We start from the raw sequence: 120,487 nt of genomic DNA, 5'->3' as shown, positions 1-120,487 counted from the left end.
CCTGGGGCCACTATGCTACGAAGAAACCCAGGATGAAACACCACATGAAGAGTAGCTCAGCTATCCCATCCCACCTAGTCATCAGAGCCAAAGTCCCAGACACGAGAGTGTAAGAGAGGCCATCGTGGGCCATCAGCTCCAGCAGAATTGTCAGCTGTCACCACTTGAGTAATCTAAGACCAGTAGAAAAGCCACCCAGCCATCCACAGAATCTGGAGAAATAATAAATCATAGTTTTTTTAAACCAGTAAATATTGAGGTGGTTTCTTATGAAGTAGTAGCTGATACAGGAGGAAAACCTTTCAGATAGATTCAGAAGTGGGGTTGCTGGTTCCAAGTGCATATACATTTATAATTTTGATAAATATTGCCTGGGTTGTATAATTTTGCATTCCCACCAACAATGGTGAAAGTCCCTGTTCCCCACCCCGAGTCTTGCCACAAGAGTGTTTTAACAAACATATGGATTTTTACTAATGCAATAAAAAATGTTATTTTAATAGTCTTAATTTTCATTTATCTTATTGTGTGAAGCTGAACATCTGCATATGTGTTTAAGTCTTTATGCATTTTCTTTTTTGTGATTTTTTTCATGTTTTTTACATTTTAAATTGAACTTTTGGTCTTTCTTATCAATATGTGGGAGCTCTTTAAGTAGTATGGATATTAGCCCTTTGTATATGATAAGATTGCAAATATTTTTTTCCAGTTGTTTGTCTTTTATTTTGTTTCAATGTTTTGGCCATGCATAATTTTTTCATGTAGACAAATGTAGACCTTTTATTTTATAGCTTCTCAATGTTGAGTTGTAGTTGGAAAGGCCTTTCTCACTCCATATTTTCTTCTAGAATTTTTATAGAGTTTATCCTGACAAATTGTATGATCCATCACCTTTAAAACAAAGGCCAAGGTTGTGGCATGGGTGACCTTGTGTCACCCATGTGGCGAGGAAACAGGAGGATCAGAAGCTGGTTTAGGAGATTTTCAGGGGGTAGGGAATGATGCATCTTGTTTGGCACACATTGAGTTCAAGATGTCTGTGAGACCTCTAGAAGGGAATGTCCAGGAGAAAAGTGGGCTCTGAGGTCTGGAGATTAGGAGAAAATTTTGGGCTGGAAATATGGATTTGGGAGCCAGCACATGGATGCCAGTTACAGCCATGCAAATATGTATGGAGTTTTAAGAGGATAGGTTCTCAGATGGAGCTCTAGGGAGTGATCAAGGCCGGCCCAAAACATATCATGAGGAGAGAGTTGTGGGGCTTCATCTCTGTGGATCTTGGGGCTTGGTACAAAAACAGCCTCAATAGACATTTGTAGGATGAACAGAGGCCCTTTGCTTGAGACATGCATAGATATCTTTGCCTCCTGGGGACACAGCAAATCTGGAGAGGGAAGAAGACCAACAACCTCCCCAGCTGTCATCCCCAACCCAGCAAGTGTGGAAGAGAGCCCCAGTTACAGGGGTAGGGGGGAGAATGCTCAGTCTTGCAGGCAGTCTGATTCAAAGCAGGGAATTAGTAGGTGGCAGCAAGTCCCCAGAGGTGAGTGGAACACTAGGAGCCAGTCTTGGCTGGTGTTTTCCTTGGGTTATATAGTATAGTAGTTAAGAGTACAGACTATGGAGCTTCACTTTCTGTTCAAATCCTGGCTCTCTCATTTACTAGTGTGTAACTTTGGGCAAGTTACTTATTGTCTCTGTGTTTCAGTTCTTCCTCTGTAAAATGAGGACAATAATAGTACCTATCTCACAGAATTGATGAAGATTAAATGAGTAGATATTTATGAAGTGGCCAAATTTAGAATCGTATTTTGGTGCCTGGCATATAGTAAATGCTATATAAATTTTAAATTAAAAAATAATTTCATTCATTTATGAATATTTATTGACCAGCTACTATATGCCAGGCATTGTTGTAGGTGTTGAGGACACAGCAGTGAATAACACAGGTGGAAATCCCTGCCTTCATGGAGCTTACATTCTAGTAGGGTAGAGAGGAAGGGTAAAGAAAGACAATATATAAAATAAATAAGCAAAATGTATGGTGTGTCAGATCTATGTGGAGATATCAGAGATCCACAGGAGTTGGTAAGGTCACTAGCCTAGGACCTGGACCTCAGGAGTTGGAAAGGGGAAAGAGACTCTGGACAAGCAGTAGAGTGGGATCCCAGACGGAGATGCTGGGGCTGCTGACACTCTCAGAGTAACAATCATCATCATACCATCATATAATAGCAGCAAACACTTATATAGCACTTACATTATATGAAGCATTGTCCTATTCACTTAATCCTCACAGCAGCTCTATGAGGTTGGTACTGTTATTGTTCCCTTTTCAAATGAGGACACTGAGGCATCGAGAGGTTAAGTAATTTGCCTTATAGAATTATGCAGTAAGTGAACAAGCAGGGATTCCAAGCCAGGTCATCTAGCTCCAGTGTTGGTAGGATGGACCTGCAAGTGGAAGAGACAGGGAAGGCTGCCAAGCCTCAGGACCATGTAGGGCCTGACCTTCACACAGACTAAAAGAAAAATATACATACACCACCAGCACCTACACATCCAAGACCCAATACACTTATTACACATATCAAGCCTGCTCAGAGGGCCTGAGTAACAAAGGACCATGAAACAGAGATAAGAATTCGGCTCTGCAGAACCCCATTCCCAGAGCCATTTTCCCTAGGTGGCTTCTGATCCCCATCCCCTCCACATCCCATACTACAAGGCTATGAACCCAGCCTCCTGGGACCTTAAGTCACAATCCCTTGATCCCACCCAGAGACCACAAATAAAATAATGACTATCATAATCCCGGACAATTTAACAAAGGCAACAGTAACTCCAAATCAGAGCTGTGAACCAAGAAGGCAAGTTGTCAAAAGGCTGAGAAGCAGATAAGAAGCAGGTAGGACCCAGAGACAGTTCAACCCATAGCAGTAAAAGCCCACAGAAGGGGACCCCCCAACATTTCACAAGACTCTTCCACATCTTTCCTAACCTCACTTGATATTGTTCAGTTTTTACCCTAGGCAAGGCAGAAATTACCAGATCAAGTTGGGCAATGGAGGAATTGAGTCCCAGAGAGGAGCAATGAATTATTTAAGATCATACCCAGGCCTAGGAGTCAGATGTCCCAAATTCCTTCCACTGTACTATTCAGAGAAACAGAATATGAAGGAGACAAAGGGGGCGGGGGTGGGGAGGCAGGCAAAGGCTGATACAGAAGACCCAAGAGCAGAGAAATCCTTCTTCATGATCTCCAGGGGATCCCTTGGGGCAGGGCTTGGCCTCCTGAAAAGCCCTCCAACCCTTCATTTCCCTTGTGGGTTAACCAAAGCACCAGTATCCTCATCCCCTCATTCCTGACACTAGGTGAGCTAGGTTCTAAAGGGGAGAGAAAGATCAAAGTCCCTCATATATATTACACAGTTTCCATCCTTATAATCATTGAACTTCGCAGCAGGGAATACCTATAAAGATTATCTCCCCACCCTGTTACTGCCACCCATTGTATAGATAGAAGATTGAGACCAAAGACAAGTGACTTTCCAGAAGTCCACAGCAACTCAGTCATAGGAATCTTAGGTTTCCTTACCAGGGCATACTAGAGAGGCACCATTCTTTTCCTTGCTTGAAACTTCATAGGAGCTCCCTGGAAAAAGCCCTGTGATCCCGGGGACCCGATATTCATTCCTCGTATGCTGAGACTCAATCGGTGGCCTTGGGAACTCTTCCTATTGAATGCAATTTCCACAAGTGCAAGGCATTTTAATCTGTTAGGCCCTGATGTATCTCTGACACCTAGAACAGTGTCTTGCCCATATTAAGTGGCCAATAAATACCTATTGAATGAACATCTAGAGGGCCAGAGTTAGAGAAGTGTCACTGTGAGTGCCTGAAGCCTAAAAGAAAAGATCAAGGAACCATAAGCTTTATCTTCAGACACATAAAAGGCTAAATTCTGTCCACAAATATTTATTGAGGGCCCATTATACGCTAGGTATGCAACTAGGTGCTGGGGATTCAGGTAGGAACGAAACAATCATGCACTGACTTCAGGAGCTCACAGTCCATTCTAATGTAGAATGCATGCGGGGGGTGGGGTGGGGTGGGGTGTGTGTGTGTGTGTGTGTGTTCTCCAGAAGCTAGACCCAAGTGCAAGACAAACTGCTCAATATAATAGACACTTTTCTCAGCCTGAGCTGTCCTAAAATGGTCTCGCTGTTCAGAAGGTGGTGAGTGCAGCTCCAGACTACAGTGTTCAAGCTGGGCGCCTGCCTCCCGCATGTCAGAGGCTGCACCAGGAGAATGCGGGAGAAGAGATTTCTGCCTTGGGTGAGGTCACTTCCCACCCCCCATTCTCTTTCTTCAAACCCTGCAATTCTCTGACACTAGATCTCATTATTTTATGAATTTCAAGGACCCAACGATGCTGTCAGTCCCAAATTCTAAGTCATCAGTCTGCCCTTGTCCCTGGACTCAAAATAAATAGAGCTAAATTCATCAAGGGTCCTACCACCCACTGCCTCAAAAGGTCTCTGGGGATAGTCGGCGCTCCTTTCCCGCCTCGCGGGAGCTAGAGGGCCGTAGCTCGGATGCCGGGGTACCGGAGACATTGTAAGGAGAAGGGTGTTCCAGAGTGGGGTTCTGTTGACAGAAGCCGTAACTCGTGACAGTCTAAGCGTCACGTTCTGTAGTCGGAGAGGCTGACCCCGGGCCGGTCACGTGATGCGGGGCGGGGCACCATGGGGTGATGCGAGATGCTGGGCGTCTCAGATTACGTACGAACGACGCATTCCCTCCCCTTTTGGCAACAAGATTTCCGTTGGAAGATGAGGCAGTTCCGGTAAACGGGACAGGCTCTCCCATCCTGGCAGTTGTGCTTCCGTTCGGGGCGCTGCAGCTTCCGACCTCCGCCTTTCCCTCCCGCCGGGGGAAGAGATGCAACCTGGTGCGCATGCCCTGAGTCATCCTAGAGTGGGCGGGGCCGAGGCTGAGGGAGCGGGAGGGGGGGAAAGAAAAGGGAATTCTAACCTGTGGAACCCTGGGGGTCCCTGTGTTCGGATCCTTCCCATTGACTGCGGATGGTGTCAGGGACAGAACCTCTGACGGCTCACGAGGGGTTTTAGGGTCCGAAGGGTGAGGGCGGAGGGGAGGGTGTGAGTGGGGTACAGGAGTTCCAGACTTAAAATCTTTAGGCCCTGGGGGCTGAGGCGCTAGGGAGAGGGAGATCGGGCCGCCATGCGGGACAGGACCCATGAGCTGAAGCAGGTGAGAATTTGGGGCAGCAGGGTTGGGATGGGAGGACTGGGTGGGGTCTGACTGGAATGCAGGATTCCCGGTCTTCGGGGCAGGGAGGGGTGGCTGAGAGCGAGGAAGACCAGGAAGCCCGTGAGTTCTGCTGGGAGAGAGCGACAGCAAGGAAGTGAATGACAATGACCCCGGCCCTGACAGGCGCATGACACCTCGGATGATGAGGACAAGGAGCGGGTCGCACTGGTGGTACACCCGGGCACACCACGGCTGGGGAACCCGGACGATGAGTTCTTCCAGAAGGTAAGAGGCTGGGGTCTCCGCCTGAATTCACAAGGGGGCTGGAGGACCCGAGGAGCAACGCGGTCTGGAGTACCCCCGTGTCTCCTTCAGCCCTCTCAGTCACCCTTCCCAGGTCCGGACAATTCGGCAAACTATTGTCAAGCTGGAGAATAAAGTCCGAGAGTTGGAGAAGCAGCAGGTCACCATCCTGGCCACGCCCCTTCCCGAGGAGAGTGAGTGCAATCCTAGGTGCAGAACGCATGCTCAGCCAGAGGGATTGTGGGGATTGCAGTTCCACGCAGGTGGTGGCCAGGGAGATTTATTGATACAGGGACTACTTTCTCTCGTTCAGGCATGAAGCAGGACCTGCAGAACCTGCGCGAGGAGATCAAACAGCTGGGGAGGGAGATCCGCGGGCAGCTGAAGGGTAAGTTCCTAGAACCTCCTTCCCTCTGGCTCAGCGCTGCTCCTGATATATCTGGAGAGTGAGTGGCCCAGAGAAGCCAACGGTATATCCAGGTCACATAGCAGTCTAGAATTTCTGTCTCCGGGCTTCCAGTGCATAGTACTTTACACAGCACATGCCTGCTTTTCGGGTTCCTTTATTACTGTGAAATCATTGACTGCCACAATTCTTGCTGCCCAGTGTGAATTCTTTGGGCTGGCAGATGGGGGTTTCGTTAGGAGGCCTCTGCATACCTGTGGAAATTCTCTGATGTATTGCAAAGAAAAATATACTTTCACATGTCAGAGGCTCAGAATCGGTCATTTAATGATGTTATATTTCCTTTAAAAATCCTATGGAGATAAGCACCCCTCTATTGTGTAGCTGGGATATGGCCTTGGCTCTGTGTCATGATCCCCAAACAATTTTCAGAAGCCACAGGTAATACCCCTTTCCCCACAATACCCTTGTGTCTTCCCACAGCCATAGAGCCCCAGAAGGAGGAAGCTGATGAGAGTTATTATTCGGTCAACATGAGAATGAGAAAAACCCAGGTGGGTTTGTTATTCCCAGAACTAGGACATTCCAGCAAGTGTTTTATAGATCATTAGATGACAGAATAAGAAGGTGCTTGGAGAGCATGTCCAACCTGATGATTTTCCAAATGGGGAAACTGAGGATCAGAGAGAGAAAGGACTCACCCAAGGTCAACATCTTAGGAAGGAGATTTGAAGTGATCTGACTGGCTCTCTCAGGCACTGTCCTGATTCCCATTCCATTTTAACACCCTGCCTTCTCTTCCATTCAATGAGAAGTCATTGAGTCTCTAGATATAATCTGGGCTCAGCTGTGGGAGACATGCTTTCTAGGAGCCAAGATATGGACTTAAGCTTGAATAGGTGACAAAGACATTACTTAGGTAAGGCTTGGTAGCTAATGGCTCTGCCCAGGGAAAAAGAGGGAGCAGTCATAAATGATTGGGAGGTTTCCTGCTCAGATGACAGAGACATCCTCTACCCTATGAGCAGAATTCAAGATGTCAGAAAGAGGAACTTCTTTGGAGGGGACAATGGGAGAGGGTCACTGGATCAACATCTTAGGAAGGAGATTTGAAGTGATCTGACTGGCTCTCTCTGGGGGCCCAGTGAGGAGTTCTTGGAGTTCAGAATTGGAGTAGGTAGGCCCAGAGCTCAGTAAAGAGCCCAGATTGAAGATGGAACAGTGTGAATATCTTGAAAGGCTGTAGCTGAAGCCAGGAGAGCAGTTGTGTCTTTGAGAAAAGAACTCTAAGGAATAAGGCATCAGGGAACTGGACAAGGTGAGAGGGCATTTCCAGGGGGAACCTGTGGTGGTCATCAGTGTGAGAGGCTGAGGACCCAGCGGGACCAGTAAAATCTGGGCAACAGGCTGAACTCCAGGCATACTAGCACATGTCTAATCTGAGTGGTGCGGCTGGTGTTCAGCAAGCATTCAACAAGTATTTATTAAATGCTCACTGTTTGGGATACCGTAGTGAACCAAAGATCTCTCTTGTCATGGATCTTACATTCTAGTGAGGAGAGACAATCATCACAATAAATACAGTTTTTTAGAACATTGTTAAGTATTAAGGAAAAGGTGCAGGAAAGAAGAGTTCAGAGGGCTGGAAGAAGACAGGTGCAATTGCGAAAGGTGGAGAAAACTTCGTTCAGAAGGTAGCATTGGAGCAGATCTAAAGGCCTTTGTGGGGCATGAGCATTCTAGGCTGAAGGAGCAGAGAGTGCAAAGGCCTGAGATAGGGGTATGCTTTGTTCAGGGAGCAGGAAGGAGCCCACTGTGGTTGGAGGGAATAAGAGAGGGACAGTGGCCGGAGGTGAGGTCAGAGGGGAAATGGGGGAGGAGCAGGTCAAGGCCCTGGTAAGGCTGTAGCTTTTGCTTTGAGAGAATGGGGGAGCGTTTCAAGATGGTTAAGGCACGGACATCTATCATCGCTCATGCTGTTTGCTCACTGTGCCAGTAGGGATGCTCAGGCCCAGACTGGGCAGGGATCCTCCCAGGGATGCCCAGCCTATATTCTCCATCTTTAGCATGGGGTCCTGTCCCAGCAATTCGTGGAGCTCATCAACAAGTGCAACTCCATGCAGTCTGAATACCGCGAGAAGAATGTGGAGCGGATTCGGAGGCAGCTGAAGATCAGTGAGTTGTTGTGCCTGGCCCACAGGGTGTGGTAATCTGATTGGGCTCTGAACCTGGCCTTATCCTTCACAGCAAATGCTGGAATGGTGTCTGACGAGGAGCTGGAGCAGATGCTGGACAGCGGGCAAAGTGAGGTGTTTGTGTCCAATGTGAGTGGCCACAGCTGGTCTCCCTCTGCTGTGCCTCCTATCCTCTCCAAGCTCTGGTCCTTCTTGATTGAGGGGATACCGAGGCTCAGAATGAAACAAATGTACTTTCCAGGACCACTCAGCAGGGTCCTGGCCCAGTTCTAAGCCAAAGAGCTAAGCCAAAGAGCTGCCCCAAAGCTCAACAGGAATGTCTGACCTGCTGCTGGTTTTCCTGTTACATGTCCCTCCACTCTTCTGTACTCCCCAGATACTGAAGGACACGCAGGTGACTCGACAGGCCCTAAATGAGATCTCAGCCCGGCATAGTGAAATCCAGCAACTTGAACGCAGTATTCGTGAACTTCATGAGATCTTCACTTTTCTGGCTACTGAAGTGGAGATGCAGGTGAGCGCCCCAAGGAGCCGGCTGGGCTTGACCCAGACCCCAGTTGTGAGACCATGTTCAGTTAGAACCCCAGCTGTGACTGTCAGTCTGCCTTCACCCTTAGCCTCTCTCCCTGAGGCTTTTAGTCCCCTTCAGGCTGGGCCATACCCCCAGGGCTGGCACTTACTTCCATCATTAGCAGTGTCTCAGAATTACATCCACTTCCACAGCTATCCCACTGGCCACTCCTCTGTAGATAGCATTCCTCCTTCACCAACTTAAGCCCATTCCAGGTATGGCCCCAACCCTGGCTCCTCCTCACTATTAGAATCTACCCTTATTCTTCTATTTGCTCCAGTCAAAGTTGCTGCCTAAAACCTATACAGGGTTGGGTGGTAAGTGGTATTCTTGCCCTAGCCTGGTTGTATGGAGTGAGGTGAGCTTCCATCCCTGTCCTGGAGAAGCTGACCCACCAGTGCTGCAGCCAATGCCCTTTTATAGTTGAGAGTTGTAGAGAAGGGATTTCATTTAGTAAGAGTACCAGAACCTAGAGGTTGGCAGTGCCATGAGGAGGCAGGGATGGGAAGGGCTTCACAGCTGCTGGGAGACAGGCCTAGAAGAACAGGCAAATTCAGGCAGTTTTGTGAGGGGACGGGAGTTCACCCTCTCTGAAAAGGTATTGTGCCATTTAAGGCACTTGGCTCTAAGACACCATTGCAAATAGAGGTTGTATGGAGCAAGAGACCAGGGCAGAAGGCACCACATGATAGGAAGAGGCCTGGGAGCTAACCTCAGGAGTGTGAACTTGTGTCAGATGTGGTCCTGCCTCCATATCTTTGTTCGTGCGGTGTTTTCTGCCAGGAGTGTCCTTTGGTCATTTGGGGCTGGGGTGGGCAGAGGGGACTACTGGGCCCTTTCCCCTCAGCCATCCCTACCTACCTGAACTGCTACCTCCTCTGAGCAGGGGGAGATGATCAACCGAATTGAGAAGAATATTCTGAGCTCAGCAGACTATGTGGAACGTGGACAGGAACATGTCAGGATGGCCCTAGAGAACCAGAAGAAAGCTCGGAAGGTGAGCCTCCCCTCCCCTCCCTGGCCCTGGGTGGCCCTTCCTCCCCTCCTGAGTGAGTTTCCCTGACCCCTTCCTCTCCCACAGAAGAAAGTGTTGATTGCCGTCTGTGTGTCCATCACTGTCCTTATTCTGGCAGTCATTATTTGCGTCTCCTTATTGGCTTGATAGCATCACGCATACTCGGTGAGATATTGTGGGCCTGCCCCCTGGCCTGCCCCTATCCCTGGCCCAGCCTTTCCTCTTCCCCTTAGACCCTACTCTCCCTCTTTCCCTTGCAGGTACTAAGAGCACCAGGGACCCAGGGTCTGCCTTCTCTTCCAGCAGCTGGGTTGGGAGGGGCAGGACAGAGCCTCCAGCTGGACCCCCTTACTCATGCTTGCACTGTGCAAAGGGACAGACGGTTCTCCTTGGGTCGGCTGCCACTCGTTCATGCCCCCCTCCGCCTAGGGCCACAATGCCTGGTGGTGGGGGGGTGGGGGGTGGGTGCTGTGGTATCCTGCTTGGCTGGGACACATGGTTTGTAAGAAATTAAAGAAAAGAGGTTGGAGACTCCCCTGTGCTTGTGTGTTCCTAGAAGGGCTGGCCCTGGGCCCCCAGGTATGTAGCCTCCCACCTCCTGGCCATCCTGGGGGCCAGCCCTAGCCCAGGCAGGTTCCAATCAGACTGTTCTAGGTGGTGTGACCACAGCAGCTGGCACTGCCCTGCTACTCTCCTGTAGGAATGGGTAGGGCTGGGAGGGGATAACATCTGGCTCAGTACTGTCCCTGGGGAAGGACCAATGTGAGTAACCAACCCAAAGCAGTGAGGCTGGGACAGGCCAGGCTGGGACACAGGTGAGATCTGGCAGGACGGGACATCGGTAGGTATTCCTGAGGCCAAGAAGAGGCAGTTTGAGTAACTGAGGCTGTTACTTTGGATACAGAAGACAAGGAAGGGCCCATCTTAGAGGGGGTGACACTTGAGTATTGAAATGTTAAATGAGGATCCAATTATAGGAAGACACAGGGGGAGAGGTTGCCAGGAAGAGTGCCCTGCAGGCAGGCCAGAGTTCAGCCTGGAGGGCCAGCAACTCCGGATCAGCACACCTGGTTTCTAAGGGGTCATGTGGCTGAGGCGGGTGGAGGAGGCAGAGGAGCCTGGTTTCTATGAGGCATCTGAGCTCTAGCCTTGACTTTACATTTCTGAGTTCCAAGTCCATATGCTTAGTTTCTGGAGCTGGGTGTGGCGCCTGTCCCTAGACACCTGATTTCAGGGCCGAGCCTTAAACTGGCTCCTGGTTCCCAAACCTGGTTGGAGTGGGGCCGTGCCTGGCCTGGTCCAAGGTCTTGGCCAAGTTAGACCACCCTGTCCCATCCCACTTTCAGCCCCACAGGCCTCTTGCTGCTGCTGCCGCCACTGCTGTTCTTGGCTGCCCAGTCCATCTGGCCACAGACAGTACTTGTTGCTTCCGCCACTGGCCACCTACTGTGGATGCAGTGGAAGGGCTAGATGTGATGTCTATGGTTCAATCTTGGATCTCGGCCCTGGACTTGGGATGGGGGAGGGCGGGGTTGCGCCATGGATGAACAGCCCCTGCTTACTCTGTCTCCATCTATGGCCGGGTGCACTTCTGCAGTGCCTCCCAGTGTCCCTGAAGAGGCCTGGAGCAGCAGTCCCAGGTCACAACTGCAAAATGATTGATTGTCCAGCGGACCCAAATGCACACCTGAAGAGCCTTGGGATTGGTCTGGAGAGCATCCTGAGGGGACTGAACACTCCAGTGTTAAACAGCAATTAGATGTAGGATGCTGATATTCGTGGGGCTTGAGAGTGAGTCTGTAGTCACGCTCAAAAGTGATTTTTGACTGGATCACAAAGTGCAGGGGGCATGATCAAACCTGCAAAAGTGGTGGAAGGTTTGGGGCTTACAAGAAACTGGCAGGGACAGGGATTCAGGGACTTCACATGAGAAGGCGTGGCTGGGTCCCACTCCCTAGCCACTGAACCTGTGGCTACGCAAGTCTGGGAGAGAACGCACGCCTTCCTCCTGCCTGTGATCATGTGTTGAGTATAGGTGAAACTCTAGACTCCTGCAGGAAAGAGCTCATTCTCAGCAGTATATAAATAATCTGATGTCCACTCGATGGAGAAATTATGCCCTCGACCCCTGGATTCTGCCCCAGTAGAAGACTGATTTGGACATGGGGCCTTTGGGCTTCCCTGATTCTCCATTTCTTCTCCTGCAGCCTGTATCATCAGCAGAATCCTGTCCTATTGGTCTCCTTTTTTTGCTTCCTCACCTTTCTGACTTCAGAGTAAAACTACATAACCCGTGACACCTACTAGGATCTGACAGAGTATCTATGCCATATATGTACAGCCCTGGTGTCCATGTGCTGTGTGTGACTTCTGCCTGGCCATTCTGGACAGTGCCATCCCTGAAAAGCTGCTTTCTTGTCTCATGCAGAAAGCTGTCCAGAACCTCCTGGGAAAGGTGGCTAGATGGCCAAGCGGAGACCTCGGATGCTAGGCTCAGTAGTTTGAACTTTTCCTGTGGGCTAGGGGACCCATGGAAGGTTTTTGAACAGGTGAGTGATAAGTTTAGAGCAGACCTACCAGACAAGGGGCCCCATGCACTGGAGATTTCACAGGCTCCCTTGTGTATACCCATTCCCTGTGGAAAACACATGAATGAGGTCATGTCATGTCAAAAACTACATGATTTGCACTGAAATCTTGGCTTGGCTGCTATCAGTCCAACTTTCAAAAATCAGAGTCTTGGTTAGTTGTGGCTTTTCTAAATCCATCTTGCATCACAATCTTTCAGCTGCAGCTCTCTCCACGTATGGCCTTGTTCACTCAATGTTTCATAGTTCAAATTTCTAAGCAAAGGGACATGATTGGTCTAGGTCAGGCTATATAGACCTTCCTATGATATATCTACCTTAAGTCAAGACTTTATTCTTGCTCAAGATGTATGTGATGTTACAGTATACAAAATACTGCAGCGGAGTGTGTATAAAGGAGTGGACAAGCTCGATGATTGACATTTCTGGTAGATTATATTATTGTTACAAATATATGCTGTCTTTCCTACTGGGTCCCTCACTATAGGAGAACTATACAATAGGCTTGCCCCATTTACAATAGGCTTGTCTACATGACTTGGTTTGGCCCATGTAATATAAGCAGAAATGTAAATAGAAGCTTTAAGCACCAACAAGTAGTCTGGCAGTTTCCTTTCTCTTTTACCTCTGCCTTGAGCCTGGAAATTGCCAGATCAAGACTTCTTCATCCTGGAACCCAGAATTAAGATGACATGATATTGTACTGTAGCTCACCTGTAAAATGATGTGTGATATAAGTGAGAAATAAACTTCTCTTGTTGTGAGCCACTGACACTTGGAGGTTGGTTATTACCACATCATAATAAGTCTAAATTAACTGTTACAAAACTAGTGCCCAGATGTGGAGTGCTGCCACAATAAAAATAAACCTGAATTATGTGACTTTGGCCTTGGAGCTGGACAGTAGCTGGTGAGGAAACCATCACTGGAAGTTGGAAAGATGGTGAAGTGTGTTCTACAGTGGTGAAGTGTAACAAACTTTATATTAAACTTACGTAAAACATTTGGTTAAACTGTAAGCTAGAAGAAGTAACTAAGAATATAAATTCTAAATGAGCTTGGGACTTTAGGCAAAAAATTTGGGAAAGAATATTAGTAGTGTGTCTTGGTTGCTATTGGTTACAGTTGACAAGTTACTGTAAGAAAGAGTAGCCTCAGAAAATAATTGGCCAGTTTGTAAGCAGAAGTGGAAGAGAATATAGAAACTCTATGCAAGTGATCCACATTTTAACCAGTGAAAGATACAACTTACAAGGCCCTTAAGCCACAAATTTTTATTAAATCTCATCTTTGTGGCAAGGACCATATCAAGTGTATGGCTCTCATGTCTTTTTTAAAACCTCTGAATCTGTCAAAGTGGTTCCCAATAAATCCTTTCAGTTAGTCAAGGTGATTCAGAGAAAAGAGATTAAGAGTATAACTCCCTCAGGGGTGTTTGTATGCTCCATTTGCTTATAATTAAGTCTAAATGGAGGCATGTCTGAAAAGAATTGTGAATTTGGCTGTTGGCCCATGGAACTGACTGAAATTAAATAGATAAGAAGCCCTCTCCTCCATAAAAAGCCATTAGCTTGGATTTTTAAGACTGAATGTTCAAAATTTAATATGACCTTGATGGCCTCCAAATTTCTATGGGCATGAAGGAGACTGAGAAAGCTTCTCTACCTCAGAAAGGCATAACTTCCAATATTTTCTCAAATGTGGCCAAGGAGAGTAAGTAGAAAAGGATGGGCCACTCTAAGGACAGAGCCAAGGACATGGAGAAGAATGAACTAGATATAGTCCCAAGACACAGTCCTATTCCCAGGGAAGGGTGGGGGGGCCTTCTCAACATCTGCCCAGAAGGATTTTAGAATTACTATGGACCAGTAACTGGTGCATATATCTCATTCTATTTTCTGAATAGGTGTGTTTACTGCTATTATTCTGTCCCTGTTTCACTTCAAAGTTGGATGTGGTTGTGGGGGCAGATGTAACTTACTTTAATTTATTGGTTCATAGGTCTCTGGATCAAGAGAAGTCATATCTGGACCTGATATAGAGACTAATAGAGGACCTGGACTTGAACTTGATGCCATGATTAGATCAGTCATTTGGGTGAGAAGGGGATGCATTTATTTAGCACATGGGGAAAACACAGGCAGTATTTGTGATAAGGCTGGCAGACTGGGGAAGATTTTACAATTGTTCAGAAACATTCATTGGCCATCCCTATGGGACCCCACCATACAAAGAATTTACATATCCCACTACACCAACATCAGCTTTGGGCATATAGCTTGCTTTATGCTTCTTTATAGCTTTCTGCTTCTAAGAAATTTTAGGAGCCATTGTGGGGTGTGCCAACTTTCCTCTCTTCTCTTTCTTGAGAATGAAAGCTCCAGATTGAGGCTGTTCCTTCAGACTGGATTCTGGAATAAAGATGATGTAGAACAGAGCCACAGTTACCATGGAGGACATGGATTATAAGTGAGAAAAACACATATTGTTGTGAGCTACTGAGATTTTGGGGTTGTTACTGCAGCATAACTTGATCCTAGCTGACTGATAAAAACTCCCTCCATATTGCAGAAGCTCTCTATTCAGTTCTCCTTTCCTATCACCATGACAGTTGGCATACTAAAATGAGCTGTTGTGATGCTATGAGGTCTGAGCCTTTGCCCCTTGTTCAGAAATATTTACCATCAGGTCCAGGGAGCCTTCATGATTCTTGTTGGTTCTTGGCAACTAGTGGTAGCTATTCATGGGAACTAGAAAAACAATAGGGGGATGGGGCCCCAGACCTTTTAGCATCAACTTGGTTCCTGGTAAATGTCAATTTCACATACATCGTAAGACCACAATGGCATCATTACAAAGAAATTGCCCAAAAGAAAAAAGAGAGTAAAAGTAAAGCCCAAACTCTCCTTAACTGCACGGATGTCTACCTTTCCAAGAAGCCTCAACATAATGGATAGGAAATTCTGTACTAGTTTATGTGTGGGTACAGCTGCATGAAACAGAAACCCAAACTAACCACGGCTTAAACAAGATAGTTTATTTTTCTCTTGTATAAAATTCCAAGTTAGCATGGTGGGTCTTTGAATAAAGTTATCAGGACCCATGAATGATAAAATTATTATTTATCTTGTTGCTATTCCATCCCTGGAGTATTGCCCTCACACACATGATCCAAGATGGACCACCACCACTCCCACAGTCTAGCCCTTGGGAAGCAGAAAAGTGAAGGGACTGGCTTGCCCTTTACCCTAAAGTGTAGAACTTGTACAGATAATTTTTGCTCTAATCCTTTTGGCCAGAATGTTGTTACATGGCCACATCCAGCTGAAAGGGATGCTGAGAAATATAAGCTTTACTCTGAGCATCCTTTTACTCAGATAAAAGTTCTAGGGGAACTAGGGAACTATTCCAGGAAGCAGTCCCATTCTGGAAGAACAAATATCGGGGGACTGCCAGCAGTTGCAGTCACACACTATGAGTGTTAATCCATCCCAATTGCATTGGTTTCCCATTACTGCTGTCACAAATGACCACAAACTTAGTGGCTTAAAACAACATAAGTTTATTTTACAAGTCAGAAGTCCAAAATTAGTTTCACTGGGCTAAAGTCAAGTAGTTGGCAGGGCCGGTTCCTTCTGGAGGAACAATTTGCTTGCATTTTGCAGCTTCTAATGGATGCCTGCATTCCTTGGCTAGTGGCCCTATCCTCAATTTCAAAGCACATCCTACCAATCTCTGCTTGTATCATCACATCACCCTCTCCTCTGATGCTGACTTTCCTGTCTCCCCCTTATAATCTTGTGATTACCTTCCCGCCTGAATACTCCAGGATAATCTCCCATCTCATGATCCTTACCTGAGTCATGTCTGCAAAATCTCTTTTGCCATATAAGATAACATTTTCAGGTTTCAGGGATTAGGATGTGGACAGATTTAGGGGGACATTGTTCAGCCTACCACATCGCCCCATTTCACATTTAACTCATTTGTTCATTTATTCATAAAATATTTATTGAGTAAGACTTAAGTTCCAGGCATTATGGCAGGTGCTGGAGAAATAAAGGTGAAAATACAGAAAAGGTCTCTGCTTTCATAGAGTTTATATTTTACTGATGAGGATAAGTATAGAAATAGCTAAAATATTCCAAAACCATGACATGTATTATTAAAAAATTAAGCAGCATGATGTGAAAAAAAATGACAATGGAGATGGCTGTTTTAATAGTTAGTCAGAGATGGCTTCTTAAGGGAAAGTGATTAATCCAAAGGGCAGAGCTAAGAGCTCAGAGGGCAGAACAGGTCCACGGGGATTATTTCTAGGCCTGGAAACCTAAGAGAATTTGCTCAGATGAATTTTGAAATTGCTTTGAATCAGTGACACCTTTTTACCTTACATTTCTCCCTTTTTTGAACCAGAACGTTTATAACTATTATTCTACATCTGTTCCACCATTGCATGTTAGGAGCACATGACATGTTTCTTTAGTTTCATAGACCCATAGATGAGAATTGCACTCCAGGATGGCTTATACCTAGAGCCTCACCTGCATCTAATTTAGATAATGAGATTTGAGACTTTGGTTTGATGAGATTTATATGAGAATTTTTTTTGACTCTGACTTGATGCTGTAATGGGATAAGACTTTTAGGGACCTTGGGAGGAACCAGATGTACTTTGTATATGAGACAGATGTGAAGTTTTGAGGGCTAGAGGATAAACTGTGGTAAGGAGAATAATAGCCCCCAAAGATTCCATACCCTAATCTCTATGAATATGTTACCTTACATAGCAAAAAAGACTGCAGATATAACTATGGCTACTAATCAGTTGATCTTAAGATAGAGAGATTATACTGAATTATTCAGATGGGTCCAATGTAATAACATTGCTTCTCCAGCTAGTAACAAGAGGAAAACAGAATGAGAAGTCAGAGAAATTTGAAGCAAGAGGACTTGAAGTGCTATTGCCAACTTCGAAGATGGAGGGGGCCCAACAAGGAATGTAGATTGCCTCTAGAAGGTAAGAACAACCTTTGGCTGACAGCTAATAAAGAAACGAGGACTTCAGTTTTACAGCCAAATGGAACTGAATTCAGTAAAAACCCGGTAGAGTCTGAAAGTTGATTCTACACCAGAGACTCCAGAGAGAATCCATGCTGGCTGAAACCTTGACTTCAGCCTTATGAGACCCTAAGTAGAGGACCTGAGTCAGCTGAGTCAGCCTGGACTTCTGAACTACAGAACTATGAGATAATAAATGGGTGGTGTTTTTAAGATGCTAAGTTTGTGATAATTTATTATGAAGCAATAGAAATTTATACAGTAACATTTGAGCTGCGACTTGAACAAAGAGAATGAGTGTCGGCAAATCTAAGCAGTGGGTTCCAACTCCAGTGACGAGCAAGTGCAAAGGCTCCCAGACTGGGAAGAAACAAACAAACAAAGAGAAGGCCAGAATTGCTGGAACCTGCTGAGTAGAAGGAGTAGATTAGAGATAAGGTCAGAGCTGGGGTGGGAACTAAAAGCAAGGCAAACTCCAGGGGCAGGGATTTCTGTTGAGAGTGGGCTGTGTATGTAATTGAAAATGTCTCCAAAATTCCTCAGTTGAATCCAGAATGACTACCCTACCTATAAAGCCTGCTGCCTTGCCCTGCCTCTGCCTCAGCCCTGGTCCTGGAGCATTCTTCTGTGAGGAGTTCCAATTTATCCAGCTGGGGAGGGGATGATGATGGCAATCTACAATACACACTGAGGGGTGATGCCAGCCAGCTTCTGCCCTAGCAGCAAATTCTACGATTTTGCATTCCCAAGATGCATTCACTACCTGGGACAGTCCTGGTAGAGACTGAGGAAGGTAAAGGAAGTCAGGGCAGAAGAAAAGTGAGGGCTAGAAGTCAAGCTGTCTGGACATCATCCAGATGACAAAAATGTACAAAGACACCACAAGAAAAAATACGGATCAATATTTAATATGAACATAGATATAAAAATCTTCAACAAAATTTTGCCCTTAGCAAACCAAATCCAGCACTATATAAAAATGATTATGCAGCATGGCCAAGTAGGATTTATCTAAGGAATGAAAGGTTGGTTTTAACATCCAAAATCAATTAAATGTAACACAGTATATTAATAAAGAACAAAAAAACTCATTATCATTTCAGTAGACACAGAATCCAACACCCTTTCATAATAATTTTTAAAAGTGTAAGAAACTAGGAATAAAAGGAAATGTCTTTAACTTGATAGTTAATCAAAGAGCATCTGTGAAAAATTCACAGCTACCATCATACTTAAATGGTAAAAGACTGGATGTTTTGCCCCTGAGATCAGGATGTCTGCTCCCACCATTTCTATTAACATTGTACTGAAAGTTCTAGCCTGGGCAAGAAAAAGAAATAAAAGGCATCCAGATTGGAAAAGAAGTAAACTATCTCTATTTACAGACCCAAAAACTATTAGAGCTAATAACTAGTTCAACAAGGTTGCAGAATACAAGAATAATGTACAAAAATCTATTGTGTTTCTTATCACCAGCAAAGAATAATGCAAAAATGATACAAAGGAAACAATTCCATGTATAATGGCAACAAAAAGAATAATTAGATATAAATCTAACAAAAAACAGTAGCATTTCTACACTGAAAACTATAAAACCATTGAAAGAAATTAAAAATCTAAAAACATCCCATGTTCGTGGGTCAGAAGATTTAATGTTTTTAAGATGGCAATACTGCTCAAAGTGATCTGCAGATTCAATGCAATCTCTGTCAGAATCTCAGCTAGCTTCTTTTTCTTTTTCTTTTCTTTTTTGTTTCTTTTTTTGCAAATATTGACAAGCTGATACTAAAATTCATACGGAAGTGCAAGGAATCCAGGAAAACAAAAATAATCTTGAAATAGAAGAACAAGTTGGAGGACTCACAGGTCCTAATTTTAAAACTTACTATAAAGCTAGTGTGGTACAGGCATAAGGAAAGATAAACAGGTATATCCAGGGAATAAAATTGAAAGTCCAGGAATAAAGCCTCTAATTTAATTAGTTTATTTCCAACAAGGTTGTCAAGACAATTCAATGGAGAAAGAATAGTCTTTTCAACAAATAGTGTTGAGACAGTTGGTTATCCACATGTGAAAGAATGAAGTTGGACCCCCTACTTCAAATCATATACAAAAATTAACTCAAAATGAATCAAAGAACTAAATCTAAGAGTTTTCAGCTATAAAACTTTTATAGTTTATTTTAAAAGTTTATAATTTTTAAACTTGTAAATTTATAACTAGGTTATAAACTTTATGTTTATAAAACTCTTAGATGAAAACGTAAGCATAAATCTTCATGACCTTGTGCTCACTTTGGCAGCACATATACTAAATCTTCATGACTTTGGATTAGGAAATGGTTTCTTAGCACAAGCAACAAAAGAAAAAAAAATAGATAAAGTGGACATCATCAAAATTAAAAACTTTTGTGCTTCAAAGGACATCATCAAGAAAGTAAAAAGACAACCCAAACAATGGGAGAGAAATTTGCAAATCAGAAGAACTTGTGTCTAGACTATATAAAGAACTCTTACCACTCAACAGCGAAAAGTCACACAAATGAATTAAAAACCGTGCAACGGACTTGAATAGACATTTATCCAATGATTATATGTAAATGGCCAATAAGCACATGAAAATATATTCAAAATCATTTGCCATCAGGGAAATGCAAATAAAAACCACAAAGTCATACCCACTAGGATGGCTATAATAAAAAAAGACTTAATAACAACTGTTGGTGAAGATGTGAAGAAATTGGAACATTCATACCCAGTTGGTGGGAATGTAAAATGGTGCAGCCACTTTGGAAAACAGTCTGACAGTTCCTCAAATGGTTGAACAATAAAGTTATCTTATGATCTCACAATTCCACTTCTGGAAATATATAGATAATTGAACATGTCCACAGAAAAACTTGTACATGAATGTTCATAGCAGCATTATTCACAATAGACAAAAATGGAAACCCCAATGTCCACCAGCTGATGAATGGATAAACAAAAGTGTTATATCCAAAAGAATATGATTTGACAATAAAATGATGTACTGATCAATCTACAACATGAATGAACCTTGAGAACATTATGTAAGAATATAAAGAAGCCAATCACAAAAGACTTTGTATTGTATTATTCCTGTATGAAATGTCCACAATAGGCAAATCCATAGAGACAATATAAGATTAGTGATTGACTAGGGCTGAGGGAAAGGAGCTGTAGGAGTAGGGGCTTATCAATAAGCAGTAATAGCTAATGAGTATGGAGTTTCTTTTAGGAGGATGAAAATATCCTAAAACTAGATTGTGATGATTGCACAACCCAGTGAATATACTAAAAACCACAGAATTGTACACTTCAGACAGGTTAATTGTATGGTATCTAAATTACATCTTAATAAAGCTGTTAATTTTTTTTTAAAGTCAGACTGTTTGAGTCCCCAGTGAGCAGGAACTGGGATATAGAATGCCTAAGGTGTTAGATAAGGGAGACCAAAGAACTGGTGGGTTATCTGGGCCCAGAAAGGGAGCAGAAATTGTGGATCCCTTCTGAACATCCATGGGTTCTACTTCAATCATCATGGTAAATACCCAAGCATATCTGTTGATATGTGTATATGGTATCTTTGTACAAATTTTAAAAAGATGCCTCCTCAACTCCCAAAATAAATCATTTTACTTAAAATTACACATCAAATCAGTACTAACCAAAGTCTCCCTGCTTCCAACCCATGTTTCAGTCTTTGGTTCTTTCCTGGACTTGTTTCAGACTTCGGTCCCACCTTGAACAAGCAGGAGCCTGGGGTCAGTGTCCTCTGGTTATGGGGATGGGCAGTGAGTGTCCATAGCCAAACTAGTGCCCTCTTCCTGCAGCCATGACTCTCTGTTGCCATGTACCCCTTTTGCTCTTCTATGAAGAACAGGAATGAGGGCTCCTCCCAAAGCCTGGGCATGACAACACTGAGGCCCCTGACCTTAAGGAAATACCTACTACTTCTGTTCTTGGTGCTACCTGGTGTACCAGTCCTGGGCTAGCACCAGCTGCTATAATGTCCCCCATGACTGGCACCTGGGCCTGAAGATACGCTGTACACTTGTCATTTCCTAAAGCTGCCAACTTGGTGGCTTCGAAGTCTAGGAATGATAAAAGCATGGAAAAGAGGATCCGGTCCACTCTGACCTTTGGCTTTGTTTTGGCTTATAAATGTGAAAGGCCCTAGTGGCTGGAATTTATACTCCAGAATCAGTTCTTGAGTGTTCTAGAAATATTCTGTAGGAATTTGAGTGCTTGTGTATAATTTGGCCCAAATGGGCCACACTGCTTTTCACTTTTTCTTCATTTGACATATTTTTTTGATATCATTCAACTATATAGCTTGATAAGCCTCATTTTTTTAAAAATAGCTACATAATATATTTTAGTGGCTAGTCTTAGTCCTTTGCTAATGGATATTGATGCTCCACTGTCACATTTTGCTGTACTGAACACTTTTACCTTCAATTTTGCCACAGAAATGGGGGAAAAAAAGTAAATTCTTTGAGGTGTACTTGCTGAGTCAAAGGGTTCAACTTTTTCATAAATGTGATTCAATTATCTTCCCAAGAGGCCATATCAATTTATACTAAATATGGGGCCTCATTTTTGTTTTTCCATTTTGGTCTTTGAAAAATTACTTTAAAAGATATGCAGTCTTTCAGAGTACGGCTATAACTGTAAATTTAGTTAACAGCCTATCTTTTATCCACTGATTAGAATAATCACATTTATCAAACTAAATCCCCAGAAATAGTCAGGACTGTTTCTGAACCCTCTCCAACTCCACCGATTTATTCTTGTGCCAAAAAACAAAAAAACAAAAACAAAAACAAACAAAAAAACCCCACAAAACCTGTTTTCTATGCCAGTGCTTTGGTGCTTATCTGGTATATAAACACATCACCTCCACTGTTTTTAAAAAATGTATAGGAACTTTGGATTTTTAAGTTCTGTTAAAAAATCCTTTTTGAATAGCAATGAATTTAAGGTTTAAGCTGGGGAGAATCAATATTCTTAAATAATACCTTTCTATTCAGATGTATGGTATATGTCTCCATTTAGTTAGGTCTTATATCCTTCAGGATTAAAAGATCATTTTCTTCATATAGGTTTTGCATGTGTCTTGTGAAGTTTATTACTCTGTAGTTAATGGGTTTCGTTGTAGTGAATGGGAACCTTTTCTCCCCAAGTATATTTTCTAATTTGTTATTGCAGTATATAGGAAATCCACTAATTTTGGGTCTCAGTTTATTTTCTGTAAAAGGACAGAAGTAGAACTACTTGATAAAAGGTTTCTGTGGTCAAGCAAATATGGGATAAACAAAGCTATATGCATTTGTTCATTGCAGGACTTCAATGACTTTAATGCACTTTTGATGATCAAGAGTCCCCAAGAAAGGCATAGGGAATTTCCTGTACTTATTTGACCATGGAACCCTTTGTCACAAGACATTCTGAAACATACTTTGAGAAACAATGTACCCATACACCTTTCTGGTTTCTAATCTGTCAATCCAGGGGTCTCCACTGAACAGTATCGGATGCCCAAACTCTGCTCCCCTATCCCCAACCAGAACACAGAAGACAACCCAGTGTAAAAGTGAATGCTTTAATGAGTGTTATTCAGGGAGAGCCATGTCTCTCAACAGTGGGTACCAGCCTCCACTGTCCCCAGATCTTTGTTGGGAAGGTGAGCAGGCTGCTTGGGGAGCAGGGATCTTGGGTCTAAAGAATAAGCTGATGCAAAGGGAGGTTCAGGAGGCACCCTATGGGGGCTGGGCTCCTGAGAATGCAGATGAAGGTGCATGGACCTCAGACGGGCCCCTCTTCAGGCATTCCTAGCAAAGCCACAAGGGGCTCAAGGGGCGTGGGGGTCCCAATGGGCACAGGGTGGGTGCGTTCATGCTTGCGCAGGTCGCTTGCACTCAAGAATGCTTTGGGGCAATGGGGGCAGGTGTAGGGGCGCACAGAGCTGTGTGTGCGGCTGTGTTTGCGCAGCCCAGCGCGGTCTGAGAAGCTCTTGCCGCACTGGGTGCAGGGAAAGGGCCGGAGCTCTGGGTGTGAGCGCTCGTGGCGTCGCAGCAACGTCAGCGTGGAGAACGTCTCCTTGCATTCCCGGCACACAAACTGCGGTGGCTTCTCATCAACCTCCTCACCCTCCACCTCACTTGCCCCCGCCAAGGGACCAGGGGCCTCCCCAACCCCAGCATCTTGGCACTCCACATGCTCCACTGTCATGCCCACCACTTGCCACTGGGTGGCCATCACACCTCCTGATTCTGGGGGCAGCCCTAACAGCCCGGCTGGAGGGTCCCCTAGCCCTGCACCTGCTGCTGGGGCCGTTGGGCCCTCGCCTGCCACACTGACAGGCAGTGCCAGCCCCACTACCAGCTCCTGCTGTGGCGGAGCCCCCGTGGCCTCACTACTTCGATGGGTCCGTTCATGCTTCCTCAGGCTTGACGACACCACAAAGGACTTTCCACAGGCGTTACAATGGAAGGGGCGCTCACCCGAGTGCACCCGGCTGTGCTTAGTGAGACTGGCTCTCTCGGCGAAGGCTCGCCCGCACTCCTCACAGCGGAAGGGCCGCTGGCCTGAGTGCACCAAAGCATGCCGCTTGAGGTCCCAGGACGCCACGAACGTCTTGTCACACTGCAGGCATTTGAATGGCCGATCGCCTGTGTGCACCCGCCGGTGCATGGCCAGATCCGCCGGCTGCCGGAAGTCCTTGCCACACTTCTCACATCGGTAAGGCTTCACGCCCTCATGCGCCCGCTGGTGGCGCCGGAAGCTCGAGGGGTCGGAGAACATGCGGCCACAGCGTGGACACAGGAAGGGCTTCTCGCCAGAGTGAGTACGCTCGTGGCTCTGGTAGGAGCTGAGCTGCGTGAAGCCCTTGCCACAGGCTGGGCAGCGATAGGGTTTCTGCGCTGCATGGATGCGCTGGTGGCACGTGAGCGAGGATGAGCGGGAAAAGCTCTTCCCGCACTCTGAGCAGAGGAAGGGACGCTCACCTGTGTGGGACCTGTGGGAGTGTGGGGAACCCAGCATGAAGATGGCAGGCCCATAACCTGACCCCTGCTGCCTATATGCACTGTAAGTTAGGGGCCTCTAACATCCTGGGGGTGTTGGCCCAATCCCCTAAGAGCCACAGGGCTGCACCCCAGAAGAAGAAATCTTCAGGCTGGATGTCTAGATTCCAGAAAAGATCCCTCTCTGCACTCCAAAGACCCAGACATACTAGGCCCAACTCGCATCTCCTGGGTTCCACCAGGGACCCTCTGAGTGGCCCAATTTCAAGCCCTGTGCCCTTTTCTGCTGTCCACGAACCCAGGCTAAGCAGACCCCACTGGCATCCTCCACGGCTGCATCTCAAGACAGTGCGCCCAGCCCTGCAATGCCCCACCCACTCACCAAGCAGAGGCACCAGCTTCTCCCACGTGCTCACCACTCACCATAGCCCCACCAAACTCACCTTCCCATTAGCTCATTACGCTCCTTAAGACCCAACCCCAGGTCCCATTGGTCACAAGGCAGATTCTACTGTCCCACCTCCACCCTGCTGGCCTGCTCTTCCCAACCCCTTCAGGCGCCCTCACCGCTCGTGGTTGCGCAGGTCCTTGAGCTCTGCGTAGGCCTTGCCACAGCGCTCGCAACCATAGGGTCTGAGGCCGGCGTGTGTGCGCCGGTGCTTGCGGAACACAGAGGGGTCGGCAAAGCTCTTGCCGCAGTCAGCACAGGCGTAGGGCCGCTCACCCGTATGACCGCGCTGGTGAATCTTGAGCTTGGAGAGCGCACCATAGGCCTTGGGGCAGTGCGCACAGCGGAAAGGCAGCTCGCCAGCGTGCGAGGCCAGGTGCACGCGCAGGCAGACGGGTTGCATGAAGCGGCGGCCACACTCGGGGCAAGGGAAAGGCTTCTCACCCGTGTGGCTGCGCCCGTGACTACGCAGCTCGGGTGCCGTTTTGTAAGCCTTGGGGCAGAGCAGGCACGCAAAAGGCCTGGGTTTAGCCGCTGCACCGGACACCTTGTCCCCGCTGGCATCTTCGGCTTTGGGCTCTGTCTCTGGCTTCAGCTTCACCTCTCCTGTCTCCTCTGCGCTGTCTAAAGGCCCATGTGTTGCAGCGTGTCGTGCTGCCCTGGGCGCATTTGGAAACGTCTTGGTACAGGACAGGCACTTATAGCGGCGGCCCGAGCGCTTGTAACCGGGGCCTGGTGACCGGGCCTCTGCAGACTCCACTTCCATGGCCTCGATGGACAAAGTTCTGTGAGAGAAGCAAAGTTAGAAGCCACATCCCTTTTCCATTCTCCAAGGCCTCTCCCCTCACCAAAGCCCGGCCTGGGAACCCTATCTCATCTGCATTTCCTACCCAGGACCTCCCAATCCTTCCTTCCAAACATTCCTGGCTCTGAAACTCTGTGCTCAAGTTTCCTCTCTGGTCTGTTCGATGATGAAAGGAGTTGGGCATGGTGACTTCATAGGGGCTAAGGTAGAAGGCTAGAGTCATTAAAATGTCCACCTACACTTCCTTCCCCAATCTGAGCTTTTCCAAATCCTGTGGCATTCCCAGAAGGCCCTGGTTCCATCCTTCCTTCTTCAGCTCAGCCTGTGCCAAGATGCAGGGTCCTTTGCAAGGCTGCCCAGCACTCCTTAAGAGGCTACCCAGATGTGGGTCTGGCCTGAAAGTCTCTGCCCAGGAAAGACAGAGGTGGGTCTAGAAAAGGGCAGAACCAGTGGGCTAAATGTGATAGGCACCATCTGTCTGGAAGTGATAGGTCCCAGGCATATGTATTTTGTTTTTCTCCTCTAGTTGATTAGCTTACAGAGGCAGCAACTGTTCACGCAGAATTCTGGCCTTGCACAGCTGTAAGGGACTCCACCCCAGACAGGAATCCTGGTCTGCCCTCTGCTCTGGAATCGCTGTTGGGCTCCTGCTCCCATAGGTCTGGTCATGGGAAGCTCAGTTACTCTCAAGGCAGCTTGAGCCATTGCTAGCAGTTAGAAACCTGGGACACCCACTCTAGCTGAGGCCCCTTCATTCTTAGTTCAGAGACCAGACATCCTCCACACAGCTGTTCCTGGGGATCAGGAAATAGGATTAACAGCTGCATTAGTCTTAACACCAGCTCATCCTCCCTGGGGGATGAAAGGAAGAGGATTACAGCAGATCCACTTAAGGAGTGCTGAGCAGCAGCAGCTGCTGGGGGTGGCCAAGGTGGGAGTGCCCAGAAGTGTGCCCAGAAGCTAGGCTGGGAGGTAGGAATTCTTTGATCCTTTCTAAATCTGTTTCCTCATCTGTACACCTCAGGAGTTGGTGGCTTCTAAATTACGACCCAGGGAAGACATGGAAGGCCCTGGAGTAAGTGGCAAAGGCTGTATCTTTAGAGTCAGCACCCTTCTGCCTGGTAGCCTCAGTCCCCCACCCCTACACACATAATCTAGTTTGCACAGACAGCTGGGTCTTCTTCCTAAAACATCGTGTGATGCTCTGTCCCCTGCTTAAGAACTTTCCATGGCTTCCATCACACCATGCAAGTTCCCAGGTCCTTCCTGGCTGTTACAAATCCTACTAATCCTTCCTTTGAGCTCCACTTCCCCCAGGAAGCTCTTGCATCTCCTGCATCTCCCCTTTGGTTTTTGGCCCCAATCCCACACAACTCTGTACTACCTTCAGCTTGTTTTTTTCACCTTTCCCACTAAACTCTGGGCCTGGAAAGTGAGTTAAAGGGCTTAAGGCCCAACCTTCCCCAAGGCTTGAATTCCCCCTTCAGCTTCCAGGGGCTCTCTCTCTATCTCTGGATAAGGCACTCACTACCTCCCTTCCAGACAGTCTGACTGGTAAAATTTCTTCTTAATAAAAAACGATAAATCATATTTATGGAGCACTTGTTAAATAAGTATCCTAAGCTCTTCATATGTATTAACTCACTTAAACTTCATGTCAACACCATGAGAAATGTTCTATTATTACTCCCTTTTCACAGATAAGGGAACTGAGGCCCAACGGAGAAACAATATAGCATTGTGCTTAATTAAGTACACCATCTCTGAAGCCAAACTGCCTGGCTTTAAATCTTGCCTCCCTTCCTTCCTAGCTGTGATGTTGTACAATTTACTTCATGCTGTAGGACCTCAGTTTCCTCATCTGAAAAACCGAGGTAATAATAGTAACTTACCTCACAGAGTTGAGTGAGGATTCAATGTGATAAGAATAATTACTGCCCTCAATTATTGAGTCTTTTCTGAGCCAGACACTGCTAACAGTGCTCCTTATTTAATTCTCTCATAGCTTCCTGAGATAGGTCGTTGGGCCCTTGCTCAGTTATCTAGGCCCTTCCAGACTGGTCTATTGCCTGGGCCAGCCTCACAGTGAGCAGACCCTGAGCTCGGGTCATGCCTTTGTCTTTTCTTGCCCCTGTAGAACTGCCTTGAGACCAGAGCCAGAATACTTTGTTTGTTTCCCTCTCAGAGGGCTGGATTCCATGGGTTCTGAGCTCTGTGCCTCAGTTTTCCTATCTGTGAACTGGAAACCAGATAGTCAGAAGGATAAATCTCTCTTCCTAAGACACTTCCCAGGTGGAAAAATAGGGGGGTGCCAGGTTGGTTCCAGCAGGTGCCCAGCTCCATGAAGAGCAGAGGGCCAGGTAGTCTAGGCCACTGTCTAAAACCCCACCATTAGCTCTTCAAGTCACAGTTTGCTGAGGACTCTTCTATCCTCCACTCCCTAGAGTGATGTTTCTCCAAGTCAGGTCTGTGAACCCCCTGCATGAGAATAATCATCCATGAAATGTGGAGCAGGACTCAGAAATCTGTACTGTGAAAACACTTTGGGTCATTCCAACTAACATTCAACACTTAAGAACCAAAGACTCATTAATAGGTCTTCACAAGCTTCTAGGAAAGAGAGATTTTACTATACCTCGTTTTCAGATGTAGAGATTATATTGCCATAAAGGGAAAAACTTGCACAAGGACTCATAACTAAGCAAGGAGCCCAAACACAAACTCGAGTCTTCAGATCTCTGGGCTGGGCTCTTTCTCACCAGTCTTCATTTACTTAAGGTTTATTAGCCAAATAATGAGACTTTGCACTGCTCCTAGGACAAAGACCAGTATCTTTTTTCATGGCCAGCAAGTCCCTGAACCATCTAACTCTTGCCTACCTCACCTCCCACTCCTCTTCCCTGGCTCACTAGGCTCCACCCACACAGACTCCTTTTCTTTTCCTCAAAGAGCTGAATTCCTTTCTACTTCAGGGCCTTTGCACTAGTAGTTACCTTTGCTAGAACTACTGTTTCCCAAGGATCTTTGTGTAGCTATCTCTTTGGTTTCACTTGGGACTTGACTCCTTATCACCTCAAAGAGGGCTTTCTGACCACATTTTTAATGATATCTGCACCCTTGCTGATCATTCTCTATTCCCCTCTTTAATTTTCTTTACGGTGCCCACATGGACAACATTCCTTACAAGTTAACCATGGGCCAGAGATCATTCTAAGAATTTTATGTGTATTATTCAAGCTAAGCCTCCCAACTACCTAGAACTTTGCTTTGGACTGAATGTATGCATGCACGAAGGAAAGGCCATGTGAGGACATAGTGAGAAGATGGCCTTCTACAAGGCAGAAAAAGAGTCATCACCAGGACCTTAATTGGCAAACACCTTGATTTTGGACTTCCAAGCCTTCAGAACTGTGAGAAATAAATTTCTGTTGTTTAAGCCCCACATCTGTGGTTTTTTGTTATGGTGGCCTGAACGGACTAAGTTAAACAGTATTATTTTTCCCGTATTACAGATGAGGATACTGAGGCACACAAGCATGGTCACAGACAGGTGGTCTGCGTCCCAAACTTCTGCTTTCTGTCCCGATTATTGCTTTGATAGCACTTACCCATTTTATGGCTTGGTTGTTAATTCTCTGCAAGAGTCTAGGCTGGCAAAAGCCAGGAACCTTTATTATTCTGTATCTACTACACCTAGAACTGTGACTGGAACCCCAAAACAAACTGAAAGAATTAACCTCTGAGAGGGAATTCAAACCCAGGCCTGCAGCCATAGCAGGCATTTGTGAGAATGTCTGTCAACAACTATTTAATGACTGAATTTCTCTGCCTGTCCAAGTTCTCAAGGTCCAAATATCGCCCCTATGTCCCCCCAGTGGATTCATTGCTTTAGTGAAGGGGACTTGTCTTTGCTTTACTATTGACTTAGGAGGAAAATGAAGACTTGCTTCATTACTCATCCCATGTAGAGGTTTAATTCCCAGAGAGTTTAGACCAGGACTCTGCGAACAGGGATGAGGTGAAAAAAAGGAACCACTTTCTATTCTCTCTGCACCTAGGTCTCTCCATGTCTAGACAAATAGTCACCCAAAAGGCCTCACTGCCTATGAGAGATTTGGTGAGATGGAGGATGGGGAACTGTGCAGAGGTGAGAGCTAATCATCTCCTAGGCCTCCAAAATGGTCGGTTAACAATCTAATCCCAAGCTACTTTACCAGCCTCAGCTCCAGCGACAGTGACCCCATCCCAAGAGACTAAAGCTGCAGCCATCTAAATGCAGTTCCACATACAGTGCCCTCTGCCTCGAGAGCAGTTGCTTGCCTTCTCCCATGGGAAAACTCTTTTGCATCCTTCAAATATTCGCTTTCCCAATGCCTTCGGAAATACTTAATAGGCAGTATAAGTAAGGGCGCCACGGCGCACTGAACCTGTTTTCTCGTCAGTGAAATCAATTGCTGAGGTACGTGGGAGTTTAAAGAGCTTTAGGGCCTACGAGACACACTGAGGAGAGGCCGAGAGCTGTAAGAACCCTGCGCTTCTCGCTCCCTGCAACCTTCTAGGTGTCGGCGCTCCCGCGAGAAGCCCCACAGGGCTGGGGCTGACTCGTCTCGGAACAACCCTGGGAAAATGTGGCCGCGGAGAACGTGGAAAGAAAGAGTGAACGAAGAATGACAGAATGAACAAATGAATGGACCTGGACAAAGGCCTGCAAGATGGCGTTCTCTAGGACCGCGGGAGGGGCGGCCAGGACCTCGGCCGGGGAGGGGGCAGCAGGCGCCGGGGCCCTTGCCAGGAGGGTCCCACGCCTGGGACAAAAGCCTGTGACATGGCGGGCTCTAGGACCCCCGAGCCCGCACCGCGTGAGGCAGGCAGCCGCGCGGGGAGAGCCCAGGCGTCCGCAGCAGCCCGCCCGCGGGGACAGCCGGCGGGTTCTAGGACCCGCTGGGCCCAGAGCCTGCCTGCGCCCTCCCAGGACCGCATTTCTCCCGCCCCGCCTGCGCTGCTCGCTCCAGGCCAACCCCATCCACCCTCAGCTCCCACAGGGAAACTGAGGTTCGCTCGGATTGCGTCCGCACTAGGGGCGCCTGGGGATCCTCGCGGCTTCCTGCCGGCGTTTCCTACCTGAATGGACTTAGGCTTACTCCGTGGAGTCAGCGGCAGCTCCTCTCACCGACAGAGACCAAGACACTGCCAGGGAGGGGCAAGCGTTAGGACCCAGCGGCGGAGGAAGGCGGGGTCGGCCGGCGGAAGTGGAAGGGAGCTTCCTCTGCTAGGGAGGAAGGCGAAGTTTACCCGCGCACCCCTGACTGAAGGCGGTGGAGAGACGTCTTGCAAGGGGTCTGTGTTGGTGCAAAAGACCGGAGACGCCGGGCAGGCTTACTATATATATCTGGGTATTGCTAGTTTGGGGCCGGGTCCCCAAGAACTAGAAGGTGGGAGGACAGAAAGCCCATGCTCAAGCTTTGTAGTACCTACATCCTCTTATAGTCAACATTTCCCACTTAACAGCGAGGAATACATGAAGCTCCCTCCATATGTCTTGGGAAGGTTTTCAAGGAACCCCACAAAAAATGTTGCCAAAGTACTGAGGCTACGACTGCAGAACCCCTTTTTTCCCTCTTCTGAGCTCAGTCAATGTGAACCGGAACGATTTTGCTGCTCTTGCCGGAAGTGTGGCTAAGGTTAGTGCAAAACGACGCCGCGCTTTGACCTACATGGGCGGGGTTAGAGTCGCATTTTAGCTACTTCTCTCTTGCGCCGGAAGTGTGTTTGTGTAGAATGCTGGTTGGAGGTGGGTCAGAAAGTGTTTGGGGGCGCAGGTTTCGCGGGGAAGCTTTTGCGGTCAGGACACTTCCTGTTTCCTAGTAACAATAGGAAGTGTCCGCGGAGCTCGGGGTAGACTCTTGGCTTTTGCCAGCTGCGCCCTTTCTACTCTAGCTCCTTCCTTCTTTCCCTTTTCCTTTGTCTCTTTCTCTCCCTTCCCACCTCCTAGGAGCCCTGGCGGAGTGTGCGTGTGTGGGAGCGCGAGAGCCCCCCGCAGCCACCCCTTGGGGCGCGCGGCTGCAGTTAGGGTGAGGGTCCTAGTGCGCAGGCGCGCTCCCGTTCGTGGTCCCCAACGGACGCATCCACGGCGGGAACGAGGAGGGGCCACCCGTACGAGGTAGGGGGTCCTAAAAGGAAATTGGCCCAGGAGATGAGTAAGACGAGAGGACCTCGGTGGTTGATCAGGAGAGAGAACTCTTAAGGGAAGAGGTTTTGTGAGGTGAGAATTCAGGGAGCAGGTTCGTTGTGGCGGGGGGGGGGGTGGTTAGTCGGAGATAGGGAGTTGTATTGGGTTCCAATGGGAGTGAAGAGTCAGAGAAAGCACGGGGGCGTGCTATGGAGAGGGCAAGGTCATTGGAAAGGAGATTGCCTTGAATCAGTGGGTTTGCTTGTGTGTAAACTGGGATAACAGGCATTGCAGTTTGTTGTGAGGATTGAGCGACACAGTGAATATTCTTTATTTGGCATGTGCCCGGCACAGGGTAATGCTCAATTAGCATGTGTTGCTGTCATCATCAGTATTATGAGAGGAGGTAGAAGAAAAAATGAGAAGGGGTGGTGAGGGTATAGTGAGGAGGTGTGGGAAAGAAAAAGGGGGTGAAGAACAACCAGAAATGGGATGGAATTTCCATGACAATTTAGTTTGGGTTGAGGGGAAGTAGGTGAAGGAAGTGGCCAAGAGTCTTTTAGAAAGGAGACCTCGTGACCCTGAAAGGAATAGAGGATGTGGGGGAACAAGCCAGCCCATTCTCTGAAGGAGGCCCCTAACTTTACTTCTCAGTCTCTTATCTGAGCTGTAGAAAGAAGTTGCTTTTTCAATTCCAGTAGCCTACTCTGTTTAGCTGAATAGTGAAGGAGAGAGGATTGGACATCTCTTATTGAACGTCCTAGAAAAGGTTCAGGTTTCTTTTTAAGTCTCAGGAAATAGATTGTTTCAGAATTTTAGATAGGAAAGGGTAAGACTTTGGATTTGGTCTGAAGAACAGGTTAATAGGTTTGCGATCAGAGGTAGGTTACATCCCTGTAGTCTTAAATTTCCTTATCTATACTTCAAGGGATGAGTAGGCCCAGGGAAGCTCCCATATTTGGAGAGCTTGTGTGCAGGGAGGCCTGAAATGAAGGTGCTTCCAGATTAGATCCAGTAGAAAACAGGTCCCTGGGCATTGCTGCTTGGGGAACCTCTTTATGATCTCTGGTGAACTTGCTGCCTACAGAGCCAAGAGGCAAGGTTAATTCAAGCTTTCCTTCTGACCACTGCCCCCTCTTCCTAGGCCTTTGCCCCACCACCAGAGGAAGATGCTGCTGCCATCTGCCTGCTCTTCCTGAACCTCCAGGTTTCTGCCACACTGCCCCATGGAGGAAACACCCACCTTACTCAGCTGCTGTGACTGTCAGCGCCACTTTCCTAGCCTTCCAGAACTGTCAAGGCACCGAGAATTGCTCCATCCATCCTCTAACCAGGACAGTGAGGAGGCTGACAGCATCCCTCGGCCCTACCGCTGTCAGCAGTGTGGGCGGGGCTACCGTCACCCAGGGAGTTTGGTCAACCACCGTCGGACCCACGAGACTGGCCTTTTCCCATGTACCACCTGTGGCAAGGATTTCACCAATCCTATGGCTCTCAAGAGCCATATGAGGACTCATGTTCCTGAGGGCCGCCGCAGGCGCAAGCCTCCCTACCCCAAGGAAGCCACCCTACGCCTTCAGGGGGAAACAGTGGCCACTGACTCCTGGGGCCAGAGGCTTGGCCATGGGGAAAGCTGCGGAAACCAGAAAAAATGTGCTGAAGAGATATCTGTCTATGCATCTGGGCCTGACCCTGGGGCAGCTCTGGGCACTTGGGAAGTTCCACCCACTAGACAAAGAGAAGGCTGGGAAAGCCAGCCAAATCTTGAGGAGGGTGCAGAGAGCTGGGGGCCCACCACCAATTCTGCCAGAGCCACACCACTCCCCAATCCAGCCAACAGCCTCCTTAGCAATTTGGAACAGTATTTGGCTGAATCAATGGTGAATTTCACAGGCGGCCAGGAGCCCACTCAGTCCCCTCCTGCTGAGGAGGAACGGCGGTACAAGTGTAGTCAATGTGGCAAGACTTATAAGCATGCTGGGAGCCTCACCAACCACCGCCAGAGCCACACACTGGGCATCTACCCTTGTGCCATCTGCTTCAAAGAGTTCTCTAACCTCATGGCCCTGAAGAACCACTCCCGACTCCATGCCCAGTATCGGCCTTACCAGTGTCCCCATTGCCCCCGTGCCTTCCGGCTCCCCCGAGAGCTGCTGGAACACCAGCAGTCCCATGAAAATGAAAGGCAAGAGCAGCTGTGGGAAGAGAAAGGGTTGCCAGCCTCCAACGGGCACACAGATGAGAGCAGCCAGGACCAGCTCTCTAATACACTGATGCTGAATGGCTCTGGGGACCTGGAGGACAGTGGTGTGGAGGAGTACCGACCTTTTCGCTGTGGAGACTGTGGCCGTACTTACCGCCATGCAGGGAGCCTCATCAACCATCGCAAGAGCCACCAGACAGGTGTCTACCCTTGCTCCATCTGTTCTAAGCAGCTGTTCAACGCAGCTGCTCTCAAAAACCACGTGCGGGCCCATCACAGACCCCGGCAAGGAGCTGGGGAGGATGGGCAGCCATCAGTGCCGCCAGCTCCCTTGCCTCTGGCTGAGACCACCCACAAAGAAAGAGAGGTCCCCACCACCACCTTGGACCATCGCCCGTATAAATGCAATGAATGTGGTCGGGCATACCGCCATCGCGGGAGCCTGGTGAACCACCGCCACAGCCATCAGACAGGAGAGTACCAGTGTTCACTCTGTCCCCGCAAGTACCCCAACCTTATGGCCCTACGTAACCATGTGCGGGTCCATTGCAAGTCTGCTCGCCGCAGTGCAGGCCCAGAGGCTGAAGGTTCCTCCAGCCACCTCAAGGTGGAGCTCCCACCTGACTTGGTTGGAACAGAGGCAGCCCCATGTACAGACCAGGGAAATGGGTGCAAACATGAAGAAGCCACTGATGGTCCCCCAGCAGCAGATAGGACAGCGCCACAGATATGTAGCATATGTGGGATGCTCTTTGAAGACCCTGAGAGCCTTGAACATCATTGCCATACCCATGGGGAAGGGGAAAACAGCAGGACAGAAGCCAGGGTGTCACCTCCTCGGGCATTTGCCTGCCGAGACTGTGGAAAGAGCTATCGCCACTCGGGCAGCCTTATCAACCACAGGCAGACCCACCAGACGGGGGACTTCAACTGTGGTGCCTGCTCTAAGCATTTCCACACCATGGCTGCCATGAAGAACCATTTGCGATGCCACAGTCGGCGGCGGAGCAGGCGGCACCGGAAGCGCGCTGGCGGTGCTGGAGGTGGGGGAGAAACCAAATTCCTGTCAGGCAGGAACTGGGCCCAGGAGTTGGCAGAAGACAATGAGGGCCTGAACTGTCCCCAGAACCCTTCAGGGGAAAGTCCTAGTGAAGCTGAAGGCAATCTAGAAAGTGATAGGGACTGTCTGCAGGCTCAAGCTGAAAGGGACAAATGTGGGCTTGAGAAGGATGAGGCCTGTGTCCAGGGCAATCAAGAGAGCAGAGGTCCTGAGGAAGGACTGGAAAGAAAGGAGGCCTGTTTCCTTAACAACTCGGACATCCCAGGCGATGAAAGCAATGGGACTCGCTTCTGTGATAGCCTCACCAGGGTAGATGAAGATCAGAAACCAGCCACTGGCCAACCCAGCTCCCCTTTCCACTCTGCTGAAGCTGTTACTAGCTGGCAGGCTGAGATCTCCCACACATGTTCAGACTGTGGACATTCTTTCTCCCATGCCACTAGCCTGCTGAGCCATAGGCCCTGCCATCCACCAGGCATCTATCAGTGCTCCCTCTGCCCGAAGGAGTTTGACTCTCTGCCTGCCCTGCGCAGTCATTTCCAGAACCATGGGCCGGGGGAGGCAGCCCCAGCACAGCCTTTCCTCTGCTGCCTCTGTGGCATGATCTTTCCTGGGCGGGCTGGCTACAGGCTTCATAGGCGCCAGGCTCATGACTCCTCTGGTATGACTGAGGGCTCGGAGGAGGAGGGGGAAGAGGAAGGAGCAGCAGCGGCATCCTCCACCCACAGCACCCCGCTGCAGCTCTCGGAAGCAGAGCTGTTGAATCAGCTGCAGCGGGAGGTGGAGGCTCTGGAGGGAGCTGATTATGGACACATCTGTGGCTGCTGCGGTCAGACCTATGATGACCTGGGGAGCCTGGAGCGTCACCACCAAAGTCAGAGTTCTGGGAATACCACGAACAAAGCTCTCAGCCACTTGGGAACATCAGATGATGCCATGGAAATGGTTTCAGACAGCTTTGAGGGCACAGTGACCTCTCTTTCAGCAGAGAGTGGAGACACAAAGTCTGGAGAGGGAGTAGGCGTAACGATTGCAAACAGCCTTTGCACGCATGGTAGGGAAAGTTCTCTCGAGGCCCAGCCACGTCCTTTCCGCTGTAACCAATGTGGCAAGACCTATCGCCATGGTGGAAGCCTGGTGAACCATCGCAAGATCCACCAGACTGGAGACTACATCTGCCCTGTCTGCTCTCGCTGCTACCCTAACCTAGCTGCCTACCGCAACCATCTGCGAAACCACCCACGCTGCAAAGGCTCTGAGCCCCAGATAGGGCCCATCCCAGAGGCAGGAGGCAGCAGTGAGCCCCAGAATGTGGCAAAGGAGGGACTGGGGCAGGCAGAAGTGGGGAAGTTCCAGGAGGATCTTAAAGTGGAGCCCTCAGAGGAGGTGGCAAGAGTGAAAGAAGAGGCATGGGAGGAGACCACTGTGAAAGGGGAGGAGATGGAGCTGAGGTTAGAGACTGCAGAGAAGGGCTGCCAGACTGAGGCCAGCTCTGAGCGGCCCTTCAGCTGTGAGGTGTGTGGCCGGTCATACAAGCACGCTGGTAGCCTCATTAATCACCGGCAGAGCCACCAGACTGGCCACTTTGGCTGTCAGGCCTGCTCCAAAGGCTTCTCAAACCTCATGTCCCTCAAGAACCACCGGCGTATCCACGCAGATCCCCGGCGTTTCCACTGTGGTGACTGTGGGAAGGCCTTCCGACTGCGGAAACAGTTGGCTAGCCACCAGCGGGTCCACATCCAGCGGGGTGGGGGCACCCGAAAACTGACTCGGGAAGATCGGCCCTTCCGGTGTGGGCAGTGCGGGCGGAACTACCGCCATGCTGGCAGCCTCCTGAACCATCGGCGCAGCCATGAGACAGGCCAGTATAGCTGTCCCACCTGCCCCAAGACCTACTCCAACCGCATGGCCTTGAGGGATCACCAGAGGCTGCATTCAGAGAGCCGACGACGAAGAGCAGAGCGATCCCGGCGGGCAGCTGTGCGCTGCGCCCTCTGTGGCCGGGGCTTCCCTGGCCGGGTCTCTCTGGAGCGGCACCTGCGAGAGCATGAGGAGGAAACCAAAAGTGGTCAAGGAGGCCCCAGTAGCACAGAAGGCAGCAACAGGAACCTGACTGATGACCAGGGACTAGAAGACAGATTGGGTGGTACTGAGTCAGTACCCCAGCTGGAGTATGGGGCCGTGAGGCCACAGGAGCAGAGTCATAGCCCCATCGGGGCGTCAGGTTCAGAAGCCACAGAGCCAGTATCCTGGGGCATGGGGCAAGCAGGTGGGTGGCGAAGAGACAGGGGACTGGTCAATCATGCTGGAGATTGGGTTCCTCGGGTTCATGTACTAAACAAGCCAGAAAATGAGTCAGGGGACAGTGTCCCCAGGAGTCCTTGCCACCTTGGCAACAGCCAGCCCAGTGAGCCTAGTGTGAGTCACGTAGATAGCTGCGACAATGGAGACAGCAGCCCTCAGCTCCAGTCAGAGAACCACCCCTTTTCCTGCTGCCATTGTGGCAAGACCTACTGCCAATCTGAAGGCCCTTTGAACCACAACATCCATAAGACAGACTGTCACTATTGCCTGCTCTGCTCCAAGGATTTCTTGAATTCTGTGTCCACTAAGAGCCACAGACACAGCCATAATCACATAGCTGCCCAGACCTTTGCCTGCCCTGACTGTGGCAAGGCCTTTCAGTCCCACCATGAACTAGCCAGCCACGTGCAAACTCATAATACCAGGGGCCTTTGTCAGGCGGCACCCCAAATAGAGGAGGCCATAGATCCCGAAGCTGGGACTATGGAGGATGAGGTGGTTCTTCTTGGTCAAGGAAAAGCCCAGAAGGCCCTAGCGGAGCCCCCCAGGTCCCCAGAAGAGAATGCTGCGAGAGCTGATGGAGGCCAGGGGGTAAAGTCCATAGTGGCTGAAGATGAGGAGCGGCCCTTCTGCTGTGCCCAGTGTGGGCGTTCCTACCGCCATGCTGGTAGCCTACTGAACCACCAGAAAGCCCACACCACTGGACTCTACCCCTGCTCCCTCTGCCCCAAACTTCTACCCAACCTACTTTCCCTTAAGAACCATGGCAGGACGCACACAGACCCTAGGCGCCATCGCTGCAGCATCTGTGGCAAGGCCTTCCGGACAGCTGCCCGCCTGGAGGGCCATGGGCGGGTCCATGCGCCCCAGGAGGGGCCCTTCACTTGCCCCCATTGTCCCCGCCACTTCCGCCGCCGCATCAGCTTCCTACAGCACCAGCAGCAGCACCAGGAGGAATGGACAGTGGCCAGCTCTGGTACAGGGGGTATGAATGGGCTTGGGCAGAGGACCAAAGAGTGCCAGAGCGGGTGGGTACACAGTGGAGGGCAAAATCTGGCCCCAAGGTGGTGAGGGAGCAAGCAGTGAGTGGAGAGGGTCACTTGGATTCCAAGAAGTGGTCAGGGGCTTGGGTATGGAGTGAGAAAACTTTGAGGATGCTGACTTGAGTGGCCTAGATCTGAGCCCCTGGGTCAGGTAAGTAAATAGCACAGTGGTATGGGGTACGGGGAGTGGGCAGGGGAAGAGGCAGCTATCTGGGCTCTTCTGCTGTGACAGAGCCAACGAGGAGGATTTTTGTTTAGGGAGGAGAAGTAGCTGAGTACTATGTAGCTACTACGGTTGTAAACTCTCTTGATCCAGCCAGTAATGATTCCCAGAGAAAAAGATGATCTAGGTTCTACTCTTTAGTCCTAGAGGAGGCAAGGAGCCAGGGATTGAGGAATGGGGTGTGGGAGGCACCCCCAGACTGGACTTTGTGGCCTTGTTGCTGTCTTGGCCAGAGAAACTGGGTCACTGGTGGGCCCCCAGTTCCCTGTCCCTCTTTCCCTGCATCTTGTCTCTGCTCCTCCCCCCTTTTCTTAGAAACTAGACTTTTGGTCCTTTCCTACCACTGTTGCCTCCTGTCTCTTCTCCAACTCTTTATTCAACCCTTTTCTTCCTCCTTCACTGGGTATCTCCTTTTTAGGATCCAACCAAACCACCCTTTCCACCTGAACACCTCCTCCTGCTAGCACACTTTTAACTGGAGAACTGAGTCATACATAATTGTTTCTTTTGAAGCCAAGCCCAGCTGTAGCAACAAGTCATTAGCCCCTATCTCCTTCTATCGGAGAATCTTCTCGGAGTCACCCTGACCCAGCCCAGCTGGAAGACGAGGCTGCTGAGTAGGACACCTTGTTCCCTCAGTGAGCCCCAGGCTTCTGTGCTCCACATCCTCTAAAGATCTCCTAGGACCCATTCCATTTAGTGGCCACTACGGGTGGGTGTCCTGAGATGGTGGGCCCTTGACCAGAAATTGGCAGAGAAGGAAGGGATGGTGGGCAAGATTCCCTCAGAGCTGACAAGTTGGCTTTCAGGATAAAAGAGTTCTTGTGACTTCAAGGGAATGTTCAAGGAGACAGTTAGCCAGGTTTGGAAAAATAATTAGAGGTCCTAGGATTCTGGGGTTCTCATACAGACCTTAAGCCATGGGCAGGGCTGGGAAGGAGGATACAGGCTTTGCGGAGTGTGCCCTCCTTAGTGACCTCTCTCTCTCCCCAGGAGGCCCAAAGGCCCCAGCGGCAGGCAGAGGGGACTTGTCGTTGCCACCTCCACCTACCCCCACGACTCCACTCCTGGACCCTTCACCCCAGTGGCCTGCAGACCTCAGCTTCTCCCTCTGAACTTCAAGTCTCCAAAGATCAGAGTATGGGGTGGGAGTGCAGGTGCAGGGAAGAGGCTTGATCTCCATGTTCTGCTCAGGAGTAGTTTGGGCATCCCCAACTCTTCTCCTTTTCCCCTATGAAGAGGACCCAGATCTGCCTTTCCCAAGGAAGGAGTGAGGTATTTCTCATGTTCCTGTCCTTGAAGGACTTCCTTCCCCAGCCTTTGTCACCATGCTCTTCCCTATGACTAGCCCTGCAAGAAACCTGATGCCAGGCTCTACCACGATGCTAGGTCACCCTCACCAACTCCCAGATTCCAGCACCAGGGAGAGGCAAATTCAGACAGCTACCAGTAGGAATGTTGCCTGTGGAAGGGGGGCCTTTTGCTACAATTTGTAACTTATTTTCTAAAATCTATTTTATAACAATTTATTTAAGTTTTAAAAAGGAAAATTGATACCCCTCCAAAAAATTTTTTTTTCAATGTATGTGGTTGGTGTGTTTGTATCTAAGGGAATGAAAATATAGGGACCACTGAGTCATTTAAGTCAGAGAGCAGAGCTGGGAGTAGGGAGCATCCACAAGTGACATCTGCCTGTCCTGCAGGGTAGGGAGTGGGGGCAGCTGCCAATCTGGGCAGGATCCTTCTTGGAGCCCACTGGGCTGTCGGGCCTGCCCCAGTGCCTGGAATCCTGTGTGGGTGGGGGGAATGGAGAGGGGCAGAGGCAGTAACTTGTTTGCAGCATCTCAGAGTCATCTGTCAACAGCCGGCTGGTTGACCTGTCAGGGAGAGGAAGGAGTTGAGGGCAGGTTGGCTTCATCCTCACAACTTCCCTCCCTCCTTGGAAGGAAGAAAAAGGAGGTACTACTTAGCCTCCATGCTGGATGAGAAAACAGGTTCAGAGAGGTTGAGAGTTCTGTTCCAAGTCACACAATAATGGAGAACCAGAATTTGAATCCAGATGGATCTGTCCACTGCTCTACCCTGCCCAGGGCAGTTAGACGTGGCTCAGAACAGATCTTTCCCTAGACAGAAAGGATCTGGGGAGCTAAGTGTCAGCAGAGAGGCCCCAGGACCACATACTCATGTTGGCCAGGCAGCTACCAGTCTCAGCCTCGGGCTCTGGCTCCTTGGTGAAGTAGACCTGCCAGTCCAAACTGCTGACCCAATTCTCGTAGGTGGGAAGTGCCGTGAAGACTGCAGGCTGTGCAGGGCCTTGACAGGCATCTCCAAAGCTGTGTAGCCCAGCCAGGAACCATGTGCCCCTCACTTCGTGCACTAGTGGTGCCCCAGACAGGCCCTGTCAGGTGACACTGGGTGACATCTTTTTCCCCAGAGGCAGCTATGAAGAGCAGAAGGGGCTAGGGGACGGGCTGAGGCTCTTTATTTGAAAGCCAGCAGAAAGGCTGAGTTTCAGGGGAGAGGCAGCTCTGGGGTAAGGTTTGGGGGACTGGGGCTTACCTCACAGCAGGGCAGCTCACCCACAACACTGGTACACACCATCCCTGGCAGAAGGGGGATGCCATCACTCCCAAGGGTTGTATGCAGCCGGCTGCAGGCCCTGAGCCCCAGGATGGTGACAGGCACTGTCTGAGAGAAGCTGGTGCCTGCTCGGAGGGGGGAAGACCTGGCTGCCCAGTGGCCTCTAGGCTGATGGACAGCTGCTGGTAACCCTTTCCTACATACCTGCTCCTTGGGCCAGCCCCAGGACCCAGCCACGTTCCCCAGCAGGCAGGTGGTGGTCAGCGTAGGGCACGCAGAGGGGCCTCAGGCTAGGGCCCAATGTCACGGGCTCGGCCAGCAGCAGGAGAGCCACATCATAGCCCCCTTCTGGGTGGGTGTAAGCCCCATGCAGAATGAGTTGCTTTAGGCCCCACTCCTCTGGTCCAGCCCCCAGCCCTACACTCCATTCCTCTGGGTTCTGACGCCTGTAGAGACAGCATTGACAGCATTGGGTGGCAGGGCTGCCAGCAGGGGCAGGAGGGAGGTGCACAAAGGTGAGGGAAACAAGGCTCACCCAATGAAGCAGTGCGCAGCAGTCAGAACCACCTCCTCTGACACCAGGGCTCCCCCACAGGCCAGCTTCCCCTGGTGCTTCAGCCTGGCATCCCAGGGCCATGAGGAGGGGGCTCCTGCCTGGGGACCTTCTCTCCTCAAGGATCCGCAGGCTGAAACAGATGGATTACACCATCTGCCTTCTTGCTAAGTGCTCACTATGTACCAGGCCCTGTGCTAAGCACTTATAGTGGACTATCAAATCCTCACAAAATTTTAAGTTGAATTTTGTTACCCTTGTAACCAAAGTTCCAGAGAGGTTAAGTGACTTTATAGCTCAATAACCACAGGCAAGTAGCAGACTTGAGATTCAAAAGCCATGGCCTTAGCTTTTAACCCTGATAGTCCAGCCTCAAGGGAGTGGTGTGTTCATCATTCTTCCACCCCACCTGTCTGCACCCCTCCAGGCTTGGACTGGCCCCAGAATCCCTGGCTCACTATACTTCTCTTACCATCAAGACATAGCTTCAGTCCCAGGAATTATTTTGCATGCAATTTGCATGTTAGTCACTTAATGCCAGAATTCTGAATGGGAGCCCTGCCCAGTCTCACTGGGTCCCTACTTGGAAATTTGCAGCCAGATCTCAGAGACCCCTCTTCTTAAACTCCAAACCCATAAAGTTCTGGAGCATCTATGCCTCTCAGCCCTAAATGCGGCTGTTCCCATCTTAGGACCCCCTAGTTAGTATGTGGCAGTTTGTAGATACCCTATATCAATTCTCCAGTCTGAGCTGATATTTATTTAACTGTGGTCCTCATTCAGGCCGGAATATAGCACATACATTGTAGCACACTCTGAACAGCTCCTGCTCATACCTACACAGCTGTCCTCATCACTGATCTCCAGGGTCTCTGGGTTCTGGGCCAGAAAGGCTGCCCCTTGAGCTCGAGCCTTCAGCCAGGAGCTGTAAACAGCCATGTCAGTCAGTAGCACAGGAGTGTCTTCCTGGGCACAGCTTGATGTGAAACTGATGATCCCAGTCTGAACCCAGTGTCCATCAGGCTCTTGGCACAGCACGGGACCCCCAGAATCTCCCTAGAGCAGGCAAAGGAGTCAAGGACAGATACCTGAGCTGTCCAGCCCTGGGCAGACATTCTCTGCAGCCCTTCTGCCCATCCTGTGGATCGAGGACCCAGCCCAAGGCCAAGCCCCCTCCCCTTCTGCTCCCTTCCTCTCTCCTCCCCGTCAGACCTGACAAGGCCCCTGCACCCCAGGCTGGGCACCCCCACACAGCATCCCGGGCCGGGCAGGGCTGGCCAGCAGCCGCTGGTGCAGCCGATTGTAGAGACAATTGCATGTGGGGCGGCTGATTAGACGCAGGCGCAGATTCCGTAGAGTCCTGGGAGCTGGCAAAAGAGAGGGGATTGGGGCCAGAGTCTGGGCTCTGGGGAGCAAGGGAGCCTGGAAGCAGGGACAGTTGGCAGCTGAGGCTGTATGCCTCTTTGGGCTTCAGTCTAGGACAGCACTTACCATCATTGGTGTCCTGATCCCAACCAGTGGCCCAGCAAGAGGTCCCAAAGGGAAAGCGATGGCCAGGCTGGGGCAAGCAGAGGGGCATGTGGGCCGTAGGGTGAGCGAGCTGTAGCAGGGCCAGGTCTGAGCCCTGGCTGTAGTGGTTATAGGCCCTGGGCAGCTGCAGAGCAGTCACTCCCACTTCCTCAGCCCCTGGGCTCAGCCCCTTACGCTGCAGAGAGCCCAGGACAACTGACCAGGAGTTCAGTTCTGTCACTGTTGCTCTGGAAGGAGAAGGACAAGGCCCAGGAATGGAGTGCAAAGGAGTAAGTGACACCATGAAAGGTAGCACAAGGTAGGTGAAAAATATTAGCCCATGGCTTTAAGCGAGGTCTTTGCTTCTCACAACCTCAATTTCTCATTTGTAAGGTTTCTATCATGAAAAGTTGTTAAGATTAACTTGATAATATATACCTAGCACATGGCATAGTCTCAGTAAATGGCACTTTGTTATTCTAGGGGCAAGGATTAGTCTTGGGTTTGGGGACACATCACCTACCCTCAATGCCAGAAACCCTGTCTGACCCAGCCACAACTCACTTTTCAAAGCAGTGGGCAGCAGTGAGGACCCAGGTGTCTGCCACTAGGGATCCACTGCAGATGTGGAACCCCTGCCTCCTCACACTGGCCTGCCATGGCCACTCGCCAAGCTCCGTTTTGCCCTCCTGAGGTTCAGGGGGGCCAGGGCCACGCTGCCCACAGGCTGTAAAGAGGGATGGGTCAGGCTAACAGCAGGTCCCTATCCTGCCCTCACCGCAGGTCTGACCCAGACCCAAGTAAGGCCCAGGCCCCTGTCTCCAAAGCTTACCACGCTGAGCTCCTTGAAGACCTGGAAAGAGAGAGACATAGGTGAGACTTGGGGGAGACTTACTTTCCTGGCCGAGCTTTGGTGGAGGGGACAGGTAGGTGAGACTGGCCCTGGGTCCTTGCCTATGACTCTGTGACTATCTCACCAGCCCCTCCCAGAATGAAAATATTTATATGAGGTCAAGAAACAGCTTTTACTGGAACCTATTCAGAGCATATGCTCAGTAATTAATTCTCCCTCAGCTGTGCTCAGCACTCCTGGGCCTGAGGAGTAGGGCCTGGGATTCAACTTGGGACAAGGCCAACCTTCCTCCAGGGTTCAGAACCCCCCGATTCCTGCCCCTGCCACTGAGTCAGGGAGGTGGCCTGTGTATATAGAGAGCATTAACTTAATTGTGCCCTCAGCCATGACAGCTTCAGAGGAAGGATTAGATGCCTGTGTCATGTCCAGGTGATAGACAGCTCCAAGAGATTGAGACTCACCTCACCCATTCTGACGACTCAGACTCCCCCACCTTTTTAGAAACCACCAGACTCTACCAAGTTCCCCTGCCCTGCCTCTTCCTCATCATAGGCACACACAAACACATCCATTGAACATCTGAGCCCAGAGATGGGACTTATGTAAAGACTGGGAGACTGAGGCCAAAGGTTCCCAGAATTTGCCTAAGGTTATCCTGGAGGTAGAGAGGCAGATGGGAGGACAGGGTACATATACAGGCACTGTGACAGTTCCTGCAGACATAGACTGTAATCCAGTCTAAAAAAATCACAGTCATTTTGACATAGGCTGCCACATACACCTCCCCCCCACACACACAGCTGGACACAGTTACATCGCCACAGGCAAACTGTCACCCCACAGGCATTATCCCTCACACACGCCAAGCTGCAGGGGCTGCTGGGCAGAGGGTGGCCGCTGAGTCCCCCTATACCACACCCCCATGCACTCAAACACAGGTGGCTCACCCTCTACGAGGACCACGGCTCCCAGGATGAGCAGCCCTTGTCCCCAGCTTGGCTTCATGCTGCTCCAGGCCATTCTGCTGTCTGCGCTGTGGTTCTGAGAGAGGCTCCCTGAGTCTCTCTGGCTCCACCTCTTCTCCGCCCCCAGTTAGCTAGGAGTCAGGTGTCATTGCTTTTCCTGGGCTGGAAAGAAGCCAGCAGCTCCTAGCTCTGGGGCTATGGCTGTGTGAACTTGGGCTATTCACCACCCCTCTTTGGGCCTCTGCCATGGCCAAACTACCTGTGCATGACTTTGGACAGCCTGTCGCTGCCTTGTCTGAAAGACTCAGAATTGTTGAATATAAAAATGCTTAGACCAGAGCCTGGCATAGAGTAAACTTGCTCCCAGCACAGAAGCTAGCTTCCAGTAACTGTGAAGGGCACAATGGGCAGGCCCTCCCAGTTTCCACTTTTCATTTCGGCTTCCCAAACTCTCTCCCAGGCCCAGGTCCAAGTGGGTCTCACATACCTTCTTCCATCTTGCTTCAGATGCAGTGTGTGTACACCTGGGTGTTAAGGTGCCAGGGCTTTCTGCTGTTTGCTGGCTATGAGACTGACAAATCTCAACCTCTCTGAGCCTGCCACCTTTGTGGCAGACAGGGTTATAGTAGTGCTCACCTTTCTCACAGACTCAATCAGGAGGGAAGAACACTCAGGGTACATCTTTTTTCACTTACTGACTTTTAACTCAGGCCAGCCCAGATTGCTTAGGAACCCCAACACCAACAGAGATAGTTGTGACTAGGGTTAAGAGACAAATGGTCCTGGTGGATTAAAGTCCTGAGGGCTCCCTAACCCTTTTCCAGGCACTGGCTGTGTGATCTTAGGCAAATTACTTAGCCTCTCTGTACTTCAGTTTCCTCATCAAGATAGGGATAACAGTACCTACCTCATACAATGGCTATAAGAGTTAAATGAGTTAACACATGTCATGTTCTTAAACAGTGCTTGGCATACAAATAAGTGCTTGGTAAATATTAGGAAATGCAAATCAAAAACACTTACAACTTGTTCTTGGCCCTTCAGGGCTGCCAAGACTGGCTTGCAGTAGTAGATAAGGCAGCCAGAGGGGTTAAGGTTAGACTATAGGAAGAACTTCCCAGCAAGCATGCACAGAACCAGAAAGGCAGCTTGTCTTTGCAAATGCATGCTTGGCCCTCCCAGGAGAGGAGGCCTGGCTCTCATGGGCAGCAGGGATAAGATGCCAGCCTGCTACCTGGGAGTGGGGGCCAATGGTGCCCTAGGTCTTGCTGACTCTACCTGCTGGAGAAGGAACTAACCACCCTTTCCAGGAAGGCCCTCCATTCTCCCTCTGATTCATATCCTTCCAGTCTCAGAGGAGGCAAGAATGGGGGAAGCCTGACAGTAGGGTCACTGGTAGACAGGTGGCTCAGATTTGGCCAATTTATTAAAGAAATTTTATTGCTTAGAACCTTCCCTCCTTGGGCAACAGCAGAAGCTTTGAAAACCAGCTCTTGAGGACAGAACCAGAGGCACTAGGATGGAGAATGTGGCACATTTGATCCATTGTTCTGTGTTGGGAGTATGGCTGAGGCGAGTTGCAGACTCTTCCAAGGACCCAGATGTGTTCCCCTTGGGCAAGGCTGACATGCCAAAGCAGAGCAGATGAAGTCAGCCTGGCTTTGGTGAGGGCTCAGTGCCCTTTGACCTTGTCCTGGGGTCCCTGGACATCCCGGACATTGAGCACCATCAGGCCCACGTTGATGGCATAGGTGGTGATGCAAACGATGCAGAAATCATAGAGCACGAAGAATAGGATCCAGGCTAGGTAGACAGAACCAGTGAGAGACACCAGGGAACTCAGTACCAGCAGAATAGATGCCCAGCGGCCCCGGAGGCAACCTGCAAGGCAGAAGAAGGTCAGGCATAGGCTTCAGGGACTGGCCACCTCTAAAACATTGCGATGACTTCATGGTGCCATCCAGACAGCAGGTGCTGCTGGGGAACAATCTAAAAAAAGAGGCTTTGGTAGGCCCTACCAAGGCCTTGTTTCTCCTATCTGTTCAATGATCCTTGGGACCCAAATAGTGAATTTTCCTGCTCAGCTCTACATGAGATGAAAGACAACAATCTTTGGATTCCCCCAGAAAGGAACTTCTGAGTCTTTCTCAAAAAAATAGTGCCCTAGGAAGTGGTTAAGAGTTTTTCTGGCTCTGACAGTACCTATACCAACTGAAAGACTCCTGTTAGTTCCTACTCCCATGTGCTCAGTGATGAGCAGCTGGCTGTCAGGATGGGGCTGGGCTTGCCAAGGGAAGAATGGCTGTCACCAGGGGACGGGGCCTGCAAGGAAGGGGCAGGGCCACTCACCAAACAACAGCTGTAGTGTGTAGAAGATGCAACCAAATATACTGTTGGATTGATTGAAGATACTGTTGGGGCCCAGCACCTGTTCCACCAGTCCGAAGCCCTGGCCCCACCTGGTGGAGGGGAAGGCCCAAATTAGGAGTGTCAACCTTGTGCCTTGGGCCCTGTCCTGGAGGAGTGATTTCCATGAAGCCACCTAGGCTGTCCTTCCTGGTTTTCCCATCCCCCCGCCGTTAGAGTCCAAGGGTCGATGACATCCCAGTGCAGCCTCCCTTTGGCCAGGTCAGGATTCCATGTGTCTGCTCCTATCTTCCCAGGCCTGGCCGTGGCTCCCGCATAGGCCCCTTTTTCCATCCAATGCCTTCAATAATCTTAAGATGGCAAGGTGGGTAATAACGGTTGAACCTTGCTTTGCAGAGTTACCGGAGACTGGGAATTCGGGGCAGAATCTCTGCCGTGGATTTCTAAATCTCCAGCTCCCAGGCAGCCCATTCCCCTTCTCCGTATTCGGTCATCCCACTAATCCCCGGCCCTCAAGCATAGCCATACTTGGCTATCTTGTCCCAAGGCACGGTCATCCTCAAGCCCATCATCGGTCCCTGCACGTTACCCCACCTTCCCTTCCTGCCCGACACCGTTATTCCTTGGCAGTACTCCCTCAAGCAGTCTGGTCCCCATGGATCCGCTCCCTGGTATTGCGATCCCAGACTCCAGAACCATTTGGCAACGCGGCCGCCATGCACACTTGGTCCCAGTGCACCGCTTCCAGGAGCAGCCCGATGCCCCAAGCCTTCCTCCACTCCCGCGCGTACCTAGAGGAGAAGACACGCGAACAGCTGATAGCGGTACCCACGTCGCAGAGCGCGCGGTAATTCTGGTCCCGGGCACGCGCCTCCTTCACGTGCATCGCGTAGAGAGAGAGGACTAAACCCGCGAGGCAGAGTGCAAGCCGCACCCACCCGGGACTACCCCAGGTAGCGCCCATGTCTCCTGGTTGGGTCCCAGGCGCCAGCCCGAAGGGAACAAGCCACGGAGCAGGGAAGGCGGGGGGGAATGGCCACAGCCTCTCCCGCCCCTCTGACTGAGCGATGGGCGGGCCTGGTCTCGCACTCCCTGGTCTTATTGGTTTTTCCTGACTGGATAGGCGTGCTGGAGAGGTAGGAAAACAGCGAGGAATGCTGGGACTGGAAAACCAGATTAAGGGACACGTAATTACGGAATAAGCAACCTGCCAGGCATTGTGGGAGTTGTAGTCCGATCGGCTGCAATGCCTCAAGGGAAATGGAGTCTCCGGAGTTTTAAAAATTATGGTACCTATATTAACTATGACTAACAGTAATAGCGCTTATACTCTATGCCAAACCCTATTCTAAGGAGTGGAACATCCAGGACCTAGAGACCTGAGGATCAGGGAATCTAGCGAGTACTGCGATCCTATCCAGAAGCAAGCATTTTCCTTGAAATTATTTCAGACACCATTAGGACTATAACCACCCTAAATTGCTCAGCCATTCCCTCTTGCTTCGCCAGCGCCTCCTGCCGGCTGGTCTCTCTCCCTTAAATTCCCAGCTCTACAATCTCCGCCTTACCCTTGACCGTATCCTAACCTCTGTTCTTTTCTAGCGCCCACCTGGCGAAACATGAGCCTGAATCAATCTAACAGTCCCTCCTTTTGAAGCTTTCAGTGGGCTAGCTGAACTCTCCCCTTCACAGACATGGCACCTATTGATAACCCATCTCTTTTATATCCTTCTTTCTCATCTGCTTTGAAACTTGCTTCTCTTTTCCATTTTGGGCTTCAGCTCTCTCACCTGCAAAATAAGTACAATAATAGTACCTACATCAGAAGGTTGTTATGAAGATGAAATTAGTACATATAAAGCTCTTAGAAGAGTGCCTGACCAACAGAAATGACGGTGTGTGACCTTCGAGGCTAATTTATAGAGATGTCGCAGCCTCCAGCTCGTCTCCTCTTAAATCACTTATTCTGAGGGAAGCCAATCATAGATAACAACAATTTCAATAGCTCAGAGAATAAAGCCCAGTATTTCGTTTTTTAAGCTCTAAATGAGTATTCTGGAAGAGGGCTCGTGGGGTGCATGTTCAACCTCCGCCGCCAGGAGGCAGCAATGTGTTCGGGCCGGCTAGTCAGGCGCGCGGGGTCAAACCGGCTCAGGCAGTTCTTAGACGCTTCCTGCCTCTGAGGCAGCCACAGCCGCCCACTTCTGTACCCGGGTATGCGTCGCTGCCACGTGAGTGCGGAGCACTCCGAGTCCTTGCTTCTCTGCTCAGGCGGTCCTCCCGCACTGAGCACCCTTCCTTTTCCCTTCTTCCACCGGCTCAGGCCTGCTTCAGGAGCTTAGTGGTCTCCCAGTATAACTCCAGGATATTGCCAGGATTCTGGTTCTGGAAAAGAAAGGGTGGGAATGGTATGAGGATGGGGGGCGAATTGGAAATCCAGAGACTCAGGGAGCCTCTTCCTCATGGTCTATGCAGATCTTCCCTCTGTTCCTCAGACAGGCCAGCCATGGGGAAGAATCTCACCTCTGCTGAAATTTCAAGACAGCCTTTGGGCTCCAAAGATGTCGCCTGCTTCACTTAACTTTTTTAATTAAAAAATTTAAAAATACTTAGAAAATACATAACCATGGAAAGGAAAAAATCCCATTAGTACAAGTGTACACACGTGCACACAAGTCTCCCATCATATGCTGCTTAGAAAAAGTAATTGTCTTTTCACTGGTCTCTCTGCCTTCCGTCTCTCCAGTCCCCACCCTCCCAATCACTACAGCCAGAGGGTTCTAAGGAGCAAATCTGACAAATTAAAACTTTTCAATGGCTTTTTACATCCTCAGGACAAATGCAGACTCTTTTCCATTCGTGATCTGGCTCTGGTCACCGCATTTAGTCCCCCTCCTTTATAGTTGCCACATGGTTGTAGGCATATCCTCAGATTATCCAGGCTATTCTCTATCCTGCCATAATGCCCTTTCCACTCCAGCTCTGGTGCCTGGCCAAGTTCTACTCATGCTGCACCTGTACCAATGTCCCAGTGCCTATTTGATACTCCCACAGCATCACATAGGCTCTCATCACAGCTGATGACATTGAAACTGTCTTCCGGATGGGGAAGGGTCTATTTATTTGATTCAACACCCAGTATCCTCTCCTGGCACAGAAAAGTCTCCCAATCAGTGTTTGTAGGCATGAATAGATGAATGATAATAATACCTAACACTTATATGGTGCTAGTTCTATGCCTGGCACTGTTCTATAGGCACTTTATATATATAAATTCATGTAACCACACAACCCCCAGAGTTGCTACATCCTCATTTTACCAATATGTAAATTAAAGCATTGATCAGTTTAAGTAACTTGCCCCAGATAGTAAGTGGCTGAGCTGGGTTTTCAACTAGACAATCTGGTTTCCGATAAATAAATCAAGAGCTGGAAGGAGAAGGCCAGGACGTTAGGGAAGGAATTCAGGTAGGATTTGGGTCTGTGCACTTTACATCTAAGGTTCTTCTTGCTCTCTCCAGTTTCGCTCCTAGGGAGCCCATTTTTATAGACTAGGAGACAGAGGGCCAGGGAGCCCACAGATAACTCTGGGAGCCCGGTGGAAGGAGCTGTGGTATTTATTTGGGAGTACGGGAGCAGGGCACAGCCAGGATGGGTTGGCTACTGGGTTGCGAGTTCTTTCCAAACTACAACTCCCAGGAGGCACCGGATACCCACAGCCCACGCGACGTCACAGCGGCAGAGGGCGAGGGCAGCTCGGCTAGCCCCGCCCGTCGACTGTTGGGCCTTTACGCTCGGACCCTGGCCCTGGCTCGGGTTCCGCGGTAAGTGGAGCAACCGTCGCAGACCTTGCCGGCGCGGGTTTTGCAGTGTGCGCCCACAGCCTCCGCCATTGTGCTGGACGCGGGGCTGGCATCTACCATATGGAGCGGGGGGGAATCCAGGCCGAAACGAGTGACCTGCGGAGGGGGAACCTAGATGGGGACTCACGGGCTGCAGCTTCCATGCAGCCGGCACTCCGGCGCACAATGGGCGCACAATGCCGTGTGTCGCACGTAAGCTGGCTGGGCTAGGGTAGAGGGCCGGGGGGAGGGGCGGGGGTCAGAGTCTGAAGGCGCAGAGTAGGGGTCGCCCCGCCCCTGAATGGGGGTGCCCAGGACCAGAGGAAGCAGGAGCGAGGTTTTCCGGCTGGACGGGTTTGAGGATCCTCTTCGCTCCAGACCACCAGATAGAGCCTCAGGTTGCAGAATAGGAGCTCCAGAAAGCAACGTTGTACGGGTTCGGCTTGTATGTGTTTGGGGAGGTGGTTGAAGGGGTGGGCAGAGATCGCCCAGTCTGAGGATCCCAGTGCCTACGTGGAGAGATGGTGCGGGTCGTCTGGATTCGGATCCTTACAATTCCCCCTTACCCGACCCCGGTAGATGGGAGCTGCTCCTCGGGGGCTGAGCTTGTCAGCATCCTCCTACGGCCCTCGCCTCTGAAGTCAGAGAAGAGCCCCTACACCCACATCCCTCTTGTCCCGTTTTGGGGTCGCCTCCGTCTACCCGGTGCTTAGCCCTAGTGGCCTCCTTAGTCCGACAGAGGAGCAGGACGATGATACTGGCATCTGTGCTGGGGAGTGGCCCCCGGGGCGGGCCTCTGCTCCGTCCCTACCTGGGGCCTGCACTCTTGCTCCGGGCACGCTCCACATCAGCCACCGACACACATCATGTGGAGATGGCGCGGGAGCGCTCCAAGACCGTCACCTCCTTTTATAACCAGTCAGCCATCGACGTGGCAGCTGAGAAGGTGCGCAGCTGGGGCAGCGAAGCCCGGGTTCCTCGCTGGAGTGGGTGTCCAGGGACGGGGTAGAGCTAATGTGACGGGGCGAAGTGTTGGAGAGCAAGTGCTCAAGCCCCATCTGTCCCTCCAGCCCTCAGTCCGCCTCACTCCAACCATGATGCTCTATTCTGGCCGATCTCAAGACGGCAGCCACCTTCTGGTAAGACTCCTGCCCCCTATTTTCCTCTTGGTCCCTGGAGCTCTGACCCAGCCACTCAGGCCCAAGCCCTGCCTTCTCTTTTTTCTTCTAGAAAAGTGCCCGGTACTTGCAGCAAGAGTTGCCAGTGAGGATTGCTCACCGCATCAAGGACTTCCGCAGCCTTCCTTTCATCATTGGCTGCAACCCCACCATACTGCACGTGGTAAGGTGGCCTGGAAGGGGCATGGGTTTCCCTAGTATAAGGGACCTTAGATCACTGTGCCCACCACCCAAAGGGCAAATGGGGAGATGGGACCAGAGTGGCAGAGATTTGCCAGCCAAAAGGTTTCAGGATCTAGAGGACTCAGATTCAAACCTTCAGAGGCCAAGGCTGCATATTCATGGGGGCTTGAAAGGTCATGGTGGGGATTCGAACCTAGTGAATTGGGGTGATGGCAATTCCCATGGGCAGGCGTGGGTAGTTGTTCTCTACCCAGTGCCCACAGCATCCCTGTGAATTTCAACACCTCTTCCTTGCAGCATGAGCTGTACATCTGTGCCTTCCAGAAGCTGACAGACTTCCCTTCGGTGAGGGCTGGGCCAGGGCAGGGTGAGGGGCTGAGAGGTCAGGGCCTGGACCAACCATGCTCATGACTCTGTGGCCCGCAGATCAAAGACCAGGCGGATGATGCCCAATACTGTCAGCTGGTGCGTCAGCTGCTGGACGACCACAAAGATGTGGTGACCCTCTTAGCTGAGGGCCTACGTGAGAGCCGGAAGCACATACAGGTCATGGACAGTGCAGTGGGGGCCTTTTGGGGGGGTTTGGAAAAGGCACAGGGTTATTGAGACCCCACTGTTTACAGGATGAGAAGCTTGTCCGCTACTTCTTGGACAAGACACTAACTTCAAGGCTTGGGATCCGCATGTTGGCCACACATCATCTGGCACTGCATGAGGACAAGGTGGGGTGCTGGGACCTGATACTCACCTGTGAATGTCAAGTGAGGCAGAGAGGACCAAGCCAGGGGCCTCCGTGGGCTGGGGACCTGAGCCAAGGGCCTGGGGCCACTTCATGAGTCTGGAGGCTATAAGCATTTAGTTGCTGAGGTGTGGGTAGAGGTGCTGCCTAGTCTGACCTTTTTTCTCCTGCCAGTCTGACTTTGTTGGCATCATCTGCGCTCGTCTCTCACCAAAGAAGATTATTGAAAAGTGGGTGGACTTTGCCAGGTGAGGCTAACACAGCTAAGGGGTTGGAAGGATGTCTTTGGGCAGGAAATGCTTGGGTTTGAGCATTTGCCTGGGGCATGGGCTAAGGCAAGGTTTTTCAACTGTGGTACTATTAACATTCTGGGTCAGATAATTCTGTTTTGTTGGGGCTGTCCTGTACTTGTTAGAATGTTTAGAAGGATCCCTGGCCTTTACTCACTTGATGCCAGTAGTACTCCCCAGTTGGGACAAGCAAAAATATCTTTAGAAATTGCAAAACTTCCCTAGGGGTGGAGCATGGGGGCAGAAGTGCCTCCAGCTAAGAACCACTGGTGTAAACCTTACTTTTACCCACAGACGCCTGTGTGAGCACAAGTATGGCAATGCCCCCCGTGTCCGCATCAATGGACATGTAGCTGCTCGATTCCCCTTCATTCCAATGCCACTGGACTACATCCTGCCTGAGTTGCTCAAGAATGCCATGAGGTGGGCTGGCTGGATATGTTGAAAGGGGATAGACAGGAACTGGGGTGAGGCTGGGTTACCACTACTACTATTGGTCTTTCCCCGCTGCATAGAGCCACGATGGAGAGTCACCTAGACACTCCCTACAATGTACCAGATGTGGTTATCACCATCGCCAACAATGATATCGATCTTGTCATCAGGTTTGTCTTGAGTGGGAGATGGGTAGGGGTGGACAGGGGTTCCGGACACTATTTTTGACTTTCTGTATGACCGCAAGCCAGTACCCACTCCACTCTGACTTAATCCTTTGGTCAGACAAGATATTCTTTGGTCCTGAGATTGTCATGAGCTGGATGAGAATGAATCTGGGGCCAGCTATAGGCCCCAGGGCTCTGTACTTGGTAGGAACTGAGGGGCTTGCAATGGGGAGAGAGTCAAAAGTAACCAGTCTACGATGCTGGGCTGAGAGTAAATGTTAAGTTCTATGAGAAGGTATAGTCAGTCGCCCAGGCAGAAGTGAAGATAGAGAAATGTAGCTTATAAAAAACAAGGCCCAAAGGTCTAGGTGGACCACATTCCTTTGGGTAGAGAAATGTAGCTTATAAAAAACAAGGCCCAAAGGTCTAGGTGGACCACATTCCACCTTTGGGTAGAGGGTGGCACTGTCTGTCTGGGAGGTAGTGAGCCTCCCACCAAAGCTGAGCCAAGCCTATATTATTGACATCCTGCCAGGATTTCAGACCGGGGTGGGGGAATTGCTCACAAAGACCTGGATCGTGTTATGGACTACCACTTCACTACAGCTGAGTCCAGCACCCAGGACCCCCGGATCAACCCACTCTTTGGCCACTTGGACATGCACAATGGTGGCCAGTCAGGACCCATGCATGGGTGAGTTCCCACCAAGCTAGGATGGAGGGGTAGGGGGGGCCCCCGGAGACTCACACCTCTGAAGCCCCTGTCCTATCCCCTACCTACCCCCAGCTTTGGCTTCGGGCTGCCCACCTCACGGGCCTATGCGGAGTACCTTGGTGGTTCCCTTCAGCTGCAGTCCCTGCAGGGCATTGGCACAGATGTCTACCTGCGACTCCGTCACATCGATGGCCGGGAAGAAAGCTTCCGCATCTGATCCCACAGTCCTTGACCCTGCCCATCCCAGGCCACACACCCTGCTCCACACACTGCTGCATCTTGGGTCCTAGGACCCCAAATGGATGGACTTACATGGAGCCAGCGCCACCCCTCAATGGGGTCCACTGCTTACCTGCCTCCAGGCCTTGGTGGGGAAGTGGGGACACTTGAGGTCTCCAGCACCAGCTCCTTCCTCGTTCCTGAGGAACCCCATTTTGACCTGCTGTTTGTTAATTAAAGTTCACATTTTGAATTCTCTCTCGGGCACCATGTGTGGGGAGGGCAGGTGAGTTTTTGTTTCTGACCCCATTCAGGTTCCCTGGGCCCTTGGGTTCAGTTAGTTCATGCCCAGTCTCTTAACTGTCCTAACAGTCTGGCAGACCAGTAGAAGTGGCCTCTAGTCTCTTACATGTTTGATTTGGCGGGAGTGGAAGTGACTCTGGCAGTTTGTGCAAAGATCTTACATTCATTTAACAGATGTTTTCTAGCCAATATTTAAGGGCCAAGTTGGCCCAGCTTCAGTTCTGACTCTTCCCTTCCTGGCAGTCAGTTTCTGGAGGTGAAAGTCACCAGACTGGGCAGCTACCTGAGCCACCTGATTCCTGAGCCTGAGTAAGGTTAAAAATACTGCCCACCACCTGTGCCTGCTGCTGCCAAGGAAAAGAACACACAATATTGTGCCTTGGCAGGCCTCAAAGTATGGTGGGGCCCTGGTAGGGAGGGTGAAAGGGCTCCACAGAGCAGGCGGGGCCTCCTGCCCATCTTGCTAAGGAAGTAGTCGTTCTGAGAGCCTGTGTGGTGGACTGCTGATGGAGGTGGGGGATTGAGTGGGGAACAGAAAACCAGTGACTTGCCAGGCTGAAAATCCTGCTGGCTGTAGTGCAGGAGGGTGAGGCTAGAGAGGTAGACCACAGTAGTCAAGGTGCAGGGCCTTAAATGTACAACCAGGAAGCAGAGGCTTTATCCTAGAGGCAGCAGGTATCCACAGATGGGTTTTAAGCTAGGAAGGGATGTTTCGGGTTGGATTCCCTAGAAGCGGACCCTGAGAGGGATTTGTGTCCAAGTGATTTGTTGAGAAAGTGTTCCTGGAATGGAGTAGGGGAAGCAGGAAAGGGAAGGGTAGGAAGCCACGCAAGGATGTGATCTCAGGCAAAAGTCCAGCGCTAGTAAGTTTTGAAAGCAACTGGAGGCAAGAGAGCTAAGCTTCACAATCACTGGTGAACTCCATTTGACAGTCATTAATGTCTGTGATGGGAGGTAGAGGTGCAGAGGTACTTGATCGCCCCAGGCCGAAAACTTCAGTTTTCAGCTATTTCAGGCAAAATAGCTCTCTTAGCCAGAGGGGCAGCTTGCCAAAGAAAAGCCTCTGGTGCTGGCTTTTGAAAGCACATCAAAGGTAGTCTGGGCACACAGAAGCAACAAAAAGATTCCAGGGGATATGACTGAAACACCTGACTGGTTCTTGGAGAAACAGACTCGCACATTTAAAAAGCCACTGGTGGCCAGTTGATAGGGAGAACAGTGAGGAGGTTGGTTTAGTGATACTCATCAGGGATTTATAAAGCCTAGGCTAATCCTTAACTAGAAAGGACAGCATCCCTAATCGAAGATGTTGGGTGAAGTCAAAAGTGAGGCACTGGAACCCTGGCTGGATAGAATAACAATCTTGAAGGTGGGGGCTGGAGGAGTGAAGAGTAGGAAAAGGCATTACAATTTTTTTCTTGCTTTTTTATTTTTTATGCTGCCAGACACCTGGTATTCACTGTCCCTCCCCACAAACTCCTTCATTTCCCAAAAGCCAAATTACCAGTACTTCCCACTACCATCCCCCCACAAATACCTAACTCAGATATTTCTTGATTTGTGAGTTTTAAGCCCTGTTCTCAGGCGCTGAGCATTTCACCACTCTTAGAATAGTTTCTAAGTCCTATAACCAAATTATAAAACAAGATTCAGAGTGGCTGAAGGAAATGTTTACAGAGCACCTACCTTGTCTGGCACTGTGCAATCACTTGTTTTGTATACACAAGAAGTAGATAAATACATGGTTTAACCTTTATGTAGTTGTATGGCTTACACAGTTATAAATAGTTTAACCCTTACCGACGCTCTGAGAATGGACACGTTTGTACAACTTACCAAGGATTCCTCACTAAGCCCCAGACGCTCTCCATTATGTCCACTGCCTTTGGCTAGTTTCTATTCAGGGGACGTCTGGTTTTGGTGGCTCAGTCCTTTGCTTAGAAAGGCTTCATTCTGTGAGAGAGATTTATTGTCTATCTCTGGACACACCCGTCCGGTTTCCCCCACCCCAATTGTATCTCTCCCTCCCTGAACAAGGCCGTTTCTTCCATCTTCAAAAAAGGCGTCACCGGTAACAGGCTGGCGGAAGTGGCAGCGCAGGGGTGGGTGTTAATTGCAGGCCGGTAGCCCTAAAATCCTGTAGACAGGGGGGCTGCTCTGGCTCCGCCAGGTTAAAGGGAGGATAGCGCCCCCTGAGAACAGGCGCTTCTTGGCTTCCTCGGGCACCGGGGCCGGGCCCTTTAAGGGATCGAGCTGAGTCGTCACAGCCGCAAAGTCCTCTTCAGCGATAGGGCGCAGCCATATTTCCCCTTGGAAAGAAGGGAACTCTAAGGCGACAGAAACAACAGACGGCGCCGCGAGACAGGACTAGCCAATGGGCTCCTGCCACATCATAGACCCCCTCTAGGCGGCTGAGGCCTCCGCCACGCGGCGCTGACCCGGAGCCAAAAGCGCTGCGCGGCGCGGGCTTCTGGCGTCACTTCCACCACTGCGATGGCGGCCCAGGGAGCAGCTGCGGCGGTTGCGGCGGCAGCTCCAGGGGTCGCGGGGGAGGGCGAGCCCGGTGCCGGCGAGAATGCAGCGGTCGACGGGGTCGCCCCGTCTCCGGGCCGCGTCTCTCCGCCGACCCCTGCGCGTGGCGAGCCAGAAGTCACGGTGGAGATAGGAGAGACGTACCTGTGCCGGCGTCCGGATAGCACCTGGCGTGAGGGCGGAGCCCAGGGCCAGAGGGCGGGGCTTACGCCACGGGGCGGGGTCGGAGGAGGGTTCTGTGAGGGGCTGGGAATCGTGGGGACCGTGCTTGAGGAGAAGTGAATGCAGAGTTTCGGGCGATCTCGGGCGCCGCCTGCAAACCCCACCAGTCAGTTATCTGATTCTGCATGTAGAGCTCCCATCCCGCTTCCTTGCCCAACCTTAGGCTTCATTCCCTTTTCTCTGTTAACTCTGCTTTCTCACTGGTCTCTCCTGTCTCTGCGACTTCCCCTTACACCTGTCCCCAACAGCCACCAGCGGAGGAGACCTCCCAGAACACAAAAACGACCTTCCTCTCCCGTCCTCATCTCTCCCCATCTCTCCTCTTCCCTCCCCTCCCCTCATCTTCAAAATAAACCCCAGAGTTCATCAATGGTATTCATCTTTGTGATCTCTCTGGTTTTTAGCCACTTCTAGCAACAGTCATTGCCAGACCAGACCACGCTATACTCTTTGAAGACCATGTATACCTTTTGCTACCTATGCCCTCTGTATGGAACGGCTTTTCTCCCCTTTCTTTCTCCTTGCCCACCTGGCTAGCTCCTGTTCCTCCTTTTAACACGATATACCCCTGTGATGCCATTTCTGACTGCCTTCAGGCAAAGTGAGTCATACTCTTCTGTATGTTCCTGCAACATTTTCTTCATACCTCAGCCACAGTAAATGTAACATTGTCGTCATTGTCTGTATCATCCTCTATCAAAGTGGGAACTTCTGGAGGGCAGGACTGCTTGTGATTTGTTGCTGTGTCCTCTGTTCCCAGCAACAGCACAGCATAGGGCCAGACAAGCAGTGATTGCCTTTCTCATTTACTGAATGGTCTGCTAGTTGTCAGGCACAATACTAAAAGCTTTAGAGGCATTAACTCACCCTCTGAGGTGGGCACTATTATCTCTGTTTTACAGATGAAGAAACCAAGGCTCAGAAAGCCAAAATAACATGCTCAGTTAAATATAGCTAGGAAGTAAGGAGTTAGAATTATATATAAACCCAGGCTGTCTGACACCAGAGCTAACCCTCGTGACCTCTGAACAAATAAGCAAATACAGTAAAACAAGCATTGAATTTGGAGCCAGACATAAACTCAGTTAAGTATTAGCTTTTATCACATTTCAAATCTGTAAACCTTGGTAAGCCTCATTTCTCTCATCTGTAACAGCCCATCCTCATAGGCACACCTCATAGGCAGTGATTGAATGGAATGGCAGATGTGGACAAGTGAGGTTAGCTTACATGTGGCCCTGGAATCTGGAAACCACTCCTCAGTATGAAGGATCCCTCTTGCCCTGCCTTCCTTCCTGATGATCCTAGCCTTTTTCCTTGACAGATTCTGCTGAAGTGATCCAGTCTCGAGTGAATGATCAGGAAGGCCGAGAGGAATTCTATGTACACTACGTGGGCTGTGAGTGACTTGGGGTATCTGGGCCTGGGTGGTGGGAGAGGGGTGGAAAGGCAAAGCTCTCATGGCCCATTCTCACAGTTAACCGGCGACTGGATGAATGGGTAGACAAGAACCGGCTGGCACTGACCAAGACAGTGAAGGATGCTGTGCAGAAGAACTCAGAGAAGTACCTGAGTGAGCTGGCTGAGCAACCTGAGCGCAAGATCACTCGCAACCAAAAGCGCAAGCATGATGAGATCAACCATGTACAGAAGGTCCGGGCTTCCTCCCCTTCCCCATGGCCCCAGGAGGCTCAGCTACCTTTGCCTACTCCCTTGGGTCCCAGTGCCAAAACCATAGCAGCTCCCATTTCTTAAGCTCCTACAGTATGTCAGAGACTTTACCTACCTCTTCTCATGTACTCTTCCCAACTGAGAAAACAGAGACTCAGAAAGGGCAAGGGTTTGGCTACAGTCTCACAACAATGAAATGGCACAGCTGAGCTTGGAACTCAGGCCTCTTGTACCAATAATCTGTTTTATCTCCTGTTGGTTATGCCACATTAGATAATTGTCTTGAAGTCCATAGGGAAGAAAGAGAATGAATGGTATTAGGCACTTGCTATTGCCAAGAATCAAGCTGAGTACTTGTACATGTATAAGCTTATCAAATCCTCTCTAACAGTCCAACACCACAGGGATAATTATTTATTTAATTTTTTTGCAGCCTAAAAGTAGGCTTAGAGAGGTTAGGTAACTTGCCCAAAGTGACACAGCTAGTAAAAGGGTGGGCTGAAATTAGAATAAAAATGGCAAACATTTATTGGCTTGTGACCCAAAGTTTTAGCCTAAGTATTTTAGTACATGATCTCATTGATGTTTCACAGCAACCCTGTGAGGTAAGCATTATTCCCAGTTTACAAGGTAGGTACAGGTTTAGGAACTCAATCAGGAATTAGATTTGCCAACTAGATTGTTCTACTTCAGGGCACAAACCCTTAACCATGACTTTGACACATCCTAGAAACTCAGGCCACTTGTTTCCAAAACCCAGGTTCTTTTCACCAAGGCCTCCTGCCCCTCAGAGATTACTTTCCTCCCACTCTGAGCTTCAGTTTCTTGATTCGTAAAGTGGAAAGTGTAAACAGGAACTAGGCACACAGATATTCATTAATTTCAACCAGTGCTATTTCATCCTTCTGAATGCTCTTGTACTTTGTGGCAATGTTTGTCAAACAGCTGTTAATAGATTAACAGTTCAGTAGGTTGTGACTAGTATTTAAATTTTAAAAATGGAAGAAATAGGATTAAATAGAAAATATCAGAGTGTGTTGTATTTTATTAAAGGTAAGTATTATTTTGAGAAGTTTTTATTTCACATACAAATACATGTGTGTATGTACACAAACGTCAACTAATTTACAGTGCTAATTGCACTTCCTACTATGGATTGTGATAAAAAAAATTGAAATACCCTGAACTACAAAGACCCCTCAAAGTCCAGTTGAACTTCCTATGATAAATGGAAATCTTCTACATCTGTACTGTCCAATAGCCACTAGCCACATGTGGCTCTTGAGAACCTGAAATGTGTTTAGTGTGATTAAGAATTAAATTTTATTTAAACTTAATGAGTTTAAGTGGCCTCATGTGAGTGTGGGCTGTTCTACTGGACAGCACAGGTCTCAGGTTCTCAGTTCCTCAACCAATTTGCACTGCTCAGTTAAGTCTAAACGATATACCTCTACGCTGGCAATCAGCCAGGCAGATGACAGTGGGTCAATGGTGATAAAATCAAAGTGGATAAACATTGAGTTAACAGTCAGCAAGGTTCTTCAGAACCTAATTAATGTCTTATTCTAAATAAATTGCAGCATTTAAGAAAAGTAGTGTTTTTGTAGTTCTTTAATGCATTTGCAGAAGATTGTGTTTTGTGAGAACTGAGAAATGTGTTTTAAGGAGGTATGTGAGGAAGAAAATCTTCCCTCATCTTTGCAGGGGTTAGGCTCAGCGCTGGACAGACCAGAGTTCTATGCCCAAATATGCTGAGTGCCAGTTCTGTGACCTTGGGCAAGTGACCTCATCTCTTTGTGCCTCAGTTTCCTCTTTTGTGCAGTGTGAATAATGAGCACTCTTGTCTCAGGCTTCTTGTGAGGGCTAAATGAAATAATGCCTGTGGAGTGCTTGACATTTGGAATAAATGGCAGCTAGCTTGTCCCTAAGGGCAAGTGACTTCTCTCCCTGCCTGTTTACTTTTCTGTAATGTAGAAATGAGAGTGCTGTATATCAGGGTTGCTGAAAGGGTTAAATGAGGCCATATGGGCAAAGTGCTTTGTGGAAGGGGGTTCTGGGTAAAACGTTGGCTCTTTTTTCTCTTCTCAACTGCAGGGCAAGGCTGTCGTCTACTCTGGTTTAGGTTGTAGGCCTTCTTGGGTCCCCACTCCACTGTCAGGCTAGATTTGGTTCCTCCTACAGAGTATGGCCAAGGAACAGGATGTGCTGTGACTGTGACATAACTCTAGCCCTTGCTTTCTAAGGACTCGGAAAATAGAGGAAACCAAGTGGGGGCACTTAGAGATTATTGTTGTTGACCATTATATTCCTGACTTGGGAAGGAGAGGGTATATTCCACATCAGAAGAATTCAGTTATGCCTCACGGAGGTGGAGGGAAGGGTACTGACCCTTGAGGGACAGGAAAAAGCACAGTAAAAGCAGTTAAACATGTTAACTTACAAAGTTCTAGCTCATTACACACACCTGGCTCATGTTCTGTACTAGTTCCGGTAAGCATCTGGTGGCAGTAGGATAGGGAAGGGCATTCACGGTAGAAGGAACTGCATGTGCAAAGGCACAAAGGCTGGAAAAAGCGGGACTTTGGTAGCAGTATAGATTTGAAGGGGATGAGGCTGGAGGCTGGGAATCTAAGGAAGCCTAGTCAATTGTCCGGACTTGAGATGGTGGCAGTGGCTATTTGGAGTGGGACAGAGAGGAGAATTCTAGAGAGGGACTAATTCCAGAGAGTTCAAGGAGGTACAGTTGACAGGTCTTGGCCATTGATTGAGTACCAGGCTGAGAGAGGGAGGAGTCTTAAGAGCAGGCCCATTATTGGTCTCGGGTAGTTGGATGGAGGGTGATGCTCCCAGTGAGATGAAGAACCCAGGAGGAGGAACAGGTCTGTGGGGAGGAAAGGTTGAGTTCCCTTCTGGATGGACCCCTTGAGTCTGATGTGCCTATGAGAAGGACCTCTGGGAGCAGTCCCTTGGGCAGGCAGCTCCTTGGGTGCTTAGGAAAGAGGTTCAGGCACACTGGGAAGTTGGCAACAGTTTCTGCCATGGGCATGGAGGACAAGATCCATTATTTCCTTTGTCTCACATTAAATTTTGGCTGTCCTGGATTGATCCCGTTGTGAAGTTGAAGCTCTTATCAACCCAAGAACTGGAACCAGGCCTCCTGAACCTAACTCTCTGTTGATCAGACAAAAGATCCAAACTTGGGCATCAAAGATGTCTGGGATTTATGGGTGGGTGGGCAGATGGGAGAGGAGCTTGGACCAGCCAGCTTCATAACCAGGTAAAACAAGCTAGCTATTCACATGATTATTATTATCACTTAGGGGATGAGGTCTGGAAGACAGGAGGGAACTGTGGGTTCTGGGACAGGGAAAGGACAGCCTGACCACCACTTCTGTTCACCTCTGTCCACTGCTCTTTCCTTGCCCAGACCTATGCAGAGATGGACCCCACAACAGCGGCTTTGGAGAAAGAACATGAGGCGGTAAGAAGAGACGGGTCCTGACTGTCGGCCCTCCCTACCTCGCTTTTTTTTGCCCCAACTGAGCCATCCACTGCCCTCCACAGATCACCAAGGTGAAGTATGTGGACAAGATCCACATTGGGAACTATGAAATTGATGCCTGGTACTTCTCACCATTCCCGGAAGACTATGGGAAACAGCCCAAGCTCTGGCTCTGCGAGTACTGCCTCAAGTACATGAAATACGAGAAGAGCTACCGCTTCCACCTGGTGAGGCTGCAGGGCTGGACTGGCCTGCTGAGGGTACTGAGGCAGCAGCACTGGGAAACAGAGATGAGTCCAGAGGAGTGGAGTACAAGGAAAAACTGCCTATGAGTCGAGAAACCTGGATTCCAGCCTGGCTCTGCCTTTGCTGGAGTGACCTTGGCCAGCATGCTACCCCTCCCCAGACCTCATTTTCTTCTTATGTGGAATGGGGACAGTAATTCCTGCCCTTACCTCCTCCTCGGGTCCCTTGTCCTTCACCACATGTTTATCAAAGCCAGGTTCCTCAGTGCAAAAGTAGTAGCAAGCACAGCCCCCTGAGCAATGAGACTGGAAAGCGTGGACAGATGGGAAGCATTGGTACATGGGAGCTGCCAGGGCAGGGGGCTCTTAGCACTCATGCATTGGGGTGTTCTTCAAAGGGTAGAATCTATGTCTAATGTATGCAGTTCAGGAAATACTAATAGGGATCAGAACCCCCCGCCTCCCCCGAGTCCTCTAGAGCCAGGCCAGCCTGGACTTGTAGCCATCTAGCTGTGTGATATTTGAGCCAGTTACCTAACCCCTCCGTGCCTTGGTTTCTTCATCTGTAGAATAGACTCTGGCTCCTCAGGTTGTTGGATTACTCAATGTAGGTAAAGCATTGAACCCAGGGTCTATAGATGGGGAAACTGAGAGAAGCAGACTTGCTGTAAGCCACACAAGGCAGAATGGGGAGCACCTAGCATAGAACCTCAGGGTCTCAAGCCTCTTTCTCCCCATCCCTACTCCCAGGGCCAATGTCAGTGGCGGCAGCCCCCAGGAAAGGAGATCTATCGCAAGAGCAACATCTCTGTGTACGAGGTGGATGGCAAAGACCACAAGGTAAGCTAGTAGGGGTGAGTACTGGCACCTCCTGGGCAATCTTCACCATCATCCAAAAATAGAGGCCAGCCTTAGAATGAGCTCCACCGGGTAAAGGCCTGTGGGATCATCCTTAGCCCGACACTTGGCCTTTGGCTGGTGCATAGTGTAAACACATGGCCCTGTGATGCCAGCCTCCGGGACCAGGTTTCCATTCTTTCCCTGAGGACTTTTCTCCTGATGGGATAGTTTAGGTTTGGGCAGTCTGGAATTCAAGTGGAATTCAAGATTGCCATGCCTGAGGCTGCTTCTATAACCACTTTCTCTTTCTGCCTGAAGAAAAGCTATTTTTTTCCTGGGGGCGGGGGGAGTGCTGTTTTGTGTAAGATTTCCTTCCTGAGAGCTCTAAGTCCGATGGTTGAGTTCTTTGTTCTTGGCAGAGACTCCAGTGGGGCAGGGGGCGCCTTTAGGACCTACTTTACTGTCATCGAGAACCTGGCCTTTGCTTAGTCAGTCTGAGGTTCTCATCAGATGTCCCCATTTTCCATGGAAGGGCAATGGAGTGTAAGGCTTCTGAGGGGCTCTTGGCTTCAAATTTGCCTCTCACTTTCTAGCTGACCTTGAACGAGTTACTTAACATTGTTTGTTCCTGCTTCCTCATCTCTGAGACAGGAGTCATGATAACATTTACCTGAGAGGGTTGTTAGTGGAGTAACTGAGGCAGGAATGTCATGTACTTAGTATGATGCCTGGCATCAGGTAGGTGCTTAGTAATGGGCCTTCATTATTTTTAGTAACCTGTTGAGTCTCATCAGCTTGGTGATAGCTTGGGGAATATCCATTCTAAGCCCAGTCCTTGCCCACTGCTCTGCCTTCCTCAGTGCCAACAGGGGGAATGGCAGAAAGAACTCCAGCAGGAGACATGGGTGTTTTTGCCAGCTCCATCCTCTGCCAGCTTTGAGGTCTCAGGCCTCAGTCTCCTAAATAGATGGGACTAACCACGCTGGGCTTACAGTTTTTGGGTCAAATGAGAGTAGATATAAAAGGTGTCATACACCAGAGGGATCCTTGATCTGTGCCACAAAGCCAACTTTAACGTCCTATTGTTTCTCCTGATGTTTGTTTCTGGCCTTGGGGTGCCTGGGCCTGTAGCAGGGCAGCTGGTGAGGATCAGCAGAAGAGTATCGCCAATGGGCAAACTACTCAGGCTTCAGAGTCAGGCTCGAGGCTTGTACAGTCAGCAAACATTTACCAAACACTCAGCTTTGTGCTTAGCCTGTGCTAGGTGCCGAGGACACAGCCTTGAACAACATGGGGTTGAACTGCACAGGTCTCTGTACACGTGGAAACCTTATACTGCTGTTCTGGTGAGAAGCCTGCTTCCCACTGGCATCTCTCTGGAGCCTGGCACTTGCAGAACAGGGCAGGAGCTCCTGCCCGGGCGTCAATGGGCTCATTGTACTTGCTTCCTGAGCCTGCTTCCACCTCCTTCACCCCTCAGATTTACTGTCAGAACCTGTGTCTGCTGGCCAAGCTTTTCCTGGACCACAAAACATTGTACTTTGACGTGGAGCCTTTCGTCTTTTACATCTTAACTGAGGTGGACAGGCAAGGGGCTCACATCGTCGGCTACTTCTCTAAGGTGCTGGGTCGGGAAGCCCAGGTTGAGGGAGGGTGGAGAATAGGAACTGGAGTAGGGGCTGAGCCTCCCTAGAGTTTCTGATCTCTCACCACTGTAGGAGAAGGAGTCTCCAGATGGGAACAACGTGGCCTGCATCCTGACCCTGCCCCCCTACCAACGCCGTGGCTATGGAAAGTTCCTTATTGCTTTCAGTGAGTGGCTCCTGGCCTGTCCAGGACGGGACAACTGTTGTGGGGGTGGAATGCCAGAGCGGAGCTGGGTTTTCAGGACTCTCCTTTCTCCCACTGCCAGGTTATGAGCTATCCAAGCTAGAGAGCACAGTAGGCTCCCCTGAGAAGCCACTGTCTGACCTGGGCAAACTCAGCTACCGCAGCTACTGGTCTTGGGTCCTGCTAGAGATTCTGCGAGACTTCCGTGGCACACTGTCTATCAAAGACCTTAGGTGAGGGCCCTGGTCCCCAACCTTGTCCAGGGCATGCTGTCTGTCCATCAAGGACCTCATGAAGCAGGTTTCCTGGAACCCTTAAAGAGGGAAGAGTAACTCCTAAGATTGGCCATGATCCTGTCTCCTTGTCCCCTTTTGCTGTCCCAGCCAGACCCCACAAGGGAACTCTCCCAGCATCTGCTCCATTTCTTTATGCAGCCAGATGACCAGTATTACCCAGAATGACATCATCAGCACCCTACAGTCCCTCAACATGGTCAAGTACTGGAAAGGCCAACATGTCATTTGTGTCACACCCAAGCTGGTAGAGGAACACCTCAAAAGTGCTCAGTATAAGAAACCACCCATAACAGGTAGGTGGGGGGCTACCTAGGGCGTGTGTGGTGGGGGTAGGTATAAGGACTACTGAGAGCCGAGGCCTCCTTTTTGCTGTCATATGATCCCAAACCAGTCTGACCAGCTCCCAGCACCAAAGCCTGGGGCAGACTACTCATGCCTGGGTTTCCCTGCCCCCTCCCCAGGACTCAGTCTGCTCTTGTTTTCACCTAGAGGTGAAACCTGGCCTGGGCCCAGAAGCCGAGCCCTGCCTCTCATGCCTCTTTTCCCCACAGTTGACTCTGTCTGCCTCAAGTGGGCACCCCCCAAGCACAAGCAAGTCAAATTCTCCAAGAAATGAGTGGCCTGTACCCCTGCTGCTAGACCTGCACCTCCTTGCCCTTTAGCCTGTAAATATGTACAAACCTGTTTCGTCATTTTTTAAATAAAGTAAGTTCTCCTGGTGGCTCTGGACTTCAGAGGTGGGAGGAAGAGGCCAAGAGCTGATGTTCTTCATGGTATGTCTCACACACACAGCCAACTGTGCTCAGAACATTTTACTCCTTGTAAACCCCCACCCCAGATCCAAGCCCAAGCCCAGTTCCGGTGGGGGCTCAGTCCTCCGGAGTCCAGGAGTTGGGGTTCAAGCAGGGCATGGCAACCAATGGGGCAAGATTGAGGCCTTTTCTGTCCTTGAAAACATGCTGTCCAGAGGCAGCTGTGGCCCAGAAGACAAGAAGAGGGTGAAGTGATGGGGCTTATCAGATGGAGCAGGTGGGGCACTGGAGCCAGCCCTTCAGCAGCAGTCAGCTGGGAAGCTGCCCAGTCTTCTAGAAACAAGAGCCAGGGCCCATTTTCTTAGCTAAGGGTCCTTGGGGGCTCCATAGGAGCCCAACCAATAGGCTTGTGGAGAACAGCTGGCCAGAAGTTCTAGCCAGTACACAGGCAGTAAAACTCTAGACTATGGGTTGTAGTCCCAAAGAACAAACCCAGGAGAGTGGGCTCAAAAGTCAGGATGGTGCCCTGGATTCCCATAGGGTCCTGGGAGGAAGGAGTGACTAAAGCCAGGCCTCAGTCCCAAAGAGTAGCAAGGAGGAGTCATGTCCATTCTTGGGAATGCAGATGTCTGTCCTTGGGTGTGATATGGCAGTCCTGGAAGCAGGGTCAGCTCTCGGGGTGAGTAGCTCAGTACTCCCACCATGGGTAGAGGAGGCCCAGGGTCAGGGCTAGTGGCAGCAGAAGGATGGGCCCCAGTAAACCCTGGGCCAGGGCAGAGTTGAAGGCCAGATGTTTGCTGCAGAGGTTGATATCGGGCTGGGACTCTTGGAATTGAGGGAGCACACGAGGCTGGAGCTCTGCCACATGGCGGTGAATCCAGGAGGCATAGCTGGAGGTCAGAGTGTACACACCTGGCCTGTTGGGGGCCCCACAGGCATCACCCCAGCTCACAATGCCCGCCAGGTACCAGAGGCCCCCAGCAGGGCATGAGAGTGGGCCCCCAGAGTCACCCTGAGGAGAAAAGCCATACAACAGCTGTCAGGACTAGGCCCCAGGCCTCCAGTCACATATGCCCTCATTTCCCAAGATGCACTTGTCTCATGTCTTCCACTGGACCCCCTGTATTTACCTGGCAGGCATCCATGCCCCCCTTCACATAGCCAGCACACACCATGTCCTGCTGGATAGAGTGGGGCTCACTGGGCTTGGCGTCGATATTGTACAGGCAGTTACATGTTTCACGACTGATCAGTGGTACTTCAAGTTGCTGTAGTGGCCTGGGGGCCTGGAGGCTCACTGTGGGAGCAAAAGATGCTTAGCCAGGGCCTCCTACTCTGAGTCAGTCTCCCTCCATGCCTCTAAACATCAGCGTCCAGCTCACCTGAAGGGGCCACATGGCCCCATCCAGTAACAGTACATTGGAGGCCATTGGGGAAGGAGGCATTGGCTGCAGGGAGGCAGATGGGCCGGATATAGCGGGAGAAGGTGATGGGGCTGCTGAGATGGAGGAGTGCAATGTCACCCTGGGAGCCCTCGTGGCGGTAGCTGGTGTGAAGGATGATCTGTGCCACGGTGCGGACCTCAGCCTCAGGGGTGTAAGCATCCAGCTGGTGGGCCCCCAGCTTTACCTCGTATTCTTCCTTGTAGTGTTCCCTGCGAGCAGTGGGCAAAGGCTGGGACTCAGGAGACTTGTCCTGGTTCCTTGATCCCGGTTGCCTTGCAGCATCCAACCCCAGATCTGATCCCAGGCAAAGGACCATTCAAGCCCCAAACTGTGCCCTCGTTTTATCCTCTGACCTGTTACTTCTGGCCTTCATTCCTGATTGGTCCTTTCAGACTTTATTGATACCCCTGGACCCAACACAAACCTGACCTCTGACCTAAACTGACCCCTGAACTTTGACCTCCAGCCCACTTTTGACTTCCCTGCCCAGCTGGTACCTTGGGAAGCAGTGAGCAGCCGACAGCACCCACTGCTCAGAGACGAGAGAACCGCCACACACGTGGATGCCATCATAGATGATGCTGACCTGCCAGGGCCACTGGCCTGGGGCTGCACTGCTACCACCTGTGATGCGTGCTTGGGAGGCCACACCGCAGGAGACTGCCCAAGGAGGAAAGGGAGGGAGTCAGGCCCTTCTGGGGTCCCCACACCAGGTTCTTAGCTTGGTTTCGACCTTAGGAAGAGTTCACAGATGCCAGCCACTCCTTTGTCACCATCCCACAGCTTCCCAGGCATGGTCAGTTTTGCTGCCTTGCCATCCTTGACCCATTACCTAACTCAGGTCTCATACAGCTTCCTTCCTCTCAGGTCTTCCTGCCTTCCATTCAGCCCATCCCTTATAAGTCTGAAGATCTTTATAAACAAGAAATCTGGCTGGCTCATAACTGTTTAAATCCTTCCTTGGTTCTACACTGCTATTAAGATACATTCCAGGCCTTCCATGACACTGCCATCTATTCCAGCTATCCCTCTAGCCATCCCCATCACAGACAGGGGGCCACACACACTTGTTCGCTTCTAGATCTTGGCTTATCCAGGTCACTCTGCCTGGAATACCTTTCCTCATCCCTTCTTTGCTCAGCAAACTCTGATTTGCCTATGGAGGCTGTTCAAATGGCAGCCCCTCCTTAGCCTGCCCTGACCTGCTTAGGCAATACACTGGAGTTCCCAGGGCCTGACACTGCCCAATCACAGGATAGTTCTGTCTGCTTCAACCACACCAACCTGGGCACTCCCTATAAGGGTAAGGACTAGAGCAGAGCCCTATGACCCCAGCGCATAGCATAGGGCTGGGCACACAGATAGAGTAGTGGATGTGTATTGAACAAAGGAATAGAACAGCGGGGCTCTCATGGTGCAAAGGCTGCCCCGCCCCCACAGAGGCCAGCTGTTAGGAACAGGACCCAAAAGCCCTTCACAAAGTCACCTTCCCGGAAGCAAAGAAAACTGCCTAGACAGGCTCCTCCTCCTCTCTCCATAATAATAACAATAGCTACTATTTAGTGACTGTTAAAGCAATGCGAGGCCCTGCAGGGGCTTTCACTTCCTCTATCTTCTGCACTCCTCACAAGATACCAAGAGATAGACATCAACTTCAGTTTAGAGGTGAGAGGACTGGCCAACCACACAGCCCGTAAGTGGTGAAGCCAGGACTGAAAACCTGACTCAGTCTGATGGTGTGCCTTTGAAGAAAGGAGACCTTCATTTCCCCCAAAACAACCCACCTTTGGAGTCAGACCCAGCTCTGCCATTTGTGTGCCTTTAGGCAAGTCAGTTCTCTATACCTCATCTTCTCTATCCCTAGAATAAGGGTTATAATCTCCGTCTCACAGAGCTATTGGGGGGACTTAAATAAGACAGTAACGGGTGGGGTGAGCCAGCCAGGCCGAAAGAGGGTCAGGCACTCATTAAACATTCCATGGGAATCTGAATCTATGTCCCCTTCTCTTTCCCTCCCTTATTCCCCCTCTTCCCCAAAAGCATGCCTCACTCACCTTCTGCCCTGGCCCCATCAGCTCCTGGAGGGCAAGAGAAAGAGGGAGGAGTAAGCAGGGAGACTGAAGTCTTCAGATTCCTTAGTGCCTGCCATTTCTTTGGACAGCTGCCCCCGGCCCCCTTAAGGACGCCAAAGCTGAAGGGAGAGGGAGTGGCCAAGAGCCTAGGGAGCCCGGTGTTCTTGAGCCCAAGATAAGGGTTGCACCCCAGGAAAGGGTTTATACCCTGAGCCCTGTTCACCACCCCTCCCCACAATCCTTGCCCACACATAGTCACTCACCTAGCTCTGACCGGAAAATTCCAAGCAAAAGCAGAATGGCCACAGCCTCCAGCTGCCTGGGCTCCAGGCCTGCTTTCTGGGCCATGGCCCAGGACAAGGGCCCCTGGGAAGACACCAGGCACTCAAGGGAAGGAACTGAGAAGGACTGGCTTAGAAGGCAAGATCTCGTTGGACCCAGAGGGACAGGATCCCAGAATACAGGAAGATCGGAGTAAGTGTCCAAGGCTGGCTTCGAAAGTGGGGAGCAGGCGCAAGGGGAGACGCTGGAACCTTCACAGCTGTCAGTGAGGACGCATCTCCGGCACAGCCTGGTCACGCAGAGACCTTCCAGAGTGACAGCTTCTAGGAGAAAGGCACCTACCTGCCGGCCCCTCCCCTGGCCCCGCCCTCACTGCTCAAGTCTGCCAGCTTCTCTTGCCACCAAAGTCCTGAATCCTCTGAGAGCCGGGGGGGGGGGGGGGGGGGGGGGTATGTGTGTGTGTGTGTGGCCGCGCAGCTAGGGGGCGGGGCGGGGGGCGGGTGACTGATCCACTAGAGAGCAGCCCCAGGCAGGGCTGGAAACTGGAAATCCTGATGACCCAGCTCCTCATAGGGCCACCCAGCTGCTCTTGGCCTCAGGTCTTTCAGGTCTCCCAGACCAGTTTTGACCCTCAGGGCTTGGCCCAGCCTCTGTTATCATGGGGCCACAGCCACTCCTACCCTGTTCCCTCCTTAGGTCCAGTATCAAGCCTAGGACATGGGGTCTGCCCCATGCTAGGGGCCGTTTTCTGTAGAGCCTGCAGCCTCATATGTGTGGTGAGGCGTGGTGAGCGTGTCTGGCAATGCCAATCATCTCACAAATATTCACTAAGTGCCTACAGTGTTCCAGGCACAGGAGACAACACAGACACTGTCCCTGCCTTCCCTGAGCTCACCCTGAAGTAAGGATGACGGGCTTGACTCAAATAATCACACAAGCAATTATAGAATAATTTCAAACTAGGAACTATGATGAAGAAAGAAAGGAAGCTCTGGAAGCCATACACAGGAACTTGATATAGGCTGGCATCCAGAAGGAAGTACCTTCAGAACTGAGACCTAAAAAGGGTTATGAAAAGGTGTTAGCAAGGCAAAGATGGGGGAAGAGTGGTTTAGGCAAAGCATTCTCAGATGGAGGGTGCACGTGGCCCAGGTTCAGGAAAAGAAGAACTGAGTGACTGGGTCAGGAGTCAGGCACATCCTCTATGAGCATATGAGTCTGTGAGAAATTGCGAATGCATTTTGGTTTCAAGCTTCAGAAAAACAGCCCTGCTTCCCCACATACCTTCCATAGACTAGGGGTCTGGACCTCTGGGCCAAGACTTCAGTGCCCAAGCTAGAGAGCAGGAAATTCCTGAAGTGGGTGAAGGGATGGAAGCCGACTCTCAAAGGGGTCTAAGCTGGGGAGGTGGGGCAAGACACTGGGCATTGTGAGTGTGTTTGGGTAGAGAATGGGGTATGTTAAATGTTTGTGGGGGATGGCATATGGGTGACTGACTAGGTACAGGATGGGGATATGTGTCCTGTGGAGATTCAGGGACCTGGCAGCTAAAGATAAGCCTGGCCTTTTAAGAACTTCTGCCCATCTCCCTAGTCTCCCAAGGAGAACTTCCAGCTGCCCTCTATGTCTCTCCTCCCCCATCCTCTGCCTACTCAACTCAGAGATTTGATTCCAGACCCAGAGGTGACCCCTCTGCTACCCTCATCAGCTGGCTTCCACCCCAAGGACCCCCCTTCCCCAGGTCCCCATTTGTCCTTTTTCTGTGTTCAAACATCATCTCTAAGACCCTTTCCTGATGCCCAGCCAGGGGTGTCCATATGTATTCCTCACTACATAGGAAGCACTTCATGGTCTTATCCCTTAGACCCTAGCTATGCCATGACTTAGTAGTGGGACGGTAACATGCTTGAATTAGTGCAGGGAGATGCACCACGGAGTGGCGGGGGAGGTGGTGGGAGGCACTTACAAGGACGGTGATGGGTCCCAAACCTGGGGCCACTGGGAAGGATGTGAAAGTGGTGGACCCTTAAAGGGTACCCTTTAACCTTGAAGGGTGCCATGTATGTGTACTGGGGATGCTGGAGGTATACTTTGGGGCATCATTCATCAGGGTGTGTAGATGGGGGCAGCTCCCTGTGGGTATAGGATACAGTAGGCAGACCCTAGACTCCCAGACTCCTGGGCCTTTGCTCTGAAGACCCTCACACTGTCCTTGCTCTGGGGGGAGGGGCAGCAGAGTCAGAACTAGGGCTAAAGTGTCCAGCAGGTGCTGGGGATGCTGATTCCATTGAGGAGATGACACACACCCAGCTGGCCACCCAAACTCCCCCACCCTGGGGCAGGAATGAGGGACAGCTGCCACGTTATCAGGGACACATTTCCTGGGAGCCCAACGCCTGACTCACAGTGGCCCAGGAGGGAGGGGCCTTATCCCTTGGGCTTCTCTCTAGTACCCCCAGCCTGCCCTCAGCAATGCCACAAGGCCCACGTATCTGTTTACACCTTTATTGGCTGATCCTGCTGCCCCCAAGAATTCCAGGGCACAAAATAGCTGGGCACTGAGACCCAGTTATGGGAAGCCAGTGCAGTCTAGGTGGGTGGGGAGCTCTGGAGGAGCAAAGGGAATAAAAACCAGTTAGGTCACATTCCAGCCCCACTGGGGTGGAAGTGGAGGGCTGGAGGGGATGGGGGAAGGACAAAGGGAGGTGGCCCAGGGACCCAGGCCCCTCAGCCCTGGATTAGGGGAGTCAGTAGCAGCAGGAACAGAACAGCAGAAGAGGAGCCTGAGGCCCCAGCCATGTCTAGGGGGCAGAGGTTGCTGCCTTCAGGGAGCCAGTAGGGGGAGCCACTGGGGGGCAGGAAATGGGCCTCTCCCACTGTATGGGAGAGCCAGGCCTCTTCAGGGCCAGTGGTGGCAAACAGCTCCCGGCTTCCTTGAACAGCAATGCCCACGAAGACCCAGGAGCCTCCTTCAGTCTGGCACAAGAGCAGAGGTGCTGAGGCCACCTGCAGAGTCAGAGCAAAAGCCAAAGGGTCTCTTACTCTCGCTCCTGGTTCCTTGTACCTTCTTCTAGGGTCCAGCCTCAAAGTACTGCTTCTTCCCATTTGGGGCCCACTACCTGAGAATTCCAACCCTGTTCTCTCTCTAGGGTCCAGCTGCCCAGCACTGCATCTCCCCTGCCTGGACCAGGATGCCCAGGCACCTGTACCTCACACCGGTCTTCTTGCCCCTCTGCATACAGGACACAGAGAGTCCCAGGAGTCAGGATGCCCTGATAGAGGCAGTGACAGAGTCGTGATGTCAAGATGGAAACAGCAGCAGCCACGGGGACTAGAGAGAGGAGAGAGGGTTGTCCCAGGAATTCTTGCCTCCAGTCACTTCTCACCCGCAGGATCCAGGGATCTCACCTCGGTCCTGGGGATCCTTCCAGCCCAACACCCAGCAGCTGGCCCCCAGGGGGATGCCCCCTGGGTGAAGGCAGATGGACAAGGCTGAAGGGGAGGGCTCTATCTGGGAGCTCAGCTCCAGGAGGGCCAGTGGGGGGCGAAGTCCCAAGTGCCGGGGCAGACGGATGCTGATGACCAACCGGGATACCTGCTGGCCCTGTGGGAGGGGGCTGGCCCCTGCCCGGCCCAAGTATACTTCAATGTAAGGTACTGTTGTAGAGCCTGGCCTGTTGGAACAAGACCCAATGTCACCTCCTGTCCACCCTCCCACCATCACCCTCTTGCTGATAAAGTCCTTCCCAGTCCCGGGAAAGGGTGGAATGAATCTCCAAGGTCATTCCACTAACTCCTTTATTGTTCTTCCTTCCAAATCTCTTTTCTGTCTCAAAACATTTCACAGCAGTTCTCCTGTGCTGTAAGAACCCTAAGGTAGACTGTCCCACTATTGAAAGGGTCCTTTGGCCCATCTCCCAATTTTCTCCTCTTGCCCAGGAGTTAGGTGAGACCCACCTGAGGACACAGTGAGTGGCTGCCAAGACCCAGCCTGGGGCCACGAGGATCCCAGTGCAGACTCGATCACCAGCAACATGTACCTCTGCCATCCAGGGCCACAGGAGCCCCATCGGAGCGGGCTCTGGCCGCAGGCCACAGGCTAGGGAGAGGAGGTGACCACCTCAGCTGACCCCAGAAGTCCCTACCATGGATCTAAGCATCCCTCAAAACTAAGCTTCAAAGGCTCCCCCCTCACCACCATGCTCTGTGCGGGGTGGACAAATCTGTGTTTCAGTCTCCTCTCCCTCAGAGCCCCAGTCCCAGGCCAGCTGGTCCTCTAAGTAGGCTCCCTGAGTCACATGGCCGATCCATGGGCCGTGGGTCTGCAGAGGGTGGAAGGCTCTGGGACGTAGGCAGCCACTGGAGAAGTCTCTGATTCCAGCCAGGAACCAGGTCCCCTCCTCCTGGCACAGAAGGCTCCAACTTGATTCGTTCTGCAGCAAGAGAATGTGTGTTACCAATCTGTGCGTGTGTGTAAATTGATAGAGGATATTAAAGGCCCTGGGGCTTTCCTGGACTTCACATTCTTCGGTTCTCGGACATAAGTTCCCACTTCCTCCAAGCCAGGGTCCAATACTAATCAGTATAAGAAGTCAGCCCTCACTTTACGATTCCCTTTAAATCCCGGGGTAAGCGAGAAGGCCCGACAGCGCCCAGGACCAGCTTCAGGTCCAGCTTCAGGCCCCTCCCCAAAGTCTTCCAAGGCTAGACTCCGCCCCCAGAGTGTTCTGGCCTCGCTTTAACCCTGTCTCCGCCTCCAGCGCATTCAGCCTAGATCCCAGTCTCTCTCAGGCTAGGTTGCCAGCCCGCTGGGCCTCTCTCGGAGTCCTACGCAGACCCGTAGGCTCCGCCCCCGCCGCTTACCCAGCAGTGGCCCGCCTCCTCCTCCTCCTCCCGGTAGGCGGGGCAGAGCTTGTGCGGCGGGTGCCCCGGCGGTGGAACCAACGCCCCCTGGCGGCCGTACAGGCAGTGACACCACCAGCCGCTTAACAGCTCCGCCTCCAGCAGCGCGGTGGGGCCAGACGCAGGTCCTGGAAGAGAAAATGGTGGGAGCTCGCGCCGCGGTGCCGTTTGGCCCCGCGCCATCCCGCCCTGCCCCGCCCCGCCCCTCGCCGGGCCCCTGCTCACCGCCGCTGCCCCAGCGAGCCAGGCGACAGCGGCTTCCCGGCAGGAAATAATGTTCTGGGTGAGGTAGGCACACTGGCCGTGGGCCCAAGCTCAGGTTCACGGGCGCGCGCAGCTGCAGCAGCACCAGGTCAGAGGTGTCGTCCCAGGAGGCGTTCTTGTGAGGCACGAGGCGCGCCACCTGTTCCGGGCGAGGGCGCGAGGGCAATAGCACGCGCCAATTGTCCAGGTCGCGGGGCGGGCGGTCTGTGCTCCTGGGGTTGAGGGATAGAGACTAGGGACGTGGGCCGGATCTTGCACATTCGGCTCGGAATCTCGCACCCCTGGCTTAGGCTCCATATCCCAGGCTAGTATCCTGCATCCCAGGCCTGGGAAATGCTCACCAAGACCCCCGCATCCTTGATCAAACATACTACTCCTTTACTCGTCCCCAATGGGCTGGAACCCCGCTTCGTGAGTTGGACCTTACACATCCTAAAGAGACCCCTTGCACTCCAGATTGAGGTGCCCCCCACTCTTACTGCACAAGGGTTGGAGCCAGGTAGTGTCTCAGGCCAGTGGGGGGAGGGCAAGAATCTGTCTGACATGTGGGTTTTTCACTCACTCCAGGAAGCAGCTGGCAGGTACCAAGACCCAGCTTTCAGACACCAGCGCCCCATGGCAGGGTTTGGATCCTGGCACCATCACCTGAGCCTCCCAGGGCCAGGCCCCTGGCTGTGGGGCTTTCCCGCACTCTAAGGGGTGAGAAGCCTGGGTCAGGGGACCTCTTGAACCCCAGCACTTTCCACCCCAACTCAAACCTCCCATGTCCTGCCAACTCCCAGAAGTCCTGCCCCCTCACCTGGCAGGGTGATGGTGCAGTTCTCATCCTTGAGCTCCCAGGGGCCTGACTGGAGCTCTGGGGACTGGCTGGGAAAGACAGGCTCAGACTCTGAGCCCATCACCTGTTCTCGAATCCAAGCCTCATAGGGAGCCACAGCAGTGAAGACTCCCGGCCGGTTCCTCCGTCCACAGCCAAAGCCGAAGCTGGTGATTCCTGCCTGGAACCATCGGCCGCCCTCCTCACAGACCAGGGGCCCCCCAGAGTCTCCCTGATGATAGATGACTCAGTGTCAAGGAGTCAGCTCAGGGACACACCAGCTTATCCTGGGCCACCTTGCAAAGTTTCTACACCTCTTCATGTTGGTCCAACACACAGCCACCTTCTCCTAGGAACCTGCTTTGGCTGTGTCGTCTTCTGTTTTTTTTCCCTACAGCTCTAAACAGAAGACAGCCTCATAAAGCAGAAAGGCTGATGAACAGCCAGCCAATGCCAGGAGTACCAAATTAATGCATTAAAGGCCATGCTGGACAGGCCTGCAGGTCTCACTCAGAGCCAAATGTTCAATGAATAGTTCAAGTAAATGCTGTCTTAGTTTTCTAAGTTCACCTAGTTGTTAAAGTAAATCAGAGGTGCCAGCCTTGAGGAGGCAGAGGCTGTTAGAAATATGGAATCTAAAAGCAGCAAAAAGAGAGTTTGAAAGCAAGTAAAGAGGAAGAACTACAATGCACAGACACTAAAACAAGGGTTCTGGGTCATTTAATGCTTAGGGGCATTGTCCCTAAAACATCTCTATTCCAAGTCAGGCATCCCTGTAACCTGAACGAGGTCACAAAGAAGGCTCAGAATCATCTGTGCTGTCCAATATGGTAGATACTATTTTAGTTATAATTAAATAAAATTAAAAATATAATTTCTCAGTCACACTAACCGCATTGCAAATGTTCAATAGCTAATGTGGCTAGTGACTACTATCCTGGACGGTGCAGATATAGAACCGTTCCATCACTGTAGGAAGTTCTATTGGACAGCGCTGGTCTAGAGGAATTTGAATTGTTTGTAGTCCTGTTCAAGGAGGCAGAGGATTATATCCGTAGGTTCTGGAACCTCATAATTGGAAGGGACCCTGAAGACCATCTGGAATCCCCATCACCATGATGCATGCTGAGTGCCCTAAAAATGTGTCTTTGAGGAAAGTTTCTGGGAAAAATGGTTAAAATATACTATATTTTGGCCTTTGGTAGGTTATCTGGAAAATTCATTCTGTAAAGGATTAATTCATTTCAAATATAACTATTATCTACTAAGTAACAGGTGCTATGCTATGCTCTGGGATATGGAATTATAATAATAATAACTAGTACTTATTTAGCTCTTATTAAGGACGATGCACTGTTCTGAGTACTCTTATACATACAAAATTCATTTAACCATCATAACCACCCTATGAGGTAGGTAACACAGTCATCTCCATTTTCTAGATGAGAAAGTCTAGACATAGGGAGATTAAATAACTTGGTCAAGGTCATACAGCTAATAAGTGGTGGTGCTGAACTTCAAACCAGGCCAGTTCACTCCAGAGTCTGACACGTAGCCACTGCACTATACTGCCATAAATAACAATGCTTACTTGAGCCCCCAGTTCTGTCCATTTATAATCAATCCCATCCATTGGCAATCTTGTCCTCTTTTTGCAAATGAGGCTCAGAGACAGAAGAGAGATAAGATTTGCCTATTTCCCACACTGCTTCCTATTGGTTAGTGCTCTGCCTGGCCCTGTCAGTCAGGAGCAAGGGCCTCCCCTTACCTGGCAGGTGTCCCTGCGACCCTCTGGGTAGCCAGCACACAACATCCCTGGCAATAGCTGAAAAGTGAGGTTGAAGGGGCCGGGCCGGCTGTAGAGACACTGACAGGCAGCCTCTCCCAACAGCCTTAGCTCCACTTCTTGCAGCACCCAGGGGAGAGGCAAGGGGTCTGTAGGCAGAACCAGAGAGCAAATGCTTTGAGGCAGATATAGAGCCCCCTGTTCCCCAGGGCTCAGCTTTATCACTTTCAGCTGCCTCCTGGACATCTCTATCTAGATGCCCCATGACACTTTAGGCCACCACATCCAAAAACAATCATCTTCTCCTGCTCCTCTCTGTCCTTCCTGTATCCTCATCTCAGCAATGGCCCCATCAAGCACCCAGTGAGAGCTGCCATGGATGGTTGTGTACTGCACAAAGGTACCCAGCCAACAAAGGACACATGTGAGGGCTAAAATCACTAAGCTCTGAGCCTTGGCATAGGCTGTGTTGGTCCTGGGAGAACACTCTTTTCAAAAAAGATGCCATATGTACTAGATGCAGTCCTATACCAAGTTGCCAAGCGTGGAATCTGGGTGTCACCTGTGACCCTGGTCTCAACTTCTCCTCTCAAGTGAGTTTCCAAGGGCTTTTTGCTTGTTATGTTCATTGACTATCTCTAATGCCTAACACAGCGACTGGCACAAGGAGGTGCTAAAAATATCTGTTGAATGAATGAAAGACAGACTGAATGAATGAGGGTGAAGAGGTGATTAGGGATAAGACAGGAAGTGGGGAGTAGAAAGATGAATGGGGAGAAGATAGGATGGGAGGAAGGAGGATGGGAGGAAAGGCGGGCAGAAACTGACATTTGCTGAGAGCCTACTATACATACACCAGATGCTGTGCATTGGTGTTGGGATCGCCTAGGGTAAAAATATCTAAAATGCATTAATTACTGCTATGCTAGTCACTGTGTTATAGACTTTACGAGGATTTTCTTATTGAAGCCACGCAACAACCCCATGAAAGTGGGCACTATTTTCCTCAGTTTTCAGGGGGAGGAAGTCCACCTCACTCACCTTTTTCTTGTACGTCCCCCCAGCCCGTGGCCCAGCAGGCGGTGCCGTAAGCAAAGCGGTGCGAGGCCCTGGGCAGGCAGACTGGCCTCACGGCTGGACCCAGACTGGCAGGCGAGGCAAGGCGCAGGAGGGCCAAGTCGGCGCCCAGTTCCGCACTGCTGTAGTTGTCTGGCACCAGGATGGCCGCCACTGCGCGGACTTGCACGCCGTCCAGGGTCCCATCCTGGGAATGCACGCCCAGCAGTACAGACCACTCGGCCGCGGGCTCCAAGGTCCGGTTGCTGCACCAAGGCCGAGGAGGGCGGGGGTTAGGTCGACAGGAGCGGGTAGACCTTTGTGGGGGTTAGGGGCTCAGAGTCTGGGAGAAGGTGGAGTCAATAGGAACCCAGGAGGGGAGGAGTCGGATCCACTTTTGGGGTTGGGCCGCTCGAGTTTGATATAGACTCCTAAAAGGGGAAAGAGCGGATCCAGTTTGAAAGTGGTCTATTGGAGACCTGGGAACGATGCAGTTCGGACTTGGGTATTTAGTGAAGTGGTGGGACCAGTTTGCTGGCAGCCTCAGCACACTCGGAAACAGAACATCCCGCAGAGCGCCTAACTTCGGAGAAGGGTGAGATGGTGGCGGTGGCTAGTCTCCAAGTTAGCCTTGAGTAAGCGGGGTCAAGGTGCCGGGCCGGCTCGGCTTTTAAAGGAGAGGGGCTGGACATGGGCGAATACTCACTTCACGAAACAGTGAGCTGCGGAGAGGACCCAGGAGGGGGCGATGAGGGAGCCTCCGCAGATGTGGCCCCCGCCGTGATGCAGGCTTACCTGCCACGGCCAGCTTCTCGGCCGTGCATCTGAGCCCCCCACGATTCGGTCAGAGGGCTCAGGGTGACCGCAGTCTGCAATGGGGTACCGTGGAGGTCATAGCCCGCCTCTGTCTCCCAGGACAGAGAACCAGGTAACTCAGGACAAAGCCCCATCCACCACCCCACTTCAGTTTGCCCCCCTGAACAAAGAACAAAGAGAATCTGGGCACTTGTAAGTTTCTGGTCATTTCTGCCTCTGTCATCACATAGCCAGCCTTAAACTCCTTTAAGATCTGAGCCCACCCCCACTCTTACCCCGACCCCCTTACCCAGATCTTCAAGTTCTTCTTGGGCAGGACTGAGTACTGAGAAAGGGTAAAGAGAAGAAGATACTGGTGACTTCCAGCCCCTGACACTACCCATCCCTCATCTTTTTCTCCATCCTCCACCCCAAACCCGCCAGCACCCAATTCACTCCTATCTTTTCTGCCTCTGCACCTGACTCTCCCCAGTCCAGGTGCCTTACCTGAGTCCTCGAAGGCTCCTGGGATGGGGCTGATGGCTGGAAAGAAGGAGGCAGGAGGAGGCTGGAGACCTACACTTACAATGTGCCCTCCTTGACTCCCTCCCTTAGGCTTTACTGATACTCTATCTCTCCATGGCAGCCAGGTCTCCTTTCCCCTTCTTCTCATACACTATTCCTCTCCCTCTGACACATTACTCCCTCGTTTTTCTGATATCCCCCTCCCTTTTTTCTCCTCTGACACCGGACTTCCCACACAGAACCCAGGAGTCCTGCTTTCCATCTCCTCAGATGCTAGGACCCAGGTGCCTTCCAGCTCATCCCATCTCCTGAGGTTACCGAGGATCACAAGTGGGAGGAGCAGGTGCTGGAACATGGCACATTTGAGTCAGCTGGAGATACAGAAATGGGTTAAGGTCTGCTCTCTACCACAGCTCTGTCACTGTCTAGGCAGCCTGTGACTACAGATGGTTCTGAAGAGGCAGCCCCACCCTCCCTGGCCAGAGCCCATCTCTGGGAACCTGAGAGGATCTGGGGCTGGAAGGGTGAAGTAGGGAACCTGAAAGCCCATTCCAGAGCCCTGTTCCATCTCACATCTCTGGAGGCCCAGGGTAGGAGTGGAAGGCAGATGTCCTAATTCCAGGACACCTGTTGGGTGGGGGAGGGAGGAGTGAAGAACTCTGCGGGCAAAGACAGGAGATAGCCAGGGGCTGGGAGGTCAATGTTCTGTGTCCTTGGTGAGGCAGGGCTTCAGGTTAGCAGTGGCCCTTGGAACAGGAGAGGTGGCCCCTCATTGGCATGACTCACCTGAGACCTTACCTCTCTTTGAGGTGTGGCTACCCGGTGGCTTGGGCTTTTATTCTCACACAGCTCTGGTTACTGGAGTTGTTGGCCAGGTCAAGGAAGGGAGCTCTAGGAAATTCAATCCCATCTCAACAAAAGGATCACAGATTCCTGCAGGTTGGGCAGGGTGCAAGATTCTAGGAGGGGGATGGGCAGGCTGGGCAGGCTGGCAAGGCCAGAAAAAGATTCCACCCTTTTCTGTGTTAGAGTGAGTACTCTCAAGTGTTCTGTCACTTACTCTTTGTGTGGCCTTGGGAAAGCCACTCAGTCCCTCAGGGTATATCAATACAATTCCAATTAAGAAACATATGGCATCTCAAAGCAGAACTGAGGAAAGTTTAATGAAGGAACTATTTACAGAAAGTAGGCAGGGTTAAGGGCAACCAACAAGGGATGGTGAAGCACCCTAGGGCTGGCAATAATGGAGAGCCCTGCCTGAAGAGGCAAAGAGAGGGAGAAGTTACTGGAACCAAGAAAGAGAGAGCTGCAAATGTAGGTGAGGGCCAGCCAAGAAGAGTGCCTTCAATGGACTGAAACTTTTATCAATCTGTGGCGTGGCTGGGAGGGAGCTAGGAAATAAAAATCCCCATCTCACTCTCCTCCTACCCTCTGATCACCTTCCAGCTCCTCCCATCCTCTGAAACCTATCAGAAAGCAAAGAAGCCCATGATATGGCCCATAAAAGGCACTCCTGGGGAAACAGATCAGGATGTAGAAGGATGGAGAGTGAAAATGGAGGGTGAGGAATAGAGTGAAAAAATAAAATGGAGTTACTGTGGTCAAGCCACTAAATTACTAACTTCAAGTGGTCTGAGGCAGAAATGTTGCAGAAATGTTGCAAAATCAGATCTATGAGAAACCAAGCATCACTAGGAGAGTTGGAGAACTTAGGTTTATTACTCTGGCAGTCCCAGATGAGCTAGTGCTCTGAAGATCCGGGCCCCAAGCTCAGATGCAACTTTGCTTTTATGGGGCTTAGTTGGCATGGGCCACTTGGTTAATTTGTCCTCAGATGGTTACAGACCGCAGGGGTTGCTATGGGTTACAGGAAGTTACAGAGCATGAGATTTTCAGACAGGAACTTAGGCAATACATCTGTTATCTAGACAGAGCAATCAAAGGAGAGAGTGAGTCTTCAGTTGATCTCGAGATCACTCTGCCCTTTGGCCTATGCAGCAAGCATGTCTACAGAAGCAGAACAAAGAGCTGATTATAAGGTTAGCCTTCTGGTGGAAAATTCCGCTTCATAAGGAAACAATTATTTTTGTTTTAACTGACTCTGGGAACTTAAGCTTTTGAACTTTCCAGTCCTGGGTCAATACCTGGATGCATATCAGTGCTTTTTGCATTAATGCCTGGACATACATTAAGCCTTCAGTTAATGATCTGAATGACCTCAAGAAGAAAATGTTCCATTGTCTAGGCCACTGGGTGTCTGATGAATAGTATCTTGGACCAATCCAGAGGTTAAAAATGCAGTACATTCTTCTCAAGAATGTACTTTTTACTATAAAACTCTCAGACTTTTCTTTCTCCTTTGGAAAACTCTGGGTATTGACTAGTAGTGTTTATGGTTTGCAAACCCTAAGACCCTTGAATAAATCTTTGCCATTTATAGCTAGCAAAGCCTCTTGACTCTTTTTGAGTACATGTGACAAGGGTCAAACAAAAAATATCTAAACACATATACCTATTTTTTTTAATAATATAAGCTAATAATAATATTACTTTATTAGTCCAGTTTCCCTAGAAAGCAGAGGCCTAAGCAAAGCCTACATACTTGTGCTTTGCTAGGAGATACATTCTCAGAACAGCAAGAGAGAGGGGAAATGGGACATGATCTGGGAGGGCGGTAAACTTGGTGGTACTAGCTAACACAATCCTGGAGTTTCTAAGTCCCCTCAGGCACTCGTTTATAGGCATTTGTCCCTCCAAGGAAAAAGAGCCAGTCTTTTATTCAACAAACACTCAGGAAAATGAGGCAACTGACATTGTTTAAAAACTGGAAAGGAGAGAAATTGTAGGGTGGCTAAAGCAAAATATGCATGCCATGAAGATCCTCACCTACAAACTGCTTGTTCCAATTCAGTAGTTCTCAAACATTTTGGTCTCAGGCCCTCTTTACACCTTAAAAATTATTGGAGTCCAAAAAGCTTTTGCTTATGTGGGTTATATTTATCAATATTTACTGTATTTGAAATTAAAACTGAGAAACAAACTATTTATTAATTCATTTTAAAATAGTAAATCTGTTACATGTTAATGAAAACCTACATATGATTCTCATATTTGCTTCTGCATCCAGTTTTTTGGGATATCATGCATCATGCAGCCTTTGAAAACCTACATTGAACACTTGACATCATGAAAATAGTTTTAGCTTCGAGCGCCCCATGAAAGGGTCTTGGGGGCCCATCCAAGAGTTCAGAGACCATATTTGAGAATTGCTGCTCTAAGACAATAATTAACTTTTTCCCCAAAGTAACAGACCTGAGGCATAGGACTTGCTCCTTTAAATGGCACAGTGGCTCGCCAAAGCAATGGATCTTGTGGGAGGAAGAGAGAACGTTTTCCCCTAGGGAGACAGATTGGAATTTCTGGGGTGTGTAGGTGCAGTTTGCAAAAGCTGCCCAGGCGATTCTGGTATTCCCTCCACCTTGAGATGCCCTTGTTTTAGAATCACTGCTCTCAGCTTCCTAACAGCAAACACAAAGAGGGAAACCCTAGAGGAGTCTCTAGGTACTAGGACAGAAAATAAACTTCTCCTGTACATTCTCATGGAGAGGACAATGTAATGAGATGGGGTAATGAAATGGTGTAATGGTGTAATGAAATCTTCCTCAACACATAATTATGGCAAAATTAGCAGAATTTCATAATGCTGATTTTTATAGTGCTACTTAATGTCAGCCAGTACCACCACAATCAAACTACAGTCAATCAAATAATTATATGGGGGGGGGTGCCTCTGGGTAAGAGAGGCAAGATATGGATACACAGTTCTCTGCTGGTCTGATTAGCGGAAGGGGAAGTGCATTAGTTTTCTATTGCTGACACAACAAGTTACCATACACTTGGTGGCTTAAAACAACAGAAATTCATTATCTTACAATTCTGAGGGTTAGAAGTCTGAAATGGGTCTTACTGGGCTAAAATTATAATGTTATCAGGGCTGTGTTCCTTCCTGGAGGCTCTAAGGGAGAATCTGTTTCCTTGCCTTTGCCGTCTTTGGGAGGATGCTCTTATCCCTTGGCTCATGGCCCCTATCCTCCATCATCAGAGGCAGCAACCTTTCATCTCTCTGGCCCCTTTTCTGTCTTCACATCTTTCACTCTGACCAAAACCAGGAAAGGTTCTCTGAGTTGAAGGACTCATGTGATCATACTGGGCTTATCTGGATTATCCAGGATAATCTTCTTATCTTAGGGTCTATACCCTTAATCGCATCTGCAAAGCCCCTCTTGCCACATGGGGTAAAAAATTCACAATTTCTGGGAATTAGAGTGTGTACATCTCTGGGAGCCATTATTTTGCCTACCACAGCCAGAGAATAGTGACTATTATGTCACCTGTCTTCTCAACATGTCCTGAAATCAAATTTTAGGCAGCCCTTGATATTCAGACGGGGAAATTGAGCCTCAAATGGCATCAATGTTGGTCTAGTTCTGCACCGGTAGTTCTTGGTCACGCTGGCTGTGAATGAATATTGGTTTAATTTGGGCATTGTGGGGGTCAGGAGGGTGGTTTATGAAAGTGCTAATGTATATTCGTGGGAAGGAGCATTGTTTTTTATCAATAAAAGTTAACGCTAGCTATGGTAGCCACCAAAAAATGATAGCTGATGAAAATTCTGTATTTGAAAGTGAGTGGTTTGCAATGGGAAAACTTGTTTTCAAGAATCCTTAATTAAGAAGCACTAAGAAAAAGACAACTCAATTTAGAACAAGGCCAAAAGATTTTGTTTCAGTTATCTATTGCTGTGTAAGAAAATACCCAAAACTTAGTATAGTGACTTAAAACAAAATCCATTTTATTATCTCTCATGGTTCTGTGGGGTGACTGGTTTTCACTAGATGTAGATGGTTCTTCTGCTGGTCATGCTTGGTATATCTCATGCAGTTGCAGTCAAAAACAGCAGGGCCTGGAAACATCTGGAGGTTCACCTGGGATGGCTAGGCCTTTCTCCTTCTCCATGTAGTCTGAAGATCTGTCCTCTCCATGGTGGTGGTTTGCACATTGACCTCCACGTATGAAAGGAGAGACTGAAGAAAGAGGCAGACCACCCAGATTGGTAGGTGAGAGAGTTAACAAGCCAGGGAACTTACATATAAAGCTGTCTTAGGTGATCATAAGGAGCAGATCTCCTCACTCTCCTACTAGAATCTTAAAAGTTTATACAGAGGGTTCAGTCATGTATGCTGTCCAGATGGTCTCATTAACACATTGTTCTCTCAAAGCTGTGTCCTTTCAAATGGCTCCCTCTGTGGGACTGGTAGGCAGAATGTACATTCCAAGGACAGGGTAGGGGGTGAGGAGCCTCTTATTGCCTGGGTCCAGCTTGAAGGTCAACTGCCGGTCATGTCCTCTCAATGACCTCCAACACAAGGTCTCTCCAGCAAGGTAGCTGGACTTCTTACTGGTAGCTCAGAACTCCAGTGAGCTCCAAAGCAGAAGCTGCCATGCCTTCTTAAAGCTTAGGCCTGAAACTGACACAGCACCGTTTCTGCAGCATTCTATTAACTAAAGCAAATAACAGCCCAGCCCAGGTTCAGTGAAGGAGAGGACTACAAAGGGCATGAATACTAGGAGGCATGATTTATTGGGGGTCATCTTTGAAGATGAGCCACCACAGACATTAACAGATACTTCACAAAAAGAGGATGCCCATACATAGAATTCAACAAGTGCTCAATAAATGTCTTTTTGTTGTTGAAAATGATAAATATGTCTTATATCTGTAGTCTTTGTAACAAATCAGTCTCCTCACCCTTTAGGTTGACTGAACGAAATATCGCTCAGAATGTCCTAAGTAATATACATGCATGCATAAAGACCAACATATGAGAATAGAGTTTATAATTTAAATGGAAAAGAATTTGGATAGTTTTATGGTGGTAAAGATACAAAGCACTTAGACTTTCTAAAGTTTTTTTTTTTACAACTCTGCCTCCTTGTGTTCATCCCAAGTCAAGTGAATCACTGCTGCCTTCTAAAGTGGGTTAACCCCAAAGCTCGTTTTAGTCCCCCTTGTGGAGGCTGTCTGTGGTGAGATCTCACAGAATAGACCCCAGTCCTGGAGCTTTGATATATAATAGCCTCCTGTAGCCAGCCTCCAGTCCTTTGCTGTGAATTACCCCTTTTGCTACTTAATCCCTTTTCTTCTTTAATTACAATGAGAGGATTGTGGAAGTTTGTGGACTAAGGATATAAGCACTGAGGATTTTGTGAGCTGAGGATTTTTTTTCTTAATTTTAAGGAAAAAAAAGAAGATGCCTAATTGCCAATACACACATGAAAAGTTATGCAACGTCACTTGAGAGAACTGGAAACTAAAATCACCAAGAGATATCATAACATACCCATCAGAATGGCTAAAATTCAAAAGGCTGACAACACCAGATGTTGGTAAGAATGTGGAGCAACTGAAATTCTCACACATTGCTGTGGGGTGAGGAGGGTAGGTAGAAAATTGTTTGGCAGTATTGACTAAAGCTAAACTTATACCTACATTATGACTCAACAATCATACTTCTATGATTAGTCGTAAGAGAGGTAAATGCATCAAAAGACGTGAGCATAATATGGTGTCCCTAGCTGTTTTATTCACTAGAGCCCAAACCCTAAAACAACATAAATACCCAGTAACAGAAACTTTGACAAATAAATTGTGGTATATTCCTACAACAGAATACTATGCAGCAATAAAAAAGAATGAATTATTGGTATGTGCAACAACATGGATGAATATCAGAAATTATGATCAATGAATATGCATCATATTGTATGATTCCAATTATATGAAACTTAGGAACAAACAAAACTAATTCATGGAGATAGAATTCTGAATAGTGATTACCTTTGGTGGAAGTGTTGACTGGGAAACAATACAAAGGAACTTGCTGAGTGCAGAAAAGTTCTCTATCTTGATCTAAGTGGTGGCCACTCCTGTGTATATGAATGCAAAATTTCATTGAGCTATGCCTTTAAAATTAGTATACTTTATGCACTTTATTATATGATCATTATATCTGCCTAAAAAGAGACAAAACACATTTGCCGTTAAGTGTATTCCAGGGTCAGTTAGGGAAAAACTAACTGAACCAGCTCCAAAAATGCTTTCCTAGACCACAAACTGGTAAAAGGTAGAGCATTATATTAGATGCACCAGGGCATGCATGCTATGTAGTCACTTAAAGTTTAAGCACAGAAATGAAATCCTGTAGCAATTGGAAAAACAATAAAAGTATGCTTAAGCAAAAGTTGTCGATATTACATTCCTGATAAAAAAGATAATTTCTTTTTAAAAACTTCAGTAGCAGGTTACTTTTTTCTGAATTGGCCTTTCCACTAAAAGGGTTATCATTGACCTAGGAAAAAAAAGACATTCTTCAGATAATCCTTAAAAAAATATTGTTTCTCGCAGCCAAGCTTTTGAAGGAGGGAGCAGGAGCCGGCTTCACAGGTTGAGGGCAGAGCCACAAACGCTCCACATCAGCTAAGCCTGGAAATACTGCATCTCCTTGTAAAAAGAGGATGCACAGAAATTGGAAGTCACTCCACTTCCAGTCAGGGCTGTGAAGATCTTGTGGGCCGGGCCATATGTATCCTCAGAAAAGAATCTGGGGTGTCTGTTCTAATGCACACAAGAAAAGGTGCCATCACAGAGCAAGACTGCAAACATTTTATTTTGGAAAACTGATAAAACACATGTAACACCTACTAAGTTTGCCAGATAAAATAGATGTTCAGTTAAATCTGAATTTCAGCTAATCAATGAATACTTGTTTTTATATAACTAGGTACCATGAAATATTTGGGAAATACTTTCACTAAAAATTTACTTGTGTTTATCTGAAATTCAGACTTAATTGGGCGTCCTGAATATTTATTTGCTAAATCTGACAACCCTCTTTCCCTTGGCCATATATATCGTCTTGCTACGTTACTGTGTATTCTCTGGAAGAATGAGACTTTCTGGAGTGTTCTCAAAACTAACTTGAAGTGGGGTCTAAAATGCACACTCCGCATTGCTTAAGGGAGTGACCCTCTGAATAGGAATATTTGAGAGAGCATTGATAAAAGTTGAAGACATATTGACCGTAATCTGTACCAGAAGCCTGGTTAACTGGTATGATCAAGATGTTCCATCCGGTGCTTCCCCTTGTGGCAGGAAAAGTAACAGCTCCTTCTTCCATTTCACTGCAAAAGACACTCCCGCCCCCTGCCTCCATTACTGGTCTCCAGAAACCATGCCGTGCCTCCCATCCTTTACCTCCACATAGCCCCCAAGCAGCTGAGGCTTTTGAAGTCAAAAATTGTCCCAGGACTCAGCACTTTGACCTGAAATGAGTAGCCCTACTTCAAGAATACCTCACTTTAATGAGAAGTACTATATGCCATTTGGAGGGTTGTTCCTGAAAAACGGAACGATCTAGGTTGGGGTCTGGGAGAGAGACTCTCTACCTCTGAGGAGAGCAGCTGTGGGGGTCTCCTGTGCAAACTGGAGCAGCCCCTGGGGGTGAGAGAGGAGTCCAGAAGAGGATGGGAGTGAGCCCCTGGGGGTGAGAGAGGAGTCCAGGAGAGGGTGGGAGTGAGGGCAAGATTTTTTAGAAGCGGCTAGAGGCAATAAGGCCCTGACTTGGAGGTCTGAGCTCAGGACACTTTCTTGACCCCTCTTGGTAAACATGGGGTATTGGGCATGGTGGGAGCAGGTACTTGAACCATAGTAGATGTTAAACAAAAAACTTTCATGACCGAAAGCTTTTCTGAACAAAAGTGTTTATTGAGCCATATGCTAGCCAGAAAAGGACCAGGTCCTGGGGCATGAAATCTAAACCACCAACAAGAGGGCTAGGTGGAAAAGACGACGCATGTCTGCAGTCCTGGAGTTGAAGGGCTCTTTTATGCATTATGCTTTTGGGAAGAAAGATATAAGTTGTTTTGAAAGAATTTAGCAGTCTGTAGGAAGAAATATTTATTATTCTTCATTGGTTACAGGCAACAGCTCTGAAAAATCACATATACGCAGGATGCGTTGGAGTCTGCTGGTCAGCTTATAGATGCCTGGAGGTTGGTTCAAAGCTCCAACATATATTCAGGAATGTGAGCAGTCCTTTGTTAATTAGCCCACAGCTAATAACTGATTATTCTTACCTCTTTCTCTTACTGCCTGCTGTAATTCAGTGTAGGACATCATAGAAGTTCTCTCTTGTCACAGATATTTCTCCAATAGCTTGTTTGCATTTTTCAATTCTAAACATTTAAAATGAGAGTGTGTATGAGGAGTAACAGAAACCCATTTAAACTATCTTAATCAAAAATAGGTATATTGTTATAAAGATATTGAGAGTTTCTTATTGACTCCCAAGAGCTCCCAAAGGACTAGAGCTACATGTGCTGGACTTCTAGATCTATACTGTCCGCTATAGAGGTCATTAACCACATATGGCTTCTAAACTTAAAATTAATTAGAATTGAATAGAATTTAAAATTCAGTTCCTTAGTCTTACTATATTTTAAATGCTCAGTACCACATGTGGCTAGTGGCTACCATGACAGGCAGCCCAGATACAGACATTTCTGTCATTGTAGAACATCCTGTTGGAGAAACACTATTCTAGATTATTTTTCCAGTTTACAATGACCATTATTCCTATCTGCTGTCCTGATCCCCAGGAGTGGGGCCTTAGCTGCTATTAAGTCAAATTTAAAAATTGCCCCTGCTTAAAAACCTGTGGCTGCTTAGGGCTCTTATAATAAACCAAACCCCTCAGTAGGGCCTGACTAAACAAGTTCCTGACTGCTTTTTCCAATCATACACACCAGCCATTTTGAAGGACACAATCTAAGCTCCTTGGCCACTTCTTAATCTAGGACAATTGAGTCAAGTTGGGCCAATCAGTCAGGAGGGATGGTGGTCTGCTGGTGACTCTGACTAGCCCTGCCCTCTGAAGGATTGGTATGTCTCATAGTTATCTACAGCATCTGCTTTATACTTGGTTTTGGAATTGGGTTGGATCCCTTGATAGCTGAACTTTCTTATAAATTGTCTTAAATTTCTGATCACTAAAGGTCATTGCCTTGGTTAGGTTAGTACATGAACACTCTAGGGTATGACAGGTCAATTTGTATGTAGCCCCAATCACCTCATAAAAGAAACCGTGTGGCTTTCTGATCCTTTTTTGCTAGGGACCATTCTGCAGAGGGCTGGATCTTGGGAGATTTTAAAGCAGCTAGGGATCTCCAACTTGATTTCTACCTTGCTTTTATAGTGAGGGTCCAGAATGAGTCATCCCAAGATGTGCCTCTGTGGTATGCAGATTGTTTTGAGCTAAAGGCAACTTTATCTGCAGGCTCAAGAGAAACTTCTACTCTCTTCCTTAACTACCTAGAAGAATTTGAATTAGCGGCCTTGCGCATAAGAGATATCAAAGGTAATTTCTTTTGACCTATCTATAAGGCAGGGCAAACTTCTTTTTACTAATGGTCCACTCTCCTTATCCCAAAATGAACTTTTTAAGTCCCTAGGGCCTCTTACCTCATTCCTAGATCAGGATGTCTTATATACCCATTTTCCCTTTCTGTTTTTGAGCCTCTAGTGCATGTGAGGTCTCTGACTCAGGTATTCAGGATTCTCATACATGTATATATATATGTGTGTGTGTATATATATATATATATATATATATATATATATATATATATTCAATTTGGTTATTTTCTCTCACTAATCTGACATATGCCTATTTGATCACTAGACCTTGAGGGAAGAGGAAAATTTGTTCCTCTCTCACAGTATATATATATATATATATATATATATATATATATATATATATATATATATATATTTGGCATGTTAGGGTTCAAATTTTTGCATAAACAAGTCAAGCAAAAACAAGTTTCTTCAGATTCTTTTGCATATTTGTCAGGAAGCCTTACATCGTTCTTCTTTCTTGGCCTTTCTGTCTTCTCTTTTGTCTTTAGAGCTGGACCCTAAAGCCCTGGGCCCTTGATAAAAGCAGTGATGCACAAATACTACCACAGCATTTTATGTTACCTTTTCATGAACCAGGTTCCAGTTTTTGGGATGGCCACTCTGTTCCTCTGGGACCTCTAACCCATTTGTAAGTGAAGTGCCATAGTGATGGGACAATTTTGCTCTTTGGTGTCACCATGACCACTAAACTCCTTACCCTGTGCCCATTCCATCTCCTGGCCCTGCCTCCTGGGCGGCTTTCTGTCCTTCTTATTCAGACTCAATCAGTGACCTGGTGGCCCTTTTCCAGCTGATCCAAGCAGACTTTTTCTTAGCAGAGCCCAATTATCTGCTCACTCTTTACTTTCCTAGTTCTGTTTACCATGACAACTGCACAAAACCTGAGTGCCTCCCCCCACCCTGGGGCACTTTCTGTCCTGGGTGCTGCCCAAGGAAATAATAAAACAATATTTCTTGCTTGAAGCTTGTACATCTTGAAAGATGTGTGAAAGAGAAAGGGACACTTATTCATGCCTATTGTGGACCAAACAAGGTTCTAGGGAAAGTTACCTCACAGGATTATCTGATTATAAATTCCTAATTGGGCAGGTCCTAGTTCCTAGTAAAGCCCCAGGCCTATAACTTCTTTAGCAAAGGGCTTATTTATCTTTACCTTGAGCAATCCTTGTCCATTGTTTCTGTGCATCTAGGTTAACATGCTTTTGAAATGTGCCCTTTCAGACCCTTCCTTCTAATACTACCCTGAAGAGAGCAATCCCCAGGTGACCGACCACCCTTAAGAGTTTAACTGTCCTATACTCTAATATCTGCCTTGCTTTCTCCCACCTTCAGGTAATATTCCTTATGTTTCCTCTTTAATCTCAAACGCATAAAAGAACCTGTAAACTGTTAGTCTCAGCATTTACTTCAGGTTTGGATATTCTTACATCAACACTACTATCTTCCAAGCCTAGTATAGGTGATTTGCAAATGGAAAGATTTGATATTCACAAAGACCTAAGAGGTCACTTGCTTTATTTTTCTGCCTACAGTACCCGGTCTTCCTAGGTGGCCTCCTATCCAAGTACTAACCAGGCCCAACCCTGCTTAGCTTCCGAGATCAGACGAGATAGAGGTCACTTTCGTATATTCCTGTTTTGAGTGATGTGAAGTAGGCTTGGCTTAGGATGGTATGGGTTTTGTTCTGCGAAAAAGTCGTCTCTGAGAGCTGTATTGGGGCCGAGAGAAATTTAGCTCCTGCTCTTTTCCCCAAGCCTTTGGCCCTGCCTGGAGGAAGGAATACTTTTCTCTAATTCACGCAAAGACATGTTGCAGTCTGGCCCATAGCCAGCACTCCATCTCTTCACACTATTCCTCAGGCCCAGTGAATGCTCCTGATAAGAGGGACATTACTTGCTCTTCCTGCCCCCCACCCACAGACAGGGTGCCAATCAAAGTGCCTACCCAGGACAGGCCCTCAGACAAACTGGCTCCTTCCCCCTTCCTCTGTTCATGCCATTTTTGGGTTGATAAATGCCCTGTTCACCCAGTAAACTCTCAACTAAAATGTTATTGCCTCCTAGGTGAAACCACCCTGCTGTCCCACCCTATAACTTTCTCTTAACCACCTGCCACTGCACTGCTCTGTAAGAGTCAATTTTTTTTTTTGATTTGGTCAATGTCACAGTAAAATTTTAAAATATGAAAGAGGAAGTCTACGGCCATGCCACCCTGAACATGCCCGATCTCGTCTCATCTTGGAAGCTAAACTGGGTTGGGCCTGGTTAGTACTTGGATGGGAGACCACCTAGGAAGATCAGGTGCTGTAGGCATAAATAATAATAAATAATTTAAAAAAGAAATAAAATAATTATTTTGGGGCAGGGCATTGGTTTTTTTTTGGGGGGGGAGAGAAAGGAAATATTTTTATCATGCAGATTCCCTCTTCCTTCTATGGAGGATGGGGGATGGAGAGGGCCCACTTGACATTATTTTATTGGCGATGACCAGAAAATTCCAGACTGGTTGATAAAGGTAATGTTTCTTGGAGAGGCTGAAACAGCAATTAGAGCAGGTATTAAATCTAGGTTTATAGCATGGGCTTTAGTATGAGTGATGCCATTTTTGGCCTGTGGTTTTCTTTTTAACAGTGTATATAGGAAAAAATATAGGATATGTAGGGTTCAGTACTATATGTGGTTTCAGGCATCCACTGGGAGTCTTGTAAGGCATCCCCTGTGAATAAGGAGGGACTGACTACACACATTGTCACTAACTTCCAATTGACATTTAGCATTTTTCTCAATATGATATCTATAGGCAACAAATCACAGCAGTTTCTAGAGTTCTGTCACCAAAAGAAATTTTCATGTTACATTGCAGTTGTTGCAGGTATCTTAAAACTTTTTTTACATTCTACTCTACTTCAAAATTAAGATAGTCATTATATTTGGTATATTTGATCAAAAAGATATTGTTAAGAAATATTTCGATAACTATGTTTCCATTTAATCAGTTTCCTCTGTATCTGTACAGTTTGTTTTATACATTTAAAAATATTATTCTAAGAAGGGGTCCACAGACTTTACTAGACTTTGGCACAAAAAGAAGTTAAGAACCCCCTAACCTGGGAACTGTTCACAGACCCAACTGCCTCCAAGGGCCAGCTGGATGCTTGAAAACTAGGGCCTGCTTTTGTTTTCCTATGTTTGAATGGAAGAAATATTTTCTATTGCTTTTAACTCTGCTCTAAGAAAAACTGCATTAAACACTTGATATAAATGGCAATTGACACTAGCTTCCATGAGAGAAATATTAGGGTGTAAAGGAGACTGGTGGACTGTAAGCACATGTCCCAGCATCTTCTTGCTGCAGCTGACCCTTGCCTTGTGGAAAACTGGGCCCAGGATAGCCAGAGCCTCCAATTTTCAAGAAAAGCCAGACATTTGGATTTTTGTCCTATTTCTAGTGTTGGCAACCAGTTAAAAAAATTAAAAACAACACGTAGGCGGGTTCTCCCACCACCCGTGTCACTGGTCCCAGCAGCTCCGGCAACTGGAGGAGCGTCACCTGCCAAGGAGCCCAGCTTTTCCCATCCAAGTACTAACCAGTTCTGTTCCTGCTTAGCTTCCGAGATCAGACGAGATCTGGCGCGGTCAGGGTGGTATGGCTGAAGATGAGCCCAGCTTTTTCAAAGGGTCTCATGGCCCTGGCCAGAAGGCACCCGGCTGGAGCCCGCTCCAAGGCTGTGGTGCCCAAAACCAAGGTCAGCTCCGCCCAGGGGGCGGCAAAGGAGGAGCCCAGGAGTAGGTATGGGAGGTTGTCAGCTAAGCCTGCTCCTGCAAAAGTGGAAATGAAGCCAGAAAAGGCGGTAGGAAAGGATAAATCTTCAGACAAAAAAGTGCAAACAAAAGAGAAAAGGAGAGCAAAGTGGCTAACCAAGAAACTAAAGGTTTACCTGCAGAAAACGGAGAAACTAAAAAGCGAGGACAGTCCAGCCTCTGAGGAAACAGGAAAGAAGCCAAGTCCAATTAATATCATATACAATGTCTAATCAATGGTCCTTGTCTCTCTACTTGTACAACCCAGAGGAATATTTTTATCAACTATTTTGTAAATGCAAGTTTTTTGCTAGTTCTAGAAACGTGTTTAAGACAGGAATTCCACCTCATCCTTTTTTTTTTTTTTTTTTAAGTGTAAATGTTTTTTTTTTAAGAGGTAGAATCATTTGCTGGTTGTTTATTTTTTGGTACAATCAGTTTTTTTTTAAGAGGTAGAATCATTTGCTGGTTGTTTATTTTTTGGTACAATCAGAAAATAGTGGGATTTTGAATGTGGAAGGCTTTGATTGTCTTGGGTGTCAGCTTAACATTCCATAGATGGCGTATTTCTTATCTCCTATAACACAAAGCATACTAAATGGCAATTTGGCATCAGTTGTGCATTTAATATGTCTTGAACATTTTAAATTACTTTTATTCCTACGTTTTGGGTAGAATCCTTTCCAAAAGAAAACCACTCCTTGATCTTGGCTCTCCCAGTCAGAATTTTGTAACATCTTTAGTGCTGGTAGTCTAGTTTTCCTAGTAACTTTGTTAATGTGCTGTGAAAGATTGAAAATTTGATTATGTAGTATATATGATATTAAACTGTCAGTGGGACTCTGATGTAGCAGTCAGTGTGTCAACATTTGAAGATATTGGTATTTGATATTCTATTAAGGAAAATTAGCCTCCAAATTTTAAGCTGGAAAGTCACTAGAGTAACTTGTTTTGAAAAGAATCACAGCTATATGACTTTTTAGGTTTTTGGTACATATGTTAAGAATTGTGTACAGATTGAAATATGTTTACTTATCCTCAAAATAATTAATAAAATCTCAATTATGAAAGGAAAGAAAAAACATTTAGGCTACATGGAAGTTGTCTGCAGGCTGCATTTCATACCAGGCCATAGTTGGGGCCTTGGATCTCAAGGGAGAAGCAAAGAAGACTGAAGCTAGAACCTTGGAGAGCACTGCTATCTATAGGGTGAGTAGAGGAAGAGAATGAAGGAGACATATTGATAGTGGGAAAGGTGGGAGGATAGGGTGCAGGTATGTCATGTAAGGAGACTTTTGAGGGGGAAGTGAGAGGACCCTGTGTTATGCGACACTGAGATAAGCCTGAAGAAACCTTTCAGAGGTTATGATTTGAGCCTGTTAGTCCCTGCCACTCTGCTCCATGAGTGCCCTTCCTCACCCATGCCTTTGTCTTTGCCATTCCTTCTATTACACCTTTTCTTCTCACTGCTCTGTGAACTCCTACTTATCCTGTAAGGCTTGGCTTCAGTGTGACCCCTCTTCCCTCTTCAGTGGATGCTTGACTTGCTTTTCCAGCAGAGTTTCCAGAGTCCTTGATTCTACGCTATAGCACTTGCCACATTTGATTCAAGTATACTTTGGGGTCTGTGGGTCTTACCCACATTTCATCCACTGGCTATAAGGTCTTGTGGTTGGGGGACTGTATCTTTTTTATCCTTCTCTCCAGGTCTGCCCCATGCTTGGTACATATTATGCAGTGCTTATGCAATGTTTGTTGAAGCATAGGGGCTAAGGGCAGGAACTCTGAGCCAGGCTGCCTGGGTTGGAACCTGACTTTGCCACTTTCTGTGTAGCCCTGGGCAGATTTTGACCTTTCTGTGCCTATTTGCTCATCTATCAAATATACTCCTCACATCAAACTTTTATTGTAAAGAATAAGATTAAACAAGTTATACTCAAAGCACGCAGAACAGTGCCTGATACTTTAATATATAAATATTATTTATATTTAATATATAAATTTGATATTTAATATATAAATATTATTATTAAATGTTAGCTGTTATTAAATTTTTTCATTTGTTTTGTACATTAGTGCATCCTCGGTGCCCAGAACAGTGCTTGAAATAACCTCTTTTGTCTTATTTTATTCAATGTTCAAATTTCCTTCTCCAGGTAAGGCTGATTATAGTGCAAGTTGCAGGTTAATTTAAATTTCAGTTTTTGTTCTTGCTCTCACAGGGAGTGAATAGGCTTCAAAACACTGTAAAGTTTACATAATCAAGAAAAAGTGTTTTGCAGCCACACAGGCCTGGATTTGAATCAGGACCCCCCGACCCTAAGCTACTTGGCCTCTCTACCTATAAAATGTAGATACCTTTACTTTCTTCGTAAGATTGTGATGGAAAAGCTATTTATTGTGCATTTTGAGACCACTTAGGCGCTATACAACTATGTTATGACTGGATCTCCACATTGGTTCCTTGGTAGGGTTTCAGGAAAATAAAAAGTAGCTCTTTATCAATAAAAGACTGGGAGACCCGTAATCTCTAAACTGAGGTCCAGATGGCCTGGGCTTTCCCGTCCCACGGCTAGTCGGGGGCAAAGCCTTGAAGGTTTGGGTGGGCAATCTGTGCTAGATCAGTCTAGAATCCAGGGGTCCAGACTAAACTCCAAGCTTTCTTTCAGGTCAAACGTCACAATCCATAAATCCTGGTAAGGACTAAGGAAACGTCTAAATCCTTTAAATCATTAAGTGAAATCCGAGACGCAGGGAGAGAGAGGGTCGAAGTGTGTAGTTAGGGGAGAAATAAACGTTAGAGCAAGAGAAGGAGGTTGATGCCGGAGAAATGATGCATCTTCTATAGTGGAAGGGCAATGGAGCGCAAGAGCTCATTATCCTGAGTTAAAGCGGGGCCCAACGAAACCTGTGGGCCCTTGGAATTTCGGTTCCACCCCGGAACTCCAGGCTTTGACTACAGTTCAGTCGCCTGACGCCCTGGGCCCCTCGCCCCGCCCCGAGGTTAATTAGGCCGTACCATTATGCTGTTTTAGGGGTGAAGGTGGGCTCGTGCTGCAGAGAAAATAGGAGTTCGTTAGAAAAAACATGATTATATTACTTGAAGATTCTTAGTTAATATGCTTCCCTTATGTCGGGCTCTTACGCTCCCAAGAGTGGAAGGAGTCTGGCGGTACTTCCCCCTTTACTTCCGCATTTGGAACAGTCCTCCGCGGTACGTAGGCGGGGAGGCGTACATAAACCTCGACGCAAGCCGCGCGAGCGTTCAGTCCTCGAGGCGTCGGTGCTCTGCGGTTTTGGAAGCTCTTTTTTTTTTTGCGTCGGCCTTTGCGCGCGTGCGCCGACATGGCCTCAAACGGTATGTAAGGGCGCGAGCCCTGCTAGGTTTTTGTTTTTCGGTGGGACTCGGGCGGCGATCGTACTGGTACGATCTTCTCGTACTACTGTGGCGGGAAGCCGCTGAGAAGGGTGGAAGGGGGAGGCCGATGTCGCCATCTTGTTTTCACTCTTCTGAAGCCTCTCACGGGGTTGGGAGGTCTTTCCTTCGCAGTCCCTTTTTTTGAGGTGAGGTGTAGGAGGCACGCTTCTTGGTGATTTGCAACGTGAGGCACGGATGGAAATGTTCGGTCCTCGTAGCCTTTCCCCCCGTCCCCGGTTTCCAGCCCTGCGTTCAGGCCCGCTTTGTCGCAGTGCTGCATCCGGGCACTCCTTGAGCGCACGCGCTCTGCTGGCCCCACCCCCCTTTCTCGCGGTGCGAACCCCCTCCCACCTCGTGTTGGTCCTGCTTTTTGTCGCGAGACCCTCGCCCGGAGACTCCGCGGTGTGCGTCCGGTGTAGGCCTCACCCCCTCCACTCCCGCTTCGTCCCTCGGGACGGGGCGAAACTGCCCTATTCCCGCCTCGGTTGCCACGCGGCCGGGGACCGGGGCTCGGGATCGGGGCCGCGCGCCTGCTTAATGGTGGTAATGGGAGATCCTTGGGGGTCGTTCAAAGGATTTGGGGACCGGGCCCGAGCGTTTTCTTTCCTAAATATCCTCTTAGGCGAGAACCGAAAGGAGCAGCCGCCCTAGGCCACACCCTCTCCCGGACCTTTTGCCCTTTTCTGCGGGGGAAGCGCCTCCTTTACAGTTATGGAGGAGAGGAGTTGATATGGCTAGTGTGTTTTCACTGTGGTATTTTAAAAGCGCTTTCACTGCTTTTGGTTCGCCGAGTCTCCCCACAACTCTGGGGAAGGCACAGTGACAAGAAAACGGATTCATGTGGAGACGCAGGGCTGGAGTCTTGAGTACCATTTGACTTGCCTCTTGAGGCCAGCACTTCGATGCACTAAAAGTCCACTTTTCTGGTCTCCAAGATTGGGCAAAGGGCGAAGATTGGCCTCTTTGGAGACATTGTTTGGTTGACAGTGGAGGAGGCCACATCCCAAATATTGCTGCCTCCTGCCTCCAGCAAAACCCACCCCACTTAAATACCTCTGATTTTAGCGTGTACCTTGGCTCATGGTGATACCTTCCTCATAGAGTTGGTATGAAAACGAGGTGTGTGTAAATTTGTTTCTCATATCAGTTGAATTTATGGAAAATTGTGGCTATCCACCAAGACTCTTGGTTTTTCCAATACTTATGGCCCCTTGGTCTGTGTAGAAATTTGCTTGTGTGTGTGCATGTGTTCGTCCTACTCTTTTAGGAAGGTGACGTAATTGTGTTTTTCTTTTGCAGACTATACCCAACAAGCAACCCAAAGGTGAGTGTCCATTTGGGGCTTCCAGAGTTTGTAGAGGGCAAGGGTTGCTAAGGTAGTTTTTCCTGATTGCACTGGTTTTCTTTTTTCCAGCTATGGGGCTTACCCCACCCAGCCTGGACAGGGCTATTCCCAGCAGAGCAGTCAGCCCTATGGACAGCAGAGTTACAGTGGTTACAGCCAGTCAGCGGACACTTCTGGCTATGGCCAGAGCAGCTATGGTTCTTATGGACAGACCCAGAACAGTGAGTTTCTTTTAGTGTGTCACACTGCCTCTTTCACTTTCTGAATGTTATTGCTTTTCTTAAACCTAAGCAGTGCTGAATGTTGAAACGCATGTTTTTTTCTCCCCCTCATTCAGTCTATAACCCTTAAAGCTCCTTGGAGTCTTGAGTTCTTTCAAACAAAAATGCTTATTGGTTTCTAATTGTTTTTTTTTTTATTTTCTTTGACTTTTTACTTTACTGTTTATGCTGCACTTAACCCAATTTCCCTCAGCATGAAAGCGAAATGTGAGGGAAATTACTCACTAAAGGGAGAAAGTTTCAGGCATTTAATACATACAGGGAGAAAATGATTTACAAGATGTTTGAAGTCAGGCTATGATATGTAATGTGGTACACAGAAAGGTAGAATTTGCCCCAATATCCTGAAATGTACAGAATGGATTATCCTCCTTGGCACCTGCAGACATACGGAACAGGTTTAAATACTGTTAATGAATAGTGGTCTCTGGGCTGTGGTTAGTGGTGGTCCTGGAGAGACTGACTTTGGGATGGGTGGGAGGAAATTGGAATTCTGAAGTTGGAACATCAGCCTTAGTGTAGAAGAGAAGGGTAACTTCTTTGGTTTGCTATGAGTTACAGAATTTCCAAGCAGCTTCTAAGAGGCTGGCATTTCAGGTATGGGTAGCATTAGGTAATAAGTAATGTTGTTTTCCAACTCATTTCCTGCTTTTTTTTCATAGTTTTTGTGACTTCCTTTCTATTTTCCTTGTAGCAGGCTATAACACTCAGCCAGCTCCCCAGGGATATGGCTCAGCAGGTGGCTATGGCAGCCAGAGTTCTCAATCTTCTTATGGGCAGCAGTCCTCCTACCCTGGCTATGGCCAGCAGCCAGCCCCTAGCAGCACCTCGGGAAGGTAAGGAGTTGTGGTGGGGGAGGCCTGAAAGATTAGGGGTGACTTGATAAGGAATTATATTATGACCAGCAACAGGAGCACATATGAGAAATAGTGGGGGGCGGGTAATCTTTGTTTGGTTAAGAGTTCAGAGAATAGGATGTATGTACTAAAAGTAAGTTTTGAACATGCCAGCATTATGATTCTTTCTTCTTTTCTTTAGTTATGGTAGCGGTCCTCAGAGCAGCAGCAACTATGGGCAGCCCCAGGGTGGGAGTTATGGTCAGCAGTCTGGCTATGGTGGACAGCAGCAAAGCTATGGACAGCAGCAAAGCTCCTATAATCCTCCTCAGGGCTATGGACAGCAGAACCAGTACAACAGTAGCGGTGGAGGTGGCGGAGGGGGTGGTGGAGGTGAGAAAGTGTCTTCAGTTTTCTCTCATACCTATTTTTGGTAAGGATTTATTTATATTCTGCTTGGCTCTTATTCTAATGGGGTTCTTAAAAACCTTGATATTTTTGTTCTGTTCTTTTATTTCTATTCATTTATTTTTCGATGTAGTTCAATTGTTCCATGCCACTTCAACATTTTTTTTCCCCGCTCCTAAAGTGTCTTTTCTTACAGGTAACTACGGTCAAGATCAATCCCCAATGAGTGGAGGCAGCAGTGGTGGCGGCTATGGCAATCCGGACCAGAGTGGTGGTGGCAGCAGTGGCTACGGGGGAGGCCAGCAGGACCGAGGGGGCCGCGGCCGGGGCGGTGGTGGTGGTTACAACCGCAGCAGTGGTGGCTATGAACCCAGAGGTCGCGGAGGTGGCCGTGGAGGCAGAGGCGGCATGGGGTAGGTATTTTTGTGAGCCAGGGAGTAATATCAGTGGGGAAGTGTGGTGGGTTGCATGAATCTCTGTTGACGCCCAGTCTCTTAGGGAATGGTTAGTCTTATTTAGGGATTTGTGAGGACTTTGATTTGGGGGCATTGACTGTTTCTTTCTACATCCCCATTTTATTTTTGTGAGAACTGGGGAGCCTGAATCCCCACCTAAACCTCTGAATAGAGATTTGAGTATTGACACTTCTATTTCCAAAGGAAAAGGAAAAATATGTGTATGTATGGAGTCATTGATATTCTAGGCAAGAAACATGGAAGTAAAAGCTTCTTTCTCTGCAAAGGAAACTGATGATCCCCACTCTTCCTGGTAATAGGGAAACTTAACTTGCATTCCCCTGTGAATCTCTAAGGGAGTTGTCAATGGTTAACCTGACTTTAGCTTCCAGGAATTGGCTACTCTTTCTGTATTCTGTAGTCATTTGAATCTGCCAGGTTGATTTGCGGTAATTTGACAACAGTGATGATTTTGTTTGTGAGTTGCTTTTTGGGGCTATCTGAAATGTGTAGACTTTTTGGACAAAATATGTTCGACAGTGGTATCCCACCCATTTGTTCCACTGTCCCTTCTGGTTACTTGTCCAACTGGACCTTTTCTCCCTTTTCAGTTGAAGTTGAAGTAAAACCTTAGATTTGATGTTAAAGCAGTTATCAAATCTGTTGGTAAATATGATTTGAAGGACCTTACTCTGTCTCCCTTGAAAAGGGGAGGAATGTCAGTGTGTTCCTTTTTTTGGAAAAAGTAGTTTATTCAAATGAGGGTTTATATATGGTAAGTATTCAGAGGTGGGTGGGGGCAATCTCAAAAACCGTACAAAAATGAGGAAAACTCTTCTGTGCGTGTGTTTAATGCAAAACTTTAAAAAGAAAAACAATTGTTATGTGACTGTTAACTTGCTCTGCATTTTATGTGCCACAGGTATGAAAGGTGACATTGCAAAATACTCCGCTCTTCTCGCAGTGTAGAAGGGGTGACCCCGGGGGTTGGGAGAGATCAAAAACAGCTCAGTAGTTAGGATAGGGTTTAGCTAAGTTTGTCTCGCTTTAAGGGGAAATTGCCTTTGGTTTTGACTTTTTATGGAATGGGGTTGGGTCTGCTTGCTGCTTTCAAAGCAAAAACCACAAAAATGTGTTCAGGGCTACCCCAGCCTGGTGTGAAATGTCTTCTGGGTAAATTGGGGGTAGGGTTTTTAAACCAACTACTGGGTTGTCAACCACTTGCGACAAGAGGAAAAAACATCTCCATCGGAAGAACAACCAAGGAAAATGGGTCATTTTTTTTCCAGAGGAAATAGATACATAACCTTTTAAAGCGAAATTCTTAAAAACTGTGTCTGAGAAATTGCACACGTGTGTGTGACATGCTCAAAGGTCAGACAAGGGGTGGTCAGGAAGGGGAATGTATTTTAGTATCCACTTGTATCTTTTTCCCAAAGCACATACCCTTGTTTGGGGAATATTAAACAAAAACAAACAAACAAACAAAAAACCCGCCCTTTTGTAGCTGTTGGAAGCTTCATGTCCTTTCTTCTAACTTGTCTTCTCCAGCGGAAGTGACCGTGGTGGCTTCAATAAATTTGGTGGTAAGTGAACAGAGTTTCCAAAATTCCCAACTCCCAGCAATGCTTTGTCTGATTGTTCATTTGCAGATGTCTTAGCGTGTTTTAAGTGTCAAAGGTTTTGAAGTGTCCAGAACCACCTCTAGAAAGGGGTGGGGTAGGATGCCACCTGCTGCCAGATGGGTGCTAACCTGGTGGCAGGCAGGGGTAAGACTCAGCAGTCTGCTTGTACCAAATTGGTTTGACCCAGGTTAATCAGGTGTTCAGTAGGCCTGACAGGAGTGTTGCCACACCTGGCACTAAGTGACCACTGTTATGAAAAACTGGAGTGTGTGCTGGAACACATACTAGCTTTGCTTTAGGATCCTTTTTGAAAGTGTTCAAGGCTAGTGTGTGTGTGTGTGTGTGTGTGTGTGTGTGTGTGTGTAAGAATTTCCAAATATTTTAATTCTGGAAGAGGGATGCGAAATAATTGCCCTGCTCTGAGGATGGTGAAGTTGGTGTATGTGTTTGTGTATATGTATACGTATATATACACACACATACATATATGTATAAAATATTGAATGGTGTCAGTTCAATTCTACTCAGATGGGCAAATAGAAATTAGCTGTGGGAAGGAAGATGTGAATTACAAGAAAAGTTGGGAGCATGAGTGGCTCATGGGAAATAACCAGGTCTTAAAACGACACAAACAATTCATGGGAAATGGCAAATTCGAGAAGTCTCCCAGTAAGCTGGAACTTTTCTGGTTTGGTTAACAAAAGGTTTCTTGATTTGTCTCACCATATAAAGCCAAAGGCCTGGGTTCATGATTTAGGTGTCATTTAATGTGGGTACAATATTTATATATGGTGAATTCAGAGAAACTGGTCAAAGATGGTCTCTGGGAAAAAAAAAAAAGAGAGGCTGCATTATGGAAATAAGATTTCTGGTCTGTTCCCTGGGATGTGCTTTAAAAATATAATAGTTATGTATGTATTTTTATTTTCATGTGATTTTGGGAAACAACATGGTTTAAAGAATGGTTTCTAAAGATGAAATTAAAAATTGTTTCATAAGGAATAAGTGTTTTTGGTGTTAAAGTCTGGAGAAACTGGATGGATGCATATCACAGTGCTGGTGGTAGGCCCATTTCTCTCTGGGGTGAGAGAACAGGGCCATGCTGATTTGGTTTATTAACTTCAATGGGTCTCCCTCCTGCCTGTCTGCCCCTCCCCCCAATACCTCCAATCTGTGCTGAGGACATTTCCCTGCCTGAGCTGGAAGAGGCAGCATTTTCAGAAGTGTGGAGTTGTCCCTGTGGGGACTCAAGTTAAATACAGATATTAAGGAAAGGGTCCTGTGTCGTTTTACCCAGCCAAGCCTAGGATTTTCTCTGGGCGGGCAATTCTGGACAGGGTTTAAAGTGAGGCTGTGAGGACGTACCTGATATTTTGCAAGAGTTTGGATTTGGTGTTAATTTTTTTTTCTTTGTCTGTCTCCACCTATTGACTAACGACTCCTTTCCTTGTTTTTTGTTTTTTGTTTTTTGTTTTTTTTTTGTTCCCCCATGTCACTTAAGGCCCTCGGGACCAAGGATCACGTCATGACTCTGGTGAGTGAATCCAGAGGTGGCATGAAAAAATGTCTCAAGTGTGATATCAAGACTTTCTGAATGTTCTTTGAAACTTGAAAGAATCTGAAAAAAAGCAAGATTAGATAAGGAAAATGAAGGAAGTTTAGGTATAGTTAGTGGTGATTTATACATGAGTGTATATCAGTAACTGATAGTTTTCTCAGTAATTTTGAAGGCTTATTGTCAGGTAGGTGTTCTCTTTAAAGTTAGATTGAGTCACTGATTTGTGTTACCTTTGCTTGTTTTCTCTCTTTAATTTACATTTTTTTTCTGCATTCCACAAGCAGAACAGGATAATTCAGACAACAACACCATCTTCGTACAAGGCCTGGGCGAGAATGTTACAATTGAGTCTGTGGCTGATTACTTTAAGCAGATTGGTATTATTAAGGTACTTGTGGAGCAGAATGGATGTTTTCTGTCAGTGTTGCAGACTTTTGGATGGTTGTCAGCTTAATTTGTTAAGTAAAGAACATTAGATGTTATTTTCTAAAATCATGTAACAAAAAGGCACAATTGATAAAAGAAAGGAATGTCCTAAACTTTGAATTTACAGCCTATAATCTTTAGTTTTATGTTTTAATATGATGTGAGAGAATACAGGCATTGGCTTTCAAGTTACATGTGAGATAGGAAATAGTAACTGGGAAGAGAGGAGCTGAAGTGGTTATAAAGCCTTAGTTTCTGGAGGAGGAAGATTGGAGGGTAGGTAGTACTCTATACCTGTCCTGTAAGCCTGATATTATCTCATGTTGCTTTCTTCAGACAAATAAGAAAACAGGACAGCCCATGATTAATCTGTACACAGACAGGGAAACAGGCAAGCTGAAGGGAGAGGCAACGGTATCATTTGATGACCCACCTTCTGCTAAAGCAGCTATTGACTGGTTTGATGGTATGTATGGGGGTGGGAGGTAGGACAAACAAGCCTTGGGAAACAGGCTGTACTTTCAGTCTTCCAACACTTTATTTGCTACTTAAATAATCTTCATTTTTGCTTACGTCTCATTACATTATAAACTTTTTTCAGGAAGGAAGAGTCTTGTTGATTATACCAAGAATACTTTTGGACCCGCAGGTCTCAATAAAAAGTCTCTTTTTTATACCTTCTTTATTTCATTAGGTAAAGAATTTTCTGGGAATCCTATCAAGGTCTCATTTGCTACTCGGCGAGCAGATTTCAATCGGGGTGGTGGCAATGGTCGTGGAGGCCGAGGGCGAGGAGGTGAGCTGAGGAGCTATTTCCTGATGCTAGTATAAAGAGGTGATGGGAAGAGAGAGAGGGGAGGGAGGATGGTGAGGATTTACCTAGAAAAGGTTAGGTTAACCAAACTTGGAAAGGGACTAAACCTATTAACTTGTGTCTATACTAGGACCCATGGGCCGTGGAGGCTATGGAGGTGGTGGCAGTGGTGGCAGTGGCCGGGGAGGATTCCCCAGTGGAGGTGGTGGTGGTGGAGGGCAGCAGCGAGCTGGGGACTGGAAGTGTCCTAATCCGTGAGTAAAAAACTTAATATTTTTTTCTCAGTCTTATTTGTGTGTCCTTTGTTGTGGTAGGGTTGTGTGTTTTCCAAACTAATAAATGCTAAGGCCATACTGATGGGGACAGATATGGCCGAGAGCTTACCTCCTAAGTGAGGTCACTATAGTGGGAAAAGTATTGGAATTGGGTTCACCAATTTGCAGTTTTTGTTCCTGGCTCTGCACCTGGGAAGCCTTTTGCCTGAGGCCTCAGGCCTCAGTTTTGTCACTGTCTGTGAGGTCACCGGAGTCTTTTCCTAATTCTAGGTCTTGCCTACATCCCACCTCTACAAACTAATTGTTTTACTTTTCCTCAGTACATGTGAGAACATGAACTTCTCTTGGAGGAATGAATGCAACCAGTGTAAGGCCCCTAAACCAGATGGCCCAGGAGGGGGACCAGGAGGCTCTCATATGGGTAAGGAAGAGTCAGAGCTGGTAAAAAAGATTTGAGATCAAAAAGCCCTTAATTTTAAGCAGGAAGGCTAGAGGGAAGGTAGGGATTATGAGACTATGATATTTTTTTTCGTCATAGGAGGTAGCTATGGAGATGATCGTCGTGGTGGCAGAGGAGGCTATGATCGAGGTGGCTACCGAGGCCGAGGCGGGGACCGTGGGGGCTTCCGAGGGGGCCGGGGTGGTGGAGACAGAGGTGGCTTTGGCCCTGGCAAGATGGACTCCAGGTAAGTAGGACTCTAAACTGAAATAAGAGTAATAGAACAGGTCCTGGGATACCAGGCTTTTGTTGAGAAAGTTTCATTTTGAGGGCTGTATTGGAAGTTGAGATTGTAACTATAGTGGGTAGGGAAGGAGGGAAGGAAAATATCTTAAATGAATCTGTAGATTCATATTTATGTATACTCAGAGATGAGACATTTCTTGGGCTAGGGTTTTGGGAGTGGGGTGGGTGGAGAGGTTGGTAATTCAAACCTTAATGGATAATTCTTTCTTGCAGGGGTGACCACAGACAGGATCGCAGGGAGAGGCCATATTAGCCTGGCTACTGAGGTTCTGGAACAGCTTTTCTTCTATACCCAGTGTTACTCTCATTATTTTGTAACCTTGCAACTCCTGATCACCCACGGGTTTTTTGTGTCCGACTATGTAATTGTAACCATATCTCTGGTTCCCATTAAAAACCATCATTTTAGTTAAATTTTTTTTTTCTCTCGCCCCCCCCCCCCCAAGGATGTCCTGGGCAGGAATGTGAGGAGTTTTCCTTTTAGATCCTCCTACTAGGAGGAACTGGAATAAAGTGTTTGATAACTTGGTCTAGGGGAGAAAAGGTCAAGTGGTATCCTTGAAAGTAGAGATTAAACTTTTCTGTCATTGCCAAAGTTAACGATGGAGTTAACGAAGATCACATGATGTCATGAATTTTGCCCAAAATTTGTCCAACTGTGGGCGTTTTCCTTTTACCACATGTACATGCTGGTCTTAGTTTACTACTTATAGCAGCCTTATCTTTAAGGACTTTTGGTTCTTTGAACACTTCTAATGGTGGGGCTCAAACAAATGAGGTTTGCCTTTGAGACAGTATTCAAATTTGGGGAAAGCACGTAATCGAAATGAGTCTTTTGCATGAAGGAGAGTGCCCATTCACTGCAGTAATTATGTGGCCTCGCTCACTTTACAGACAAAACAAAGTGCATGGGTTATGTGGCTCTGGGAATTAAAATGGTGGAGCCAGGATTTAGTCCTACTATTCTGGCTTAATTTCATTCTGAAACCATTGTTCTGAAGGGAACAAACTCATCCCAAATATTTGTTTCCTTAGACCTTAAGAGGATGCTAAATTTGAGGAAGAGATAGAAGTGGGGGAAGGTTGGGGTATTACCTTTTATTTCAAGGTAAGACCCTGAACCCTAATTTTCTTGAAGGTAGGGCTTAGGTAGATAGTTGCTGTGGGGAGACATGGTTCTACCTGAGTGTGTCTCATGCTGCATGTGCCCAGAGGGTGAAGTCATTGATATTTTTAGACTTGAGTGAGCTTTAATGATTGGGGGTGGAAAGTCCTCTTTCAAGGGTGGGGTGTTGGAGATGGGGAAAAAGTGGGGAGAATGAGTTAAAACCCCAGAACTCAACAGTATGTGCAATTTTTGACCCCCAGATACCCTTTTATTTTCCAAGTCTTGAGTTTTAGAAACTTGCTTGCACCTGCCAATCAATTGTTGAGGATGAACTTTAGTAATACAGAACTGGAAATTACAGCCAACAGCAAAAAAGGTACTTTGCTGTTAGAAGCATGTCTTGTAGAGTGCTTCAGATCCCTGTTTGGGAAGTGCCTTCTCTGCTGAAATTGTCAAGTATCCTGTAGGTGTTTTCTAGACCAGAGTTCATCCTCATCTCTGGTGACTTCAGACAGGGGAGCTATGGCTTTATTAAAAGAGAATAGTTGCTTTACCCTGCGTAGAGATTGGGGCGCTCAATAACTAAGAGTAGGCTGAGAATGGTTGAGGTTTTTCCAGGCAATACTTTAAATTGGGGATTATTGAACTTGGTCCACGTGAGAAACCCTCAGAGCCAAGGATATAGCAATATTCTCCCTCCTGTGGTCAGGTTTCCTCTTTTTTTTTTTTCCCAATCTGCTTTCTTAAAATGATGTTTGGTTCAAATGGCCTGATTCGTGTGTCTTGAGAAGTTGATTTCTGCTTCACCTAGTAGGATTCTGGTGTTAAGGTTTGATTGTGATTCCTTGGTCCCCGGTGGAGGTTGAAGTTCCTTGTGAGACCTGATTACTGACTGGGACTATTAGTATATAAGTTCTTATTTGCATCTTTTAATGGTCTTCAGTGACATTGGCTAGTCTTTAAATAAAAGGAAGGTAGGGTTCCAGGTGTCTGTTAGTGGGTAGACCCAGTTTGGAGGCCTTACAGGAGAATGGATGAAGGCAAGTAGTAGAGGGAATGTTGGTTCTGAGAAGCTGCTTCTGCTATCAGCTCATTGGTGAGAAAGTAAGATCTATGGGGTTTGGACTTGGGGCCCCCTGTTCTTTACTGCAGTACTTTTTAATAATAGGCCTGTAATAGCCAGTCATATTTCTTTTAATGGCGAAGATTTTAGACTGGTCTTTTGGAGTCTAAGGAATATATTAATGAATTATTGAAAATGGTCTACAATCTTGAAGCACTAGATACCTAGCTTTTTGAATTAGGATTGAGTTGGATTTCAGTAGGAAGAAAGGAGGGGAGGGTAGGTTATGGGTGGAAAGTGAGCTACTACTGGTCTGCTTGTTCTCATTCTTCACCATCATGTGCTGTTACTGCCTGCATTTCAGTAACTTGTTTACAGGGCTGAGGTTATGTCATGTGTAGATTGACCAATGGTTAAGGCATAGGGTCCAGTTCCTATGAGTTATCTTCACCTAGGCATGTTTCTTCCCATTTGCAGTCTCTCAGTGATCCACCATGGGTTTTGTTAACCAGATCCTACTAGTTTTCAAGAGGCTAAACTCAGTGCTAGGGTATCATCTGCACCCATTCCTCCCAGAACTCAGTCTCCGTTTCTTATCTTTGGGCCCTCAGTACTTAGCCTCTTTCTTTTCTTCTTTAACTTTATTTGGAAATAATTTGAGATTTGAAGAAAGTTTCCACAAAAATTACCTTGTTCATGGTACTGGCATATAAGAACTGAGGAAGTAGTGTCAAGTGGATCTTGGCAACAGATTTGACTAGGGCTTGTAGAAATTACTGGGTGTTAACCTTATGGTGTTAGCAGTTAGAAGTTTTCAGAGACCATTGAATCTAAAATTCCCATTGACCTTGAGGCAGGAACAGGTGAGAAAAGTGTGTGTACCTTATGAGCAGGAGTTTGGGGTCTGGAAATAGTGTTCTCAGTTCTTTGGATTGTACGACCCAAATCTTGGCTATGGTGCTAGAAAGAAGGGCTCTTTCTTAAGAACAGTTGAGAGCCACCAGTTTGGGAACTGGAGACAGAAAAGAAACTTGGACTATTGAGTTGAAGATTGGGGATTCCCTGTGCTTTAGAGGAACCAAGCTTAGGCAGATTGAAGTGGAGGTGGTTGGGGTGGGCATGGGGAAATCCTTGAAGAGTGCAGTCGAACTTTCCAGGTAGTACCCTGCACACACCTCATGGTGGCAGTGTTGCATAGTTGCCCAGATACCCTGCAGCTGTTCAGTACAGCTTCCTAGGGCTTCATAGCACCCTCTTCAGGGTGGGACCTGTCTAGGTGGACAGCTTTTTTTCTTGTGTTTCCAGATTTTGAGGGAAAGCTGTCTCGCTCAGTAAAAGCAAATCCCCAAGAAAAATTTTTTAACTTAAATAGGGCTGTTTCTTAGAATCATTTCTTTGGCCTCATGCCTGCACTTTTTTTTAAAATTTTTCTATTTTTTTTTTATGGTGACATTCATTGGTTAACGAAATCCGATAAGTTTCAGCTATAACTTTAACAGTAAGGCATATATATTTACATGTGTGTTCACTTCCCATAGTTAGGTTTCTTTCACCACATATTTGATTTTTAGCACGTCTACCTCCTACCTCTCCCCTCTTCTCTATCCTCTGGTAACCACTAGTCTGTTGTCCATGAGTCTCTGTCCTGTGCATTTGTTGCTTTTAGGTTTATATCCCATGTATAAGTGATATCATGTGATTCCCAACTTTTTCTGTCTGGCTTATTTTGCTTAGCATGATTATCTTGAGATCCATCCATGTCGCAAATGTGGCAATATTTCATCTCTTTTTAAGGCTATTTGTTGTGCAAGGAAGTGTTTAGCTGTGTCCCCAGCTTATGAAAATCATTAGGTTTCTGTGAAGTAAAAAAAAAATCTAAGAGATGCATAGTAACTGCCATTTGTTACTTTTTATATGTAAGGCACTTGTACAGAGATTGAAAAGATTTCTTTTTATGGGGCTCAGTCTCAGTCCTATGTGAAAATACACCATGACAATATGGTTTGCCACTGGAACAGAAGAGTTCATACCGTAGCTGAGGGCATGCTAGGACAGGTAGAAGATTTCAAGGTGTTCAGAGATAAGAGGCCAGCATGGTAGGGAACAGGGTGTGAGCAAATAGGGTAGCTGGGATCACTGGGTATGTGAAAAAAGGAGAGGTTGGTTGTGGGGTCCTTTAAGGGGCAGAAGGAGAATTTAGGTATCCTAAAGTTAGAAGTGAGACTTTCCATGGTAAGTTTTGATCATGTGAGCCCTTGAAGGTGATAGAGCAGAGGCAGATAAGACATTAGGCACAAGCCAGGTGGGGGCAGTGAGGTTGAAAAGACGATTGCAAGACTGATTAAATCTGGGCTGTATGGACCATGGTAAGATTTGTTTTCTAGTTAGTCTGCTGTTGCCATATGTCTAAGATACAGGGTTGGTTAAAGGAGAACACGTTCACTTTTGGAAATGGTAAGGTCTTTGCAGAACATGTAATTGAACACATCGCAGGGATTGAATAATAAGGCTTGAATTATGAGACTCAAGAAGACTTGGTAGAAGAGGGCTGAGTGAGAGTGGAATGGGGAGTATCAGCATTTTATGGGGTGGCTGGCTAAAGACCAGGGCACAGGATACTGAGGTGTTACGGCCAATTCCCACTTTGAGGAAGCTCAGCTTTCTTGGAGTCCCAAGTAACCTTAGGAACTGTCCATGTGACTGTGGCCTTGACAGTGGCCACATCTTAAGCTGCTTGATAGCTTTCTCCTATAGCATACCGCTTATTTTCTCTTGCCTCGTATCCCAGTAGATCACAGTAGGGAAATGTTAGACCGTCAGAATGAGATCGTACGTACACCCCTAAAGGAGTGTGTTGGGGGAATAAACTGCATTTGCTAATTGTCATCTAGGTGAGGGTATTCAAAGTGAAGTCTTTGTGCAGTTTGTTCATTGTGGGCTGGTGTATCAAGTGGCATAGAACCATCTGTACCCTCAATGCCTGGGTCCCTTGTGTCACATCCAGGACCCCTCCCCAGGGCCTTCCTGTTTCTTTGCATACTGCTTCCACCCCAAAGAAAGATGAGAAGGAATTTGGGTACAAAGTGTACTCAGCGTGTCCTAGGATCCTGGTTCCCTAACAGCCTCTGGGAAGGCTGCTTACGTGTTTCCTGGAGAAACGACAATGTGGGTTTGAACTGCTTGGATCCAAGTTATATATGGAGTTTTTTCAGTTGACTTGCATAGTTCAGATGTGAGTTCAAGGGTCAAAGCCATGGTTGGGAATGCCCACATGTGGAGGGCCGACTTTTTATGCATGGATTTAAGATTGAGCAGGTCAGTTTCATATTGCTCAAGGGTCAACTAATATTTTTTCGTAAGCAAAAACTCTATCAAGGAATACCTAGTAGAATTTCTAGTTTTGCTTTTGTGGTCGGTATGTTTTCCGGGCAAGATGTAACCTATAACCTTTCTCCAGGGGGTGGGAAGAAGCAATTAAAAATACTGATGTCAGTTGCCAGTGCCAAAAGGAACCCTAGAATTGGATTTGATGACTTGTGGTCTTCTGTCCTGTGTTTAGATGATAGTGTCTCTCCCTTTGAAAATTGCTCCAATTGTACAATTTTTTTTTTTCCCGTGGAAAAAGTGGAAGCTATATAGGTTGGTGAAGAACGTCATAAGTGCCTCTGATAAGTCTGGCTCCCCATAGTTCCAGACCCGTTGTACATACCTATTTTAACTTTTATAGACCGCAGGGCTAACTATAGGCTCAAGGGCAGACCCTCTGAGATAGCATTGGAGGAGCCGCCAAATGGTGAAGGAAGGAATATTCACCATGGTGACTGAGGCAGGAAGGATGAATATTTGGGAACCTGCTGCCCTAGTAACAGGCAGTGGAGTAGAGTGTCACCTGAGCCTGTTGCATTTGGACATGTAGCTTAGCTCTGCATGTACTTCCAGACTGGAAGTTGGAAAAACACAAGTACAAGCTGGTTTTTCATATACTGTATATAAAAAAGTCAGACTGATTTACCACATACAACCTTTGGCAGTTTCAGCTGCTTCTGGGGAAGACACCTCAGCTCTGCTCCAGGTCAACTACCAGGAAAGGTTGGCTGTCCCTCAGCGCCTGAAGGAGCATATCCTTGCAGGTCAGGTTCCAGGCTGGAGCAAAGCTGAAGAGCTTCCTCATCTTTGCTGGATTGGTGGTCTCTGCCCTCACTGCCTGGTATTGCTCCTCTGACAGAACCTTCCCGTACAGCGCATCCAGCACCCCATCCACGTCTGTGACACGAGCAATGAGGGCTGCCCGGTGTTGGTCCACAAAGTGCAGTGCTGTGGGTAGGAGGGAGGAGAGCAGATGAGCCTGTGCCAGGGTGGGAGCTGGGGCCTGTTCCTGCTGAGCACTCTGCGCTCTTCAGAAATTGCTCTGAATGCACACTGTGGGGCGGGGCTCAAGCTGGCAGCCCGCCAGAACACTCAATAGGGTGGGATGAGTATAACTTTGTCTCCCTTATCTTCCTCCTCCAAACTAGGCTTGGCTCGAGGTTTGTGAGTGAGTGGGAAGGGTTGGCCCAGCCTTGCTCTCCTGGTGTTTCTGGCGGAGGGACAACAGGCTGTGCAGGGTTGTGGTGCTGCTGAGCTGGAGATGTGCCCAGGCAGGTGGGGTTGGGTGTGAGGGCCTCACCTGGCATGGCTGCTGTCTGAGGAAGGGCCTTGATCACCGCTGGTGTGGCTCCAGAACCTGGAAGGAAATAAGTCAAGTGGGCCCCCTTCCCTTTCTATCATCTCCAGGCTCTTGGATTCGGGGACCCTTGGTCTGGAAGTCAAGGTCAAGAGAAATATGGGAAGTCTCCCCAGCAGAAGGAACTTTAATTAGCTTAGGAACAACAGGAAGTGATGAGTCTGAGAGGCAAGTGTTCAGTTTGGGGGTTGGGTGTAGATGAGGGGATCGCGGAGAGCGTGGAGGGGGTGCGCTCACCCTTGCACGTCATTTGCAGCTGCTCTGCTGTCTGCTGCATACCCATTTCGCGCAGCACGAGTGCCGTGAGTTCGGCCCCATATGCCTCCAGGTAGTAGCTGACGAGTTTGTCGGTGAGGTCCACGGCGTCCATGGCCAGCAGCGCCCCCCGCGGGATGCGCCCGTAGCCGTCGCGCAGCGGCACTGAAAGCAGCTTCAGCTTGAATTTCTTGAGTTCGTCGGCGGTGAGGTTCTCCAGCGCATCCAGGATGGCATCGCGTATGCACCCCATGGCTCTGGGGTTCCCCCGCCGCTATAGCTGCCTCACCCCAGATTGTCCACAGACCAGGAAGTCTGCTCCGGGGCGGGACCTGTAGATCCCCGCCTTCTGACTCCCGCCTCCGCCCCAACCCGTTGCTCTCCCGTGCTTCCGACTACTCTGTTGGTTCTCACCCACTGAGGCCTCTGGGCTCAATCCCCTTGCCATGGGCGGCGGGGGTCGGGGTGGGGGGCCAGGATCCTGTCCTTCAGCTGACCTGCAAGGCGGGACCCTGGAGACCTGGCGGAGAGGGGCTCCTGGGTGGCGCCTGCATCTCCAGGCCTGCAACTAGATAGCACAGACCAGGAACCCAGTTTACTGAAATGCCAAGGCTTAGAATTTTGCCATTCTAGGACTCTGCAATCTCCACGTTTCTCTGAACCTTAGCATCCTCTTGCATGTGTCATAGCTTCTTAGAATTATAGAATGCTAACAGCCAGAAACATGTAGCTCCCCCAATTCTACCTACTAGGGAGAAATGAGGTGTAAAAAATGGGTGGAGAGTAGCTGTGATCCACCTCTCTGATCCTGTTTCCTTATCTGTAAAATGGGGTTAACATTCATTCATCCACTTAGTAAATACCCCAATGTAACATGGGCTCCTGAAACAGCCAAATGTCCTTGGGAGAGCCAGGATTTGGTCCCAGAAGCTGAATTTCTTAGGAAGTGATGACACACACTTGAAATGGTTGAGAAAATTCTCTACTGGAGGAAAAGTCACAGGTGAGCTCTGGGCCCAGAGCTCTTGACCCAGAAGAGCAGGTGAGATGTGGCGCACTGGGGATTGGAGCCTAAGCTGTGCCCAGAATTCTTTACGTACATACTCAACATGGCTGAGAAGGCCCTGTTGGTCTAGCACCTGTGCAGCTCACCAACCTTGTCTTGCACCACGCTCTGCTCTCCCTCCATCTCTGAGTTCCAACCTCACTGTCCTCTTGAGTTCCTCAAATGTGCCAGACTCCTTTGCTTATTTAAACCTTTACACATGCTTGCTGTTCCCTCTACTTGGAAATCTGTCCCCTTACTCTATGCCTGACAAACTCTTGAGACTTTAGGTCTCAAATTAAATGTCACTTCTTCAGGGAGATCAGGTTTAGAGTCCCTGCCAGATAGTTCATAACACCTGCTATTTATTTTTAGCTCTCATAGCAATTGTGTGACTAAATCATAACTAATTCTGTTTGTTTAGCATCAGTCTTCCTTGTTAGTCTGTAAATCATGCCTGTCCACATCATCGTTATATCCACAGCATCCACAACAGTGCTTGGCCTGTAGTAGGTGCTCTATAAATCTTTGTGGAATCGAATGAATGAATGAATGAATGGGCCTTGGGGCTCAAGGGAGGATACCAGTAAATGGAAGGTATACTTACGTATTGGCGCTTCAAAGAGAGGCAGCTTTTAGGAGCTGAAGTACTGTGGACTTGAATCCTGGCTCTCCTCCCTAGATGGGTATTGGGAATCCTTCATTTTTCCCTCTTAACAATCACCATTCATTCTAGTGATGTAATCCTGACATATTACACTTTTATTTATTTATTGGGCATCTATCTCTCTACCAGAATGTGACCTCTACGAATGCAGAGACATTGCTTTGTTCATTGCTGTATCTTCAGCATTGAGAGATGCTCGGTGAAGATTTGCTACATGAAATGAATGAGGCTGTGTTACTTGAAGCATGTTGTATTCAAGAGCTTCCAGAAGGGTAGCAGGGCCCTACTTCCTGTCCTTGTGTGTGATGCCACACAAAGGTTGAGTAGTTACTGTTTGTCAACATCTTCATCATGGGTAGCACTTGTGGTCCAATAGTCAGTGTTCCCTGAGTCATGGCTGTTTATTATTGTGCTTCATTGGTCTTTGTCCTTTCAGAATCTCCAACTCATTTCGTGTACTGTGGCCAGAAGTTTATATCTTGCTAGCCCACACATTGATCCTGTCCCTTTCCTGCTCAGAAACCTCCTATGACTGACTCCCAGGGCCTCTAAATCCAATCGAAGTTCTTTGGCTTGGCCTTTAGGCCTTTGCCAACTTCCTCAGCAGCACCTTCTACTATGTTGGCCTCTGGACCACTACATGTGGTACTTGCTCTATGGTTGCCCTCTTTTCCTCCTGGTCTGCTTGATGGGTTCCTGCCTGACATGAGGAGTCACTTTTTATAAGAAATAATAAAAATTGGAGTCCTTCTTTAGGCTGTGATCCTTCACATGCATTATTTCTAAGCCTTACAACAATCCCTTTGGGATAGGGAATAGTAACCCCATTTTACAAATGAGAAGACAGGCTTAGGTTGAAGGACTTGGCCAAGGTCATGTGGCTAGGGGATCATATAGCTTGTCTAGCTTCTGGATCTGTCTTCTGTCTACTCTTCCCTGCTGACTTTTTTGTCCTCTGTGCAAAAGCAAGTTATTGCTTGGCCATGTCCACAGGATGCCACTACAATGGCTCTACCACAGCGTTTATCATACAGTGTGTTTGTTCACTCTACTTTCCTCACTAGATAGAGCTCCTTGAGGCCCCTCTCTTGTCCACAGCACTCAACACAGGGCTTGGTACAGACCCAGCCTTGATAAACTTTTATTCAATGACAAAAGAATCCTAGACTCTAGAATCATAGAAACCTACCCCTTTTTACGTTTGGTAGAATCTTAGGAGCTTTGTGTGTTTGAGCCTTGGAATTTAAAAAATGATTGCCAGATTCAACCCCCACGTAGAGCAGGATCTCCTCAGCCACATATAGCCATTGACTGCATCTCTTGAACCCTTGTTTGGATAGGGTGGCTCTGGCTTTAAGTAAAACCAATGTAACATTTCAATTGAAACTTTAGGGCAGCAGGAAATTGCAGCTGGGGGAGTGTGTATCATGACTAGAAGAAGAAATTGGGCTTCTTCTCACACCTGGCTTCCTGAGGGTAAAGGAGCTAAGGACTTGTTTCACAGTGGTGTGACACCATGCCCATTTTCTTGTTCCTGCGTATCACCACCCAGGATCCTTCCTTTTGGGCCCGGCTTGCACCTGGCATCCAACCCCAGTCACATTTTTGTTCACACACATTTAGACTGAGACTTGGAAAGATCCTGGCTGTAGTTTTAACCTGACATTACCTCAGAGATGTCACAGGGAGGCAAGGGACAAGGGGCTGGGGACATAACCATTCCTTTCCTAGAATGGGAAGTCTCACTTCTTGCAGTGGTTTCAGGCTGGAGCTCAGTGGGAACAAGGATACCTTTTGGTAGGTAGCTGTGTTCTATGAGCACTTTGTGGACTCTGAACTCAGGAGACAAGGTTTTTGAAGAATCTATTTTATTCTAAAAACATGTATTAAGGATTTATTAGATGCCCAACTCCATGATAAGCGCTGGTGGAAAACTAATAGTAACAACTTCTTCCATTTTTTTCAGTGTCCTATGTTCGAGGCACTGTACTAAACATCATATCATTTGATTCTCCCAATAACCCCATGAGGCATGTGTATTTATCCCACCTTACAGAGGAGAAAACTGAGGCTTTCAGAAATAACTGTGGAAGCTACAATGGTAATAAATGAGGAAGCACAGATTGAATCTATGTCCATGTCCTCCTAGGTCAACCAACATCCCAAAAGTCAGAATGTCCTCAAAAATTGACACATTGTTTGGAGAGATTATGTATATGGAAATTTATGCTTCTTCCATATTGTCCAAAAACACCCTTAGAAGGGCAGACATTCCAATAATAGTAATGATATTATTAACTTCCTCTTTGCAGAATGCTCTAGAACTTACAAAGCACATCCAGAAGATCGTGGAGTAGTGGGAGAAGTAGGAAATCAGAGGTGTTGGACTCACTCAAATTTGATTCCCAGACCCTTTATCTCTTAGCTTTGTGACTTAGGGAGGTCACAGCCCCTCTCTGGGGTCTGTGTCCTGTGTCCTTAATATACTCACCTCACTGAATAGGGAAGTGAGTTGCCCAGGCTTCCTCAGGAAGGTAGATGTAGAGCCTGTTCACTCCTGGAGACTGCCAGGGTGGTTTCCCCCTGGGAAGATGGGGAATAGGAGCCTTGGGCAGCTCTCTGGGAAGCCATGGTAATCACTTCTCCTATGACCCCCTTTTCTGGGAGAAGTCTCAGGGCTCTGAGCTTTGACCCCTGGCAGGAAAGAACCTCCAGTTTTATCTCAGGCCCACCCTTGCTCCCTGGACTAGAGCCAGAGCAGTTGGTGGTGCTAAGATGCTTCCTGGTGTGACCTTCCACCCAACAATAATAATCCTTTGATTGCTGGAGCCAGATTCCTCCTCCTGGGGCCAGAAAGACCATAGACTGCCAGGACACTGGGCAAGTCACTTAATCTCTTTGTGCATCATGACATCCCTATAAGATAGGAACAATGATGGGGTTGTTAAGAGGTTACAAATGAATTTATGAGGTTATAAATAGATTAAGAATTACAAAGTACTTGGAAAAAGCCTGGCCCATAGTTAGATGCTTTTGTCATTGTTAAAGTTTCTGAGCCTCAGTTTTCCAATCTGTGAATGGGGGATGACATTATTGCTCTTACAGGGTTCCAGAGAAGATTCATTGGAATAATTAGTAATAGTAATTGCAATAATGTCAATAGCCAACATTTATTGAACATCTTCTATGGGCCTGACATTGTTCTAAGAGCTTTACATGAATTAGCTTGTCGAATTTTCATAACAATCCAATACTCTGATACTAATCCTTAAATTATCTTCATTTTACAGATGAGAAAATTGCGTTAAGTGACTTGCCTAAGGTCACACAACAGGGAAAGAACAGAGTCAATCGCTGCTTCCTAAGCCAGTGATTTAATGCCAGCACACCATCCCTTGTGTTTATTATATTATCTAGTTTAATTCTCATGACAGCTCTACAGGGATAGTATTATTATCCTACTTATCCTCATAATGTAGCTGAAGATGCTGAAGCCCAGAGAGATAGGTGAATTTCCTGAGGGTAATTAGCATGAGCTCATGATGTCAGGATTCAGGACCTGCTTCTGCAGTGGCTTTGACTGGGAGATTTCTGGCTTCTTTCTGCATTTATCCAATACAAGGGGCTCTCGTCTCCCACTGCACTTATCATT

At 48.3% G+C, this 120,487-nt stretch overlaps 11 protein-coding genes, 2 long non-coding RNA genes and 2 pseudogenes across 39 annotated transcripts; 8 read left to right on the top strand and 7 right to left on the bottom strand.

Annotated features, from left to right (window-relative positions):
- Window positions 1-2,364: 2,364 nt before the first annotated feature.
- Window positions 2,365-4,708, bottom strand: LOC111730987. Its single transcript, XR_002776903.1, has 3 exons — window positions 4,520-4,708; window positions 3,599-3,737; window positions 2,365-2,454 (listed from the first exon to the last, which is right to left on the bottom strand). It is a non-coding gene; the product is annotated as an uncharacterized LOC111730987 (long non-coding RNA).
- Window positions 4,709-4,826: 118 nt separating this feature from the next.
- STX4 (syntaxin 4) lies at window positions 4,827-10,296 on the top strand. 8 transcript variants are annotated; one of them, XM_011378612.2, is made up of 12 exons: window positions 4,905-4,954; window positions 5,202-5,274; window positions 5,458-5,559; window positions 5,672-5,771; window positions 5,891-5,965; window positions 6,467-6,537; window positions 8,050-8,158; window positions 8,231-8,307; window positions 8,555-8,692; window positions 9,636-9,746; window positions 9,831-9,929; window positions 10,025-10,295. In XM_011378612.2, the coding sequence occupies exons 2-11, from the start codon at window positions 5,245-5,247 to the stop codon at window positions 9,909-9,911; spliced, it is 894 nt and encodes a 297-aa protein (XP_011376914.1). In that variant the 5' UTR covers window positions 4,905-4,954; window positions 5,202-5,244; the 3' UTR covers window positions 9,912-9,929; window positions 10,025-10,295. The 8 variants fall into 8 exon arrangements, with proteins under 8 accessions (XP_011376915.1, XP_011376917.1, XP_023378228.1 ...); XM_023522457.1 differs by having other exon boundaries at window positions 4,936-4,954; window positions 5,650-5,771; XM_011378613.2 differs by lacking the exon at window positions 5,202-5,274 and having other exon boundaries at window positions 4,827-4,954; window positions 5,650-5,771.
- Window positions 10,297-23,022: 12,726 nt separating this feature from the next.
- ZNF668 (zinc finger protein 668) lies at window positions 23,023-30,971 on the bottom strand. Of its 2 annotated transcripts, none has more exons than XM_011378604.2 (3): window positions 30,836-30,971; window positions 25,029-25,694; window positions 23,023-24,454 (listed from the first exon to the last, which is right to left on the bottom strand). In XM_011378604.2, the coding sequence occupies exons 2-3, from the start codon at window positions 25,673-25,675 to the stop codon at window positions 23,242-23,244; spliced, it is 1,860 nt and encodes a 619-aa protein (XP_011376906.1). In that variant the 5' UTR covers window positions 25,676-25,694; window positions 30,836-30,971; the 3' UTR covers window positions 23,023-23,241. The 2 variants fall into 2 exon arrangements, with proteins under 2 accessions (XP_011376906.1, XP_023378201.1); XM_023522433.1 differs by lacking the exon at window positions 30,836-30,971 and adding an exon at window positions 29,323-30,814.
- Window positions 30,972-30,988: 17 nt separating this feature from the next.
- On the top strand, window positions 30,989-40,294 carry ZNF646 (zinc finger protein 646). Of its 5 annotated transcripts, none has more exons than XM_011378606.2 (3): window positions 30,989-31,395; window positions 33,028-38,435; window positions 39,710-40,294. In XM_011378606.2, the coding sequence occupies exons 2-3, from the start codon at window positions 33,110-33,112 to the stop codon at window positions 39,829-39,831; spliced, it is 5,448 nt and encodes a 1,815-aa protein (XP_011376908.1). In that variant the 5' UTR covers window positions 30,989-31,395; window positions 33,028-33,109; the 3' UTR covers window positions 39,832-40,294. The 5 variants fall into 5 exon arrangements, with proteins under 5 accessions (XP_011376908.1, XP_011376910.1, XP_011376909.1 ...); XM_011378608.2 differs by lacking the exon at window positions 30,989-31,395 and adding an exon at window positions 31,456-31,505; XM_011378607.2 differs by lacking the exon at window positions 30,989-31,395 and adding an exon at window positions 31,512-31,874.
- A 267-nt stretch (window positions 40,295-40,561) lies between these two features.
- PRSS53 (protease, serine 53) lies at window positions 40,562-46,409 on the bottom strand. The gene is made up of 11 exons (XM_023522434.1): window positions 45,159-46,409; window positions 44,191-44,211; window positions 43,923-44,085; window positions 43,341-43,606; window positions 43,062-43,216; window positions 42,686-42,905; window positions 41,832-41,982; window positions 41,501-41,742; window positions 41,276-41,421; window positions 40,898-41,114; window positions 40,562-40,593 (listed from the first exon to the last, which is right to left on the bottom strand). The coding sequence occupies exons 1-11, from the start codon at window positions 45,229-45,231 to the stop codon at window positions 40,574-40,576; spliced, it is 1,674 nt and encodes a 557-aa protein (XP_023378202.1). The 5' UTR covers window positions 45,232-46,409; the 3' UTR covers window positions 40,562-40,573.
- Window positions 46,410-46,584: 175 nt separating this feature from the next.
- Window positions 46,585-48,729, bottom strand: VKORC1 (vitamin K epoxide reductase complex subunit 1). Of its 2 annotated transcripts, XM_011378600.2 has the most exons (3): window positions 48,335-48,670; window positions 47,526-47,635; window positions 46,585-47,057 (listed from the first exon to the last, which is right to left on the bottom strand). In XM_011378600.2, exons 1-3 carry the CDS (start codon window positions 48,505-48,507, stop codon window positions 46,849-46,851), a joined length of 492 nt encoding a protein of 163 aa, XP_011376902.1. In that variant the 5' UTR covers window positions 48,508-48,670; the 3' UTR covers window positions 46,585-46,848. The 2 variants fall into 2 exon arrangements, with proteins under 2 accessions (XP_011376902.1, XP_011376903.1); XM_011378601.2 differs by lacking the exon at window positions 47,526-47,635 and having other exon boundaries at window positions 46,952-47,057; window positions 48,335-48,729.
- Window positions 48,730-51,248: 2,519 nt separating this feature from the next.
- Window positions 51,249-55,569, top strand: BCKDK (branched chain ketoacid dehydrogenase kinase). Of its 8 annotated transcripts, none has more exons than XM_023522438.1 (12): window positions 51,250-51,367; window positions 51,965-52,331; window positions 52,456-52,524; window positions 52,616-52,726; window positions 53,044-53,091; window positions 53,173-53,292; window positions 53,370-53,468; window positions 53,660-53,733; window positions 54,070-54,198; window positions 54,291-54,380; window positions 54,913-55,071; window positions 55,241-55,569. In XM_023522438.1, exons 2-12 carry the CDS (start codon window positions 52,137-52,139, stop codon window positions 55,380-55,382), a joined length of 1,236 nt encoding a protein of 411 aa, XP_023378206.1. In that variant the 5' UTR covers window positions 51,250-51,367; window positions 51,965-52,136; the 3' UTR covers window positions 55,383-55,569. The 8 variants fall into 8 exon arrangements, with proteins under 8 accessions (XP_023378207.1, XP_023378209.1, XP_023378206.1 ...); XM_023522435.1 differs by having other exon boundaries at window positions 55,226-55,569; XM_011378599.2 differs by having other exon boundaries at window positions 55,165-55,569.
- Window positions 55,570-58,068: 2,499 nt separating this feature from the next.
- Window positions 58,069-67,509, top strand: KAT8 (lysine acetyltransferase 8). 2 transcript variants are annotated; one of them, XM_011378597.1, is made up of 11 exons: window positions 58,069-58,318; window positions 59,693-59,767; window positions 59,846-60,021; window positions 63,467-63,520; window positions 63,604-63,768; window positions 64,537-64,626; window positions 66,107-66,247; window positions 66,345-66,438; window positions 66,515-66,689; window positions 66,891-67,045; window positions 67,304-67,473. In XM_011378597.1, exons 1-11 carry the CDS (start codon window positions 58,108-58,110, stop codon window positions 67,366-67,368), a joined length of 1,401 nt encoding a protein of 466 aa, XP_011376899.1. In that variant the 5' UTR covers window positions 58,069-58,107; the 3' UTR covers window positions 67,369-67,473. The 2 variants fall into 2 exon arrangements, with proteins under 2 accessions (XP_011376899.1, XP_011376900.1); XM_011378598.1 differs by having other exon boundaries at window positions 58,072-58,318; window positions 66,539-66,689; window positions 67,304-67,509.
- Window positions 67,510-67,549: 40 nt separating this feature from the next.
- On the bottom strand, window positions 67,550-73,531 carry PRSS8 (protease, serine 8). 2 transcript variants are annotated; one of them, XM_011378596.2, is made up of 6 exons: window positions 71,285-73,531; window positions 71,004-71,027; window positions 69,447-69,609; window positions 68,887-69,158; window positions 68,635-68,801; window positions 67,550-68,516 (listed from the first exon to the last, which is right to left on the bottom strand). In XM_011378596.2, exons 1-6 carry the CDS (start codon window positions 71,367-71,369, stop codon window positions 68,193-68,195), a joined length of 1,035 nt encoding a protein of 344 aa, XP_011376898.1. In that variant the 5' UTR covers window positions 71,370-73,531; the 3' UTR covers window positions 67,550-68,192. The 2 variants fall into 2 exon arrangements, with proteins under 2 accessions (XP_011376898.1, XP_023378210.1); XM_023522442.1 differs by having other exon boundaries at window positions 71,004-71,376.
- A 263-nt stretch (window positions 73,532-73,794) lies between these two features.
- On the bottom strand, window positions 73,795-81,803 carry PRSS36 (protease, serine 36). Of its 3 annotated transcripts, none has more exons than XM_011378592.2 (15): window positions 81,767-81,803; window positions 81,431-81,466; window positions 81,234-81,269; window positions 80,835-80,997; window positions 80,114-80,394; window positions 79,055-79,221; window positions 77,269-77,518; window positions 77,033-77,161; window positions 76,431-76,688; window positions 76,167-76,333; window positions 75,499-75,736; window positions 75,261-75,402; window positions 74,712-74,977; window positions 74,513-74,634; window positions 73,795-74,309 (listed from the first exon to the last, which is right to left on the bottom strand). In XM_011378592.2, the coding sequence occupies exons 1-15, from the start codon at window positions 81,801-81,803 to the stop codon at window positions 74,031-74,033; spliced, it is 2,571 nt and encodes an 856-aa protein (XP_011376894.1). In that variant the 3' UTR covers window positions 73,795-74,030. The 3 variants fall into 3 exon arrangements, with proteins under 3 accessions (XP_011376894.1, XP_011376896.1, XP_011376897.1); XM_011378594.2 differs by having other exon boundaries at window positions 76,182-76,333; XM_011378595.2 differs by lacking the exon at window positions 74,513-74,634 and having other exon boundaries at window positions 74,899-74,977.
- LOC111730979 lies at window positions 76,360-77,642 on the top strand. Its single transcript, XR_002776900.1, has 2 exons — window positions 76,360-76,493; window positions 77,037-77,642. It is a non-coding gene; the product is annotated as an uncharacterized LOC111730979 (long non-coding RNA).
- A 12,378-nt stretch (window positions 81,804-94,181) lies between the features above and the next one.
- LOC111731013 lies at window positions 94,182-94,300 on the top strand (annotated as a pseudogene).
- A 1,370-nt stretch (window positions 94,301-95,670) lies between these two features.
- On the top strand, window positions 95,671-96,021 carry LOC105304591 (annotated as a pseudogene).
- Window positions 96,022-99,002: 2,981 nt separating this feature from the next.
- On the top strand, window positions 99,003-108,388 carry FUS (FUS RNA binding protein). 2 transcript variants are annotated; one of them, XM_011378591.2, is made up of 15 exons: window positions 99,003-99,146; window positions 100,506-100,530; window positions 100,621-100,772; window positions 101,530-101,668; window positions 101,871-102,061; window positions 102,273-102,489; window positions 104,083-104,117; window positions 105,658-105,690; window positions 105,999-106,102; window positions 106,477-106,606; window positions 106,835-106,936; window positions 107,085-107,208; window positions 107,550-107,650; window positions 107,768-107,915; window positions 108,188-108,388. In XM_011378591.2, exons 1-15 carry the CDS (start codon window positions 99,134-99,136, stop codon window positions 108,225-108,227), a joined length of 1,554 nt encoding a protein of 517 aa, XP_011376893.1. In that variant the 5' UTR covers window positions 99,003-99,133; the 3' UTR covers window positions 108,228-108,388. The 2 variants fall into 2 exon arrangements, with proteins under 2 accessions (XP_011376893.1, XP_011376892.1); XM_011378590.2 differs by having other exon boundaries at window positions 101,527-101,668.
- A 4,715-nt stretch (window positions 108,389-113,103) lies between these two features.
- Window positions 113,104-115,563, bottom strand: PYCARD (PYD and CARD domain containing). 2 transcript variants are annotated; one of them, XM_011378589.2, is made up of 3 exons: window positions 115,106-115,563; window positions 114,812-114,868; window positions 113,104-114,459 (listed from the first exon to the last, which is right to left on the bottom strand). In XM_011378589.2, exons 1-3 carry the CDS (start codon window positions 115,374-115,376, stop codon window positions 114,203-114,205), a joined length of 585 nt encoding a protein of 194 aa, XP_011376891.1. In that variant the 5' UTR covers window positions 115,377-115,563; the 3' UTR covers window positions 113,104-114,202. The 2 variants fall into 2 exon arrangements, with proteins under 2 accessions (XP_011376891.1, XP_023378250.1); XM_023522482.1 differs by lacking the exon at window positions 114,812-114,868 and having other exon boundaries at window positions 113,104-114,530; window positions 115,114-115,563.
- Window positions 115,564-120,487: the final 4,924 nt, after the last annotated feature.

This window comes from Pteropus vampyrus, unplaced genomic scaffold (genome assembly GCF_000151845.1).
Source record: "Pteropus vampyrus isolate Shadow unplaced genomic scaffold, Pvam_2.0 Scaffold347, whole genome shotgun sequence".
In the NCBI taxonomy this organism is placed as follows: domain Eukaryota; kingdom Metazoa; phylum Chordata; class Mammalia; order Chiroptera; family Pteropodidae; genus Pteropus; species Pteropus vampyrus.
This window is presented reverse-complemented; position numbering and strand designations above follow the sequence as displayed.

Coding starts and splice junctions, on each gene's coding strand:
- STX4 (XM_011378612.2), top strand. CDS start 5,245: ATGCGGGACAGGACCCATGAGCTGAAGCAG. Junction 6,538..8,049: donor TGAGAATGAGAAAAACCCAG/GTGGGTTTGTTA, acceptor CTCCATCTTTAG/CATGGGGTCCTGTCCCAGCA. Junction 8,159..8,230: donor TCGGAGGCAGCTGAAGATCA/GTGAGTTGTTGT, acceptor TATCCTTCACAG/CAAATGCTGGAATGGTGTCT.
- ZNF668 (XM_011378604.2), bottom strand. CDS start 25,675: ATGGAAGTGGAGTCTGCAGAGGCCCGGTCACCAGGCCCCGGTTACAAG. Junction 24,455..25,028: donor GACCTGCGCAACCACGAGCG/GTGAGGGCGCCT, acceptor ACACTCCCACAG/GTCCCACACAGGTGAGCGTC.
- ZNF646 (XM_011378606.2), top strand. CDS start 33,110: ATGGAGGAAACACCCACCTTACTCAGCTGCTGTGACTGTCAGCGCCAC. Junction 38,436..39,709: donor GGCCAGCTCTGGTACAGGGG/GTATGAATGGGC, acceptor CTCTCTCCCCAG/GAGGCCCAAAGGCCCCAGCG.
- PRSS53 (XM_023522434.1), bottom strand. CDS start 45,231: ATGGCCTGGAGCAGCATGAAGCCAAGCTGGGGACAAGGGCTGCTCATC. Junction 43,607..43,922: donor GCTGCCCACTGCTTTGAAAA/GTGAGTTGTGGC, acceptor TTCTCCTTCCAG/AGCAACAGTGACAGAACTGA. Junction 43,217..43,340: donor GGATCAGGACACCAATGATG/GTAAGTGCTGTC, acceptor CTCTTTTGCCAG/CTCCCAGGACTCTACGGAAT.
- VKORC1 (XM_011378600.2), bottom strand. CDS start 48,507: ATGGGCGCTACCTGGGGTAGTCCCGGGTGGGTGCGGCTTGCACTCTGC. Junction 47,636..48,334: donor TCGCGTGTCTTCTCCTCTAG/GTACGCGCGGGA, acceptor CCCCTCCACCAG/GTGGGGCCAGGGCTTCGGAC. Junction 47,058..47,525: donor CACACTACAGCTGTTGTTTG/GTGAGTGGCCCT, acceptor TCTGCCTTGCAG/GTTGCCTCCGGGGCCGCTGG.
- BCKDK (XM_023522435.1), top strand. CDS start 52,137: ATGATACTGGCATCTGTGCTGGGGAGTGGCCCCCGGGGCGGGCCTCTG. Junction 52,727..53,043: donor ACCCCACCATACTGCACGTG/GTAAGGTGGCCT, acceptor TCTTCCTTGCAG/CATGAGCTGTACATCTGTGC. Junction 53,293..53,369: donor AGAGCCGGAAGCACATACAG/GTCATGGACAGT, acceptor CACTGTTTACAG/GATGAGAAGCTTGTCCGCTA.
- KAT8 (XM_011378597.1), top strand. CDS start 58,108: ATGGCGGCCCAGGGAGCAGCTGCGGCGGTTGCGGCGGCAGCTCCAGGG. Junction 66,248..66,344: donor TCGTCGGCTACTTCTCTAAG/GTGCTGGGTCGG, acceptor TCACCACTGTAG/GAGAAGGAGTCTCCAGATGG. Junction 66,690..66,890: donor CTGTCTATCAAAGACCTTAG/GTGAGGGCCCTG, acceptor TTCTTTATGCAG/CCAGATGACCAGTATTACCC.
- PRSS8 (XM_023522442.1), bottom strand. CDS start 71,274: ATGTGTGGGCAAGGATTGTGGGGAGGGGTGGTGAACAGGGCTCAGGGT. Junction 69,159..69,446: donor GCTGCTCACTGCTTCCCAAG/GTACCAGCTGGG, acceptor CACTGCTCGCAG/GGAACACTACAAGGAAGAAT. Junction 68,517..68,634: donor GGGGCATGGATGCCTGCCAG/GTAAATACAGGG, acceptor TTTTCTCCTCAG/GGTGACTCTGGGGGCCCACT.
- PRSS36 (XM_011378592.2), bottom strand. CDS start 81,803: ATGTTCCAGCACCTGCTCCTCCCACTTGTGATCCTCG. Junction 80,395..80,834: donor GCAGCTCACTGTTTCGTGAA/GTGAGTATTCGC, acceptor GCCTTGGTGCAG/CAACCGGACCTTGGAGCCCG. Junction 77,162..77,268: donor CTGCACCATCACCCTGCCAG/GTGAGGGGGCAG, acceptor CTCACCCCTTAG/AGTGCGGGAAAGCCCCACAG.
- FUS (XM_011378590.2), top strand. Junction 101,669..101,870: donor CCTAGCAGCACCTCGGGAAG/GTAAGGAGTTGT, acceptor TCTTTTCTTTAG/TTATGGTAGCGGTCCTCAGA. Junction 106,103..106,476: donor AGCAGATTGGTATTATTAAG/GTACTTGTGGAG, acceptor TGCTTTCTTCAG/ACAAATAAGAAAACAGGACA.
- PYCARD (XM_023522482.1), bottom strand. CDS start 115,376: ATGGGGTGCATACGCGATGCCATCCTGGATGCGCTGGAGAACCTCACC. Junction 114,531..115,113: donor GCAGAGCAGCTGCAAATGAC/GTGCAAGGGTGA, acceptor AAGAGCGCAGAG/TGCTCAGCAGGAACAGGCCC.